Consider the following 124,118-nt stretch of genomic DNA (forward strand, 5'->3'; position numbering starts at 1 on the left):
ACAAAATTAACCAACAGATTTCTGCTCTATTTGCTTCTAGTCAAATTCCTGTGAGACTAACCACACTCAAGTTCTTTCCTAGATAGAATTCTCAAGATGATATATTTACTTGCTTCATCAACCCCCTTGTCTCACTCTCAACATAATGGTGGCTATATTGAAGCTGTGTGAAATAAGAAGTGGGGAGGCCACATTGTTCACCTTAGAGGTGATCACATCTTTCAGCTCCTGATGTTCAAGACCTTTTTGAATCTTATATATGTTGTCCAGGATCAGTCAGCTTTTCTGACCCTGAAAGGCCCATCATCTCTGGACTTTCTCTATTTCCCTTTCATCTCTGCTTGAATACCAGCTAACTCTCACCTAAGTCCACCTCTTCTTTCTAATATGTTATGAAGGAACCCGTGCTAGTTATTAAGTTATTGTCTCTCCGCTCCAAATCTACCCTCCTACTTTCTGCTATGAGATGCTAGAACTGGGATTCTGCAAATCACATTTCTGCTTTGTCAGCTGGCTCTGTTTGGCTCTGCCAATAAGGGCCACTAGAGGGAGATAGTGAGGCCAGAGGAGGAAGAAAGGACTCTTTTTTTTCTCTTTGCTTCCTATTCCAGTGAGGTCACCCTGGAAATGCTCCTTCACCCTGGCAACAGTAGTTTCTTCCTGTAGCAGGAGGTGAATCTACTTTGCAGTCTCCTCCAACAATTGCAGAAACAACTTCCTGATGTTCCACTCAGAGACAGCAGCACCAACTGGGTAGCACCCCTTTCCTCAGAGGTATTCGGACACCAGCATCAGACTTGGAGGTCTGAATTTATGCTCCGTAGGGCCCCTCTTCTAAGTGTGTAAGTTTTAGTAATTCCAAACTCTTCCCTTTGCTCTCCTAGCCTTAGAAGTTATAGATACTTCCTGCTATTCCTGCCTCTGAGATATCTCACTTTTCTTTTTACCTTTTCAACTGAAAGATTGATAACTCTAAACTTAGTTAACCATTCTAACCATTCTTTACATTAAATTCTCTCTGTCTAGTGACTGGTGTGGTCTCATTGGCTGTACCCTGACTGCTACAGAAATTGGTACTAGTAGATCTCAAAAGATAGGATTAAGGGACTGGTTTGGTTGTGTCATTGGATTTGAATGTGCTAAGCTCCTTGCCAATGAGAAATGTGATGCTACTAATCCATGGCATGCTGTGGCATCATGATTAATCAAATTATCACCTGTGGTTATTTGTGATGAAGTGCCAACTAAAGCAAGTGCCTTGGGGGCCCAAGTGGTTGTTGCACTTGACTGTTAAGGGAATGATGATGACCACAGAGACTTGGTATGGGAGGAATTCTTTGTGAATGCATTAGAGTCTTTGCAGAAAATGACAAGCTTGGGTATTTAAACTACCAGCTCAAGTCATGGTCAGAGAATCACAGTGCTTCCATGGTAGCCATAAAATAGGCTCATTTCTTTTAGCCATCAGACTTATTTGGTACAAATAAAACAAAAAAAGTGCATGTTGCAGAGTGACATAAGTTGAATTCAATCTTATTAAGTCTTTCCTATGACTAAGAAGGAGTGGGACCCTGAAACTTGGCATGGGGACATCTGGTTTGACTCTTCTAGGTTCTCAGAGTCTCCTCCATTCTGCCAGCACTTGGGAGTTTTATGGGCCAGCCTGTCACTTCCACTCATAATCCATTAGCCAGAATTCAGTCACATCGCCATACCTCTCTGTAAGAGAGGCTGGGAACTGTGGTTATTGGTGAGAATGAGTAGTTTATGCCACACTAAATGGATCACTAGGGACATTTAAAATAGAAGTTTTAAGGGAGTGATATTGACAGAAGCCAAATGGTAAGACATTAAGAAATGAATAGATGACAAGGAATTGGTAGCTAATCTTTAATAGGACCCTAATGAGAGAGAAAAAGATAAACCTTAAGCTAGAGTTAGGCAATAGCCAAACGTGGAAAGCCGTTTCTGTTGTTGGTTTTTTAGTTTAGTTTTGCTTTTTAATTGCTAGAGGAGAATTGATCAACATGGGAGTTTTGACCTGCTCTGTTTCTGACCTGGGCTGGTTCACCCTACCTTAGGCAACCTGGTGGTCTCCTGCTCCTGGGAGGTCACCATATCAATGTCAAACTTAGAGCGGACACTCGGTCACCATAGTGCACTACAGCCCAGAACTCCTGGGCTCAAGCGATCCTCCTGCCTCAGCCTCCCGAGTAGCTGGGACTACAGGCACGCACCACCATGCGCAGCACTAGAGGAGAGTTGAGCATGTGTTTGCAGTCTCAGTGAACAGGAGGAGAGCTAGGACATGAGTGGAGAGTTAGCTAGGGGCAGAGAGAGGTCCACATTTTTAGGATGAGAGGGAAAGATAGATGCAAATAGAAATTATGAGGTAGAGAAGAGGAAAGCTGAAAATTCAGTAGGATATCTTTGGTTTCTGTGAAGGGACAAGGAGTAATAAAAGATTTAGGGTTTCAAGAGGACCCAACTGAGGTGGGACAGCAGGAATGTGTACTGAAACCAATATGTCCAGTTTTGTGACTTTGTTCCATAGCCAAAGTGAGAGGGAAGGAAGCCCACAATTTGGTTCACTCCAAGTGAGGGCCTCATTAAATCCAGAATCTTTGGCACCCAGGGGCGTGGCTGGGTGACCTTTAGCATGTGTACCAATTAATCCTTGACATCACTGTTGTTGCCTTTCTACCCCTCCCCATTGCGCATTTTGACTTCCTTTCTTACTCTCTCCTAGCCTAGCCTCCAGCTCTCTCTTTTCCTGTACTTTTTCTTAAGTTTCCTAGTATCTCCAGTCTGGTGGACAGACCCTAAGGTGACCACCAGTGATTTCTGCCTCCTAGTATTCACACCTTTGTGTAATCCTCTCCTCTTGAGTTCAAATGGTACTTGTGACTTTCTTCTAACCTATAGAATACGGGAAAGGTGATAGGATGTCACATCTGTTACATATACAGTTGACCCTCAAACAACGTGGGGGATAAGGGGTGCTGACCCCTGTGCAGTTGAAAATACATGTTTAACTTTTGACTCCCCAAAAACTTAGTTGTCCCTCGATATCCATGGGGGATTGGTTCCAGGACCCCAGCAGATACCCAAATCTATGGGTGCTCAAATCCGCTATAGAAAATATATGGGTGTAGATCAACATTTATAGTCATCTCTTCATATCCACAGACTCCTAAATGTGGATAGAAAACAGTACAGGCATTTATTGGGAGGAAAAACATGTATAAGTGGACCCACACAGTTCAAACCCATGGTATACAAGGGCCAACTGTATAATAAGTTACCTAATATAAAACTGTCTTAGCAGACTTGAGCTAGAGACTCTCCTTGTGGGCTTGATGAAGTAAGTGGCCGTGTTGGAGAAGCCCACATGACAAGGAACTTTGGTAACCTCCAGGAACTGCAGATGGCTGAGGGGCGCCTCTAGATTACAGCCAGCAGAAATCCCAGACCCTCAGTCATACAGACCCAAGGAAATAAGTTCTGCCATCAAACTGAACAGGCTTGTAAGTGGATTCTTCCCCAGTTGAGTCTCCAGGGGAGAATGCAGCCTGGCTGACACCTTGATTGCAGCTTTTTGAGACTCTAAGCAAAGGACTCAGCTAAGCTGTGTGGGGTGGGGCATGGGGTCATGACCTGGAACCTGTGAGATAATAATGTGTGTTGTTTTAAGCCACTAAATTTGTGGTAATTTGTTACACAGCAATAGAAAACAAATATACCCAGCATTCTCGAAAGACACTGAGGGCCCGCGGCTTGAACCCTATATGAAGTGACACCTAGGAAACCCTGGGTCTGGGTCCAGATCACAAAGCTGGGTGAGGGAGGCCAGAGCATGTGCCACACACATCCATCGGGCACTTTGAACTTCAAGGCAGTAGTTAACAGCCCCCCTGGCTTTTGTCCCCACCCCCTATTTGTCCCGCAAAATGCCTGCCCAGTCAGTTCTCAGATCGGTGAAACCTGGCCCTGAAATTACAGACTGCAGAAGCAGATCACAAAGTTCGCCCCTCGAATCTCAGTGCTTGGCACGGTGCCCGGCATACAGGGGACGCCCAATAAACGATTTGATTGAAAAGGAGCAGAAAGAGTCCAACAGCGCGCATCTGCTGCACAGTCATTGTGCAAAAGGGATCCGGCCAGCTCAGTGGCAGCGGGAACTGGTCCGCTCCCTGCAGCGGGTCAGGACCCGGCAGCGGGCCCAAGCGCCATTCCAGGCCCAGGCGGTGGGGGCGCTGCGGCGGGAGGCCGCGCGGGCAGGGGCGAGGCGGGGCGGGGCCGCCTCCAGCGAGCGAGCGAGCGCCGCGCACGCCGCCGCCGCCGCCGCCGCCGCCGCCGCTACCTCCGCTGCTCGGCCCGGTCCCGGTGCGGCCCGGCCGGCCCGCGGGGCGCGGAGCCGAGGCCCGCGGCCGGCCGCATGAAGGACTGCGAGTACCAGCAGATCAGCCCCGGGGCCGCCCCGCCGCCCGCCTCCCCCGGGGCGCGCCGCTCCGGCCCTGCCGCGCCCCCTGGCCCGGGCCCCGGGCCCCCGCCGTCCGCCGCGGCGCCGCGCTGGAGCGACAGCGGCAGCGGGAGCATCGACCGCCGCCCGCGCCGCAAGTGGGAGGTGTTCCCGGGCCGCAACCGCTTCTACTGCGGCGGCCGCCTCATGCTGGCCGGCCACGGCGGCGTCTTCGCGCTCACGCTGCTGCTCATCCTCACCACCACCATCCTCTTCTTCGTCTTCGAGTGAGTTCGGCGGCGCCCCCGACCCCGCCCCCTCAGGCAACCCGTCCTCTCTGGTCCCCTCTCTTTGCCGTGCACCCCACCTTCCCCAGCTCTCGATGGGAACTCCAGCACCTCTGGTCCCCGCTGGGCATCCATCCTCTCCGAGCACCCGACACTCCACCCTTCCCAACACCTGCCAGGCACCCGCCGCTCCCTGCTCCTCCGGGGCCTGCATCCTCCCTGAGCCTCTCCGTCTCCTTGCACACTTCTTATCCGTCCTCCTTGGTCTCCGCCGCGCCTCCCAGACTCCTCGTCCTCCTTGCCCGTTTAGATACCCCGTCCCTGCCGGTCCCCGCCGCCCTCCCAGCCATCCCATCCTCTGTGGCTCCGCCCTAGCACCTTCATCTTTCCCTGACATCCTGCCTTTGCCAGCCTCTGCCAAGAACACTGTCCTCCCAAGTCCCTTGACCCCCATCCTCTCTTCCTTCTCAGAATCTGCCCCCTCCCCAGTCCTCCCTGGCTCCTTGGACAGATCCCCTCAGCCTCGCGCATCCCCAGGAACAGCTCCTGCTCTCCCCACCCCAGGCTCTTTCTGACCCTTTGAGGCATCTTTTTTTTCTATTCCTTCCAGACAACTTCTGAATCTTCCGTGTTCTTTGGCTATATACTCCCCACCACAAATTTCCTAGCCCTCTTCCCCTTCCCCCCCAGGTCCCTCTAGGGTCCCCTAAGTCACGTCTCTACTCTCAGACCCTCCCTCCTTGCTTCCCCATCAGTCATTCTCACCCTGGGTCCTCAGGAAATCTTTTCTTAAACATCTTTGGGTTCCTCAGGCCTCCTTTTCCCTCTCCAGCACTTTCCTTAGTTTCTCAATAGCTTCCTGTCTTTCCTCAGTCTCCTCCTGTCTCCCCAGACATCTCTCAAGCACCTCTCCTTCACCTCCTGACCTGGCTTTCTTTCTCCTCCACATTCTGGCTTCCCTCTGGCCTGTTCCACAGCAGGAACAGCTACTGCGCTTCTTTATTTTTTCAGGAGAATCCAGAGTACTTTCATGTGACAGGTCACATTTGCCCCATGGATTTGACCTCTTCATATCCCCAGTGACCCAGGATTGGCCCACATGGTACTTCCCTTTGATGGATGAAGAGAGGATCCTGTCACTTTACCAGGGTCACACATTTGTGTTGAAAGTTTTCCACCCTACCCTTGGTCTCTAGCATGAGCCACCTGCTACGTGATTCCTTGCACACACACAACCACAGGTGCAAACACGTGCACACTCACCCCATGCTACACGTGCCCCCCGCCCCTTCCTAGTTCTTTCCATCCTTTGTGGTCTCACTTCACTATACACTGTGGTTAAGAATGCCATTTCTGGAGCCAAGAGACCTGGTTCAAATACCAGCTCTACGACACTAATTGTGTGACTTCAGGGAAGTCATTTCACCTCTCAGAGCCCCGGTTTCTAATCTGTAAAATGGGATTTATAATAGTACCCAGCCCCTAAGGTTGTCACGAGGGTGGCATAAAGTCACACACATAAGCTTTTAGCCCATAACAAGCACTTAATGCTGGCTGCTATTACTGTTGTCTTCGCCAAAACACCCTTCCCCAGGGCCTGTGGCCATGATGAGGCTGCCACAAAGACACTAACCCCAGGTACCCTTTTCAGTTGCCAGATCATGTATCTGCAACCTCGGGTTTCCCCTTGAAGCAAGGTGAGAACTTTATACAAATTAACTTCTCCCTTTCACCTTTCCTTTCTGAGTCAGGTTGGATACAAAGTTCAAGGGTAATTTAACAAGCAGAAGCTCTCGGGAGCAAGCCCCCCCTCACACCTCCCACCATCACCCCTGGACTGAGTATCAGATCCACCTTGCTGGGCCGACCCACATGGGTGTTTTGAAAGTGCCTTTTCCAGTATCCCGCCCAGTTCTCCCACCAGGGCTATAGCAAGGGCAGGAGGAAGTGGTGCTTGCTGTGGGTTGGCCTGGTGACCTGCAGTGTGGGATTTGTTCAGTTCAGAAGCAGGATCTTCTCTGGGCTGACTGGGTATTTTCATCGGTGACTGACTTGTCCCCAGAAGGAGAAGAAGTGAGGACTTCTGGGTTCATGGAGCGCTTGTGAATCATCTTGCCTTTATGTCTGTTCCTCCTCATTTAGGGTGGTGAGGTTGGCTGGGCTGGGGTGGGGGAAGGGTGGATTTGGGCAGAGAGCTCACCTCCGTTTGGATTAGGGTGAGGGCTCAATAGGGAGCTGGCATGATGGGAATGCCATTGGTGAAATCATGGAGAGTGATGTCCACCCATTGCTCTGGGGAAAGTGAAAGGTGGCTGTCAAGGTCCTTCTTGCTGAGAATGGTTTTGCTCCATTGTTTGGTTCAATGGATTATTACACAGGCCTCCCAGCAGGGCTCCCGGCTCCTGCCCTGCTTCCCAGCATCCAGAGTGCTCCTTTCATTGTAAAGCAGACCCGAGTCCTCCTTGGCTGTCTTGATTAGGGCCAGAGACCTGATAACGGGCTTCCTCCCTGTTCCTATCTCCTCCCACTACCCCTGTGCATTAACCCCCAGGCATGTCGGCCTCCTCACACACTCCTACCCCAGGGCCTTGTTCTTTTAGAACACCCTTCTTTTAGGTAGCTTCACACTCCCTCACTTGCTTCCGTCCTTACCTGACCATCCCTATAATAGCAAACCAGTCCCTGCCCCACATCCCCCCTCTGCCTTGACTTATTGTTGTCATTGGGCATACCATATGTAGACTTTTTGTTAGTTTCTTGTCTTTCTCTATAGAGTAGGACTTTATTCTCTTCACTGTCCTATCTCAGTGCCTAGAACAGGGTATTTAGCAGGTGCTCAATATAGTAAATATTTATTTAGCAGGTGCTCAATAAATATTTAGCAGGTGCTCAATATAGTAAATATTTGTTGAATGGGCAGAACATTTACTGGGAGCTTAGAGACCCCTGTCCTGTCCTTGGATCTGGCTGTGGGCCTCTGGGTCCCCCTTTGTAAAATCAGGGAGCTAGGACCTGGTGTTTCCGAGGGCTCTACAAGTCTCAGACTTCAGGTCTTCTCCATCCCCCAAGAAGTCTGAATGGACATGAACTAGTTGAGTTGTCATGGGAGTGACATGGAGGGCCTGGCTCTATTTGAGGTTCCAAACTGGGGAGCGCTGAGATGTTTGGAGCAGAATGTTGCCCACTCGGAGCCTTGGCATTAGCATTCTCTGCTCCTCAAGCGATGGGCTTCTCTGGCAGCCAGAGCCTCTGATGATGGAGGCTCCAGAAACAGCACGTAGGTGCCCATGGGTTCGCTTCCTGCTACTACGTCAGCTCCTGGAACCTTGGCTGATCTGGGCCTCTCAGTGGCCAGCCATCTCCCAAACGCTCCTCGCCCCATCAGGTGCCAGTCTGGCTCTGGGAGGGACGGCAGCACAGGACAATGGTTGATGATATGGATGGGTCTCGAAGGTAGACCTGTGTGTAGGGTATTCTCTAAGTTAGCTAGGGGCAGGGGCCTGACCACACTGACTTTGGACACCAGCCCTTGGGTAATAATGGCAGTGGCTGGACCATACTCTTTCCCAACCCCCTTCACCTGGCTGATCCTACGCATTATTTAGGTTTTAGCTTAGACATCTCCTTCAGCCAGCCTTTCCTGACTGCTCTGCTGCCGTCCCCTTCCCTGTTATAGCACACAAGACCCTGTGTGGCAGTTCTCCGTTTACATGTCTGTTCTCCCCACTAGACCGTAACCTTGCTGAAGGAACAGGAGACTCTTATTCACTGTCAGTATTCCTCTTTCTTACTGAGGGTATTGCTTGGCATGTAGAAGACCTCAGTAAATATTTGTGGGGTGAGTGACCGACTGAATGAACGGGTGTACATTGTCACAGATTGTTCATCTCAAGAGATATCCCAGTTCATTGGTAGTGGCTGCCTGAAGCTCTGCATTTCGAAGGATTCTGAGGTTGTAGTTAAGTGCAGGGGTCAAGAGTGCTGGGATCTATTGATCACATCTGCCATGGCTCGGAGAAATTCCAAGGATCAGTTAGTAATGTCTTGTCTAGGCACTAATGGGTGAGTGGCTGCTGCTTCTGGGAGAGGATCTCTTCAAGCATGTGGTGATATTTGCTAGGATGACAACACCTGCCCAGTGCTGTCGCCCTGTGTCCCAGTGAGCCCTTGGGGTATCTTCTCATCTCTCTTTCTCTCTCTCTTTTTCTAGCTGTCCCTTCCTGGCTCGCCAGCTGACCCTCGCCATCCCCATCATCGCCGCCATCCTCTTCTTCTTCGTCATGAGCTGCCTGCTGCAGACAAGTTTCACTGACCCTGGAATCCTGCCCCGGGCCACTGTCTGTGAGGCAGCAGCCCTGGAGAAACAAATTGGTGAGCCTCCCACTCCAGCTGTGTCTCCCAGCTCCACATTGCTTGATTTAAGAGGGGACCTGGTTTTCTCTTCTTACACTGTGCTAGGAACTGGAGGTACAGTAGTGAGCAAGGCAGGCTGGAGCTGACACTAGAGCAGAGGAGACAGATGATAAACAAGTGAGCAAATAAACAAATGCTGGTGAAGGCTGTGATGGCAGCCAGTATAGTACAGAGTGCTTTCTGGGCACCAGGCACTGTTTTCACCTCTTTATATGCATGATCTTATTTAATCCCCCTATAATCCTATGCGGTAGGTACTGTTGTTATTCTTTTACTTACTGATTAATTAAATTGAGTCTCAGAGATTAAACGAATGGTCCAAGATAACATAGTAAGTGGAAGAGCTGAGATGAGACCCCAGACAGTCTGATCAGAGCCCCTGCTCTTAAACATTCATATACACTTATTCACATACACTCATCAAACATTTATTGAGTTCCTACTACATGCCAAGCACTTTTCTAGATGCTGGCGATATAGCAGTAAACAAATCTGACAATATCACTGCACTCTTGGAGCTGACATTCCAGCGGGAGGAGTAAGACAGTAAACAGGCAATGAAAGATCGAGGATGTCAGACAGAGAAGGAAAGCAGGGAGGTACGATGAGAGCTGGGTGGGCAGGTGTATAGTTTTTAAATAGGGTGATCAAGAAAAGCTTCTTAAGGTGACATCTGAGCAAAGAAGCAAAGACCTGCAGAAATGAGGAGTTGAACCGTGTGGGGTTCTGGGGGAAAAGTACAGTAGGTGGTCAGGGGAGGCCTCTAGGAGGAGGTAACTCTTGAAATGCGCCATGAATGGTACCATGGAGCCAATAATATGTGATCTGGAAGCAATAGAAGCCAAAGCTTGGAGTAGTGAACAATCTGGTGTGTTTGAGGAATGGCAAGAAAGGCCAGTGTGGCCAGAAAGGACCTGTGCTCCCAGGCACTTGAGGTGGCCCTCGATTCCTGAAAGTGTTTGTCTGGGCACGGCTGGGCATGGGGCGGGGCAGGGCCTTAATCTCAGTTTGCTCCACCCCAGCCCCTTCCTGCTGAGAAGTGACATGGGTATTTGCACACCTCAGGAGTTTCCGGTCCATGGTTAGCTCCTTCCCCTAACAGGGTGGCTTTCAGACAAGCTTTTAAATACCTAGCTGCCCCTGAAGAGCCCTATTGGCTTGTAAGTGTCAGAGCCCTGTCACAGGAAGTCATTCCACTGATTCTCTGCAGCAGCTCGGGAGGTGGGCAGGAGGGGAGAGGATGTTCTCTTGCTCTTTGTCTGTTTCTTGTTTCATCCTCTGCCTAGGCCTGGCCTTGGCCACGCCCTTGGTTGCTGTCTTCCTCTGCTTACATTCAGCTTCCTTCTCCCTTGGGCCACTGGCCTCCTGTTTTCTGCTCTGTCAGAATCCCACGGTCTGACCTGGGCTGGTCTGCCTAGCAGCAGGGAGGCTCTATGGCAGCCACATATCTCCTCTCTCCTGGTCAGGGCTAATCAGGAGGCAGGATTATTGTCCCGTGCAGCCTGGGCTCAGAGGTCTGGCCGCCTGGAATCCTCTGCCTCCTGTGAGCTGCCTGGGTAATACTGACAACAGTAATCCTCCATGTTTGGGGAGGGCTTGACTGTGTGCTGAGGGTTTCCCATCCATTATCCCTACAAATCCTCATGACAGCCAACTGTGCCGATTCAGAAACTGAGGCAGGCGGTCACAGGTTGGGGTTGGGGGCACGGAGTCGGCGTGTGTGCCTTTACTCCCAAACCCCTTGCTTTTCTGAGACGGCCATGTGACCACAGCCATTTCATCCTTGTGCCTCAGCTCAAGTGTCCCATGCTCTGGGAAGCCTTCGTGATCCCAGTTGAGCCACACCTTCCATGACACATTCCCAGAGTGCCTTGTCCTGCCATCTGAGCCCTGTGCTGCATGGTGGTATTACGCAGTCGTCAGGCAGGCTTGGCAGACTTTCTTGAGCAGTGAGTGTCTTGTTCACCTTGTCTGCCACCTGGATGGCTCAGTGACTTTGGCTGAAGGGTTGATCCTCTATGAAGCTCCTCCTTGCTGTCCCCAGGTTACTTGTGAAGAGACAGCTGGAACTTCTCCCAGTTAGGCATTAAGGGGTTTGATCATTATGTGTTAGATCATTCGTGTTGATTCTATGTGCTGGCTCCTAACTGAGAGGGAAGGGGGTGCATAGGAAGGCCTGACTGGCCACCACAGGTGAGATTGGGCTTTGGAAGAGGATCAGAGAAACCAAGAGTATCATCTGCCTGGAGGATATGGGAAGGCTTCCTGGAGAGGTGCCTTGAGCCAAACGATAGAGTTTGGGTGGAGTTCAAGCATAGGAAGATATGTGAGGGGAGCCCTCCAGGCTGGAACAGGAGGAGAGGACAGAGTGGGAAGGAGGGGGGACAGGCGTGGGACCTTGAGCAGGCTGTGTTGGCTGGAACACCACAGATGCGTCAGAGAACTTGCGACATTCCCAGTGGAGGATGGGGTGGAGTCAGTCCTGTGGGGCCCTGAATGTTAGGATGGAGATTTTCCTTGGAGAACAGTTGCCAAGCCTGGACAGTGGCATCTTTGAATTCAAAGGCATCTTTGAAAGGGCCTTGAATTCTCAAACTTAAGCAGGAGTCTTCTAATCAGGGTGAAACATATTTTCTTGAAAAGGACTAAGGTTATGAGCCTTTTCAAGAAGGTTAGGGGCTGGCTTTGAGATGCTGGTGCTGTGCACATAAGCGTGAACTACTTGGCTGTACCTTGGCCCATGCAAATTGTGGGCTTCTCACTTTGGCCCCATAGGCCAGCAGCTCCAGCCCAATGAGATCTGGCCTGAGCTCTCACCCTGGAAGCACCATTTGAGGTAGAATGACCAGTACCTCTCAGTTTTCCTAGGACTGTCCCTGTTTTAGCACCGAAAGTCTAGCATCTTGGGAAACCCCTCAGATGCAGGCAAACCGGGGTGCTTGGTCACCCTGGTCTGGAATCCTGACTTGTCAGCTGGCAAGCTGTGCAGCTGGATCACTCTGCAGGGCCACACATAGCCCAGTTACTCTGGGCAGTTGGGAGAGAGGTAGGAGGCAGGAATGTTGGCTCCCAAAAGCTCCTGGTCTGATGAGAGACGATAGAAATATCTGAATCTGAGTGACAGACACTCTTCTAGATACAGTCACAACTCACAGGACAGACACGAAGGCCGCCTCTCCCTCTGCCACCACACAGCAGGTGACAACCCGCATTCTGTCTGTCTCCAGGATGCCTCCCCTTAGGTCTTCCTGAAGCCCACAGCCCTGGAACAGACTGCCTGGATTGGCTCAGGGCTCTGCTGATCAGGCCCGGACACCTGGCCTCACCCTTCAGACATAGTTGTCTCTTCAAAACCCAGGTTTGGGCCTGGCCCTCCCTGGCTCAGAATTTGGGTGACGCCCTGGTGCCCTCAACAGCATTTCTTGAAGATCAGTCATTAGGGTACAACCTTTGTGACTTTTGCCCTTCCTGCATCTCACCATGTACCTTCATTTCTTTACTATTTTCCTTTAAATGGCTCAGTTTTATATGTATTTTATGAGGAAAATCTATATCACCCCTGTAAGCAGAAAGCCACTTGTTCTGAATAGAAGGTAATCATAAAAACAAAAATATAACAATGCTACAGAATTCTTGATGGTTACAGTTGCCTCCAGAAAGCAGTCACTTTGAGGCCCATGAGGATCACAGGCATTAGGTATTAAAAGTTGAGACTTTCTCTTGATGGAGCCAAAGTCTTGAAAGAGAATTGAAAAGGGAATAACATATCACATGATTCAAGATTGCTTAGTATCATGGCCAGGAAACAAACTGTCTTCCACCCTTGAAAGCAACAACTCATGTCCCACCTTCCTGAAAACTCTCCCGCCCACCCTTCCCCCATCTCCTGCCACTCTGAAGTTCCCCAGACCTCAGCCCCCCCAGCACAGTTAACGGGTCTGTGCCTGTGCCCACTGCTCGCTCTCCTCCCCTAGTGAGCCTGAGGAATTGTTCTTTCTAATCCAGCTTAATTGCTGCTTCATCTTTTGCTTTCTTGAATGCTGCCTCCTGCCCCACCCCACATGTTCCCCTTTGTATTCTCATGGTATTGAGTTTAGACACCAGTAATACCATTAACTGATTAGCTATGGGTTAGGCTTTTACATTATAGCATCTCTAATTTGCTTCATCATCTTGCAAGGTCGATGTTATTATCCAGTGAGGAAACTGAGGCTCAGAGAGCTTGAGCAGCTTCCTCAAAGTGACAGGCTAACTAGCGGCCAGGCCAGGTTTCAAAATGAGATCACGCTGGCCTCATAGTTACCACATTTGACTCACAGTGCCTCTTACACTGACTGTAATTATCCACTTTGGTTCACTCTGCCCTCAGGCCAAGCTCTTCCTGTATCCCCAGGTTACCTACCACTAAGCCTGTATGTGGTAGGGGCTCCATAAACCTCTGGAATGAACAGAAATGGTCAGGTGGGGATTTCAGTGACCCAGCGCTCACAGCCTGGGCACTGGCTGACCTTGAGCTGCCCGGAAGCTGAGCAGACTGCAGCCTTACAGCTGTTTCCTCCATAGGTGGGGATAACAGAGGACAACAGTCAGGGCCCCACAGGCTGGGTCGAGATCCCAGCCTTCCCTCACGAAAGCCTTCTCAGAAGCTCGTGGCCAGCCCCAGGGAGCTTCCACGCCAGCCACTGAGTTTAGTCACAGCTGCAGCCATTCAGGCTCTTTCTGCAGAGGGCCTGCCTGCTTCTCTCCCTGGGCTGTGGTCGGGGTATAGACACCCACAGCGGGCCTCTTGGTCAGGAGGAAGGTGTGTGGAGACTCATTTGCTTCTCACAGCCATTTGGTTAGAAGGAACCTTCCCCCCATTACCACTTCCCCAGGGGCTTAGTTTCCCACCTGAAGGCAGCAAGAGCGCCTCTTGAGGAGGAGGGCACCTTTTTACTTCTTGAGGAAGAGGCTGAAGCAGAACAAGCCCTGGAGTAGATCTTAGATCCCCTTAGGGCAGAGGTAGTATCTCTTCTATCACCTTCTTCATTTCTTCAACAAATATTTTCTGAACTGGTGACCAAAGCAAACATTTGGCTCATCGATACATATTCGCCCCTTACTTCTCCCCTCACTTGCCATCCCCGGGCCTTGTACAATAGCTTGGCACAGTAGATGCTAATGTTTGAAAGAATGAACAAATGAATGCCTTGGAAGACAAGGGTTCTAATTTCAGCCCCACCTTAGCACCTCGGTTTCCCCATCTGTGAAACGTGGGCACATATCCCCTGGCTCAGCCGAGACCATTTTTTTCACGAGTGTGACAGGGAATATCAGTACACTTTAAAACTTGTTTTTGTCTATTTAAACTTAAGGGGCTTTGAGCCTAGTGGCCAGGAATGGCAAATGGACTTACTCTAACAATGGACACGCACTAACAAGCTACCACTGGTAGTGACTGCTGGGAAGAGTGGGTTGAGGATTCTGAGGTCAAGTCCAGGGTGACGATTGGCCAGGACTATTTGGCCTGTGAAAAAGCAGTGGGAGAGCAGCTTGTCTTCCCTCTGCTGTGGGGTTCAGCCTCTGTAGTGACCTCCTTTGACCCAGCTCTTTTAGGGCCCTGTAGTTTGTGACTTTCATTTAGCATCTGGGTGGCACCATTGCTCCAAAGTGATCCTTCTCCCGTGCCTCTGGCTCTTGTCAGCCTAAGGAAGTTGGACATGCAGAGCTTCACTTCCTCTTTCTCAGTTCTAGCTAGCAACAAGCCTGGGCCTGAGGTCGGCACATGCTGGTAGGAGTTTCCTCCCTGCCTTGGGGGGAGGCTCAGGCTCCCGTCTGCCCTGGGGAGGGCCTGTGGGAATCTTTGGAGGACTCCAGTAACTTTTCTCTTAGTCCTAAAGAGGGTCTAAGATGGGTTGTGTTCTGAAGATGGGTTGTATTTCTTTGTAAATCAGTTGTTTAGAATATAGTTTCATAAAAACAGCAATGATAATAATGGCTAATATTTCTTAAGCTCTTGGCAGGTGCTAGACACTTGGCTAAACCCACGTGATGAATTCTCTCCTAATCCTCCTAACAATACTAAAAAACAGATGATGTTGATTATGTCCCATTTTCATATGATGAGGGCACAGAGAAGTTAAGCAATTTGACCCACGTCACACAGCTAGTAAGTGGTTGGGCTGAGATTCATAACCACATGTCTGAGCACGGTACACAGCCACTGCATGAACTGTTTGTCAGGATCAAGGCCCTCGTGGATCTAGCCCTGTGCTCAGAGCTGACCTTGCAGCATCTCATTCCACCCACAACCCTTTGAGATTGAGACTCTCTTAGCTCCATTTTATGAATGAGAAAACCGAGGCTCAGAGAGGTGAAAGGAGCAAGTAAGTAGCTCCTTTTACCTCTCTTTGTAAGGAGCAAGTAAGTAGCAAAACCAGAATTCGAACCCAGTGTTTGACTCTAGGGTCTACATCTTACTGTCCTTTGTGAAAACAGCTATTAGTAAATACTCACCAGGTGCCAGTTCCTTGTACTACTTCTGATCCTTACAACCCTTTAAAGAAGTTGTTATTATTTATCTGATTTTATAGATGCTAAAACAGGCTCACGGAAGTTAAGTAACTTCCCCAAGGGCACCAGCTTATAAATGGAAGGGTCTAGATTTGAACTCCAGGCCTGCCTGAGTCCAGAGCATGTTTTCTCTCCTCTTTGCTTGCTGCCTCACAGTTCATAGGCCCAAGACTACCTATTTATTCCACTGTCCCTGCTCTCACAAGATATATGGTCTAGGTGGAGAGACGATGTACACACACACACACAGCAGTCCTGTCACACCTCAATATGGAGTAACGAGTGTATTTAGGTGCTGTGTGCAAGCCTCCTAGGCCGAAGTGGTCAGAAAAGCTGCTGGAGACCAGACAGGGCTCTAGTGCATCCTGGCGAGCAAAATGAAGGAAGGGGCTGGGGCTTGGTGGGAGCACGGGCAAGAAGCCATAGTCTCCAGGGACTCATTGGGTAGAGGAGTGGGAGAAAATTGGGAACAGAGGTTGGGCCCAATTGGGAAGGGCCCTAATATCAGGACAAGGAATTTGTCCTTTATCTTGTTTTTTAGGGGAAGAGACTAAAGGGTTTTGAGCTGAGAAGTAACACAAAAGGGGTTATTTAGAGGAACGTGGCAGTGTATACAGTGGGTCGAAAGGCAGAGGGGCTAGAAGCAGAGAGTCTTCAGCTGATTGGTGATGCAGGCCTGGCCTGGGTAGTGTGTTGGGAGTGGAGAGTGAAGTGGCCAGGCAAGGATTAGGAAGGACGGGTCTGCAAAGAGTCCCTAAACTGGATTCCCCCGCCTCTGCTGCTCAGTGGCCGTGTGACCTTGGGCAAATCCCCTAACCTCTCTGGGCCTGTTTTCTCATTTGTAAACTGAACCAGTTAGAACTGAGGCAGTGAGCAGAGGGACATTTATCAAGTATCTGCGATGTGCCAAGGCCTGTGTTACGCTTTGAGGTTCCTGCCAGCTCTTGGATTGTGCCATTGGTAGAAATAAGGAACCAGGCAAGGGTAAATAACACTCATTACGATACTTTAAAATTTACAAAAGGACCTCAAGCCCAAGCTTTGGAAACTTGGTTTCACATCCTGGTTCTGTCACTTACTAGCTGTGTGGCCTGGATAAGTCAATTAACCTCACTTTAAAGTCTCCCTAAGTATAACCTGGAGATGATAATGATAACTTGACCTCTTAGGATGCCGTCAGGGTTACAGGAGACAGTGTCCGCAGAGTGCTCAGCATATAGCAGACCCTCAGTGCACTATCCACTTTCCCTTGAGACTCCCCTTCTTTCTCTCAGTAATTCTGAGCTGCTAATAACAGTGCACACTCCTTAGCTATTTACTTTGTGCCACTTCACATATATTGACTCATTTAATCCTCACAACAACCCAATGATGGATACTGTTATCCCTATTTCAGTGATCAAGGAAACAGAGGCACGGAGAGGTTAAATGATTTGCCCTGTCACACATCTAGCAAACAGTATAATTAGGAGAAACTCAGCTGGTAAGAGGTGGAGCCAGGATTCATGCCCCATTTTACCCGCCTGTTATTCCCATTTTACAGAAGAGAAAACTAAGGCTCAGAAAAGTCCATTTGACCTCAACCTCACACACAACCAGTCAGTGGCAAAATTGGGTTTCAGAGTGTGTCCATTGACTTCGGCCCCCTGCCCTTTACCGTGCCACCAGTTTTAAGAAAAAGAGGGATGCTCAGATGCTTAGTTCTATTTCAAAAATACTATGATTGAGGTGATGGTAAAATAATCTAGCAAAAGTATGCCTAGTAGCTGGGAACGTGAGATGTGAGTCTCTTTGCTTCACTGCTGCCTGCCAAGTGCCTAGAATAGTGCCTGGCACATGGTAGGCACTCAGTAAACAATCATCAGAGCGAAGTAGCCAAATTGGAGATATCTGGGGTGTTGATCTGGTAGAAGTAATGGCTGGGAGTGTAGTTGAGGGCTGGGGATCACAGACAGCCAGCCCTGTGTGACTTCTGGAGTTCTGTCCAGGAAGGAGCCTCTGTGGCCTAGGTACCAACAGGCTCATTGGGTATAATCGTGGGCTTTGCATATGGCAGACATGGGTTTCAGATTCCTGCTCCGCCAGCATACCAGCTACATGACCTTAGATGAGGCCTTGGACCTTCCTTTTTCTTAGTTTTTATTGAAGTATAATGGGCCCACCAAAAGTATACAAATCATAAGTATTCTCTTTAAGTGTTCACAAACTAAACGCACACATATAATCCACACCCAGATCAAGACACAGCATATGAGCAGTGTCCCAGGATCCCTACCTCACTCCCCTTTCTGATCACTGTCACCCGTCCTGTAACCACGACCCTGACTTCTAACTCCAAAGATTACTTTTACCTGTTTTTGAACATTTGCGTTCTTAACGTGTGTGATTTCTTCACTTTACACAATGCTAATGAGACTCATTTGTGTTGCTGTGTGTGGTTGAGGATTGTTCTTTCTCATTGCTGTATAGAATTCCATTGTGTGAGTATACACTTTTTTAAATCCATTCCGCTATTGATGGGCATTTGGATAGGTCCAGCTTTTGGCTGTTATGAGAATTATTGCTGCAAACATTCTCGTGCATGTCGTTTGGTGCACATCAAATTCTGCACATTTCTGTTGGGAAGACACCTGGGATGGGGATTGCTGGGGACGCACATGCCGAGCTTTCATCATTATCGCCAGTTTTCCACAGTGGTCATATGAGATTTCTAGTTGCTTCACATTTTTGCCAAAACTTGCTTCAATTTTTTTTTTCCTCATTTTGGACATTCTGGTGCATGTGTAGCGATAGCATTTTGTGGTTTTAATTTGTGTTTCCTTGATGACTAATGAATATGAGCACCCTTTTATGTGTTTATCAGCTGTTTGGACAGCTTCTTTAATGAAATGCCAGTTTGAATCTTTGGTCCAAATTTGAATTCAGTTGTCTGACTTTTCTTACTAATAGGAATTCTTTATGTATTCTGGATACAAATCCATTATCAGATATTGTAAATATCGTCTCTAACTCTGAAGGTCACCTGTTCATTCTTTAAATGATATCTGTAGATGAACAGAAGTTCTTAATTGTGATATAATGCAGTTTAGCAAATTGCTCTTTTATGATTAGCCCCTTCGTGTCGCGTTTAAGAAATTTTTGTCTACAGTTGTGAAGTTGTTCTCTTATTATTTTTGTAATCTAGGACTTTTGCATTTGGAGCTGCAGTCCATCTGGAATTGAATGTGTCTTTGGTGGGAGGCAGGGGTGCAGAAGCATTTTTTCCTCAGTCGTATATCCAGTGCACCCAGCACTGTTTATTGAAGAGCACCTTCCTTCACAGCCCTGTCGTGTTGCCTTTGTCCTAAAGCACATGGTCATGTATATGTCGAGTCTGTTTTCAGATTCTCTTTTCTGGTCCATTGGTCAGCATTTCTACCCTTGCACCCAAATCAGGCTATCTTAAATACTACCGCTTTACTCTAAGTCTTGATATTGAATCGTGTAAGTCCTCTAGCTTTGCTTTTCAAGGGTGCCTAGGCTGTTCTCAGCCCTTTGCATTTCCATATCAATTTTAGAATGAGTTTGTTGATTTTCTCACGCACGCGCGCGCGCACACACACACACACACACACACACGAAAAAGACCCTGGGAGTTTCGATTGGGATTATGTTGAATCTGCAGATTAATATAGGGACAATAAATCCTTTTCTGATATTGAGTCTTCCAACTCTTGAATATGAAATATTTCTGTATTTCATTTTCTTTTAAAAATTTTCTTTTTTAAATTTTAATTCCCCTCCCCCCACTTCCACTCCTGACCTACAGATGTTGCCATCTCCCCGTAAGAACTGGATCTCTGAAGGTGGGGAATCTCCTCCCACGTGCTCGCAGCACGCACCCGGTGCCTGGCGCACCCGGGGTCTGGCGTACCCAGGGTATGGGCCATGGCTCCGCTGGGCCATGCCAGCGATCTTCTGCGTGTAAAGCAGACGTGCTAACCACTGCTCTATGGAATCACCCTCTCTTAAAATTTTTATTATGAAAAATTGCAAACATCCAGAAAAGTGGGAAGAATTAGTACGATGAATTCCTATACATTCACCATTTAGGTTTAATAGTTGTATCATGTATACATATATGTATAATTCTTATTAATTCATTTCATAGTAAATTATAGACATTATAGACACTTTACTATAAATACTTCACTATAAATGCTTCAACGTGTATCTTCAAAATCTATAAATACTATAAATACTTCACTATAAATACTTCAACGTGTATCTTCAAAATCTAAGGACAGTCTCCCACATAACCACAATTCCATTGTCATATCTAGGAAAATTACAGTTCCCAAATTTCTAATCTGTAGTCATTTTTCCCCTGTTGCCCTCCAGATGTCTTTTGTTGTTGTGTTTGATTTTGTTTTTCAAATCTAGGAGCATGCATTGCTTGTTTACATCTCCTAACTCTCTTTTAATTTAGAACCATCTTCCCTCGAAGTCATGTAAGAGACTTTGACTTTTGTTAGAGATCAGGCCAGTGGTCTAGTAGTTGTCCCACATTCTGGATCTGATTGTTTCCTTATAGCATTGTTTACTTTGCCCCTCCATCTCCTGAACCTCCTTGGAAACTGGAACTTGTATCTAGGCTTGACTAGATGCAGATAAATTTCACTAAGTCTTCCCAAGGTCTCCTTCTCTGATAGGTCTTCTCAGAGTTCTGTATGTCCACTGGTATGTGAGCAGGAGTGTAAAGCTTTAGCACACAGCAGTGTCAGTAAGCAGTCGTAGCTCTTAACATTGTCCCTGCCTTAGGCCAGCAGTTTACCCCAACTTTCGTTTCCCAGAAATTTGCCCTGAGGCTTCTCTTCTCCCAGCCGGGCAGCAGTGGCTTTCTCCAGCCTGGGGCTCCTGGCTCTGGGCTTGGACGTCTCCCATCTTTCTCTCCTCCCACCCTCAGACAACACAGGCAGTTCCACGTACCGGCCACCCCCTCGGACTCGGGAGGTGATGATCAACGGGCAGATGGTGAAGTTGAAGTACTGCTTCACTTGCAAGATGTTTCGGCCACCCCGGACCTCACACTGCAGTGTCTGCGACAACTGTGTGGGTAAGTGGGAGGTGGGTGGGATGCAGGGAGCCCTGAGAGATGGAGTGCTGGAGTCAAGGAGGTCGCTCATGGGAGTCTGAAATATTCAGGGCTGGGCAAGGCGTCTGGTTCACCCAGATTTGCTCTGACTGAAGAAGAACCATGGAGGGAGCTCTTGGCTTCAGCCCAGGATTGGTACGTTCCTTCCCCCCAGGTCGGAAGTGTGGGGTGGACACAAAGGCCCTGAATCCTTCTCCCAGGCCCAGCCTGGTCCTCAGTAGACCCAAGGTCCCAGCCACCAGAGACTGGAACAATAACATTTTAGATAGGTTTGGGCCGGAAAAGGAATGATCTACCCTCCAGTGGCCCAGGACAAGCTATACTGAAAGACTTTGATCTGATTCCCAGGGTTTGGGAAGGACAAGAATCTTGGAACAGAGTAGTTTAAGCTGTGAGGTGGAGAGGATGTAGCCAGGATTGGAAGCTAAGCTCCTGACCCACAACTACAGTGGTTGCTAGGGAACCAGAGGCTGTTTCATTCCCTCCCCTGCCCTCCAAAGGCCAGGCAGCTCTGATGGGGACCAAGGGCGTGCTCCTGGGAGGGTGTCATAAGGGAAATGCTATGCAAGAGGACCCAGGTGAGCTGAGCCACAGTGACTGTGCATAGATGTCAGGGCAGTGAGCTCATCACGCTGGCTCAGCAGGGGAACAGTGGGGAACACCCCATGACGGTAGGCAGTGAAATGGGTTGACTCAGTGGGCATCATTCATCCATGAGAACTTGCCCCACCCACCCCTTGCGAAGGGTGCTGGCTTTGGCGTGAGGCCTGCAACAGGCTTATGACCCACATTCCCACAGGGGACTTTCCTCACCAGTCTGGGTGTGACCCCACCCCCAGGGACATGGTGCTGCTGTGAGATCAGCCCTCTAACCTGGCTTCTTATGCCAGTTCCCCACTAGTTACATAGCGGCCTTGCCCCTCCTTGGGCCTCTAATTCTACTGCAAGGGACAGGGGTCATTGGTTGTTGGCATGTGGCCGGGGTTATAAGCCAGGCAACAAGTACTTTTTGTGAGTCTTTTTCCAGGCACTGTTGGACCTGAGATTCAGCTCAGTGTGGGGCCAACACAGGCCCCCTCATGGACCTTAGAGTTAAGTAGGAGTAATTGGCTAGTCTGCTAATTATAAATTAGTATGTAAACATCATGGGCAAAGTGCTGCAAAAGATAAGTGCCAGGCTAACTAACAGGGCAGGTAACAGGGTGCCCTTACCTTGTCTGGGGTCAGAGGACACTTTCTTAAGGAAGTGGCTTTGCAGCCGAGACATGAAGGAGGAATTACCTGCCATCAGGTAAAGAGACAGGAAAGAATGCGTGTGGCAGTGGGAACCAGCTGACAAAGGACCTTCAGAAGCAGAGAGAGTCTGAGGGAGGAACTGAGAGTCGGCTGGTGCAGAGAGTGAGAGGGTAGGAAAGCCCTAGCCATGGCATGAAGCCTCGAACACCTGTGCTGTGCAGGCCGGCACTAACCCGCCTCCCCTGGCCCTTTTCCAGAACGGTTTGACCATCACTGCCCCTGGGTGGGCAACTGTGTGGGGAGACGGAACTACCGCTTCTTCTATGCGTTTATTCTCTCCCTCTCATTCCTGACGGCCTTCATCTTCGCCTGCGTGGTCACCCACCTGACGCTGCGTGAGTTGGCAGTGGGGGCGGAGGCGAGCAGGGGGCGAGACAGCGAGCTCAGCCAGGCCAAGGGGCTGTGGTCACTGTCCCTCTGAGCTGTGCCCTTGTCCTGTTTCTTCCTCCTCAGGTTCTCAGGGAAGCAACTTCCTTTCCACTCTGAAGGAGACACCGGCGAGATATCCTTTGCCCTTTGTCCACTAGTGGATGCCCTGGTGGGAACTGAGGCCCCTTCACAGGGGTGAATCCCCACACCTCATCCTGTAAACAGGGGAATGGTGTAGAGCTGATGCTTGTCCTCTAGAATCCGATATACCAGCTGCTTCTGTTCACACCCAGGCTAGAGCTGATCCTAAATGGGTTGTCGTGGGATTGGGGTGGCCGAGAACTGTCAGGAACCACAGTCCCTATCTTCACTTAAGACACCCAGTTCCCTGGACCACGTCATGTCTGAGACTCTTGGTGTTTGGAACCCCCTCTTCTCTCTACCATCTGTCACCCTGAGCTCGTCCTGCTCTCGAGGGGAGCTCCCAAACTCTTCTTGGGGCCCAGAAGGTGGTCCTGCTAAGTGGTGACTGGGCCACAAGAAGGTTATGAACTTATTTCCTTTCTGGGGCGGTAGCTCCACAGAAGTAGGTGAGAAAGGTGGGTGTGGCAAGCTCCCAGGCACAAGGGAGGCTCCCAGCCCTGTTCCCCGTCTGGGCCCTTGACTGCTCTGCCTGCTCACTGTGCTGGAGTTGGTGATCTGCTTCTTCTCCATCTGGTCCATCCTGGGCCTCTCAGGGTTTCACACTTACCTCGTCGCCTCCAACCTGACAACTAATGAAGATGTGAGTAAGGCTGGAGCAACCCCTAATCCCTGGGCAGGACCCTCGGAGGGAGGCAGGGCTGAGGGAGCTGGAGTGGCCACAGTGCAGCCCTGACTCTCAGGCTGCTGGGGACACGTGGGTGGAGACAGAAGGCAGCCAGACATCTCGCTGCAGTGCTCACGGCTCAGCCGTGGGAGACCCAGTACAGGTTTCTAAGGCCCCCGCAGGCCTCGGCCCTTTGGTATGGGCTTCTGGGTCCCCAAGTCACTTTCTTCTTAACCCCATAGGAGCAGCACTGGGTCCATAACAGTCATTGCATTTGGCCAGCACATTGCCATTTCCAGAGTTCTTTTAGTTCCTATCACCTCTTTGGGTCCTTTTGTCAACTCTGCGGCAGAAAGAACTGGGATGCTTTTTCTCCATTTCATAGCTGAGTGTCTTGCCCCAATGTGACACAGCTGGGAAGTGACAGAGCCAGGCTGTGCCCAGAAGCTATGGCCATGCTCACTGTACCCCACTGCACTTGCAGGCAGCAGAGATATGATTGTTCTGAAGGTGTCCTCGAAGCTCCTTGAGGCTTCCTTATTGAGGGGGCAGCCAGGATAAGACTGTGAAGCTCCATCAACCCTCTCTACCTGCTGCTTTACAGACCCCCACCAACGAGCACTGTCTGAGCACTTACTGTGTGCCCATCCCTGGGCTAGATCTGACCTCCCCTTCCCATTCTCCCAGACAATAAAACAAATGAGAGCATCTGTTCCAGGGCCACCATCCAATACGAAGAGTTCCATCAACCAACAGAAAATACATTCCTTGAAAACCTCAGCTTCTCATTTGGGGAACTTAACACACACGATAAGGCTATCATGTGCTGGGTGATTGCAGGATATTGCTAGTGGTTAAACAAAAAGGACTGATATGAACAAATAAATTTGGAAAACTCTGGGTCTGAGTGAAGCAGGTATCCTTCACTGCTGAACTCAGTGCCTTTGATAGCCAGCTTCACAGGCTAGAGATGGGCAAGATTTCGTCTGATGCTCCAGCAGTGCTAGCAGAGAGCTGGTAAAAGAGAGTTCCCTATTTTTCACATTAAGATTGAGACTCGCCAGAGAAGTAGTGATCTGTCCAGGGTCATGCAAGTCAGTGGCAGGGCTGGGGTCCACAGTCAGGTCAGCCTGAGCTCTGTGCCCTTGTTCTGCCCTCCCCACCCCCCCCTCCCCCGCTTAGGTAGCTGGCCAGAGAAGGAGGATGCACCCAAAAAGTTTCTTTTGGAGGCTTCTCTTTGGCTTTATCCTGGTTGGGGCCTCCTCCTCTCTACTGGGTGCTCCCCACATTCTCATTGAATGGTCCAGGTCAAAGAGGTGTCCTTTCTAATAGTCTAGCCAGAATTGGTTCCAGAAATCTCTGGTTCCCCCCGTCCCTTCCCCCGACCCGCGCCTCTAGACCGCCTTCCTAGAAAAGCAAAGCCTGACCTAGACCTTCCTGCTTGCAGATCAAAGGCTCGTGGTCCAGCAAGAGGGGCGGTGAGGCCTCTGTCAACCCCTACAGCCATAAAAGTGTTGTCACCAACTGCTGTGCTGTGCTCTGCGGCCCCCTACCTCCCAGGTGAGACGGGGTGATCCTGTGAGTCCACACCTCTCAGATAGATTGTGGAGTCAGCAGATCTCTCTGCACACCACAGTCCTCTTTCCACCATTCCCTGCTAAAGGCACTCAGGGTATTTGTCACATAAAAGAGTTGTGTGGTGAGTTGTAATTTTTAATCATGTGCTCATTTTAGGAAAAAATTAAGTACAAAATATTTAAAAAGAAGAGTATTAGACTCACATGTAATCTTATTCCCCAGGGATAACCACAATTAATGTTTTGGCTATGCTTGGGTGACGCTGCCCTTCTGGTGCTGATGGCGGCATTGGGTGGGGCCTCTGTCCTCCTTCCTGGCAGAAGAGAATCCTGGTAGCTCCACCCTTCTGGGAGGTGCCCCATCTGTCCTGACAGTAGGGGGAGCCAAAGCGCCAGAACTGGAGCTAAGTTGCAGTGGACACTGCAGGAACAAGACTTCCCCACACTGCACCCCTCTCCTGCCTGATGTCTGTCACCCATCCTGCCTGGGGAAGGACAGTAGGAATTGCACAGTCTTCAGATGCCCTTTCATTCTTGCTTTTCCCCTCACCTGTAGCCTGGCTTCTTGGCAGCCAGACAGAAAGATGGGCCACTTTGAATTAACAGTGAATAAATTCTGTGGCCAAAAGCCAGGTGTCCAGAGTGTGAAGAGGGCCCTTCCGGAAGGGAGGAGTCTGGATCTCCCACAGTGGGAAGGCAGCTCCCCTTTCCTCAGCCCTTCTAGGGCTGGGTCTTCCCTTGGCTGGAAGGTGGACTCTGCCATCCAGCCCCAGGCCTGGAGCTCTAGTGTCAGGTGGATCCTCATATGTCCCCCTTGTGTTTTGGAAGCCTGATTGACCGGAGGGGATTTGTACAGCCTGACACCGTGTTGCCCTCGCCCGTCAGAAGCAACGAGCCAACCCATGGAGCCAAGCCCGATGCCAGCATGGTAGGAGGCTACCCCTGAACCGGGCTCGGTACTTGCCACCTGCTGGCCTGTCCTGTCCGCCTCTCAGCACTCACCTGCCACCCTCCACACCTGCCGGGACCCTCCCATTCCACCCGAGGGAAGCAGAGCTGCCAAAGACTCGAGTCTTGTCGTATTTATTTCCCACCCTGCGTGGCTTGCCCCACACTGTTCCATGGCTGTACCCTCTGCTCCCCAAACCCAGGTTCCCACAGCCTTGGGCCCGAGATCCCCCAGTGATCAGTGGCAGGAGGAACAGGATAGAGAGGCCAGGGCCCCTGTGGCCCCCGGAGGTACCATGGCAAGTCTCTGCCTGTGCCAGGGCGAGCCCTGTGTGAGTGAGAGTGCGGACGAGTGTGACCCCTCCCAGTAGGGGGAGCTGCTGGGTCCTGTGAGCTGGGGTCCTGGGGTGAATGAAGTAGGACCAGCGAGCAGTAGGCTCTGGACAGTGGGCTGTGGGAGAGGACGCCTCCACAAGCTGCTTTGGTTTGTGGGCTCCTTCATTCTTTTTGTGATAATCATTGTTCATTTTTTTTTCCCTTTGGAGTTGGCCAACAGAGTAGAGCTGGAGTTCCAGGTAGAGAAGGCAGAGGTGGGGCTGGATGGGGGGCAGCCTGTGTCAGAAGAAGCCAGACCAGCCAGCCAGGCACCCAAGACCTCAGCTCCTCCGTGATTCCTGGGCAGCATACTAAGAATTGGGGGCCTTGCCCTCTCTGCCCATGGAAGGTTCTCCATGGGGTCCTGGCCTGCCTCTCCACCCCCCACCTCTCTCCCAAGTCAGGTCTAAGGATGGAGAGATTATACTCATGCTGGCAATACTTGAAACGGGTTTATTAATGCTGGGTATTTTGCACAATTTTATAGACCTCTTTTCTACGTAACATTTTTTTAAATGGAAGAAGAAAAAGTCAGCCACATTGCTATCCGTGTAGTGCCAGGTTAAGGGTTATCAGAAGGCAAGATGGTTTTAATAAGTTTATTACAAGAGACCTTCTGGCCCTGAGTGAGTGAGTGAGTGTGTGTGTGCGTGTGTGCGTGCGTGCGTGCGTGCATGTGTGTGCACACACGCTCTTGTTCAAATGTGGCTGGGTCCCACTTCCCCACATCCCCATGGCTGCCCTCCTCCCTGCCATCCCCCTTGAGTGTCAGCAGGCAGCAGCAGGAGCAGCTTAAGCCATGGGGATAGGGAGCCTGTACATTGGTTACAAGAGACCCCTCAGCTCCTGCTGCAGCTCAGCCCTCATCCTATCTTTCCCTCCTCTAAGGACTTGAGATAGCCAATGGCTGGGGACTCAGCCACTCACCCCCTGACCCCACCCCTCCCACCCACCCCCCAGGTCAGGCTTCAAGCTGGGATCTGCCTAGACAGGCTAAGGTTGGGTGTGGTGGATGAGGTAATGGCTGTGGGGAGTGGCTGTTGTCTACAAGCCACACCCCCTCCTCTAAGCCCTGAGTATGGGCTAGAGGAGAGGGAGTCACTGCCAACTGGAGGCCTCTAACCAGAGAAAAGGAAGGAAGGAGCAGAGTGTGCCAAGAGGCGAGTGAAGATTGGCCTAAATCTGGGCCAGAAACTCAGAGGATGTCCCTCCTCTGATGGGAGCTATAGTTTCTTGTCACATAGATAGAAAATTGTGCCTCTGTCCCCCTCCTTGGCCCTTCAAGTGGGCTGAAAAAGACACAAGGAGGTCCCCGCATCTAGCCCTTTCTTGCTCCAGAGGCTAGTTAGCTCACAGGCAGCTGAGAAGTGGCAGCCACAGAGGGTCCCCTCTGGGAGAAACAGCTTCACCCCAGCCTCAGGGCCCTGGGCCATGCTGCAGTGGCACTGGGAGGTGGGGAAGAAGTTGGCTAGAGGAGGGGACTCCCAACTGCCTTTTATTTAAGCCAGTATTCTTTGTTCCTGCTTGTAATAAAACTTTTTAAGAGTTGATTTGTTTTGGTTTGGTTTTTGTTTGCTCTTCCTTTGCTGAGGCCCCAAATGGCAGCTGCCTATTCTTTCAGCCAAACTTGGTCTTTCCTAGGGAGACAGAAGGCAGGTAGCCCAGCAACCTGGCTAAAGTTCTCTCCTGGCTGAAGTCTGTGTGCTGGAGGCAGAATAGAAGGGGCTGTGGCTAGGCCCCCAGAGGTGTGTAAGAAGAGGCCATCCTGTCCTCTCTTCGTCCCCTCGACTTTCCCCTGCCTCAGGGGCTTGAAGACCTCCAAGTTATTCCTTGCTATCTTTCCTCTCTGACGCTCAGTGACTGCTCAGCTAAGAAAATGTTTATGAGACAGTAGATTCCAGTTTGAGAGCCAGAGCCTCCCTGGCCCCCACCCCGGCCTGGGCAGCAGGGCCCAGCCAGACAACTCATAACGCTGGCCCGCCTCTCTGGTATCTCCTCCAGGAGGACACCTGTCAGGATTTTGCCATCTCCTGCACAGCCTGAGGGGAGCTAACAGGCCTCTTTGCAGAGGGTTAGCTGGTAAGACCATATCTTCCCTGTCGGCCAGCACTGCCCGCTCCCCTCAACACACCACCTCATCGTCATCGCATGCCTCGCCCACCCATGGAGCCCATTCATCTGTGTGTGTGGTGTGGTATGTGTGCTGGTGGTGGCAGGGTCCCCAGGGCTCCCCCTGAGCAGAAAGATGGGGGCGTGGGGTCAGGGCAACGAGCCCAGCCCTTCTTCGGACTGAGGAATTAGCTTCGCGCAGAGCAGCCCTCCTACTGGAGCAGGAGGTGAAGGGCGAGGACGGGGAGAGGATGGAGCACCTCCTCTGAGGTGCCTGGGCCTGTTCTGGTGGTGTCCTGGTGTGTAGGGGCCTTCGATCACTAACACTGTCCCAGCTTTCTGTCCTTGCTGAGCTTTCTCTCACCTGCCCGTTTTCTCTCCTGCTTTGTTGCCTGCTGCCCGAGCCTTGGCCCTTCTGTGGGGAAGAGGCAGGTGCTGTGGCAGCACCTGTCCCCGCTGGTACCCCTTCAGGCCTCCTGTCTCCTCCCAATCCTGCTAACCCTCTCTCTTCCTCTTCTCTGCTGTCCTGCCCGGGATCTCCAGTGCGTGCGGGGGCTTAAGGACCTCCTGAGGACCGCTGCTCTCTGCCTCTCCAGGAGTGGCCTGGGGGGAGCCAGGCACCCGGCACCTCCACCTGCCTAACCTGTGGCCCATCTGCCACCATCTGTGCCTACAGGGTCTACCCCCAAGTCTGCCCCACACGTGTGCTCTTTAGGGTCCCCCCATAGGGGGCAAGGGCTGGCCTCTTTGCCCCCGCCCCTACTCCATGCTGGCCAAAATGTAGAAAAGCCATAATGCAACTGTCAGCACAATAATGTAATACTATGCTGAAACTCACCCTCCCCTCCTGACTTCCCCTTCCCCAGATCTGTCAAGGCTCTTTGGGAACCTTTCCTTACAGCCTGCACCCCCACCACCAGGCATAGCCATAGGCAAGCTGAGCAGGTTTCTTCAGGAGCTGTCTGGGGTGTTGATGGTTGACGCTGCTGAACAAGTTTGGTGACTGTTCTAAGCACAACTGGTTTGACAATGTTCCCACAGCCCCCTCCACCCCCACCACCCAGAGTAGGAGGATGCTTGTACCCTTTGCTCCAGGTACTAAGGGACTGAGCTAGCTCTGACAGCCCGTGTTCTTCAGAGTAACTACAGGAAACGGGGCTGGGTGCCTTGGAAATCCGCCGAGCCCATGGCTGGGGGCTGCTTGCCTGCCATCCTGTATCTTTTTTAACCAAAATAAAGACTTCCCTCTTCTTGCCATACCTTTGGCTGTCTGGTGCCACATTTACTTTGGGGGCTGGGGTTGGGGCTCGCAATGACTGCAGAACATCTGGCTCATTCTCACTGCCACCTTTGTTCTAGCTGGTCAATGCTATTTTGGAGATTTTAAAAAGAGGAACAACGAAGCCAGAAGTGATATCGGAAGAATGACCAGTGTCTTCTTCACTCTGCCCCTCCAGAACTACTGGTCTCATTTCCAGAGACCTTTAAGCCTTAGCCAACCTCTGAACTCTGGAAGTTCCCAGCCCAGACTGAGACAGAGGGCTTAACTCTTTTCTGGGACTGTCACACCCCTGAACTGAGCCCAGCCCAGGGGAACACTCTCATGGAACCTTCCTTCTCCCCAGCTACCACCCCATGTCGAGATACACAGAGTGTGCTAAGAGCTAAAAAATAACCACAGTGGTCATTTAGCCAGATCTTGCCCAGTCCCAGGCCTGTTTCTTCACCTAAACCTATGAGGAAGGTGATGTCAGAGTTTTACAGATGAGGCAACTGAGGCTCAAGGAAGGCACAGGAGCTGCCCAGGTCTCCCAGTTGATAAAGCAGCAAATTTAGGATTTGAACCTGACCTCTGACCCTCCAGCACTACCCAAGGAATGAACAGGGCTACTTCAGGAAGAGGGGATCTAACAGGGAGAAACCCTAAAATTAGAGAATGTCTTTCATATCAAGGGGCTTAGGGATGATCTGTGCAGGCTCCTTGTACTGAGGGGGAAACTGAGGCCCAGAGGCAGGAAGGAACATGACCAAGGCCTGATAAATAGAGCTGGAATGCAGTCTCACACCCTGAGTTCATTGCATTCTCTTTCCAAAAATTCCACACTATGTCTTAGACTGAACTGGTCTAGGAAATGCAGGATACTCTAAACAGCAGTGCCTAGAGGAGAAAAAGTCTCAGGATAGCTGAGTCACTTAAAAGTAATCTAACATCCCCTCCCAAAGTCAACTAGTAGAAAGAGCTCTTGGCTGGAAAACTGAAATCTTGTTCACAACTAGCAAGGAGGAGAAGATGCCATAGTTTCCTCCAGTCTCCTGTTTAATTTGATCATTCCAAGACCGAAAAATTTCCTAGGAAGTGCTTCCTGGAATCTTAACCAGAGTCCTTCCTGCTGCATTCAGAGCCCTGTCTTCTGTTCTCAGTGGAGATAGATAGCAACTGGTTGCTGCCTTCTCTGTGCCACGACCCTTCAAAACCTGTTGCTACCAGCTAAGAAGGATTGGTTTTCTATGGCAGGGGTCCCCAACCCCTGGGCCGCGGATTGGTACCAGTCTGTGGCCTGTTGGGAACCGAGCCAACAGCAGGAAGTGAGCGGTGAGCGGCCGGCCAGCGAGCAAAGCTTCATCTGTATTTGCAGGCGCTCCCCAGCACTAGCATCATTGCCTCAGCTCCACCCCAGATCATTAGGCATTACATACTCAAGAGAGCATTGGTCCCTAGTGCCAAAAAGTTTGGGGACCGCTGGTCTATGGGACCAGAGGCCTTGAGCCTGCTGGTAGGATAGATGCTATACAGTGTTGGGAGATAGTAGGCAGGATGAGGAAAGCCCCTTTGGGCTGCAGCCCAGCTCCTGTCCTGCTGACTCAGGCACCTGACTGTGGAACTCTGTGCCCTGCCAGGACCTGCTGCCTCCTGCCTGCCTGTGCTCATAGACTTGGGAAATGGAGGCCTGGAGGCAAAGGGAGGTGGCTGAGACAGGAACTGAGTCAGAATCAACAGGCCAGAGCTGGCAGGAGATGTCAGGCAGCCTGGCTCCCAAATTCAGCAGGGGAGGGGGATGAATAAGGGACTTCCTTTCTCATGCCCAGGGCTGTGCTGAGGGCATGGAGCTTGCTGTGTGAACCATCACCAGGCCTCCTGGCTTGAGTGATAGAAAAGAGAACCTCTCTCTCTAGAGGCAGAAATAGCTCCAAAATTGCCAGGTCCTGCCTCTCAGGTTTCTGGTGTTCTGGGATCTCCAGCTTTCACCCCAGGACTTGGAAAGCCTGGGCTGGATAACTAGTACAAAGGAAGGTCCTTAAGGGCCTAGCACCTGCAATAGGCCAGAAGAATGTTCAAGATGAAAAGGGAGGAGGCAGTACTTTGAGAGCACATCTGACCGTTGCTCTGCCTTATTTCCCCTGCGGACACCCAGCTGGCAGGCCTTGATCTGGTCTTCGGCTGAAGCCTGGTGTGGGCCCTCCCTCATTTCATAGACCCTGGCTCTATGTTCATGCTGTGAATGTCTATGTTTATAATAAAGTTGGTTTGGTTTTTTTTTTCACATGATAATAATGGTTACCATCCACTCTACTAAGTGCTTTCCATCATTTAATCTTCACACAAGCCCCATTTTACACTTAGGAAAACTGAGGCTCACAGAGGTTAAGTCACTTGGCGAAGATCACAACTGCTTGTTAAGAATTGAACTCAGGTGATCTGACTCTAAAGATACTTGGCTATTCTGTCTCTCAGAAAAATAAAATACGCATTCATCATTGATAATTTGAAGAGGATAGGAAAAGGAACATTAAAGTCTCACTACCTAAAATACTCTCTGTAAATTTGTATTTTAGTGCAGGGGTCCCCAAACTTTTTGGCCCTAGGGACTGGTGCTCTTATGAGAATCTAATGCCTGATGATCTGAGGTGGGGCTGAGGCAGTGATACTAGTGCTGGAGAGCAAACTGCAAATACAGATAAAGCTCTGCTCGCCGCTTACCTCTTGATGTGTGGCCCGATTCCTAATAAGCCACGGACCGGTACTGGTTCGTGGCTGGAGAGTTGGGGACCTGTTTTAGTGTATTTTCTTTCCATTATTTTCTGTGTCGGTGATCTGATTTGAGCAAAGCCTTCAGGATATCAAGCCTAAAATCCTTTCTACTTCCTTGGAAAACTTGTAGCAGCAGCCCAGACATGTCCCTACTCTTATAAGAGGCAGATCTCATCTTTGGGGCTTGAATTCTGGCCCGAGCTTTCCTCCAGAAGGGGAGGGTGGGTGTTCAGACACCAGAAGAACCTGGGGAGGGACAGGCCTATGAAATGGTCCTGGCTCCAGGATTAAGCTGGCAGGATCCCAGTGAGGGGAGCCCCACCCCTAAGCCCCATCTGAGCTTTAGCTAGGGGTAGGGCAGATAAGCAGGAACCCACCCAGGGGTCAGAGGTGGGGCCATGGGCAAAGGGAAGGGACCAGGAAACTTCTGAGAAGCAGGCTGAGGGAGGTAGCATTCAGCTGGGACTGCTGCCCCATAAAACAAAATGGTACGTGTCACCACTACCTCCTTTTTTCGGTCCTGTCTCTCTCCCCAGTTGCTAGCGTCCCCCCTGGGGAAAAAAAAACTGGGCTGAGCACCCAGGTGGCCTGCTTCCCAGCCGCTGACAGAGGGCGGGCTGAGTCAGGCAGGAAAGTGGTACAGCCAGCAAGCAAGAGGGCCCCCACCCTCTCTGAGCCCCACTGATACAAGATGGTAGGTGGCTTGGAGGGGGCCGGTGACCTGGTGTGGAGAGCCAGAGGCTAAGTCCTCAAACAAGTGGCAACAGGCCACCAACTTGAAAGGGAAAATTGCGCTGTGATGGGAAAGGTGTCCAACAAACCTACTGGGTGACTAATTACAGAGGCTGGGCTGGAGCATCAGAGGCCGCTCGTTAAACACCTCATTAAATGGTACCCTGAAAGCCGCCACCTGTGCCTTCTGGGAGCTCAGAGAGGACAGGACTCTGAGGGGGAGTGAGGACCAGGGGATGGAACTATTTCAGGTAGATGCCAAAAGAAGCCTGGATCTCACTTCTGGATCTCCCAGCCTGGAGCTCACAAACCAGAGGCCTCAATGGGTCAGAAACCAAAGGAAATAGGATGCAGGGGACTAAGTAGCTGTGTGACCTTGAGCAAATCTCATCCTTCTCTGAGTCTTAATATTCCTATTTCTAAAGTGGGGTAGTAGTCACAGTCCTGCCCACCTCACAGAGACATAGTAGGGATTAAATTAGATCATAGATAAAAAGTTGCTTGGGAAACTCTACAGCCCTATCTAAACATAGATGATCTCACCTGAACCAAGGGGACAACATACCTGGCAGGATTAGGAACGCTATCTTCCTGCATCTGGCTTTAGGGAGTCTGCCTAGGCTGAGGCGGCCAGGTGACTAAAGCCATCCTTAGTCCCTGAAAGGACATCATGAAGGAGAATCTGATTTGAGAAACTGGGGCAGCTACCTAATTGGGGGCACCCACCTAATTGGGGCCACCCATGTAATAGAAGCCCTGAACAACAGGGGGCAGCCTGGAGCCTGGAAAAGTGCCTGTGCAGGTGGGGCCCACGCCCAGATTTCTCCGGCTGACTGTCCTGATGACTCACCCCATAGCCAGCCCTTTTACCTTTAAGGAAGAGCCGGAAAGGGTGTGGGGAGGAGAGGGAAGTAGGTTCTGGGCCTCAGTCCCGCCTCTTGCCCCTCCCTCCCCACCCTGCTCTGGGCCAGACCATCCAGCCAAAAGGCAGGCGGAAAGCAGGAGAGGCACAGAGTCCGGCATTCGTCCCGAGGCAGCCAGTTAGCCCATCGCCTGTCTGTCTGTCCCCAGAGCCATGGAGCGAGCCAGTCTGATCCAGAAGGCCAAGTTGGCAGAGCAGGCTGAACGCTATGAGGACATGGCAGCCTTCATGAAGAGCGCCGTGGAAAAGGGTGAGGAGCTGTCCTGTGAAGAGCGAAACCTGCTGTCAGTTGCCTACAAGAATGTGGTAGGTGGCCAGAGGGCTGCCTGGAGGGTCCTGTCCAGTATCGAGCAGAAAAGCAATGAGGAGGGCTCGGAGGAGAAGGGCCCGGAGGTGCAAGAGTACCGGGAGAAAGTGGAGACCGAGCTCCGGGGCGTGTGCGATACCGTGCTGGGCCTGCTGGACACCCACCTCATCAAGGAGGCCGGTGACGCCGAAAGCCGGGTCTTCTACCTGAAAATGAAGGGCGACTATTACCGCTACCTGGCTGAGGTGGCCACCGGTGACGACAAGAAGCGCATCATCGACTCAGCCCGGTCAGCCTACCAGGAAGCCATGGACATCAGCAAGAAGGAGATGCCACCCACCAACCCCATCCGCCTGGGCCTGGCCCTGAACTTTTCTGTCTTCCACTATGAGATTGCCAACAGCCCTGAGGAAGCCATCTCACTGGCCAAGACCACCTTTGAGGAGGCCATGGCTGACCTGCACACCCTCAGCGAGGACTCCTACAAAGATAGCACCCTCATCATGCAGCTGCTGCGAGACAACCTGACGCTGTGGACGGCCGACAACGCTGGGGAAGAGGGGGGCGAGGCGCCCGAGGAGCCCCAGAGCTGAGCTACACCTGCTACCCTCCCTGCCCTGTCCTGCCTTCTCCAGTCCCCCACCCCCAGCAGAGAGGACTGGTACGGGGTGGGAGGCCCAACCCTTCTCTCTGAATGCTCTGTCCCAGCTCAGAGAGGCTCCACAGAGAGGGACCAGCAGAGCCGAAGCCTCTTGGAGCCAGAGGATCCCACTCTTCCTGCAGCTGTCGGGTGCTCCTAACCACTGGTCATCCCACCCAACCCTGCTCTCTGCATCCCCTCCTTAAGACCCGACCAGAGAATAGGGCCACTTCTTCTGCCCTCTTAACTCCCTCCTGCCCCTGCTGCCTCTGGATCTTAGGAATTGAGGAGTGTCCCACCCTTGAAGCTGAGAACCGGATGGTGTGGCAGAGGCTGGAGATGAGTGCGTGCGTGCGTGCGTGCGTGTGTGTATGTGTGTGTGTAAGAAAGAGAGAGAGAGAGTTGAGCAAGACCCAGGATGAGAGGGAAAGCATGCCTGCTGGGTGTGACCATATATCCTCCCAATAAAATTTCCCTGTGACACTCCTCCTGTCTTTTCCAGTTATTGGTGGAGGGCTGGGACTGGGATTGGTGTATGATTTACACAAAGCCTGACTTTGGACCTCTGATTTAGGGCCCAGGCCTCCCATGGGGCTGGCTTGGTGACTTGCAGGCAAGACTTTGGGGCTGGTAACTTCAGGTGAGAGGCTGGAGGTTCAACTCTCTCCATCAGGGCGGCATCAAACAAACTGGTCTGGCCTCAGGCGGGTCAGACCGTGAGCACAAAAGCGGCTCTGAGTCTCCTCTGAGGAGCTCAGATCTGCGGGGACAGGAAACCAGTGAAGTCTCAGGTGTGAGGTGTGAGGACAGGGCCGCATGGATATGCTGTAGTGAGCAGCACTGAGCACCCCCGATTTGAAAGCGGGGAATAGTTCCATCAGGTGCTCAGATCTGAGAGGCGGGAAGTACAATCTGGGGAAGGGAGTGTGACGCCGCCATTAAAAGTCCTGCTCTGAGGAGGAGGACGCCCCGCAGCGTTCACGGATCGGGACAAAATGAAACGGGCGAGCTGGGTGGGAAGGGCCTCTGGGAGTGGAGGCCGGTCCTGGTCAGCCGAGACCATCGCCTAGGTTCCCAGCTGCAACACTCCCGGCGCCTCACTGCATCCCACTTTCACAGCCCGCGCGGAAGGCGGGCCCGAGGTCGATATTGTCCAATCGCGGGACGGGGCTGCTCTGGGTACCGCCCCCTGGTCCCGACTGACCAATGGGGTAGTGAGCGGCGGCCCCGCGCGGCGTGTCTTCCCGACGCCCTCCCGGCACGGCAATTAAGGCGACGCGAAGAGGGACTGAGGGCCTCCCGCTGCCCGCCGAGCGCCAGGGGCGGTGCTTTACGGGTTTCATTTAGACAAGTTGCCACCTGCCGGGCCTGAAAAGCTAGGCATCCTCAGAGCAGCGGGACGGGGCGGTGCGGAAAAGCAGTCCCCTCCCTTTGAGTCATCTCCTTAACCTGCGGTGCCTGGCGGGCAGGGCGGCTGAGAAAAGGCCACCAAGGCGTCCTCACTACATGCCAGAGTCTAGGCAGCCCTGAATTGGCTTGGAGTGTGTCCTTGATTTGGTCGTGCGACCTTAGAAAAGCCATTATACCTCCCTGGACCTCAGTTTCCTCTTCTTTATCAGAAGGAGCTTGGACTAAAGGCTCTAACGAAAACCGTGAAGAATCTGGGTTCTGGAGACATACTGCCAGGGTTTGTTTCTGAGCTTGCCTTGGCTAAGATTCTTTTGGTTACTTTTGTATCCTTATTATAAAGTGGAGATTAAAAAATAGTACCTTCTTCTTTAGAGTTGCTATGAAATTTGAGAAAATAAATGCACGTGAAGTAGCCCATTATACATGTTAGTCATTATTAATCCTAGCACGAATAGTCGATTTATCCAGTGTTTCTATGCCAAAAGCAGAATCATCAGTCAGGCCCAGTCCCAAGGAGTAAGCTTTATTGCCAAAGCTGGCCTCCGTGCTCACTAGGCCATCTGAGAATGCAGGCCTCACATTAAGTGGTCACTCCTCTGCCTGGCAAGATTGAGGGAACACAGTCCAGCCTCATCAGGTTCCCCAGAGGCCAAGTTTGGCCACACCTATGGGACGCTAAACTGAAAGGCTTTTATCAGAGCTAGTAATTCTACAGGGGAAGTTGGCAAGGCCACTCCAATGCCATCTGGGTCCCGTGTTTTCTCCCCTTCTTTCCTGGGAATGTGTTGGGTTTCAAGGTTCCAAACCAGGCAGAGACTCAGCTAGGGCAAGTGACTCCCCCTCAGCTATGGAATGACCCGGTTTCTCTTACCAGACAGGTCTGATGAGTTTCTCTTAATGGGGTAGGTCCTGGGAAAGAAACTTTTCTTTCCTCTCAGCTTCTGAGTTTGCCTACTCCCTCTATACCATTCAAGGTTGCCCTATATGGGAAAATAAGTGAGCTGCCCTAAGGTAGTTTGTGGGTATTGAAGGATTTCAAAAGTATATGCTGTGGATTGGAATATTATCAAATCAGTTGGCTAGATGTAAGCTGGCTTAGGCACCAGCTTCTGACAAGGAGGGTCTCAGACCGTTTTATCTTTGACATTTTTTTTTTTTTTTAAATCTCTATAAAGCTTTCTTACTGTTTCCCAGGGAGATGTTTCAGTGAACATTTCTTGCCATCTTTTCCTGGCCTAGATTTGCCATTTAAAAATTTTCAGTCCTACTGCTAATGGGAACAGTGTTACTTTTGGAATGATGAAATGTTCTGGATTTAAACTGTGGTGATATTTTCACAACTTTGTGAATATATAAAAAATGCTGAACTGTACACTTTAAAAGGATGAATTTTATGGTATGTGAATTATATCTCAGTTTAAAATATTAGTTCTAGAGGGCAAAGCAGGTAAGAGTGCCAGGTTCTGCTGGAAATTTCATGGTGGCTTTCCCATTGTCCTCTCCACCTGAGCACATTCTTTTAACCTTTTCCAAATTTCAAAGCCTATCTTTAGGTCAATAGGTGACTAGCCACCTTCCTTTTCCCTTAAACATATATACAGAGTTTTGGATATGTGCTATCTATTCTACCAACTCCTTTCATTTATATAGGTACATTTATTCAGTTATGATTTTATATCTACTTGATTCTACCTCTGGGTTTGTAGCTATGTCCTGGGTTTATTTCTTATCTCCCCAGAGAGCTCCCTAAAAATAGTAACTTTGTCCCATCATTCTTCTTTTCTTTCCACACTGTCTCTGGCAAAGCTTTGTGTACAGGAAAGGTGCTCAGAACTTAGTTTAAAACCATCCTTCCAAATGTCTGGAAATCGGGTTTTGTGCTAGGTCTTCTGTTGTGGAAATGGAAATACAGCTGATTCTGAGAGGAGGCAGGGCTGTCTAGACAGACTGGGCTCACAGAGATTTAAATAATCCCAGCCCTCTCATTTCTGTACTTTCAGAGTATCCCCAGGGCTTGCAAAGATTTTCTAGAGATGGCATCTACTCTTCTCTCATATGTAATTACTTAAGAGAACAAAGCCCAAATTGGCTCTAGTGGATCCACAGGCGTAGGTGATGGAGGGCGAGGGATGAGGGTCGAGGTGTCTTCCCAGGTACTAGGTACCCTAGGGAGACTAAGGCATTAGAGTCAGACAGGCCACTGTGGCTTCTTCTAGAAAGGCAAGATACTCCTTTGCATATACACATCCAATGTCCAAATGTCTGGTGCCTTTTCGGGAAAACCTGATTTCAAGATGTTTGCATCAAGATTGTTCATCTGACCAACAATGCCCCACTCCTGCTTCTTCCTAGAGGAGAGAATACCATAATATGACTGCTATGTGCCAGGCATACCTTAATCCTCACAGCAATATATATTATCATCTTCGTTTTGCATATGAAGGGACTGAGGCTCAGAACAGCTAAATAACCTAATACCAAGGTTATATAACTTCTTATGTGCTTGGGGAGTGGAGTAGGTCTGACTCTAAGGCCCATGATTTTTAAACTACAACAGCTGTTCTCAAGTTGTGTTCAGAAGGTTCCCTGGAAGCTGCCACAGGCAGAAGCCCAGTGGTCAAGGTTTCCTGTTTCCACACACGTTGGCTGAAAAAGCCACATGTGTCTGTTTTGGATATTGGAGTTACATGAGTTAAAAATAAGATTGCAAAGAACCACATTATGTTATGCTGACCTGCTTCTACTTTGGATTTTCTAAGAATCAAGAAAATCTTACTCTATTCTCAATCTAATGGCACCCCAGGGCCCAGCAGAAAGGAATTGTCTTAAATGAGAAAAAATTGTGTAGTGGACCAATTTCCTGGCTCATTCACTAAGTTAAGGTTTTCTTAACCTGGTTATATCCTTTGTGCCTTTTCAATTCTTCGCCCTGTTCACAGGGTCTCCCTATACCCCCATTCCTGCTCCTCTCTGACCACCCCTCCCCCACTCCCACCTACCTACTGAGTCAGGAGCCAGGAATGTCTGTGGGGGCAGCAGACAGGTATGTCATACTGGGGGTGTCAGAGGCTGATTCATCTCTCATCTCCACCCAATCTTCTCCTTACTGCTCTCTGGGAAAGTTAACTCTTTTGAGATAAAAGAGAGAGATCCCAGACTCTGAAGAGAGTCTTCAATCTGTGGTTAGGTATAGTACTTAATAAGATCATGATATTGAATAAATATTTGTTGAGAAGGAAGGAAGGAAAAGGAGGAAAACATATTCCTCCCCATGTCTTTTTTTTTTTAATTTTTTTTTTTTTAATGCCTACAAGCGCCTGGTATTCCAAGGTGGTCTCCCATCCAAGTACTAACCAAGCCTGACCCTGCTTAGCTTCTGAGATCAGCCGAGATTGGGCACATTCAAGGTGGCATGGCAGTAGACTCCCCCCCAATTTCTTCCTCCAGAGTAGTTAACCTGTAATTTTCTTGTCTTATGGTAAAGGGGACTGATTTTTAACTCAGAATAGATTGTGTGATCGCCGGTATGTATTATGAGTTGGGAGAAATCATGTCCCAATGTCCCTTCTGTGCAGTTTCTATGGTTCCACAGAGCAATGTGGAAGCTCCAGAATATATAGAAAGTGTGAAGGGAGCTGTATTTGTACAGCAAGAATACTGCTTGTGATTTTGTTGATTGGGGATGGCTTTGAAGAAGCCTTTCATCTCCCTCCTCGACTGCGTCAGTGTTTTGGATGGGGAAAAAAATGAAAACTTTGTTATGTATTCTAGTCTAGAGCATTTTTATCAATATTCACCTTTTTTTCATCTTAGTTGGGCTCTAAATCCTGCAATGGGTTGTAAATGAGACTTATGGCTTCCCCTGTCCTCAGCAGGCCTGATGCTGTTGAGATACGTGCTAATTTGGGACTCTTCCTTCTAAAGGGGACGGAAAGAGGAGAGGGCAGCTCAGACTAGCCTGGGTAAGGGCTCAATGATCAGGGGAAAGAGAGAAGAAAAGGGAAGGGACAGGAAGGTGGCTACTCAGCTTGCTAGAGGGTTTCCCTCCAGGAGGCGGGGGGCAGTTGGGCCTCCGTTCTGCTTTCAAAAACAGGGTGGGCCTTGGTAATGCTGAGATGGGTCTGAAGTCACTCTCCTCCCCTACTCAGGAGCCTTGAGAAAGGACAGAGAATATCCTAGACCGAACTTCCCCTAGACCTTAATGAAGTCAGGCTTCCTAGTCTCAGCCAACTAGGAGTGAGCATTTTGCTAATTCAGAAACAGCTGAGAGCAGACTGACTATGCTTCAGCTCTGTGGACTTTAGGGTGTCACCCTTGCTCTTAAGCTTGATAAGCTACAAACACTATCTTCCAATTGCTGGGGTCCCCAATTCAGAGCCAGGAAATGCATCTATCCTAATGTCAGTGGTTAATGGAAATGACCAAGAAAGTCCCTTCTAAGGTACTCAAAGAGGGTTTCCTCCCTCTAGAAGTTGTTCACAATTTGCCATGTGAGGTCTGGAGGAGAGGAGAACTTTCAGACAGTATCTGTGAGATGTAGAGTGGTGCTTTTCGGTAAAGCATTTTGGCAATGTGAACCCAGAACCTGCAAAACATCAGCCATTTCATTCCTATGATTCTGTAGTAAGTTAAGTCAGAGACTTAGACACATATTTTGGTACAAAGATGTTAATCATGGCACTACTTACAACAGTAAAAAATTGGCAATGACTTATAGGCTAACCATGGGAGTCTGGATAGGTAAACAATGTCATAGCCATACCAGAGAATATTATCATGTAAACATTAAGAAGGTCTTTATATATCTTTAATTACATGAAAGTGTAAACTAAAAAAAGGTTAGAAAGCAATTACATTATCTCACTTACACAAATGCTATGTAACTATCCCTCTGCATGTATAAAAAAATACACAAAATATATAAATAGAAAATTTATTGTAATTATATTTTTCTGTTATGAGATTGAGTCTAATTCTATTTTTAATCAGGAAATTGAAAAAAAAAATCTTAAAGGTGGTTGCCATATCCCACCCATGCTGGAGGATGCTCTTTCTCCTCCCCTTTGCATTTCACAAGAACAGACCTGGAACCCAGACGTCTCTTCTTTTCTGCATTGTGTTGTCCCCTCCGAAATGATGACAATCATTCTGCTGTCATTGGGAGGTTTACAAACTTAATTTACTAGAGGAGAAACGCCCGTGCTGTCACTCCAAGGCCTATAAATAAAGTTTTGGATTATTTCCATCCTTCTCCACTCTGTGACTGCAGAGAATTAAAGCTGAGGGTGCTTGGATATGAACCCACAAAGTTCTAAATGACAACTTATTTGCAACTGGTTTGCTTTAGTGAAGAGCTGAAGCCTCGGTGATGGGGTAAGCTTGAAAACCCATGACCATAGCTACTGGTATGGGTTTTAAAAACAGTCCCATCCTCATGTCCTAACTGATGAGAGATTTGTCCAGCAGCCTGGGTGTCTGGATTTCTGGGCTCCAGGCCCTACAGGTGACTCACAGCCAGCCCCAGGCTGGCCTCAGTTTCCCTGGCTTGCTATGTTGATACTCCCCACCTACTTTGCAGGGTGTTAATAGGAGTGAGGAGCTTTGAACTCCTCAGATGAAAGAGGCTGGGGAAGCAGCATCCAATTATTATCCCCTCTAAGGTCAGGCGTGGGAGCAGAGGTTGGCTGCTTCATACTGTTCCAGCCACAGGAGCCTCCTCAAAACCCATCTCTGTTCTGGCTGCCCAAACTGGAAGCAAAGCTCAGTCATCGCCATATCGATGCCTATTCAGAATAGATTTTCCTAAATTGAATTATTCAACTGCTCAAACCATCAGTGTCCTATCTTCCCCTTGATGATTCAGTAATGCTCTACAGGTGTCTATTCTTCTGACTGGCTACAAAAAAGAAAAAAAAATCCTGTGGATACTGTCTGTGACTTTTCAGCATTAAGTACTCACGATTAAGAAGTCAGCAAAGTGGACTATGAGAGAACCAAGCTGACCGAAGTTCAAATTTATCTGTTTCCTCACTGTAAAGTTAGGGCCTCTTGAGAGTTCCCCATCTTGTCTGTATCTCCAGGAGATGCTGTGTGAACCACATGAGAACCATGTGTGTAAAAGCACTTGATAAAATACCAAGTCCTTCATGTGCGTTAACAGGACAGAGTGTCTGCAAATAAGACTTCTGGCACAACTGCTATCTGTTCCCTTGTGCAGTCGAGCTACAACTGCAAAAATAAGCCTGGGATGCCACCTATTGGTTGAAAATATGAAATACATTCAACCAGCTGCAAAAAGAGCAAAGGAAGCAAACACCAATATTTCCATCTTCAAACATTTTCTTAATTTTTGCCACGCCCCTCATGTCACATTATATACATTTTTCTTTAAACAACTCACGTCATATGAAGAACATTTTAAAGTCCTTTTAATCACTACTATAAATGGAAAACTAGTTAGCACTTGCTAAAAATAGAATGAAACTGAAATAAATACAATGAAAATGTTAAGATCTAGCTAAAAAGTGTTACCTGTGAAAGCTCAAGCTTAAGGATCACTGTTAAAACTGAAGATTAACAAAAGTACATGATCGGGGAATGAGTGTCAAGCCTCTAGAATGATCCTGTGCTTCGGGGGAAACACTGCGCTGTATGGAGAAACAGAACTCAGTTCTGAGAGAGGGTGACATTGCCTTATTCTACCCCTAGCTCCCTGGATGTTGAAGAAAATTTGAAAGCCACAAAAGGTAGAAAAAAAACTTGTATTGTTGCACATTCCACCATAACCTGAGTGAGGCCGTGCTGAATTCCTGGTGGCAATGCCCAGAGCTCATGAATGTTGAGGTACTCTGCTTGTTGTGGGTGCTCTGCTTGGCGCCATGTCTGGTTTTTGGCCAGAAGTCTTTTGCAGGACTGAGTGTCCCCTTGCCAGCCTCCCAGCCAGACCTGCATCTGCAGCTTGTTGAGCTGTCCACTGCTCGCTGGGAGCTACAGCTTTCCCCAGCACTGAGTTATGCCTCTTGTTCGCCAGAGCCCAGTTTGTTGCTACAGCTTCATAGTTTCCTGCTCCACTGAATGGTCTGAGGGTGCCAGGTACTTCTCCTGGATGCCCAGGGTGCTGAGGGATGGTGTGTCAAGGCTGAAAGCAAAGGCAAGAATAGGGAACTGGTCTGGGTGGAATCTGACCTCTACTGATGCTTGCCCTCCATCTGGCAGATTCCTTCCATCTCTCTCCCTTCCTCATAATTATAGCTTCGGGCAACAGAGACCAAATGGGTCTGAGAAGCCCCTCAAAGCATCCAGACCCAAATGCTCCTATATTTACCAATTTCCCACAAATGCTCCTATATTCACCAATTCCTCATTGCTGAGGCTCAAAGGACCAGAGAGTGCTAGTTCTGTGTTACGACACATGCTCAGAGCCAGACCACAATGGTTTAAATCTTGGTTCTGCCGCTTCCCTTTTCTCATCTGTAAAATGAGTTATTATGAAGATCAAACGAGATAATAAATACAAAGTGCCTGGCATGGCACCTGGCACAGTAGGTACTTAAGAAATATTTGTGACATCTCTTTTTCTGCCAAGGGAGTGAACTCACAGGAGCTCAAAGAAAACGGCAAATTTCTGCTTGAGCCACAGGGTGCCTTCTACCTCCCTCTGGGACAGCAGAATAAAAATCAGATTCACAAAGGGAAAGACAATGACACCGCTGATGGAACCTGTGAGGTTTGGCCTGAGGTCTGGGTCTGGGAGGTTGACCATGGCTACGCTGGCCACCGTGGCTGCTCTAATTCTAGTGTCAGTAACTGCAATTCTACAACCAGAGAGACTGAGGTTTGAACTATTCTTCCAACACATGCTGAGTGAGGGACTTTGGACCTGTCATTCTGAGCTCCAATCGCCTCACCTATGAAAGGGGACTGAATAAGAATTAAATGATATCCTGCAAATGGAGTATGTAGCCCATCAAATAATATTATTTTGAGTTCTTTCTTTACCATCTTATGGATCCATCCGTCCATCCAAATTCATTTCACCCTAGTCTACGACCATGCCACCCTGAATGTGCCCGATTTCATCTGATCTCGAAAGCTAAGCAGGGTCGGGCCCAGTTAGTACTTCGATGGGGAGACCACTTAGGAATACTATGTGCACCAGGCATTAAAAAAAAATAAATCCATCTCACCCCTACACAAATTGACTCTGAACTGGTGCCCTTTCCTCTCCACTCTTCCTCAGGAGGTATGCCTTATTCCTGTAAAAGTTGGCCCTGAGGATTACTCAGGATCAGTGGAATCCATCTTTCTTGACTTGGAATAATCTCAAACCTGCCTTGTGTCTGGCCTGAAGCCCACGTTCCTGAGCAAGGCACCTGAAACCCTGCATTCTCTCTGTCCATCTGCCTGGCCCTAACATTGCTCCCCGACCAGAAGCCCTGTTTTGCCCACAAATCAGGCCATTCTACTTGCAACCCTCCAGACATGTCTCAACCTTGTACAGACTGTTCTCTTTGCCTTGAGCTCCCTTTCCCTCTCAACTGGCCTGGCTAATCCTCACTTTGAGATACTGTAACTCAAGTGGCACTACATCCATGAAGCTTTCTTCACCTACTCATTTCTCAGCAGAGCTGACTTTTCCCTTCTTTGTATCAATCCCTAATTATCTTATATAGAGTGAAGCTGAACCTGAAGGAGATTAAGGTGGTGGCCAGAATCTAAAGTCAGCACAAATGAATATGGTTATTAAAAATACTCTTAAAATTCCTTAAATCATTTATTAAATATAGTATATGTGGTTTTGTGAATAGAATCTTGTATAAAATGTATAAATGCATAAAATAATGTACAGTGTACAAAATATCACAGCACTATTGAAAGTGCCCTTCCCGTTTTTTGCTGAGAACATGCAGTTGAGTTTGCCAACATTTTATCTGCATATGTGAGGCAGCTCCTCAGTCCCTTCTTCAGATACTGCGCACAGTCTACTACCATCATTGATAGACTCATCTGTTTCTCTGTGAGCTTTGTTTCCCATGTGTGAAAGAGCCTACACAGATCATTAAGTGTTAGCTGGAACTACTTTCTTCTCTCCCCAAGGACTCTGGAGTGCCCCTTCTCCAGCATCCTGTAGATGTCAAATCTGAAACCAGCCTAGAGGGCTTGGACTTCCCTGTCCTACCTCACCTGAAGCCTCTGTGACCCGAGAGACACCCATATGTGACCCTAGCCCCATCCCCACTGGTCCAGTTCCAAAGGTCTCTCAGACAGCTGATTGTCCGGGGACCCTCTCAAACAAATCTGCCGGCTCCCATCCCTTCCAGATACGTGACAAACCTTCCTCTTCCTTTCCTTGCTTCAGTGACCAGCACGACCACCTATACCACTGTCTAAGCCAGAATCTGGGTGTCTAAATTCTGCTCCAACTCCAACTATCCCATAACCATGTAGTCACCAAGTCTGGTAGTCTATCTCCTTAATATTTTTCCAATCCACACCCTTCTTTCTATTCTCAGTACTAATATTTCAACTCTTTTCATCTAGAGACTGAAAAAACCTCTCCTGCCCCCAATCACACCCCTTAAATACATTTTCCACACTTAGTGGGGCTTTTCAAAAATGTACATCTGATCATGTCACACCCTGCTCAACAATACTATGCTGGTTCCCACTGCTCACCCATGAGCTAAAGTCCATACACCTTAGCAAAGCACTCAAGCCCTCCATCACCAGCACAGCCTACCTCCCCTGCACCTCTGCATACCCCTTCACAGTCAAGACACCAGGCAAAGTGAACTCCTCGCATCTTTCCCAAATGACCAATGACCTTTCATCCTTGGGCCTCTGTATTTGTTGCTCCTTCTGATCAATATCCTCCCTTGCCATTGAGTACAACCAACTCTGAAGTCTTCTAAGGGACCAGCTTTTGCACAAGAAAGACAGTCAGTCACCAAGGAGCCCAACTGGTCAACACAAAATCAGTCATTTACAAGGGTACATCTAGCCACTCCTGAGCCCCATGTCTCCCGCTCCTGGCTGTGGCTGAGAGGCTAGAGAACAAGGATACGAGGAGAAATGGAAGTCAGCTCCCATTGCAGCAGACATCATGGCTTCCAGGCTTCGTTGCTCTTGGACTCCAAAGCAGTAACCATTGGCTTTATCCACAGCCTGTAGGACCCGCTGGATACTCTCTTTGTCCTGGGTGGAGAGGAGAGAAACAACTCTGTGAGTAAACAGGTATGCATAATTGAGGTTGTACCAAACTGCTTACAAAACGCCCCCTCAATCTTGCCTCATGAAGCCTCTGTACATGCAGCTTCCCTGGCCTGGAGTACTTCTACATGTTCCCAGAGGCCTGGCTACATCCCATCTTTCCTGACCAACCCACCTAGATTAGAATAGACCCTAATAAGCTCCTCTATGAATACCCATGGTCCCTGGGGTTTATCCTTATTGTAGGTCTGCTTCTACCATCTTACTATTAATAAGTTACTAATTCAACTGCCTCCCCTACTTGACAGTGTACCCCTTGAGGTCAGCGACTCATCTGTTGAGGTATCCCCAGTGTCTGGCACAGTACTTAGCTAACAGTAGGCACCCAATAAATATGCATGTAACCTATTTGTTCATCCACAGAAAAGTAATAAGAATAGTTCATATATCACATGATGGGAAGGAGGGATCAAAATAATGCATTATAGTTTTAACACAATGCCTAGCATAGAAAGCTTTCAATAAGTGGTAGTTGTTATGATTACTATTCTATGGTTCACATCTCCTCATTTTAGAGAAAAAGTATGGCATTAAACAGAGAAGAGACAAGTTCACTCAAGTCCAAGCATTGCAGAAAGAAATCGGTGTCTCCCAGGTTATCTTTGCAAGGTGAGAGGCACAGGGGTTGGGTACTACTTTGCCTATCACACAAAATCAAGAAGCAGTTGCCCACCTTGAAGGAGTCTTGAGACTTGACCCTGGCCTTGGTCAAGTCTCTTGCTGGTGACTTTCTGACCTCATCCGTGCTCACACTGAGGAAGGAACATGTGTAGAGAGAACCTAACTACATAGAATAGATAGAGCCAACGTTTGGTCCACTCTCTTTAATGGAGTTCTGCCCACCAGAGCCCCTGGTCCCAAAACCAAGGGGACAAAATGATAGTCGGACTTAGGACAAAGACCATTGTTTGAGTCCTCGAAGCCTCCTGTACCCTTGGCTTGGTGAGAACCCAGGCACTGTCAGAGCCTATAGCTAAGGGAAGAGGCCTCTTAGTCCCAGGTACCTGGATATTGAGAGGAATGAAGGAGACCAGGCTGTAGTCTTCAATGAGCTGCACCAGTTTCTCATTGAGCTGACGGTAGTGGCGGAAAAAAGGGTCAGAAGCCAGGTGGTCGAGCAAATAGGAGAGGTCCAGGACCTCTGTGTAGTAGTCCAAGTTAAAGGCTAAGGAGAGAAAGAGCTAAGGTTCAGGAGCAGCTGGCATCAGGCTAAAGCCCTGAGGATAGGGACCATATTTTCTTTCTTTCTTCCTTTGCTGTCATTCATTCATTCGTTCATTTATTCAACAATGGCATTGAAATGAAGTTACTAAGAAGGAAATACTTGGTTTCACCAGTTGGTTCTGTCATTTACTATGTGGACAGGTACCCATCTCATGGGGCTGCTGTGAGGATTAAATGCTATAACCTCAGTGTCTGGTACAGAGAAGTGCTTGATCAATGGTGGTACCCACTAGAGTGCTTGGTCCTCTCTCATGAAACTCAGTCAGTAGTGCTCCCAGGTCTTGGCACATACGCTGTAAGGACTCTAGCAGGGTGGCCTCTGGGTAAATCACTTTCTCTTTCTGGGCTAGTTCCTTCTTAATGTAAAATGAGGAGACCAGACTAGATGACTCGGAGGCCCCTGACTCAGTTCTATGACTACAAACTTCCCACTAAGAGAAGGAAAGTGGGCCTCCCTGCATTGTCCATTTCAGCCTGGAAAACTCAAGCAATTGGGCTACTCAGCAGATCTAACCCAAAGCGAGGCAAGGGAATCACGCCATCAGAGATCGATCAACTCACTCCCTATACTGTGCCTCCCATGTTCTAATCAGCTCTAATTAGAAACTGACACTTTTGTACCTGAAGGAAGAATGGATATTCCAACTTCTTGGATTGCTTGATAGATATGTTTCTCAATGAGAATTAAGAAACTGGAGCCAGGTACACTTGGGTTTAGATTTCATCTCAGCTACCATACTAGCTGTGTGATTAACTTTGGGCTATTCACGTAAAGTCTCTTGGCCTCAACTGCCTCATCTGGTTTGCACATTAGTGAGGATGACTGTCAAAAGTCAGAGCTAGAAAGATCCAACCATTCAGGCTGGAGGCTGTGAAAGGGGAGAAGAGCTTGGGAGGACTGCATTATCTGGGCATATGTAAAATGGGGCTTCTAGGCTTGCGGAGAGAGGGACCAGGACTCTGGGCCCCTCCATGACCTGACTAGCAGCCAGTCGGCCTCCCTGGACATGACCCCTACACATCACTGTTCTAACAACTTCACTTCCTGCTCACTGCTGGTCCCTTCGGTTGTTCTTCTCTAGGTTCCTTTGTGGTTGGAGATACTATTTAGGGAAACTGATGCCCCCAGATCAGTAGATCACTAATTTTGCAGGAAAGAAATGTTGGCCATAGCGTCCTTATGCAACTGAGGTCCTTCTCCCTCAGTCCTCCCTACCTTGACAAATGGCTCCTTTACCTGTTCACTGGCTCAGTCAGTAACCTGAGCATCATCCTTAATTCCTCTGTCTCCACGTCTAGTCCACAAAGAAATCCTATTTCTTGCGCAAGTTTTGAATCTATTTCCCATTTCCACTACCACTCCCTGGGCTGCTGTTAAAATCTCCTAAAGGAGCTCTGTTTTCATTCTTTTCCCTTTCAATTCATTCTCCACAAAGCAGCCAGAATCTTTTCAGTTCATGCTACTCCCTTGCTTAATATTCATGGCTGTGTTTCCTGTGTACAGGTTCTGGGCCCTGCCTACTTCTCTGACTTCATTTCCTACCACTCTTCCCCTGACCACTATCTCAGCTACACGCCCTGCTCCCTGCCCCTACCATTTTCCTTGAACAATAAAGCTCTTTCCTGCCAAAGAGCCTTTACCCCTACTCGTCCCTCTTCCTAATAGTTCTCCTTTGGCTGGCTCCTCACCACTCTGGTCTCAGCTCAGATGGCACTGCTTACTCCTCACTCACTGTCCCATTATTTGGTTTTAATTCCTTCATAATACATATTACCATCTGTAGCTCCCTTGTCCCCCAAATCCAGAAGAGTATCTGGCACAAAATAAATGGGCAGGGGTCAGGACACCTGACTGTGGCAATGATCACCAAGCCATGAATGGCCCCTGGAGGCACCTTCCTGCAGCTGAGATCTCTGCTTCACTCCGGCTCAGCCGCTGCCCTACACCTTGCCTACCCAGAACAGGAGCTCTTACCCAGCTTCCCATAGTGCTCAATGAGATCCATCTTGGAGAGGAGGTTGACATGGGGCAACTCTATGTGCAGCATGGTGGCCAGGGAGGTACACAGAACTGAAATGAACTTGGCTGGGTCTGTGCAGTAGTGAGAATCTACCAGGTGGACAGCAGTCAGCTGGGAGGGGAGAAAGAGACAGGGTGAGAGTGGTCTGGGGAGGCAGGGAATATTCCATCAGGGCTATGTCTCCCCCTTCGGACTGGGGACTCCGGAGGACAGAGTTCAAGCCTTCCCCAATAGGCTCCTCCTTTCCTCCTTCTGTTTCATTCTAAGGGCCACACTCATCTCCTCCTCCCAGAAGATATGGGCGTTTTCTTACAAGATACCTCGCACTGAGCCTCCCAGTGGGCAACTGGTTCAATTCTCACTGCATCTGACTCTTTCACTTACTTTTGCCCGCCCCCCCAACTCACAACAACAATCTCTATGCCACTTTCCACATAACTCTTTCCATACTTCCAATAATCCCAAATTGGGCACTAAAACACTCAGTTTACATATGAGAAAACTGAGCTTCAAAGAGATAAACTGACTTACTCAGGACCAAAAAGCCAGTCAGTGGCAGGACCAGAATTAAAAATCGCACGTTATACTCGGCCCCTACATCGCTGTGTGACATGGGGGTGTGGCATGCCCCCCCCTCCCCCGTCTCAGTTCCTCCATTTACAAAATGGGCCTGCTCGACCCAAGACGCACCCTGAGATCCCACTGTGCCATCTGGGAGAAGATGCTGCGCAGGGCACCATGGTGCGTGCAGAGCTCAACTTGGCCTGGGCAGTCGAAAAGGAAGTAATGACCACGGAGTGAATCAAGCTTGGCACGCAGCCAGTCCAGGTTGGCCTCCAGGTACTCCATGCAGTAGAGTAGGCCGCCGTTGGGGCCCAGGCACAGCGCGTCCATCACGTCGCTCAGCCCCACCAGCTCGCCCACGTCCACAGCGCACTCGTACGGAAGCCCCTCATTGGCCGGGTCCAGGTTCACTACCGCCACACGCCGGCCTAGCGAGCGCAGGAACTCACTCATACCCAGGCAGTACGTGGTCTTCCCCGAGCCCGGCGGGCCGATCACTGCCTGCCCAAAGGCCGTGGTCGGAGCGGCGCCCGCCATGGGAAGCACGCGATCCCGTATGCAGCAGGTAAGCTCTGCAGGGAAACAGGGCGGGCGAGCACGCCTGAGACGAAAGCCGAGGGCGACAGAATCCCCGACGTAAACTTCGTGGAGGGTCGGCGGTGATGCCCGGGGTCGCCGAAGGAATAATAGCAAGGAACCGAGTAATGCAAGAGGAGTAAACGTCCCGGCACGGGCCGGATCAACACCTACTTCCGGACGACGACGGAAACTGCCGTCGCGGAAGTTCCGCCTTCTCGGTGACGACACAGCTTCGCGCCGAGGGGAGTGGCTGTGTGCCGCTTTTCAACCCCAGCGAAGGAAACGTTTTCCTCCGACCTTCCTCCAGGCTCAAATCAGAAGAGAAATCCGATCATAAACTTCTTTATTTTCCCATTCCCAGAGCACCTCCCACAGATTCTCCGCTGCCTGGTCCCAGGATGGTCCCTGGTCCCAAGGAGGATAGAGGCGGTGGAGGGCCCGTCCCAAGACCGTCTCTCCTGAGCACCACAAATCCTCTCCTCTTCCAGCTCTCTGGCTTTCATGATGACAAGGAACGCTGTTCTGATAACCTCAGTCAATCCAGCTTTTCAGGGTACTGGGATAGGCAACAGGAGCAAGCCCAAAGAGGGACCCAGGGTTAGGCGACCAAAGAGAAGAGGTCATCAAGCCCTAATATAGAAGGGCAGGGTAGGGGCTTTTTGTAAAAATGCCCTTGAGGTAGAGATCCAGAAGGCAAGTTCTGAACAAAGCACCCTGAACAAGCCCCGCAGATTGCTACTCCCAGACTTCTGTTTTGGTGGGAGATAAGGCCAGGGCAGAGGGCTGCCACTGTGCAGTTACGAGTGATCTTGACTAAGGAAGCCCCTGAACCTGTCACTCAGGCTCGCTGGAGCTGTCCAAGGCACAGCTGGAACCCCTCACAAAGGTCATATTTGTCCGAAACTTCATGCTGGTGGGTGGCTGGCTGCGGAGCAGTGACTCCCCCTGGTCCTGGGGTAGGGGCTCATCATAGATGGTGGAGATGAGTCCCAAACCAGTTCCACGGGGCCTCTTCAGTTGCCCAAATGGCTGTAGCTTCTCTCCATGGTACCTGAATTAAAAAAGGGTCTCTCAGTGAGAAGGCTAGTCTCTCTCAAACCCCAGTAAAAAGGGTTGGGAAGGGACAGGGAAGTAGCTACTACAAATCTGGTTTATTCTAAAGACAAGAGCCTCTAAATCTGGATCTTTGCTCTCCAGCCCCCTTATCTGTCCATCAACCTTGCCAGCAACTAGAGGTCTCACATATTGCTTTCATTTTAAATAGTACACAAAGTTTAGAACAACTGTCACTACTCTGACTTACTTATAGTCACTTCCTAATGGCAATCGGGTCCAAATTCCTAAGACTAAAGATCCAGACTTACTTTTTCTTTCTAACTCTGCTTTAAAGTTCATTCCTAGAAGTCCCCAGCACCCATCCCAAAACCGGAGGGAAGAAGAAACCAGGGTACAGCTGAAAGGCTCACTTGCGCTCCCAGGAAAGTTCCTCAGCTATACTCACCCCAATCCATGCTTGCATCTAGGGTGCTGGCCATCACTATCCAGGGCCTCAGGCACCCCTGAGCACTGGCTGCCCAGACCCTGGCCCTCAGCCCAGCCCTGCTGCTCCATCACCTTCCGTCCAATGCCCTGCAGAGGGAAAGGAGAAGACTCAAGAGATGGGGCTCTTAAGTGGGAGAGGGAAGGGAGAAGGGAAGGAATGGAGATAGAGAAGGAAAAGGAGTCAATGGACTGGGCACAGTGCTCACCTTGGTGTGGCGCTCAAAGGTGCCCACCTGGCGTTCGATCACAGAGCCATTCTCCTGACCATCACGGAGTCTCTGTTCCAGACGCATTTGGACAGAGTCTCGGGCATCCTTGTCTCCACCATCTGAGGAAGCAGAGCCCAGTTTGCAGAGGGGGTCTCTCTCAGCAGGAGGAGGAACAATCAGGTTTCTAGGACTTCCTCACAAGATTTATGTATTCATCTTTATGGTGTTTTATTACTTTATTATTCTCTCATTAGACTAGAAGCTTGCCAAGAGTAGGAACCATGGCTCTCCTATCTTACAGATGAGGAAATTGTGGTACAGAGAAAGCATAGACCCAATAAGAGAGAATTAGAACCCAGGTCTTCACCTTTCCATCACCACTCCAGTTCATTTTTGACTCTACAGTATAAATTTTTAACCAGAGCCTGAGCTCCTGATCCTCCCACTTGATCAGGGCCTGCCCATCAGACCAGAGCTCCCTAAGGGCTGTCCCCACGTGTCCTTGCTCCACAAAGAAAGGAAAAAGGCTCTGCCTACAACCAGCACTTGATGTGCTCAACTAGAAATGTCTTAAGAGAGGAAACCTCTCAGTGAGCTACCCCAAGGGAACTGGTGTCCTGTCTCAGCCTCTGCTAAGCAGGTCGGATAAAGTGTCACTGCAAGGCCAAGGCACCAGTTTAACCTCCCAGCACTGCAACCCCTGGCCCAGTACCAGTACCTCTGTCGTAGTACACACTCATGTCCACATCCCAGTCATCAGCTGTCTGTTCATCAAAGTCTGCAGATATAAGAGCATCAAGCAAAGTAAGCCAAGGATTCTCAGTTCTGTTGAGAGTTAAATCTAGACTTAGACATATGTTCTAGAACTTGGGGCTTTGGTTTGTAGTTTTAAATCTCTCCTCTGGGAGGATCATTCAGAATTTGCAGGAGGTCTTTTCTATCCACTCCACTGATTTCCTCACCTCTAAAAAGGATGACTGGTCTCTCATAAACAGTCAAGGTAAGCCACTTCCCTAGCCCTTCATTTGGGCCCACTACCAGGGAATCCACCCTGTGGAATAGAGAGCCCTGAGCAAATGCAGCAGGGATCACTCCCGCCCTTGTCTGGTTCCAGCATTACCTCCTTCTTCCTCCTGCCAGAATTGGGCATCAGTGTAGAACACCAGGCCGGAGCCACCCTTCTCCCACTTGAGCTCGATCTCCTCCTCAAAGAGCCGCTCAGCAGAACGCTCCTGTCTGGTCACGTCCTCATGTAGCGCTTCATGTCGCTCCCACTCCTCACCCCGGTCATCATCCTGGAAGAAGGTGGGGAGCGGAGACCTGCTTGTCTAGCTTCCTGACCTTATGCCCACAAGGAGGACAGCTCAGGACACAAAAGGCCTGTGAGATGGGCCCACAGCATCATTGCTCCAAATTTTTTTGAGATACAACACATATTAGGCCCTTGAGGCCTTGACCAACACATCTCTCCATCCTATTTCTCAACGTACTTGCTCCTTCCCCTGACGGGCCTGACTCACTCATATTTCTGTGCTTTTGGTCATATCGTTCCCTTTGCCTGAAATATCTGACCTCCTCTCTCAGCACCTTTTCTTCACTTGAGTAAATCCTCATCCCTCAAGTTCTACAGCCTCCATGGAGCCACCCACACTGAGGCCCAAATCACTATCACTGGTCTCTGAAATTGTCAGTGCTAAACAGTACATACTATTTAGGCCTTTAGACATGATGTCACAAAGGAAGAAAGGATAAGAAGTAATACCTATTGTCTACTGTGTGTCAGGCCCTTTCACATAACTTCATTCCTTTAATCACCCCAACAACCCTATGAGGTTAAGTACCATTATCCTCATTCTACAGATGAGGAAACCTGAGTTCAGGGGAGTAAAGTGATTTGCCCAAGATAGTACACCAAGAGAGTAGCAGAGCTGGCATTCAACCTAGCTCACCACAACATACGGCCGTTCCAGATGCTGGTTCTCTCCAGGGAGACTGAAGGCTCTTTTGAGGGCAGGAAATGGATCTTAGAATATCTTTGGAATCCTGTGCTAGCCCCTGTGTTTACAACTGCTTGACTGGACTTGTAGAATGACAGGATGACTCCTGCCTTGAAATCTGGGAGGCCCCTGTCCCAGTTAAATTCCATGAAGTTTCAGGAATCACTGCTGCAGAGCAGGTGCTGGAGAAAAGTTAAGACAGTACCACACAAGGCGGTGTTCCAGATTTGTTAGCAACTGTGCACTTGGAGTTTTAAAGAAATAGGTAAATTATTTTTAACCCAGAGTGTGTATTAAAGAAAGAAAAAAAAGTTCCCAGCAAATTATAACTCTCCAGATTTTATGGATGCATAACCAAGTTTAGAGAAAGAAGTAGAAAAATTGTGTATTTCACTGATAAAATCAGAGTGGAGGCTAGTGTTCAATCCAGACTCAAGGTCAGAAAATAGAGGTGACTTTTCAGCCACATAATAAAAGCACATGGAGGTTAGACAAGCAGTGAAGGAGACTGGGTTCACATCCCAGCTCTGCCTCTACTTCCTTAGATGATCTTATCTCTTGGTTGTAGATTTTCATTTATGAAAAGGACCCTCCTACAGTCCTTCTGAGGAAATGAAAAAGAAGATCCCTGTGAGACTCTTCTTATAAGAGTTTTGGCCCCTCTCCCCAAAGAAATGCATATTTGCACATGTAAATACAGTTTTACCTTCAATGTGAGGGAGTTCTGACTCTTTGGAACCCTTCCGAGGACCCCGGGTTTAGAACTCTTGTAATGTACAATTGAAGAGTGGTATTATTAATGCCTTGGTCTCCCCTCTAAGCTGCCAGCATGGCTCACTGTACTCACGTCATCTGAGTGTGACTCTTCTTCCTCCTCTTTTTCCCCTTCCTCCTTGGGCTTGCCACAGGGGCTGTCTGGTACATCCATCAGGCAGGTTCCCTGGGGTATTTCCTCACCCTCGGCCGTGTACACAAGCTCTTCCTGCTCCACAGTCTCTGCATCCTCATACTTGAAGGGCACATTGCCGTAGCGCCGGGAAGAGCCTGTCTTGGGGAACTGGAGCTGAAGCTGGGTGATGATCCGAGGGGGCAGGCGGCAGGCCCGGATCAACTCCAAAAAGACTTGCAGTGGAGTCCCGACATTTCCATTGGGCATCAGCACCGGTGGGTTCAGCTCTGGCAGTTGCCTCAGGTCGGCCAAACTGAAAGCTTCACTCTTAGCCTTCCGACTCTGTAGTTCCTTTCGGGTCTTGAAGGGAAATGAGCCCAAACCTTGGGAAGCAGGGAGAAGAAAGGTTCTTGAAAACTAGAAGCCTCCAGCAACACTTGAGCCAGAAATTGGTCCAGGTTTAAATCCTTTAGCCTAAAGCAATTGCTCCCTTTCAAACTTCTCCAGAATCTCTTCCTCTGTTCCCTGACCAGAACCACCTAGTAATTTCATGCCATTTCTTATCACCTCACCTGAGTACACAAGTTTCTTCCAGATATGGTTCCTGTTAACCTTCTGATTCTCAACTACCACCAGTTCTCACCCCCTGCACACACTCACAGCATGTGCTCCAGCCACATCTAACAATTTGACTTGCCCTGAAAATTTCATGGGCTTTTTTACATCTTTGTCTGCAAATGTCATTTACTTTGAATACCATTTTTTCCTACAAACTCCTGTTTATCTTTCAAGATCCAGATGAAAAACCACATTTCCTGATCCCTCTAGGAAACTGGTTTCTCCCTCCTCAGTCCTCTCACAGCACTTGGTGATAAACAGCATAGGCTCTAGAGTAAAATGCCTAGGTTTGTATTGTGACCCTGCTACCTACTAGCTCTGTAACCATGGGCAAGTAACATAATACTGCACCCTTCAGTTTCTTCATCTATAAAATGGTTAACAATGGCTCCCATCTATTGGATTATTGTAGGGAGTCAATAAGAAAATGAAAGGCTTAGAACAGTGCCTAGTAAGTATCCAGGAAGTGCTCAGTAAATGTTAACAATTAGAATGGCATAATATTTATGACAGTTATCCCTTTACAAATCTGTCTTCTCAGGATTCGGAGCACACAGTGTGTCCAAATGTTCTCAGCATACCAACTATAGTCACACTAGGTCTAGAAATAGAAGCTAGATTTTGGTGAATGAATGAATTAGAGGGCTCTGCACTGTGTTTCCTGTTCCCCATCCAAAGGGTTTCCCACGGAAATGGAAGCTGTCCAAAGAAACCGTCTCTTCATTTGCATCTTGCCAAGAGAGGACTGAGTAGAGAGCAACGAAGAGAGCACAATAAATAAGATTAGAAATCTGATTTCCTTTTTATCCTTCTGGGTTAGTGCAAAATCAATCCCTCGATAGAGAAAACGGTCTCAAAGAGGGCATAAATTGGAAAATGGAAGGTCATCCTGACATACTTTCCAGGTTTTGTTCCTGTTTTTTTTTGCAAGTTGAGCCCGAAGCTCTGTCCAGAAATGACCTATACTCCTAAAGAATCGTAACCAGAGAATGATTTATCCTCTTCACCCTTCAGGAAAGGTGCTTCTGCTGCAGGCCCAGCCTATTATCTTTCCCAACCGTACCTGATGCCTCAGTAGGTAGCCGAAGTCTGCGGATGAGACAACGACCGGGCAACCAAGTCCCCTGAGAATCCAGCCACCGGCGGCCCGAGTACATGCGAACCAGCCTCTGGGCTTGAGCCGCGCCTTGTACCGAGATGACGCAGCAGCAGGTACGGGTCTGGGTGGGAGCAGAATCCCGAGTGGAAAGAGTGCGGGCATCGGTGACTGAAGTCTGGGCGAAAACCTGGCTGACAGGAGTTAGGGCAGAGTCGGGAGCAGCCTGGGAAGGGGACCGCTCAGGACGATGCCGGTAGTGAAAACAGAGGAAGCCACAGCCGCGTTGTTCCCGGAACTGGCTAAAGTAGCTCCGTAAGTGGGCCGAGCGCAACTCCGAGGGGATACCGCTTACTATTAAGTAAACTGTCGCCTCTTCCTCCGTCTCGCTGGGCACCGCCATCTTGGATTGTCACATGATAGGCTGGAACCAAGTCTCGCGAGAACACGTTAGTGGCGCGGAGGCTCTATGTCACAGTATTGCGTAATTCGTGGTCAGTCCGCTGGGGCTGTGGATGTGGAATCAGGGCATTGGGAGGTCCCGGGGAAATCATACAGATCCCTTTCTCGCAGAGAGAAGCCGGCGATGATGGAAAAACGCACCTTAAGAAATGGAGTTACAGAGTTGTTTCATAAACTCTAAATGAAGATCAAGTTAGAAGCCTGCAGGAGGCGCAATTTTTAAGATTTTTAGTTGTTGAGGATCTCCCAAACCTAATCTCATTTCTTTTTTAGTTTAGAGTCTTTTCAGTCTTTCATCCGTATATGTTTCCAAAACATATTGGTGAACTCCCACAAATCGGTAAGAAAAAGATAAGCCAGTTGAAAAGGACGCCGAAGACACTTCACAGAAGAGAAACACGTCCAATTAACAGTTACCAAGCCCAGCGATTCTGGAGAACTGAGAAGGTTAAGAACTCCCTCCCTTCCTTTTCTGTTCCAGAACACAGTTTACTGCAAAGAAACACCCTTCTTTCTATGACTTAGATCAAATTCATGAGTGCCACCTTGTTTATGTTTGACAAGACTAGGCACAGTTTCCAAATTCCAATTCTTTGCCTCATAAACATTTAGGTAAACTGCTTGTCCCCACTGATCAATCAGAACAAAATGCTCGTTAACCAAACTTTGCTTAAGCTTCTCTGCTTCCCACAGGTCCCTGAACTTTGTCTCCCCTCACCCCTAGCTTGAGTCAGCACACAACCCCTCCTTAACCGCCCCTCCAGAGAACAGACTGGCTTCAGAGTAAAACATTCTCAGATCTACTGTCCCATTGTGCCACTCTTGGTCATCTCACTTCCTCACCCCCATTTTTTTTCTAGCTTCATTTACTCCTGCCTACGAAAGAATAACTTATGTGCCTAACCCCTGAAACGTGTAGATCTATGGGCAGAGTGTTCTCCCATTGCAAAAGCCTCCCTCTCTCAATTGCAATAGCTCCTTTCCTCCCTTGCAATAATCATTTCAAATAAAGTCTCTCCTTGCTAAGTCCAGATTTGTTTTATATAGGGATACATACATAAGTATGCTGTAAAACCTTAAAGAAAAGTAAATAAATTATTAACCCAAAATTCAGGGTAGTCATTACTTTTGGAGGGAAGTGAGAGATTTAGAAAGGGACTTCAAAGTTGATGGTAATAATGAACTATGGAACAATGATGGCGGTTCATTGTACTGTTATTTATCTTTTACTTATATTTTATAAATATTGTTTTACTCAATTTTAATAAAAACATTTTAAAAGAAAAAATAACTCATATTTCAAAAGCCAATAAAGCAAGTGGTTATTTTGCGGCAATCGCAAATATACAGCTATTTGAGAAACAAAAAAACAAAAAGTTCTAATGAGAGTCTGTGTAATTGTCACTAGGGATAACATTATACCTGGATTTTAAAATCTGCTGGTGGAAGCGTAGTTTGGTATAACCATTTTGGAAAAATGACAAGACCTACTGAAGTTGGGTACATATTCTATGACTCAGTAATTTCAGTTCTCGTTATACAGCAACAGATCTTCAAATATCTGTGCACCAAAAGACATGTGCAAGAATGATCCTAGCAATATTATTTGGTGAATCAAATGTGCATCAGCAGTATAATGGATAAATGAATTTTAGTGTAATGGGATACCATACAATGAAAATGAATGGGTTACTGCTACACAGAGCAGAAGAATGAATCTCAGACATAATATCGAGTGAAAGAAGACAAACACAAACAAGTATATGCTATACGATTTCATTTATATAAAGTTTAAGACAAGTGGATTGGGTGAAAAAGGTGAAGGGATGAAGAAGTATAAATTGGTAGTTACAAAATAGTCATGGGGATGGATGTAGGGTACAGCATATGGAATGTAGTCAATAGTATTGTAATGGGTATGCATAGAGCCAGATGGGTGCTAGAGTAATCAGGGGCATTGCTTTACAAACTATACAAATGTCTGACCAATGTACTGTATACCTGAAACTAATATAAAAAAAAAGTCATAAGAAATAATAAATAAGTTTAAGACAAACAATCTCATTTATAATGTTGGACATCAGAGGTAGTGATGCCCTTTGGGGAGGAAGGTGAAGGTAACAATGAAGAGGGTTCTTGGAGTGTTGCTAATGCCCTTCTACTAGTTGAGCTTGGTGGTAGTTACAGGGGTGTATTCATTGTATAATAATTCATCAAGCTATATACATATTTGTTTAGTTTTCTATATGTTATACAGAAAAAGGTTTCATTAAAACTATAGTTTTAAAAATCTAAAAATTGAAAAATAAGTGCTTTACAGCAAACATGTGGATCAAAATAAAGATGGTGTGCTCTGGAAAAGCTGTTAGATGACCCAAGAAGTTTTGCACTTATGATTACATACAATTGCCATTTGTGGGACTAAATTTCCAGGACCCTGCATGATGCTAGATGTGTAGTAGACTCAGTAAATTTTTATTGATAGAATGAATATTTGTGGCACTACATGGGGATGGGCCTCTGGGTATTGGCTGGAGACTTGGGAACTCTCTCCAGAGAATGAAGGGTCACTTCTGTGGGGAAACACATAGGCCAGATTTCTCATAAAAAACTTAACCCCCAAAGCAAAACAAAACAAAACAAAACAAAACAAAAACTAACCTGAAGATAACCAAGACTACCTTTTCACTCTCATTATACCTTATAGTAAGTGGGAGGAGAAGGAGTGTAGGTGCTGGTATTTATTCTCCAGTTGATCATCCCTCTATAGAGCTGACTATAGAGCATAGGCCCTAAATCCAGACTACCTGAGTTCAAATCCTGACTCTATTACTTATTAACTGTGTAACCTTGAGCAGGTTACTTAACTTCTCTGTGCCTCAGTTTCTTAAATATGTAAAATGGAAATAATGATAGTATTTCCAGCACAATTGTTGTGAGAATTAAATAACATAATCCACGTAACATGTTTAGAGTACAGCTACCCAGAATGACCTGCCAGGAATGGGTGGTCCTTTTTGTTAATCCTGATTCTCCTGAGACCTTAGCCTTGTCACCTCCATGCTGTTTCACTGGGATTGACTTTCTCTGCTGCCTTTGTTCTGTGACATGGACCCTATCCACCTCTCCAGGCCCATCTCTTGCTGCCCTGGGCCCCAGCTGCCCCAGACCACTTGCAGTTAGCTAAACACCCTTGCTCTCTGACATCTCTATGCCTTTGCACCTATCAGCCCCTCTTGTCTGGAATGCCCGTCCCTTGGTTTGCCCGGCGAACTCCTATTCATTCACTTTAGCTCAAAGTACTCATCACTTGGCTGAAGCATTTTTCCTACCTCCAGGCAGATTTAATCACTTCCTCTTCTGAGCTCCTGCTGCCTGTTGTACTCCCTGTATCACACTTAAGATCGCTCCGTGTTGCAATTACTACTTGTGTGTCTTTCTCTGCCATAAACAGGAGGTTTGATGAAGTCAGGGACTGTATCTCATTTATTCCATGTCATTTGACATCTAGCACAGGGTCTGGTACAAGTGGATGTCAAGAGAGATGTTGAATGACGGAATTAATGGCTGGCTGGCTGGTGAGTGTGGGCTTTTTGCTGACATCATAGATTCTAGGATAAGTGACTGCCCCAAGGGCAGGGTGTGTCAGTGCACACATCATTGGCCTGACTGCTTAATAAGCAGTCAATGATTTGGCTAATGACCGTAGAGATAATAATGATAATAAAATGGTACCAAGGCTGACCCTGCTTCCTAGTGAGTCATCATGGCTGGGCTTGAGGACAGAGATTGTGGATAAAAGGTAGATGGTCAGTAAACAGTGGCTGAGCTGGCTCCAGACAGCCTGATCCTGGCCATGACTCACTCCAGCCTGTGCTGGTGGCAAGAGCCGGGCCTCCAGAGTCCCACAGGCCTGAGTTCAAATACCAGCATAGTGATATACCAAGACCTCAAGTACACCCTGTCTGAGCCTGTTTCCGCCTCTACCCTCCCTGGCCGATGAGACAGAGATTGCACTTCTAAGAGGCTGATAACGGAGGAACAGCCTCCACCTTTGAAAAGCCTGCAGTCTTCTGGAGAAAGCATTATTTTCTTTATTACACTGTATTACAATTTTTTTTACTTTTGCTATATTTGTCTTTATATTCCTCCCAGAAGGCCTTGGTAGGCCACAGGAAGTGACTTATGAGATACAGATGAGAAACAAATGGAAGTGTAACTCCCAAATGATATGGAGGGGTAGGGAAGACATTTGAAAAGGAGCAAGGTAGAGCTGATAAGGGAAGCTAATTCGATGATGGAAACATAGAAGTTGGGGTGGGTGGTTGATTAGAGGCTTTCTAATCAACGGCTTTTCAAGGTTAGAGGAATGGGGAAGAGGCAGGAAGACTCAGTCTGAGAGTTTAGGGAGATGGGACAGTAAATTAATGGGATCGGTTTGTGAAGGGACATACAAGATAGAATGGCCCCAGATCCCTGGATTTGTTTGGCTTCTACTGGGAGGCAAGACATCTGCTCTTGACAGAGTTGCCTCCTGCATCTGCAAGTGTGCTGGCTGGAAAATTAGTGTTTGGCTATCACCCATGGGAACATAGGCTGTCACCCATAGGAACATAACATTCTAACAATAAGCTTTCTGTTTCTGTACCTCCGCTTGCACACCCAACCTGTGGGTCGACAGGTAGTGAATAGAAGAAAAATAGATCTTCGTGTTCAGACAGAATGAAGAATGGGATTTGGGGCTTAAAAACCCTGTACCTCTATATTTCAGGGCTGCTTAATTTGGGGTCTGCGTACCCCTGGCAGACCCAGCTGGCTGAATAAAGAGAATGTTTCCTATAACTCACTGAGTTCTGGTGGTCCGTGTATCTTTTGGGGGCTGGTGGCTACAACATTTGGAGGCCCCAGCGAGATCTCAGGTAGTGGCCCTGGGATCTAAGACCAGACCGCCCTCCGAAGCGGTTGCTGTCCCTGTTACAGATTCAAAGGGGTGGCCAACCTGAGACGTTCCAGGGCCCTTGAATGCCGCGACGGGGTTAATGCAATCGTCAAGGATGCAACTTTCAGGACACGCTCTTTGTTCTTGGTCCTGATGGGAATCTGGAATCTCCGAGGCCTCGACGTCTGGATAAAATGTACCTTTCTGTTTCTGTTGACCGGTCATTGGGGGGTCCATGGAGAGACTGGATGTAGTCATATCTCCCGGACCATGGCCAGGCCGCGGGACGCCGCCTCCTGTGCCCTGTTGTTGGGTTCTGTTTATTGTCTCTGGTCTTGTCTAGGTTGTAGGTGGCAGACTTCTTTGGGTCCACCTACACCTCAGTAATTGTTCTCATCTGAGTGTCTATTTTGTGTTTTGTGTTTTCTACACAAGCAATGGGGAGAAGCCCAAGTTCACAGAAGACACCCTTGGGGTGTCTCCTGCGACATTTCAAAGAAGGGTTTGTAGAAGGAGCTAACTATGGCATAAAGTTTTCTCCAGGCAGACTAAGAACATTGCGCAAAGTTTAGTGGCTGTCTTTTGATGTAAATTAGCCTCCTGAGGGTTCTTTTGACAGGGGTTTAATGAGGAATGTTTGGAAGATTGTCACGAGAGATCCAAGACATCCTGATCAGTTTCCCTACATTGATCAATAGTTAAACTTTGTTCAGAACCCCCGCTCCTTGGCTCCGTCGGTGTGCCCTTTCTCTGGAGGCACGAGTTTTAGTTGTGGGTACCCCGAAACATGCAGCAACTGAATCTCCAAGACAGCCCAGTCCCTCAGTCCTCCAATCTCCACTGGAGGACAGTGACCTTCCCCCACCCTATAATCCAGGACGACAGAGGCCCAACAATACCGCCTCACCTCCTTGGACGTAGGCAGGTAACCCCTATGGGCCTCCTGCTCCTGCTCCGAGTGGAGCACCAGCCAATACCACCACCCTGGCCATTCTCCCCTTGCGAGAAGCACCACCCCAGGGGCATCACACAGACAGGCCCTTTATGGTTTACATGCCTTTCTCGATTAGTGACCTATACAACTGGAAGGCACAGAATCCACCTTTCTCTGAGAAACCCCAGGCATTAATGCGACTCTTAGAAAGTGTCTTTCCGGACTAAAACACAAAAGATAGCTGCGGGAGGGAGGAGAGCTGAGGAAGCAGGGGAACAGATCGAGGAGGAATTTCCCTCCTCCCGCCCAGACGGAGGACACAATTCTCAGGCAGGGAGAATGGCATTAGATCGGTATCACCAGATTCTAATTGGGGGAATTAGGATGGCTGCTCGTCAGCCAACTAATCTTTCTAAGGTTACTGAAGTTATACAGGGAGGGACCTCGGGAATCTCCTGGAGGATTTCTTGAATGAGGTGTACCAGGTATACACCCCCATTGATCCTGAGGCCCCTGAAAACCAGCGGGCAATTAATATAGCCTTTGCTACTCAGGCAGTCCCTGATATCCGGTGTAAATTACAAAAATTAGAAGGGTTTGCAGGGATGAACCTGTCCCAACTTGTTGAGATAGCCCAGAAGGTGTTCAACAACAGGGCACCAAATGACCCCAAACATATGGCTAAAATCCAAACTACTGTCATCAACCTAGCCAATCTGTTGCTAGACGCAGACCCCAAGATCCCCGTTCATGACTGCACAGATTTCACTGATGCTGTGTGTTCCTCGGGGCCAGATCTGAAAGACTCCCCTCTGCCTGAGGCCGATGAAATTCTATTCACAGATGGGAGCAGCTTCATGCAGGAAGGAAGGAGGTATGCTGGGGCAGCGGTTGTAACTCTAACTGGCACCATCTGGTCACAGGCTTTTCCCCATAGGACTTCTGCTCAAAAAGCAGAACTCATCACCCTCACTGAGGCACTAAGATGGAGAAAGAATAAGGCAGTCACAATATACACTGACAGCCGATATGCCTTTACCACTGCACATGTACACGGAGCCATCTACAAGGAAAGAGGGCTTCTGACTTCAGCTGGGAAGTACATTAAGAACAAGGAGGAGATCTTAGCCTTACTTGAAGCCATATAGATGCCTAAGGCTCTTGCTATTGTTCTTTGTAAAGCGCATCAAAAAGGGAATAGTCCCGAGGCTGAGGGAAACCGATGAGCCAATGCAGAGACAAGAACAGCGGCCACAAGGCCAGTGGGGCCCCCACCACATCTACTGACTGTTGTCCCTTACCTAGAACTGCCTTTGTCTCCAACCTATATGGTGGAAGAGAACATATATTTTCAAGACAAGGGAGCCACTAGGAACCAACAGGGGTGGTGGACGACCCCAGATGGAAAAATCAGGCTCTCATGGGCCCTTGGAAGGACTCTCCTCCACCAACTACACCAGACCACACACCTAGGGTGAACTAAGATGCTCCAGAAGGGAGAAGAACCGCAGAGGAGATTGCCTCGTGATGCCCAGCTTGTGCCCAAGTTAATCCAAAGAAGGGGAAGATAGAACCTAGGCATAGGGAAAGAGGAATTTATCCGGGGGACCACTGGGAACTCGATTTCACTGAGGTAACCCCGACTGTGGGAGGCTACAAATATTTACTTGTTTTTATAGACACCTTTTCAGGATAGGTAGAGGCCTTCCCCACCAGGAAAGAAACTGCCTTAGTAGTTACTAAGAAACTACTACAAGAAATTCTCCCTCGATTTGGTCTCCCTGGAACTTTAGGGTTGGATGACAGGCCAGCCTTCGTAGCAAAGATATCACAGCAATTGGCTAGCTACCTAAATTGGCGATGGAAACTCCACTGTGCCTACCGGCCCCAAAGTTTGGGCCAAGTAGAGCGAATGAATCAGACCCTAAAAGAGACATTAGTCAAGTTAGGATTAGAAACTGGTGGGACGTGGGTAGAACTTCTCCCCTTTGCTCTTCTCCAAGCCAGGCATACGCCATATATTAATGGATTCACCCCATTTGAAATTTTCTTTGGAAAACCCCCACCTTTAGTACCTAAAATAGAAGATGAGAAAAAAGCAGAAGTGTGTAACCTTGTCTTACTTAAGTCTTTACAGGCCCTTCAAAGTGTATAGAAGGAGATTTGGTCCCGGGTTCGTGCTGCCCACTCAGCTCCGGAGGACGGACTTCCCCACCAGTTACAGCCTGGGGACTCTGTGTGGATCTGGAAATTCACTTCCAAAGAACTAGAATCCAAATGGAAAGGACCTTTCACTGTCTACCTGATGACGCCCACTGCAGTTAAAGTAGACGGCATCCCATCATGGATTCATCACTCTCACGTGAAGGCAGCACGAGAGTGGACAGCTCAGGAAGACGGGCCCTTAAGACTAAGACTCAAGCATATATAAGTCTAACCCTCTGTTTCTTCCTTTTTTCCTCTTTAGCTCAGGCATTCGACCAGCCACAACCAAAACCAGAAGGAGCATTAATAACTTTGCTAACGATAATACACAAGGTCTTAAATAAGACCACCCCAGACATAGGACAAGATTGCTGATTGTGCCTAAACCCAAAACTCCCTTACTATGTCAGGGTAGGAACTCCCCTAAACTTAACTGAGCTCAGCAGGCTAGAACTTCAAGTCTATTCACTAGCAGAAATAGTCCTTCAGAATAGAAGAGGTTTAAATTTATTATTCTTAGAATAAGATAGATTATATATGGCTCTAGGTGAAACCTGTTGCTTCTATGTTAATAACTCTAGAATAATTAGAAAAAGGTTACAACTAGTACAGAGAAATTTAGATGCCAGGGAAAAACAGAGACTAAAATCAAATAACTGATTTCATAAGATGTTCAATTGGTCACCATGGCTAACAACCCTTCTATCTGCTGGACCTTTAATCCTCCTCCTCCTCTTGTTAACTTTTAGCCCATGTTTCCTCGATTTCTTGTTTGTATATATAAGGAAGAAAATTAATTCTATTAGACTTTTAGTATTACAAAATAGAGGCTATGAGCAAATTCCACATGAAGAATCAAGGATTTAATTTTCCGCTAAGGCCAGTGGGGAATGTGCTGGCTGGAAAATTACTGTTTGGCTATCGCCCATGGGAACATAGGCTATCACCCATGGGAGCATAACATTCTAACAATAAGCTTTCTGCTTCTGTACCTCCGCTTGCACACCCGACCTGTGGGTTGACAGGTAGTGAATAGAAGAAAAATAGACCTTTGTATTCAGACAGAATGAAGAATGGGATTTTGGGCTTAAAAACCCTGTACCTCTACATTTCAGGGCTGCTTAATTTGGGGTCTGCGTACCCCTGGCAGACCCAGCTGGCTGAATAAAGAGCGTGTTTCCTATAACTCACTGAGTTCTGGTGGTCCGTGTGTCTTTCAGGGGCTGGCGGCTACAATACAAGGTGTGAGGGGGCGGCCTGTGCCAAAGTGCTGGGAAGGGGAGGACAGGGAGACGTGCCTGGGGGCCTGAGGGCTGGGTCTGGGGGGTTTTGGGGAGCGAGGGGGTGGGGGAGATGGAGGGCTTGTTCTGGCCTCTAAAGCTCTCTGGGCTCAAACCCTCTATTTGGGAGTTTGATTAGGTCCTGGCTGACAGGAGTTGAGCAGGGTATGGCCTGGCTGCGAGGAGAGTGGAAAGGGGATGGATGATTGGTTAGTCGAAGCTCTGAATGCCAGGCAGGGCAGTTTGGCCTGGACCTGCAGGCTGTGAGGAGATGTGCAGATGCAGGTCTGCCTACTTGGGGGGCCATTTTTCCTTTTCCTGTGACACACAGAAGATGGAGAATGCACCCTGGTGTGAGGGTATCTCCGTGTTGTGTGTCCCACCCTTGGGCACAGGAGTATACGTGTAATCTGGCCCGGGGGGCAGGTCTCTGTGGTGTGAATGTGTTTGGGTCTTGTTGTATGCTGTCGGGTGAGAGTATCTGTATTACCATGGTGTGTGTGGGTGAATGGAGGGTCTGTTTTATGGGTCTGTGTAGATGTGTCTGAGCGTGTGTGAGAGAGCTATAGGTCTGAGTTGTGTGTGTCTTTATGGTGAGGTCTGAGCTGTGTGTTTCTGTCCCATTCTGAGTCCGAGTCATGAATAGGTGATAGAGTAAGGGACAGGGGTGCCCTTGTTGCTGGCACTGGGTTCCCATAATGGGTACATGGCCAATTCAGCTGTGGTCCCTTTCCTGGGGCCTTAGGGATAGGACTGAATGACACCTCGAATCCTTGACTGTTGTCCTTGAATGAATGACCTCTTGTTGAGCAATAATTAACTTGGCCCCAGTGAGAAGAATCCAAACTGTGGTGGTGAAGGGGGTGGGGCCTGGTCGAGGCAGGCCTTATTACTAGAGAAAGGGGAGGCCTGAAAGGGGGTCCTATGGGCATGTGTGCTGTTATCATTCCCTCCTGACCACCCGGCAGGTCAGTCACCCTGACCTGAGTGATATTCAAAATATTGAACAAACAGTGAGGAACAGAGGTTGACCAATCAGAACAGACACAAGCTGTGTGCTGAATGGAGCAGTCATGGAGCCCATGGCTATGCCCAGCTTTGCCCTTCCAGTTGCTGGACAGTGGGAATGGATTCCAGGAGAAGCACTGGGACAGAGAGGCAGCGGAAGGGGACTCAGGGCAATGGCTGCGTGAACCACCTGTCTTGGAAGTGTTTCAGACTTTAACAGCTAGTGTGGTGGCTTGTCTTGGTCTTCAAGCAGCCACCAGGTCACCCCTGGATGTTCTCGCCCTCTCCCATTGGAAGAACAATGGACCATGCTCTTCTATCAGCTGCAGGCATGGGGGAGGTGAATGATGCCAAACTACAGAAATTCCAGTGACCTTGTCTGTTTCAATTTGGGAATGGGCTGCTATGTTTTTCTTACTGGCTACAAGGGAGTCTATAGGGGGCAGGGCTTGAGGGAGGGGTCAGTGAGGGGACAAAGAGAAACCTCTTCTCCCAAAGATAAAGGCAAAGAAGTGATGGGGTCCTGAACTAATTCTATCCCCTGGATTTAGACCTGTGCAAAATAAATCTCATCCCCAGCAATGAAATCATCATCCCACTCTGAAAATTAATCTCCCAGTTCTCTGAGGCATGGCTCCTGCACCCCTTATGGTTCCTTCCCCTTGGAATCCCTCTGTTGGGGGCAGAGTGGACCCTGGAGGTGAGATGGTTCCTTCCACATGCATAAACTACAGTGTCAGGCTTCAGGGGTGTCAAAACTTTTATTATAAAAACCAATAACTTATGTCAATTCTGTACAAAGTCAGTAGGATTTCTGCTCCAATGAGAAGTCTAAGCTTTCATCTGTATCCCAGGAGAGGACAGGAGTCTTGGCCCAATGGCTCTGGAGTCCACCAAGGGCCAGCCAGAGAGCTCGAGCACTGTGTCCAAATCAAGGAAGGCTCAGAAGAATCCAAACTGTGGTGGTGAAGGGGGTGGGGCCTGGTCGAGGCAGGCCTTATTACTCAGATGGGGTGTGGATGAGTGAGGGGCCAAGTGGTCCATCTGGCTGGGCCAGGGCCAGCTTGCACCTGGGGAGCCGAGTGCTGTCTGCACAGGCTTGCCACCTCTGGGAGTATTAGGTCATCCCTGGGGACGGATGTGCTGAATCAGCGCTGCCAGCTACTGTCCAAGCTACACTTGATCTCTGCTTGGGCTGGAGCAGGTTGGCTCAGTAAAAGCATGTCCTCAAGAAGGCCAGCGATGTCAACTTCTCCAACAATAGGGCGAAAGAAGAGGTCCTCAAGCAAGCTGGGTGGAATGGACTTGAGGGTGGAGGCTGTGAGAAGGACATGTGCTAAACGGCCTTGGCCTGCGGGGCACCAGGCCTCCAAGACCTCACACAGTGCCTGATGAGCCTCTCGCTGCAGATGCCAGATATGGGAGGTGGCATGGAGGCCTGGCAAATCTGTGGATAGAGGGTGAAGAGGGCTGGTGAGCAACCCACTCCAAGTCACCACATGGCGAGACTGGCCCCAGACTCAGCCTTTAAGGCCCCATCACTACCTACTCCATTTACTTATTTATCCATCTATTTATGGAGAGGCCGTGTAGGGTAATGGTGAAGAGCCAAGCTGTCACTTATTAGCTGTGGGCAAGTTATCTCATCTCTGTGCCTTGGTTTTCTTATCTATAAAACGGATGTAATAATGGTACCTATCTCCTAGTCTTGTTATGAGATTTAAATGAGCTAGTATATGTAAAACCATATAATTGGGTCTAATATATGGTAAGTATAATACAAGTATTTTGCTACTATTATTATAATTCATTATGGTAATTTATGCATTCCTTCAGGACTTCTTGGTGAGGAATTTTCATCTAGATGCTCTCCAGATTACAAAGACCACTACCTCCATCTGTTGCTCTCCTGGCTGAATTTTATAGACTCCTCCCTCTTCTCCCCCACACCTCCTATTTTTGTCTTTCTTTACCATGTGGTCTTTCTGAACACACAGTTTTACCTGTGATTGAAGCACATCTGCGTCTGCCCACCCTCCCCTCCCTCACTCCCACCTTCCCTGAGGGTCAGGGCAAGCTCCTAGGGCAGAGTGGCAAAGGCTAATCTCTGATGTGAACTGATCTTGAGTTCCCATCCCTGCTCTGCCCCTACCTGGCTGTGTGACCTTTAGCAAGTCACTTAGCCTCTCTGAGCCTCTTTTGTGAGATGACTGGCGATAAGGAGGACCCAAAGAGATAATGAATGTGAAACCCTTAGAAGGTGCCTTCCCTGGCTGGGCCTTGCCCCCCTCCAGCCTTGGCCCTCATCCTGGAGTGTCCGGGAGCTCACCAGGGTTGAAGAGGATGGTCCCTTTTAGGTAGGCATACTCTTTGGGGCCCAGCTCCAAGCTCCAGAAGGACTCCAGGCAGCACTGAAGCCACTGCACTGCAGCCAGCGAGGGCTGAGGTCGATCTGGCAGCTGGCCACTGCCTGCACTGCTGCTTGGCTCCTCCAGCAAGATCTTCTTGAGTATGCTGGGAACCGGGGCCTCCGCCACCTCAAAGGTCACAGTGTCCTGGGCCAACCCCATCAGGAAGAGGGGGCCCCAGCCACCCCGCAGCAGCTGCCGCTGATCCTGCTGGCGCAGCAGGCAGAAGGATGGTAGGTTCCTGAGGAAGACCACCGTCTTGGCCAGAACATCCAAGGCCTCTCGGCAGGTGCGATTCGGGGCACACAGTTGGACAGGCCGGTGCTGCCTGCACAGGCAATGACTACGGGCTTGGCGCGCAGAGGGCCCGGCCCTGAGGCTGGGGTTCAGAAGTGCGTACAGAATGGCTGGGCGGCCTGCGGCACCCTGGCATGGGCAGGTCTCCGGCTGACTGGAGCTCATGGTTAAGGATCTGATCCTCCTTCCTCCCAGCTCTCCCGCCCTCTGCTCTGCACTGCGGGTGCTATTTATATCCCCAGTGGGGAGGAGCGGGGAACAGCCGACAACCTTGACTCCAGAAGTCATGTTCATTGAAAAAAAAAAAGAAACATACTGACCCTGGAAGGACCTGTGGGGAAGTGCCGGGGGAGGGGGCCTTGGAAGCTTCACGTGGCCCTGATATCGCTTTAGTCAATGAAGTGCTGTAGGGCATGGGGCCGCCTGTCCACTGGCCCAGCTGTCCCTTATCGGATGACTCAAGCAGACAAACAGGGTCATTAACCCAGGCTGTACCAGGGCACCAAGGCCTCAGGTGCACAATCAGCAGGTGGCCATGGCAGGTGTCCCTATTGGTGCCTGCAGGACTTTCACTAAGCTGGGAAGTCAGTCCCAGAGCTGGACTGGGTTTGAACGCAAGGCCCAACCTGGAAGTGCCTTATCGCTGGCTTGTTTGCCTAACCTTGGGGCCCACCTCCTGTTGTTCATAAGAAACAGGCTGCAGGGAAGGGAGCCAGGACCCTGGGAGGCTGGGAGGACTTTGTCCATTGTACAGTTTATGAGGCCTCTTTTTCTGGGTCCAGTTCTGGGGGCCTTGCAGAAATAAGATCCTTGAAAAGTCTCTCTCCTCAGTTTGGATTTCTAAAGCTTCTAAAAGGCCATATCTGCTGAGAACCCCTCATAGAATGAAAATGATATATGGCTGCTGTTTATTGAACAGCTACTATGTGCCGAGTACTTTCCACCCTAATATTCAGAGCTTCCTTATAAGGCAAGATTTTTACTGTTTGAGACTCAAAGAGTGTCTAAGCTCATGCCACTAAGAAGAGACAGAGCCCTGATCTGTCTGACTTCAAAGCCTTTGCTTGTTTCCCTGTACCCACTGCCCAAATTGTGCAGCCAGAGCTGTGTGGCCTGAGTTTCCCAGAGTTGGTGGCTACCTAGATCCCCACCTTGGTGCTTCCTGGTCTGCATATGTTGCCCACTTATGATCTAGGCAGAAACGTTGCTCTGCTTTCAGCCACATGGCAACTCTGTCTGGGGCATCTGTCTCAGACAGTGGAGCATGGGGTGTGAGAGCAGTGGGACGGTCCTTGGATGTGTCCTGTCTGTGGACCTTGGCAAGCCCAACCTGGGCAACCATCACCATCCCTGGCCTCTGCTCCTGGCTCTATCACTTTCCAGTTGTGCGACCTTGGGCTGATCTCCAAATCTCTGTGGCCTGAGGAGCTTCATCTGGGACAGTAATGCCTGCCTGCAGGGCTGCTGTGGGAACAAAGTGAAGTCCTACTTGTCAACTTCCAAGCAGTTTCTGCCATACAGTAGGAGGACTTGTCTCCCCCATTTCCTCTACCTAAGGAACTAAGCCCCAGCAGACAAACAGGCACACATCTTTCATTTGATTGTGAATTATTTTAATCCTTATGTATAAAGTTCCCTTTGCATCCTTTTTCTCACTGAATCCTCACAGAGTCCTCTCAGAGGAGACTCGAGTCAGACTGCTTGGGTTCAAATCCTGCTCCAATACTAAGGTGAGCAAGTGACCTTGGGCAAGTCACTTTGTATTTCTGTGCTTCAGTTTCCTCATCCTTAAAAGGATGGCAAGAAAAGCCAATATTGGTTTTTTGTAGATATTGGTTTATGGAAGTTTATACGATTTGGAGAGCCCTCTTTAACAATAGGGAATTAGGTATAAAAGTGAATTTTAAAATAAAAAAATGAATCACTACCAATTACAAACTAAAATAAGCTGACAGAAAACATAAAGATCACAAACCAAGGTGAATAACAAAAATACTGATCAGTTGCCTGACAATATTTACCTACGTGTTTTAGCTGTACCCTCTTTGCTTGCCTCTTCACATGTCAATGCTATTTCTTTTGAAACCATCACAAACAGAAAGGTTGCAAGTACAGCACAGGGAGCTTTTTTTTCTTCTTTACTTTGAACTGTTTGAAAGTCATTTGCTAACCTGATAGCCCAGAACTCTCAAATACTTTAGTGTGTAATTCCTAAAGACAAGGACATTCTCTTATATAACCACGATATAATCATCAAAATCAGGACATTAACATCTAATCTCAGACCCCATTCAGTTTCTCCAAATGCTCCATCGAAATTAATTACAGTTTAAGGGCTCAGTCCAGAATCTCACATTGCATTTCTTTGTCATGTCTCCTTAGTCTGTCAGTCAGGAAACTTTCCCTGTCTTTCCTTGCCTTTCAGGACCTTGACGCTTTTGAAGAGTTATTTTCTAGCAAGGCTCTCAATTTGGGTTTGTTCTAGGCTTCCTTATGATTAGATTCAAGGTATATATCTTTAGTAGCTATATCACAGAAGTGATGCTGTGTCCTTCATGAAACATCCTATTGGGCAGCACACATTTCCATTTGTCCCATGGTTTAATTTGCTCACTTGATTAAGGGATATCTGCCAGCCTTCTCCACTATAGCTACTCTTTACCCTTTGTAATGAATCAGTATTTTGTAAGGAGGCATTTTGAAACTATGTGGCTGTTCCCCTCATTCTTTGAATGTGTATGTCTATGTGTTTTGGTATGAACTCATGGTGTCCTGTTTTATTCAGTGGCTGGTAATCTGTTACTATCATTATTTATTTTGACGCTCCGATTGTCAAAGATTTGGTCGATGGGAGCCCCTTCAAGCTAGAGTCTATATCCTTTTGACATTCCGCATCATTCTTTGAATATCCTTGATTTTCTGGTATAACAAGATGTCTTTTTTCCCAGCCCCTGGAATCGATCAATACTACAAGAAACTCTGATTCAATCTTTTAGTGGAAAACGGTATTTAAAAACCATGGGCATGACAGCTGTATCTAGAAACCAAGGTCTGCTCATTGCTGTTAGGGTGTCACTGCTTCTTGGCTCTCCCAGAGCTGGGCGTGAACACACACACACACGCACACACACATACACATGTTTATAATTAATTGTATACCTATATATACATTATAAAAAACAGGAGTTCAGACTATTATCTGCAATTCTAATTCACCATAAAGGTGTTTATTCTAGTTTTCACCCTTTCTGATACTGAGAAATCTGGCTTCCATTATTCTTAACTTATTAATTTATTGGATCAAGCCCCTGTTTATAACCAATCTCCCATCTCCACCACCACCTCGTCCTATATGAGATGCCCTATTAACCCCACTTGGGCTTTGATGCCTCGTGTCAGGCTGCCCCTTCTCACTCAGGGACTCCTTCTTCACCCTGCTGGGCCTCTGTCACCCCATGCCAGGTCACTGCTCCATGGACACCCTCCTCACCATTCTGGTGCTCTGACTTTTGCTCTGGGCCACTGTGCCTCCCTCACCCTTTGGTGCATACCTCTACCTTGTTCTGTTCAACTTAATATTTTTAATACCGAAATTTTCTGAGAGAGAAAGGAAGAAGAGGAGGTAGAGCTGTCAATGATTTTTAAAAATAAATTTCTACAATGAGAATAGAGAGATGATTTTGTCTTTTCTCTTGCATGGTTGATCAAAAAAATTTTATTCTTGATCATCAGGATACATAAACATACCCCTTCACACATAGATGTATATACTACTTGTAGTACTGCCTATAGGTTTATAGTAGGAATTTTCATGAATTCTACTTTGTGTAATTCCTATCAAAAAAGAAAAATATTCATGGAGTGTTTATAATTGCATATGCTGCATATTCCTTATTGCAGAGAACTTCCTTTTTGAGTCGGCGTCAATATGAAATGACAACTTAGTGATGATTGATAGGATTTTGTGAATCTTTGCATCTTGTTCCACACATATCCTTGTCTCTCCTCCACCACCCACATACTTCCGGGTATCTTGGATATCATTCATATTGGGAAGTGGGATGAGAGTGGGAGGAAACAGTCGTCTTAACGAATTGTAGTTTTAAATTTCCATTTCACAAATTAAAAAAATATATATTTTCCTAAGAAGATATTGCTGAGGCCTCTCCCAGTGCCTTGAATGGGCCCGTGCAAGTCCAAGGCCCTGAAGTTTGAGCTTCACTAGCTTTACAGAAAGTCTGCCTCTAATAGTGCCTTTCCTAGGTGTTCGTGAAGCTCACATGAGGTGCTTGTGAAGACACAAAATGCCTGGCACACTGCAAGTGCTCCATAAAGGAGGACAATTATAATTACTTTTGTTGCTATCATCCTCATTTTCTAGAGGAGGAAATTGAGGAGGAGGAGACTCAGATAATGGAGAGAGAGATATCCCTCTGCAGGGGTCATGATAAACTGGGTTGGAGGCTGGGTCCCAAGGTCCCCTGGGTCACACACAGTGCTCAGAAAACAGTTACCTACAGTTCAAAAAATGTAAGCCCTTTCAGCTGTGTGGCCTTGAACATATGACTTCACCTCTTTATCCCAGTTTTCTTATCTCCAAGTAGGGATAATAATAGCATTTATATCATAGGAGCACTGTAAAGGTTAAGTCAAATAATTTTTATAAAGTGTTTGGTGCAGTAGTGGGCACTTAATAAGAAGTCAGTACATTTTACCAATATTTATTGATAAGTCATTCAGTGGTATCAGTTAAAGACCATTTATTCATTCCCCAAATACTTTTTTTTATTTTATTTATTATTATTTATGCCTACAGTACCTGGTCTTCCTAGGTGGTCTCCCATGCAAGTACTAACCAGGCCCAACCTTGCTTAGCTTCCGAGATCAGACATTGGGCTTGTTCATGGTGGCATGGCTGTAGACCATGGACCCTGGCTCCACTGGGGAGCAAACCCCAGAAACTTCTGCATATAAAGCAGATGTGCTAACCGCTACACTATGGAACCACGTCCATCATTCCCCAAATACTTATTGAGATTCTAAAATGTTTGAGGCTCTGAGCTAAGTGCTCAGATGAGACAGGTGCTATCTTTCATGAAGTTTATATTCCAGTGAGAGGAGACAGATGTAGAACCAAAATTTCTTAATCATATATTTCAACCATAGTAAGTAATTTCAAATGTAGTAAATAATTTTGCTTTGAAAGCAAAAATCATGGAGATAGAGACTTAATCTATATATTAGGATCAGTAAAGGTATCACAGAAGAAGTATTATTTGGGTTGAAATGAGTTGGCTGGCAAAGATCTAGGAACTAGGACAGGGCATTTGAGGAACTGAAAGCAGCTAGTGAGGAGAGAGCCTGGTGAGTGAAAGGGAGTGTGGGAAAGTGAGGCTGGAGAGGTGGGCAGGCCCTTGATGGTGTCACCCCTTGGAGGCCATGGTTAGAAGTTTGGAATTTATCCTGAATGATAAGTCAATCAATGAAGGACAAATTTTAAGCAAGGGAGTAACAAGATCTGGCTATCCTTTAGGATTGCTCTGGCTGCTGGGTGGAGGATGGAGTATAAAGAGATAAGAAAGGAGGTAAGAAGACCATTTAGAAGCTGTAGGAATAATTGTTTAAGCAAGACATGATCCTGGTTTAGACTGGGTAGTAACAGCACCTTGCTTCACACAGCAAGGTGAGAAGGGGACAGAATCAGGATATATTTTAGAGGGAGCTGACAGGAATTACTAATGGATTATATGAGACTAGGTTTTTGGCGTGTGCAAATGGATGGATGAATGGAGTTTTGAGCTTTGGCAAATTCATGCTTGAAGGGGCCATTTAACTCGATGGGAAAGGCTTTGGGAGGAATTGGTTTGTGTGTGGGAGTATCAATGTTAACCATATTAGTTTTTTTTTTTTTTTAAATAACAGTGTCCCTTGGCTTGGCAATACGAAGGTCATTGTAACCTTCCTCAGAGTATTTTAAGACCAGAGTAAACTGAGAGACTGAAGGTAACGAAGTAGAGAAACAAATATAGCAATCTTTTCAAGTTTTGCTGTGAATGAGAACTGAAAATTGGGTGGTAGGAGGAGAAAGTGGGGTCACAGAATAGTAAAAGGGTAAGTGATATTAAAACATGTTTGTAAGTTGAAGGGAATGATCCAGAAGAAATTTGTAATACAGGAGATTTAAAAAAATAATATAGAGAAGAATCCCTGAAAAGACTAAGATGATGAAATTCACTGAAAAACCGGAGAGGCTGGCCTTACATGGCTGGGACCTGCCCCCCACATTAACAGGAGTGAAGGTCGAATACAGCACTCATTAAATAATTTGCAGGGCCCAGTACAAAATGAAAATCTTGGGTCTCTTGTTTAAAAATTAAGAATTTCAGGATTGCAACAGAAGAGCATTAAACCAAGTACAGAGCTCTTCTAAGCCCAGGGCCAGTATGACTGCACAGTTTATATATTCATGAAACCGGTCCTGGTAGTTTGTGATGATGATGGAGGTATGCCCGGTCCTGGTAGTTTGTGATGATGATGGAGGTATGCGGTCCTTTGGGCAAGTCCCTTCTTCTGGGCCTCCAATGCCTCATGGAAAGACTGGAAGCGATGATCAAGGGCACTTTCAGCTTCTCCGTTCTACAAGCTGGGAGGTCACCCTCAAGGCGGAGGAGCCAAGTTTGTTCGTCTTTAACTTCCAACCCCTCCAGATTTTAGTTCAGGGATTTCTGGAAGGCTCCAAAGCGTTTGGTGACCATAGCAACTCACGCCAAACTCCAGGGCCCTCCGCTCCGCCCTCCGCTCCTTCCTCCGCTTCACGAACGCGCTCGTCAATTGGCTCAGCAAGTTGACCAATGGTCGGCGAAGCGGGCTGTTTGTCGCGTGCTCAATGGTCGTGAGCCGGGAGGGAGGCGGGAGGAGAGGGCGAGCAGGCGGGCCTGGGTGGCCGGGTGCGTGCGTATTTCCGGCTCCGCTGCAGAAGGCGGAGGGCTGGGGCCGTTGGGCTGCACAGGACGTGAAGGAGCAGGGAGGTCGCGGCTGCGGCGGTCGGATCTCGGAGCGTGACTAGCGGCCGGCACGATGGGCGGAGAGCAGGAGGAGGAGCGGTTCGACGGCATGTTGCTGGCCATGGCGCAGCAGCACGAGGGCGGCGTGCAGGAGGTAACGGCCCGCGCGGCGTCGGCCCGGCCTGGGCCAGTGGCGCCCGCCCACCCGGATGGGCCCTAGCCAGGCTTCCTCCTCTTTTCTTTGCCTTCAGGGCCGAAATCTACTCCTGGGCCTCACAGGCTTCTGGGATCCCCCCACATTCTCACCGCGCCCCAGCTTCCGGTCTGGCCTCCCAGCCGCGCGTCTTGCCTCTGTATCAGTCCCGGTCCGGTGCGGCTCAGTAGTTTCTATCTTAGCATCTCCGGCGTCCCTGGACCTGTCTCCGAAAAACCCCTAGAGCCGTGGGGTCACCGCCCCCTCTTAGTCTCACACATTCTTCCGACCTGGTTTCCTCTCTGATGGCTGCCCCCAAAGAGCATCCCTTAGGACAAACCATCCCAGACATCGGGATTTTCATCTACCGACCTGGAGCGAGCCGAGGAATGTGTGGGGTGGTGGGGGGCGGGGTGTTAGCACGTGGTCTTTTTAGGCTTTGAATTGGTGAATAGGCCTGGGTTCACAGTTGGTTTTCACCAACTACCAACTTGGGATATTTCCACCTCTCCAAGCTTCAGTTTCTTTGTCTCTGAGACAGAGTTGCGAATCCCTATTTCCTGAATCTTTGTAGGAGAGTACTGTCTTGAAATGAAGGACAATAACTACTCTGTAATCAGGTTTGTTCATTCAGCAAGTATTCATTGAGTGATTGATGTGTGTCAGACACTCACTGGACCAGGTCCTGGGGGTACAAATGTGAGCAGAAACTTGTCCTTGTCCTGATGGAGCTTACAAAGAGCTTTTCAAAAGCATAATTCATGTTTATGACTACACACAATAACAGTGAATGAATGATAAGGACCAAGTAGTATTGATTCTGGAGCTGGTTTTTTGGACCAGAGCATGGAAAGTTAGAGGTAGAAAAGCCTATTAAGATCAGTCCAGAACTCTCATTCTGTAAAGAAACCAAGGGAACTTGCTTAAGATCATCCAAAAGGTTCCTGATCTAAATGGAACCAGACTGCTTAGGTCAGTGTGCTTTCCAGTCCATTACTGATTCTGTGTCTCACTGGGACAAGTTTTCATTGAACTTTCTGTTCCCATTCTTTACCCAGGTGCTAATGGTGACCAAGGACTCCTAAACCTTTTGAGGTGGGAAGAGAGTTACCAATTTGCAAGTGTGAAAAGGTTCTCTACCTCCTCTCCCCTAAATTGTTGATGTAAACTGAATTTGGGAATGAGTTCGTTTTTGAGTGAATTAAAGGTGTCTAGAAGCAGGAATCGAAACTGTTAAGATAAGTTCTAGCATCAGATTTAGAACCATTCATTTGGGTAAATAAAAGGACTTGTATGAAAAAACCTAGGTTTTTCATTCAGCAAAAGTTTTACTGAGCTTGTACCAGATCTGGTGCTAGGCATTGGGGATGTAGACAATAAGCCATGGATCATGGTGCCTACTTGAGAGGAAGTCACTCTATGACAGGAGGTCTCTTGCTCTGGGCCAGACAGTGCTAAACCATCATCTCATTTGATCTTCACAAGGTCCCTAGAAATAGGTCCTGCTGCTGTTTCTGTTTTACAAAGTTAAGAAACTTCCCCAAGATCACAGAGTTAATGCAAATTAGTCTGATTCTCAAATGCATTCTCTTGACCACTTGGCTAGACTGGTGTCCCAACCAAAGTTATTTGGTCTTAACCTTTTTTGAAGAGCATTCATTTGCTCCCCCTCTTCTGTCTCTGCCCTGGTAACTAAGCCAGTGCCACTGTGGATGGGCTTTTTCTATCTGGAGAGGAAAGCTGGGCCCAGGCTTTTCAAGCCCTGGATGCAGAGGGGTTCTCCATATCCTTAGGCTGCTTGTAGGACCACAGGAAATGTGAAACACATACACCTACGAGAAATGAGAAACCTGCCTTTTTAGGTGATATAGATAAGGCTAAATTAGGCTTCCTGGCAGAAGTGACTATCGTTGGGCCTGTTTGGAAGGATGTCTCCTCAGCTGAGAGGCTTAGGGGTAAAACAGTCAAGTTCTAAGTTCATCCTACGCCAAGGACGTAGACTTCTGTGTAGTTGAGGTGCTCCCAATATGGCATCTCCCCAGCTTTAGTCTTCTTCTGTCTTTCAGCTTGTGAACACTTTCTTCAGCTTCCTTCGACGCAAAACAGACTTTTTCATTGGAGGAGAAGAGGGGATGGCCGAGAAGGTGAGTGTTGAGGGGTACTATTTCTTTGGCAGCTCTGTTTAGAAGAAAAGCTCACCTGGCCTTCCTTTGGCATAATGACTTCAGTAGAAGCAAAATACCAAGGGCGAAGAGTTGAGGAAGGGAAGCGAGCTGTCATTTATTGAAGCCCCTCTCCCTGCGAGGTACTTTATCTACCCTGTTTCCTGTGATCCTTTAGCAGTTGTAGAGGGGCAGGTGTTACTGTTCCCCATTTTAAAAATGAGAAAATTGGCTCAGGGGTGTTTGCCACTTTGTCCAAAGTCTTGAGCCAGGGTTAGAACCACAGTCTGTTGTAAGACTGCCTTCTGCCGTGGACACTATGCTTCCTGGTTTCTTTCCCGCCGAGAATGTTTTTCTAATCACCTAGCTAGGAGATGAGAGTGGCAAATATTAGCAGTTGAGCTTAAACAGAAACATAGGAAAACTCAAAGCCAACCAATCCCAGTTTTCACAGATGTGACCCATAGTTCAAAGATTTGGGAATAGCATTTTGTGGTACAGGTTCTGAGACTTTGAACTTCTTCTGATTCTTTAGGTTGGAATTACGTTTTTGAAGATTGGTAAATCATGAAGCTGTCACCTCCCTGAACTATGATTTTTACAACCTTCATATTTGTTTTCATTTAAACTTAAGAGACATAGTTATAGGAAGGAGACATTTTGCAAAGCACTTTCTGTGGCTTCGGGGTTCTCATAAGCTAGAACGCTCTATAATGTGTCTTGACATCTTGGGGTTACTCTGTCATAGACACATCAGCCTAGGAGTAGGAGTCCCAGATTCTTGGTCTAACTGTGTGGCCTGTTTGATTTCCCACCAATTTTCTGGTCTTTTCAATCTTCACATCTGTAATATGGAAGAAGGTGGACTGGAACCTGTAGGACCCCTTCTGGATTAAATATTCTTTTGTATTAGCACTAGCACCTCCTATTTTTTCTGTGGGCTGGACAGACTACCTTATAATACCAGTAGTCATTCATCAGTTTAGTGAGTATATATTGAACACCTAACACCTTACCTCTGTTAGATTCTCTGCCATACTCTTCAGAGTTACGGAGGTGAACACAAACATGGTTTTTGTTTACATGGGTCTCACAGTGTAGCCCCCCCACCTGGCAAAAAAAAAAGAAGTGTTGGATGTTAGAGCAGAAGCCTAAGAAGCATAAAATGGGTATTAACCTAGGTTAGGGGCTCAAGGAAGACTTCATGAGGGAATGATGCATGAGGTATGAAAGATGAGTAAGAGGTAGCTGGAAGAAGAGAGAGGGATGAATAATACAAATAAGCCTCAAAAGTATCAGGGGGTGACGATAGCTGCCACATACTGGCTGTCTACAGGTTTCCTTTCCGACCTTGTGTTTTTTGCCTCTTTGTCCGTTTAGGGTCAGCTTTTTCCCAGGAGGTTGCTCAGACTCTCAGACAGATAGAAACCTGTCTGGCCTTCTCACCTGGTCTCCAGCTGTAACAGTAATTCTTTTGTGTTGAGCACCTACTATGTGCAGGTCCACTAGATATGTCATTTCCAGGTGCAGTGTGGTTAAGAGCAAGGGCTCTGGAGTCCAGCAGACCTGAGTTTGATTCTTGGTCTCTCCACTTGACAACTGTTTGGCATTTGGTGAATCACTATGTCAGAGCCTCATTTTTCTTACCTGTAAGTGGGGGTAATCTTACCTCACAGGACTGTTGTGAGGTTAAAAAGGTAGTATAGATGAAATGTCTGGCATATGAGAATATGAATTCACAACCCCTTTTCTGTATCTCTTGGGGCCAAATGTGTTTTGGGATTTAGAATTCTTGGGATTTTAAGAGGCAGCACAGTGCATATACTGTACATTACATATGATACCCCAATCCAGGGGGCAGGATCAGCATCCTATAATCAAGCACATTAAAAGTTGCAGAGAAATGTATATCAATATTCATACCAAGTGGGAGATATGAAGACTGTTAATACCTTCATGCCACAAACCTATAAAAAGTACATAAACACTTTTAGTTTTTATAGTTTTGGGGTCTATGAATTATGGATAAGATTGTGGATTTGAGTAAAGCCATAATGGTCAAATAAGTATAGTATGGACATAGGAAGAGAAATGGACCAGTGAAGCAGAAAAGAGAACCCAGAAAAAGTCTAGCATATATTCATATGTGAGGATCTAATATGTGTTTAATACGATAATTCAGTTCAGTAGGCAAAGGATGATTTACTAAGTTATGTTGCTACAAGTGGCCATTTATAAAATAACTGTGCCATTTGTTTTACTTATATATAATAAGAAATTGCAGATCAAGAAGAGTCTTGTAAGGAAAGCTAGGAAACTGTATAATCTTGTGTGGGGAGGCCTTGTAAGATTAGAAACCTGGAAGCTATAAAAGGAAAAGCAGCTGTTTGCCTCTTCAAACATTGAAAATTTGTGTACGGAAAAAGAGGTTGACATTTAAAGTCAATTGAAAAACAATAGATTGGGGAAAACGTGCAGTGCAGAGGACGGAAGATTTAATGGCTGATTTAGTATGCATGAACTCTTGTAAATTGACAAGAAAAGGGTAAACAAAAAATGGGCAGTTCCAAGAAGAGGAAACCCAAAGAGCATATGAAAAGTTGCTCACGTTCACTAGTAGTCACAGAAATGTAAGTTAAACAGTGAGATGCCCTTTTCTTCCTATCAGCAAAAGTGTGTTTTTTTTTTTTTTTTTAATTGCTTACAAGGATGAGGAAAAAAAGGTACTCTTCGGACATTGCTGGTAATAATGAATTATTATAGTTCTTTAAGAACTTTTTATTATAAAAGATGCCCAGCATCACTAATTACCAGAGAAATGCAAAAGCAAAACCATGAGATACCACCTCACACTCATTAGAATGGCTTCTATCAAAAACAAAACAAAATAACAAGTGTTGGTGAGGATGTAGAGAAATGGAACCTTATACACTGTAGGTGGGACTGTAAAGTGGTGTGGCCACTGTGGAAAACAGTATGGCGCTTCCTCAAAAAATTAAAAATAGAATTACCACATGATCCAGCAATCCCACTTCAGGGTTTTTGTTTTGTTTTGTTTTGTTTTTTAATTTATTTTTTATGGTGACATTGGTTAATGAAATCCAGTAAGTTCCAGCTGCGCACTTTAACAGTAAGGCCTATACATATTTACACTGTGTGTTCACCTCCCATAGTTAGATTTCTTTCTGTCACCACACATTTGACCTGCTTTACCCTGTCTACCTCCCCCTTCTCCCCTACCCTCTGGTAACCATTCGTCTATGGTCCATGTCCATGAGTCTATGCTTCTTTGTCCTGTTCATTTGTTGCTTTTAAGTTTATATCCCACATATAAGTGATATCATGTGATTTTCAACTTTTTCTGTTTGGCTTATTTTGTGTAGCATGATTATCTCAAGGTCCATCCATGTTGTCACAAAATGGTAGTATTTCATCTCTTATGATTGAGTGATATTCCGTTATATATATGTACCACAGCTTCTTTAGCCAATCACCTATCATAGGACACTTCAGTTGCTTCCATGTCCTGGCCACTGAATAATGCTGCTGTGAACATTGGTGTGCAAATATCTTTTTGGATATGAGTTTTCAAGTATTTGGGGTAAATACCCAGCAGAGGGATTGATGGATCATATGGTAGATCAATTCTTAGTTTTTTGAGGAACCTCCATAATACTGTTTTCCATAGTGGCTGTACCAATATGCAGTCCCACCAGCAGTGGAAAGCAGGGTTTTGAAGAGAATTTTATGCACCCATGTTTATAGCAGCACTATTCACAATAGCCAGCAGGTGGAAGCAACCCAAGCAACCATTGATGGATGAACAGATATACAAAATGTTGTATATACATATAATAGAATATTATTCAGCCTTTCAAAGGACACACACAAAAGAACATATATGATTACAGTTATATGAAGTTCTAGAACAGGATCATGTCATTTTCCTCAGTTGTGTTGGAAGTTGTCCCATCTCTGCATAGCGCCCCGCCCCCGCTCCCCCCTGCCTGCCACCTACAGGTTTAGGACCTCACACATTGGGATTAGACTTAAGTATCTTTCAGTGTCTTCCCTGGCTAGGCTGGTAGGAACCACTCTTTCCTCTCCTGTTACCCAGCCTAGGTCAGGAGAAGCCTGTGTTCAGGTATGCCCACTGGGCAACCTGGGGCCCTTCATCCAGAACTGGCTCAGCCTTCCTCACCCTTTGCCCATTCTGCTGGGCTGTGGTTCCCAAAGATGTGTTCAGCAACAGAAACTTGACTCTTAACAGCCTGCCAGTTGGCACCTCTGAGTAAGCTACACACTCCCAGGGGTCTCTGCTTGGGTCTGGGCCTGGGTAAAGTTGGTGGGAGGAGATAGGGATGAGGGGTCAGAGGCTGCTGTGATTGGCCTTGACTCTGTCCTGTGTTCAGCTCTGCCCTCTCCTAACCTCCAGTAGCTAGGAAGGAACAGGATGAATGGGATGTAACATGATTCATTGGAGTCGGGAGAGGGGAGGTCCTGCTCCCGCCTCCCCTTGGCTGCTGCTTAGCAAATGGCTTCAGTTCAAGGTCTCCCCGATTAGGGACTTGGGACCAAGGCCCTATGGTGGAACAGCCTCTGCTGGCGAAATTATCTCATGACTGATTCTGTTGACAGTAGAATGGCCTTCAGGTGGCTCGTTTTTCTCTCACACACCCCATTTTGTTAACCTAGCTGGTTTGGAGGAGTGCTTTTCATGCCCTTTAACCTTGTGGAGTACATAGCTACTTCAGTGTGGCATGGGGTTGGGGATTTGGGCGATAGCAGGAGAAATTGGTATCATATGAATGAGAAGTCACCAGGCATTTGGCGGAACCCTTGGTCTGGGAGCCAGTGGGTAAACCTGAGCCCCACATGGGTCCCTCAGCTCTTATAGACCCCTTCCTTCCTCCAACTTGGGCTCAGAGATGCTTGAAAGATGGTTTATTGACACTGATCACATGGTGGTTGCCTTGCAGGGCCTCCAGGTGTGTGAGTCAGCACAATTGGATTTTCTAAATTTAGTATGTTCTTGGGCTTGCTGAGGATGAAGAGGTGAAACTCCTGGAGGATGAGTAGAAGTTTGTCAAGTGACCTGGGAGTAGGGTCAAAAACATTATAGGCAAAGAACAGCTCATGCAAGACTGCTTTTAGAAATAATAGAGGCACAGAGAGATGACCTCAGGGTCACATAGGTAGAAGAGTAGACCAGGAACTCAAATCTAGGTGTGACTGTCCAGTGTGCGTGAGAATTATCCAGGAGGGCTTGTTAAAGATAGAAATTGCTGGGTCACCTCCCCAGAATTTCTGCTTCAGCAGGTCTGGTGTCGGGACTGAGATTTAGCATTTCTAAGAAATTCTGGGTGATACAGATGGGGAACCCACACTTTGGTATAACAGGTGGAGCCATCACTCCCATCATATTTTTATAGCAGAGAAAGTATTCCCCAGCCCCAACAGCTGACAGCCCAAGTCAGGGGTGTTGGGAAGCCAATACTTTATATGTGGCCATGATGTGGCAAGGACTGTGCCAGGCTCTAAGTGAGTGTCTGTCATATTTGATCCTCATGATAGGTGAGGAAACAGGTTTAGAAAATGTCAAAGTTCACTTGTCCAAGGCCACACAGCTAGATGCTGACAGGTGGCCATAGTATTGGGGTAGCTCTTGGGCAGCAAGAAGGCCAGCTAGCAGGATGTGGGTTGGAAACATCCTGGGAAGGTGTAGAGGGAGAGAAAGGATTTGAAATCGATAACTTGAAGGCAGAGGAGAGGAAGAGGCTCCTCTTCCCTAAAGAAAGCTCTCTCCGGCTTCCTGCTAATGTGGCAGCTGTGGGTGTGGTGCTGAGTGCTGCACAGCTGGGCTGTGGGCCTGAGAGCTCGGGAAAGGCTTCACAGAGGGGCTGAGGCTGGAGTTCCAATGGCTTCACACTCTAGTGAGGAACTTTCAGAGCACTTACCATCGGTCTGCACAACAACTCTATGAGGTGGGGATTCATTCTCACTGATGAGGAATTTGAAACTTTTACAGGTTAAGTAATTTGTCAGAAATACAATAGCTAGTGTATAACGAAGCCTGGATTAGAACTCAGGTTGTCTAACTTCAGTGTCCATACTCTTAGTCACTAGACTGTTTTTTAAAAAGTTTATTAAGCCAGACACTTTGCAGGTATTCTCCTTACAACTCTTTGAGATAATGTGTATAAGCCTCATTTCGTAAATGAGGAAACAGGGGTTGGCTTTGGGACACTGTCCCCGTAACTTGATACCTCATCGCCTTCACTTCCTTCCCCAGCTCATCACACAGACCTTCAACCACCACAACCAGCTGGCACAGAAGGCCCGGCGAGAGAAGAGAGCTCGGCAGGAGACTGAGCGGCGGGAGAAGGCGGAGCGGGCAGCCAGGCTGGCTATGGAGGCCAAGTCCGAGAGCTCTGGGCCCCAGATCAAGGAGCTGACTGATGAGGAGGCAGAGAGGCTGCAGCTGGAGATTGACCAGGTAAGAGTGGGCTTCTCTCCCCTGCCTCCTGATCCCCATTGGCACTCTTGCTAACTGCTTTGCCCTTTGCCACAGAAAAAGGATGCAGAGAATCATGAGGCCCAGCTTAAGAACGGCAGCCTTGGCTCACCAGGGAAGCAGGTGAGGTGGACTGGTGGTGCTCGGGACTAGCCAGGGGCTTGGGAACTTCCGGGGACTCTCCAGCTTTTCCCTGTCTCCGGAATGCCTCCCCTACTCCCTTTCGCTGAGCTTCGGGATCCTCGCCATACTTCAAGATCTCCTTCAGAGACATTGGACCAAAGGGTCCGTGTTAAAAAACCAAAACCCACTGGCCTTAACCCTTGGCAGAAAAACTCAAGAGCCAGAGAGGGCAGTGCCTGTATAGGTACCATTCAGGCGGGCTAGGGTCTGTGGGCCTAGCCTGGCCCTTCATGGTGGGTCACTCTGACACATCTGGGGCTCCCTGCACTAACTTGAGTCCAGATTCCCGAACAGTTGTTGGGCATTCATTTGGCTTTCCAGAGGTTCTGGTCTGAGACTAAGGATCTCAATCTTACAGATACAGAAAAAGGATATTGATCATTTAGCAGCTTGGCTGTATTTTAGAACAACCCTGCTCATGGCCACTTGGTGACCTTTTGTTCTTCTGTGCTGGGCTTTCTTCCCAAGTCCCTTGGCTTGACACCCAGCTCGGTCCCATGGGTCCATCTCTGACTGTCACTGTCCCCTAGCTGTGGTTATTAACAGTCTGAGCTTCTCTCAGGCAGAGATGAGAACCAGGTTTTACCTCTGGCTTCCAGGGGGCCATGAGTGGGCAGGGACCAGGTCTGTTTTAGATGGTGGCTACACGTCTAGTGCCAGCCTTGAGCCTGGCCCAGCGGGGTGCAGTCTGTGTCTGTCAGGTAAGTAGCTGAACACACTGACTGTGAGCAGGAAGCTGAGGAGGACGAGGAGGAGGACGAGAAGGACAAAGGGAAACTGAAGCCTAACCTTGGCAATGGGGCAGACCTGTCTAATTACCGCTGGACCCAGACCCTGTCGGAGCTGGACGTGAGTGGCAGGGCTGGGGCAGAGGTGAGGGAGCCAGCCCGGGGCCCCTCCTGACAACTCCTACCCCATGCAGCTGGCAGTACCCTTCTGCGTGAACTTCCGGCTGAAGGGGAAGGATGTGGTGGTGGACATCCAGCGGCGGCACCTCCGGGTAGGGCTCAAGGGGCAGCCGGCGATCATTGACGGGGAGCTGTACAACGAGGTGAAGGTGGAAGAGAGCTCATGGCTCATTGAGGATGGCAAGGTGGTGACGGTGCATCTGGAGAAGGTACAAGAGGCCCAGCCTCCTGGTCTGCATCTTGATGGAGGAAGAGGGGAGGGCATCTGCTCATTCACTCAGGGACCATGCTCGAGATCTGGTGGACATAATATTATTTAATCTAACCACAAGACTTTTTTAAAGTAGGCTTTCCCATTTTAGAGTTAGAAAATGGGCAGCTCAGAGATTTCCCTAGGCTCTTACCTCTAGAAAGAGGTGGACTTAGGATCGAAATAGTCTGGCGCCAAAGCCTTACCTTTCCAATAGGTTCATGTGTGCATTCAATTCAACAAATACTCGAACAACTACTATGTTCCAGGGACTGTTCTATTTGCTGGAGAGAGAACAATAACAAAACATAGAAAACTGCCTTCAGGAAGCCTGTGTTCTCACCCTCACTCCCTGAAAAAGAGAGATGGGACACAGATCCTAGTAAATAAAGATAGCGTCTAAAGTCCCAAGGGTCCAAGGAGAGCTTCCCGTGGCACACAAGGCCTGTCTTGACTGGCTGTGGCTGCATTTCACCCCCACCGTGCCTTGGAACTTGCTTTTCCTCTCAATCGAATGTCCTTCCATGCTTTTTTTAATCTGGTATACTGCTTGTCCCACCCTGTCTCTCCCTCCACCCCAGATAAGTATCTCCCTCTGTACTTTATTTTTTCAGTTATCATGCTGCTTTGTAACTATGTCTGGATCTGTTTCCCCAGCTGCTGGGGAGGGCAGAGGTCTTGCTCCTCTGTACTCCAGGTCCCAGTATAGGTCTACTTGGGTCCAGGTGCAGATGTGCAGATGTGAATGATAGAGAGTTTGGTTCTGGATAAGTTGGTAGGTGGTTCCTGGGGCACAGAGTAAGCTACTTCCCATCCCCAGTGGTCCTCTTCCTTTTCCTCACAGATCAACAAGATGGAGTGGTGGAGCCGCTTGGTGTCTAGTGACCCTGAGATTAATACCAAGAAGATCAACCCGGAGAACTCCAAGGTGTGAGCCCTGGCTGGTTGGGGGAGCTTCAGCTGGGAGATGAGAGGCTTTGGTGGCCCCAGAGTTTCACCTATCCCTGTCACTGCCTGCCCCCAGCTGTCAGACCTGGACAGTGAGACGCGCAGCATGGTGGAAAAGATGATGTATGATCAGAGACAGAAGTCCATGGGGCTGCCCACTTCAGACGAGCAGAAAAAACAGGAAATTCTGAAAAAGTGAGCAATTCAGAGATGGGAGTTTGGAGATGGTGGATGTTGGGGAACTTGGACCTGGGTGACAGCTGCAAGTGGGTCACTGGGCAGTACACAGGCTGGCCTGCCCCTTCCAGAATGAGCCAGCCAAGTGTATGACTTCATAGCCTTAGGTTGTCTAACCTAATCACTCGGCTGAGGTTGTCTTGAGGGCAGGGCCACCTGAGGATAAGGGAGGTTATAGGTGATCATTGCCTCTTACAGGAGAACATTGCCAATATAGGCACCTCAGCTTACTGCCTTAGGGGTTCAAATGGGCCTCAGAGACGCTGGGACCCCACCCCCTATCTGGCCTGGTTCCATGTTGCTCAGGGTTCTAATGGGTGAGGTTAGATCTTATGTGGGAGGCTGGAAGGGACCAACTTTGGGGGAGATGGATACCCTGTTTCATTCCTATTTTCCTTTCCCAGGTTCATGGATCAGCATCCAGAGATGGATTTTTCCAAGGCCAAATTCAACTAGTCCATTTGCCTGCTGAACTCTTGGGGCGAGCCCCCAGCTTTCCGCCTTTCTTTCTCACCCTTCCCTGGGACCTGAGGGCCTCAGAGCTGAGGCAGGCATGGGACAGGCCTAGGCACACAGGTCCCAGGGCATCATGGGAGAAGGACTGGGGCCTTGGGGGGTCTTGTCCTCCTCAGTTGGCCAATTGTTACACATTAAAGCTCTACCCAATTCCTCCTGTGTCCTCTCTTCCCTCTAGCCTATCCCTGGGGGACGGGCCTCATGGCTAATGCAGGGAGCTGGGGGCTTGGCTTCTAGGGAGTTCTGCCATGGGACCTAGGACAAGTCCTTGCCCCGGGGCTCAGTTTGTCATTAAAGGGAAAGATTAAAACAAGGCTTAGTTTGTGTATGTTTCTGAGCAGAGGTGAGTTTTTCTGGTTACAGGGACCACAACATATATCATTCTCAAAGGGGCCTGTGACTCAGCCGAGTTTAAGACCAGCTGGACTTGATTCCGTTTTCATCTCAAAGACAACTTCCTTGTTCTGCCTTGGATCAAGTGTTTCTGGAACTACACACTGTCGTTTCCCAGGGGCAGAGAGCAGCAAGGGCTGGGGGTGCCGGCCACCCTGGGCTCAGGTCTGCTGTGTGTGTGATAACAAGGACCACTGCAGAGTTCAGGGCTTCTCAGAGTTAGCTAAGGCAGTGCCAGGGCGGGAGAGGTGCTGCCTCTACCCAGATCCAGTCCTGAGTTGACCCTGCCCAACTTTGGCCAGAGAGTGGAGGTCACTGAGTGCAGGGACCACAGAGGTTATGGTTAAAGCGAGAATGTCTGGGTTGACTTGCGCAGAGTGTTTTGCTCTGTGGTCGGAGGGCGACCCCTGAATTTCTGAAACAGCACATCCTTCTGACATTCCAGAATAGCTCGTTAAAGACTTAGAGAGGCTGTGCAGTACCCACCTTTGTTTCCCAGAGTTGATAAACCATATTTTCCAGGAATGCCAGTAGTGGTTCCCAAGACTAAGTTTGGAAACTGGTGCGTTAGGGCTGATACTAGGGTGGAGGGACGACGGCATTGCTCTCCTGCTCTGTTCCATGATAGTCCCACGCCCCAGCGCCTTGCTGTCATTTTCAGTCTTGGAGTGGGCTTGACCTGGATGAGACAGCAGAGCTTAAGGAAAGGGGCCAATTTTATAACTGGTACTGGGCTCTGGTCGTAGTCCCAAGGGACCATCCTGTGTATCCAACAGGAAATTGGACAGACAAGTAGTATGTCTCATGGTCACTTTCCAAAGAGTGCATGTGAAGACGACAAAAGGGCTGTAGGGGCTGCGGGTGAGGTAGGGGCAGAGGGGGTCCTGGACACCTCGCTTGTTCATCAGCTGGGCTGGTGGTAGCCTCACTGCTGAAGGACACTGTGAGTAGCTAAGTCGGATCCTTCTGAATCCAGCTAGTTTCCAATGTCCAAACAAGGGGACCCTGCTTCTGCCGCAAGCAACTCAGCTGGCCAAGGCCAATTTCCAGGTCCAGATTCAGTTAACCAGCTATGTTACCCACTAATTTCCTTTACGCCTCTGAAAGAATGACCCTACTCCAGGGTTGTTGGGAAGGCCAAGAAGGTAACAACCACGGTGCTGTCAGCACCAGGGAGAGGTGGAGGGAGAGCAGCAGGTCTGGGGTTGTGCCAGGGCTAACAAATTTTCTGGGATTAGGGGAAACTGCAGAGATGGCCAGAGGCAGGCCAACCTGCAGACAGTGAGACTGGGCTGACAAGCCAGCCTAGAACTTTGCACAACCACAGAAACCATGTGTGAGGCCTTTCTCAGGCACAGACACTGCTGGGCTCTCTCCTGGAACTCACAGTGACCCTGAGGGGGTGTTACTACTCCCATTTTAGCCTCCTACTTCAACCCCACAACATTGTCAGGTTGGATGCTCTATCCTGCTTCTTGTTCTAGACAGCAGTCAGGCAAATGAGACGGAAAGGACAGTGTCACAGCTGAGATAAGGCAGAAGTCTTTATTTCCTTTGTACTTGCAGTTATGGTCATGACTATGTTAAACACCAACGAAGAAACAAACTGCTCAACAGGACATAACGTGGAGTGGGCACTGCCCACAGAACTCCATATAGAGACCCTCCACCCCAACCTAATCCAGTGAAGATAAGCTTTTTAGCTGTTCCCCCCTCCCACCAGTGTGGAAAGGGAGAAGTCTACACAATTGGTTAGGGTGGCAGGTTAGAGTGGTAGCCGAGATTCGATCCCAGAAGATAACTCCTAAGTCTGTTTTCCATGGGCCAGGCCACCTGACAAGGGCAGAAAAGGATAGATCAGGCCAGCTGGGGGGATCCAGGAGAATTCAGGCACCATGGCCCAGTGAAATGCACGTGGTCTAGGAACCAGTCAGCCAAGGTGGAGGACCAAAGAGGGTCCTGGTCCCCCCTCTTCATTGTGCAGGCTGTGCTCCTCAGAAGGGGTTGTGGCCACTGGGCCCGGTGGGGGTTAGCAGTACACCTGGAGCAGGGGTGCCCCTGAGGAGTCTGTGTCAGTGCCCTGGAAGGACGAGTCGTGGCTGGCTGGGTATCCTGAGGGGGAAGGGAGGAGGAAACAGAGCCTCAGAGAGGGGAAGGCGCTCATCCAGGTCCCACGGGCAGGGAGAAGCCTGCTGAGAAGGAGCAGAGGGGGACTTGAGCCTGGGTCAGTCTGATCCAGGTTGGGTGACCCGTTCAGTTTCTTGATCTCTGAGCCCCAGCCTCGCTCTCTGTAAAAGGGTAACGACTCTGTTCCCGGGGGCTTGTGAAGGCCAAGAAGACAGCAGTAGGAACCATACAGAGTGCCTTTTCAGCACCAGGCTGGATGGCCTCCTGCTCTCCGAATCCCTCCAGTGACCTGGGATTAGAGGCTGGGGTCCCATCACTGCCTGTTCTGGGCACCTGCTCCCTGCTGGTTCAGGAGTGACCCTGTGAAATCTCTCCTATCTGAACCCTTTAAGTCAGCTTGAAGGATTAGGATAGTGTCTGTGGCTTCTCACCCCTTTCTGATCCCATCCTCACCCACCCCAGGAGGAAGCTGGGAGAATGACATCTGGGGGCCCTAAGGGCAATCCCCTCTCCTCTCCACACTCATCGAGTCAGGACCAAACCTGGGGCTCCATAAGGCCTCAGCTTCCTGGCGATGGCATCTGCAGTCGTCTCCTGGGAGATCTGCACTGTGAGTTCTAGGAAGGGAACATGAGGGAGGCAGCAGTCATCATCACATGGTTTCAACCCTACTCCCCACTTCTGCTCCCAGCCCAACAAGGGGAGGCACCACTCGCCCCTGGCCAGGCTGAAGAAACGTTTAAAACAAAGATACAGATAGATAATGTGTGTGCACGTGCTGTGGTGGGTGATGGGGGTTTTGGTTAGGCCAGGCCAGGTCAGAGTCCAAAATCGTATGGGTTCCTGGGTCATGTTAGCCAGGCCAGGCCTGGAAGCCACTCTGGCAGGTGGTAGCAAGGACAGAAGGAACCTGTAGGGGATGCAGAGGAGAAAAAGGGGGAGGAAGAACAGGGATTGGCTGAGGAGTGGACCCACAGTGGCCAAAGACCCCAATGCAACCCTCCCTTGGCCAGAGCCTCCTCCACTCTGCCCTTTGGCCCAGTGGGGCCCCACCTACCATCCTGGCTGATCCCTGAGCCCACCATGGTCTCATGGCCACTGTCAGGGGCAGTGGTGGCAGGGGCAGCAGCCCGGGTTGAGCGCCCTTCTATGGTATGCGGGCGGGTACGGCTCTTTCGGGTACTGATGCGAATGATGCCGCGTACCAGGCGGCCTTCAGCATCCTGCTCATCCAGGTGGTAGTCCTGGGTGATGCTGCTGATAAGGTCCGAGATCTTACTGGTCTTCTCCAGGAACACAGTGTCTGACGTGCACTTGGCCAGCTCGTCGATCTGATGTACGCTGAACAGCTCTGTCAGCTTCTTGAAGATGAGCACATCGATCTCTCGGCTCGACATGGAGCCACTGCCCATCTCAGGCAGGTCCAGGTCCGACTCATGGAAGGAGTAGTATTCCTCGGAGCCACGAGGGCTGCTGGCAAGGGTGCTCGGAAGGCTGTGCCGCATGGGTGGGGGCTCGGCCAGTGGCTCCTTGTAGCAAGAGTCCACATCAGGGGCTGGGGAGGTGGTGCTGCGGTAGGGATATACAGGAATGCCTTTGAGCTTGACGTCAGGGTAGCTGAAGCTGCTGCCCATGGTTGACTTGAACCGCTGGCCATCCCGTCTGCTCGGCGGTGCACGGTCAGGGCTGGGGGGCACTCCGTTGTGCTCCTTGGCCCACGTGGCTTCAGCAGCCCCCTCAGTGGAGTCCCCGGTGGACAAGCAGGGGCTGCAGCCCCGCACACAGGCTCCGCAGCGCTGGAGGCAATCCCAGCAGCGGCGGAAGCAGAAGGCAGCCCGGCACCAGTCCCACACCCAGGGTCTCCAGAGCAGGCAGCAGGCTGGGGGCTCTGCAGCAGGCTCAGCAGGGCCAGAGATGAAGGTATGGCTCTCGGGCCCATGGTGGCCAGGATCCTTGGGGTCTGGCCTGCGTGTGCGGCGGCTTGGTGGAGGCTGAGATGGCACATCACAGGTCTCCAGGCATAGCTCTGTTGGCTGCTCCCAGGGTCCCAAGCGTGGGGGCCCAGATGATGGGCGGGGGTGTCCGGGGCGGGGCATGGCTCATTACATGGTTTGCTGTAGCCAGGCACCTGTTGGGAGAGTCCAGGAAGGAGTCAGGATCAGAGGTCAGGGGCAAGCTCCTGCTTTGACCTGAAGAGTGTCAGACTTCTGGTTTCTGAGAGATCTGTGATGTGGCCGGGCACAAATATGTGCATAAACCCTCATTTAGTGTTCCTTCCCTCCCCAAGGAGGAAGTTCTCTCTGTATATAACCTACATGTCAAAATCTCCTAGGCCTTTACACCCATTAGACTACTATTGAAAAAACAAAATGACAAGCATTGCGGAGGATGTGGAGAAGTTAGAACTGTCGTATATTGCTGGTGGGAATGTAGAATGGCACAGCTGCTACGGAAAACAGTATGGTGGTTTTTTTTTAAAAAAATTAAACATAGAATTAAGGTATGATCTAGCAATTCCACTTCTGGGTGTATACAAAAGGACTGAAAACAGGGACTTGAACATATATTTGTATACCAATGTTCACAGTAGCATTATTCACAATAAACAAAAGACGGAAATGACCCAAAAGTCCACTGACAGATGAATGAACAAAACGTGCTGTATGCAATGGAATATTATTCAGCCTTAAAAAGGAATGAAATTTTGATACATGTTACAATGTAGATGAGCCTTGAGACATTATGCTAAGTGAAATACGCCTGACACAAAAGGACAAATGTATATGGTCTCACTTATATGAAATATCTAGAATAGTCACATTCATAGAGGCAGAAAGTAGAATGATGGTTGCCAAGGATTAGGGGTAGGGGAAATGGGAAGTTAGCATTCAATGGGTAGAATTTTGGTTTGGGAAGATGAACAAGTTCTGGAGATGGATAGTGGTGATAATTATAGGACAATGTGAATGTGTTTAATGCCATAGGACTATATGGTTAACTTAAAAAAAAAAAAAGTTAAAATAGTAAATTTTATGTTATGTGTATTTTATCCCATAAAAAGAAAAATCTCTTGGGATCTTGCTTTCTGGGGAATGGTCTCCCCCAGTTTCTTCTCACTGTTGGTAAGTCCACCCAGCATAGAGCCTCTGGGGCTGCTCAACAAACGCCACTCCACATGACTTGCTACACAATCTGATTATTACTACCTTATCTTTCTTTCCCTCTTCCTTCAAATCAGACATGGGAATGTAACAGGTACCCTGTCAATATTTCGGTCTGGCTCAGATTTGCTCTCCTAGCAACATTTAACACCAAGCAGTTTTGCTTCCTTCGATTAGAAAAGAAAGCTAAGCCACAAAATACATCTTACCCTTTTTGACTTGGTTGCTAGCAAGCTCAGAGATAAAACTACTCATTTCATAAACACTGAACCTGGCCCTGTGTTAGGCATTGTAGAACCGAGGATGAATGTACAGACCCTGTTCTTGTGATTTACACACAGTTTTATGGAGAAAACAGATGCTAAAAAGCTTGTAAGATGGAACACGTAGGATATATGAGGCATTATCGGAGTAAATAACTGCCAGAGGGAGTCATGGAACATTATGTAGTGATGTATTTGGAAGGGTTCTAATACATGTAGGGTTTTATAGGGCAATAACAACCCTTAGCCTGGATTTTATAAGATATTGATCCCTTATCTTTTTATCCCTGGTTTAATGGCACCTGGGTCCTAGAACTGATAATATGTGAGCAACCTGGGACTGGATGTCAGGATATCTATATTCTAGTCCCAGTTCTGGCTCTAATAGGCAATGTGCTTTGAGCACATCAATGCCATCTCCCTAAACAGGGCCACTATCATCTCTCACCCACATACTGTCAAGGTCCCCATTTTGGCCACCTCCAGTCCTTTATACTTGCTGCAGCCAATGAGAAAAAAAAAAGCCAAAAAAAAATTTTATCTGGAGTAACCTGGCAAACATCACTTTAATCAAACAATCAAAGTTAACATCACCAATAATGGGATGTACTGACATCATGTGCCTCCTGAAACTATGCACTAAGGAGGCAACAGCACTTATGAAGTATTCCTGCCAAAAATGTATAACTTAAATATAATCATAAGGAAACATCAGACAAGCCCAAGTTGAGGAGCATGACAACTAAATGCAATGAGTGATCCTGGCTTGGATCCTGGCTCAAGAGGAAAAAGTGGAAATTGGATAATGTGGATAATTGGTGATATTTAAAAACAGACTGTATATTATTTAATAGTGTTATGTCAATGCTAAATTTCCTGAATTTTATTACTATGGTTATATAATATAATGTTTTCATTCTGAAGAAATACACACTGAAGCATTTAGGGACAAAGGAGCATGTCGTCTACAAAGTTAATCTCAAAATGTTCCAGAAAATCAGGTGTATGTGTGCAGAAAAAGGGAGAGAGGGAAGGAGGGAATGTTAGCCATGGTTAATGAGGACGAGGACACAAGAGTTCTTTAAACTATTTCTGCAACTTTTCAACCCATTCTCCTGGTTCCACTCAGCACTCCTTCTCCAAGGGCCCTCTAGAACTCCAAGTCAGATGGGGGCCCTTCTCACTACAGCCTTCTGCTGGGCTGTCAGCTGGGTCAGGCCTTGAACCCATTGCTTGAAGATGAGCCTATATAACCCTGAGGGGCAGGGACTGTGTCTGATGCCTTTCTGCCTCCCTGTCTGGAAGAGGACTGGGTACGGTAACTGCTTCGGGGGACTGACACATTCTGTGAGACCTCAGGGTAGAACCAAGACCACTGGGTGGAAAGAGAAAGACTTAGGCTCTAGGCTGACTAGAGCTGGGGGAGCAGTGTCTGGAGGTGTTTGTGTGTGAAATCCCCTTTCCAAAAGTATGCGAACTGAAATTGCAATGGTCTCTCACAGCCCAGAGAGGCAAGTGGTTAAAAACCTTTGCCTTGGTTTGAGCAATGGGGTGGGGGGTGGGGTGGGGATGGGAATGGGTTCACTTATTCACTCAACTAACAAATATTAACTGAGGGCCTACTGTGTGCCCAGACACTGTTCTAAATTCTGTACACACAGTGGTAAAATAGACAAAATTCCCTAACCGCAGGAGTTTACATTCTAGTGAGTTAATTGTTCTAAGTGCTTTAAATGTTATTAAACCAATTAATTCTCACAACTCTATTTGCAGGTATTATTATTGTAGTTGTTATTGTTACTATACTGAAGCTCAGAGAGGTTAAATAGGTTGTCTAAAGCAATACATCTATTTGTACCCAACCAGCCTGGCCTAGACTTATATCCACTGCCTCATCCCATCTAATACTTGGGAGGAAGGGGGTTAGTTAAAGTGGCCAGCTCCACAGACAAGCCTGTGTCTGAGGAGGGGCCACAGAGGGAGCTTAGGCCTTGGATGAGGAGGGTGAGCATATCTACACTGTTTCAACCACACTGAGCTCTGGGGTACCTGTGGTTTGTAGGAACATCAATGGGTTACTAATGATGGATGGTCTGGGTAACTGTCTCCTCATCCGATTCCAAGGCTTTAGGATTTGCCACTATTCATTAAATTCATCCAACAAATAATTCCTGAGCACCTACCATGTGACCAGCACTGTACTAAACGCTGAGGAAACAGCAGTGAACAGGTTGAAAATAACAATGAATGGGCCAGAAACAGGCTCTAGCCTAAGAAAACTTTTGCTTTAACACTCACAATTGTCCTGTAAATATTATAGCTCTGCTTTACAGAACAGGAATCTGAAGCTCAGAGAGCTGCAACGACTTGTCCAGAGGCACCTAGCTGGAAAGGGATGGAGCAGGATTTTTACTGTGGTCCGCCAGACTCCAGAGCCCATGTACTTTGCTCTGTGCCACACATCTTGGATGGCAGTGGGATGGAGGAGAGAGCAAAACCCAGGTGAGGACAGTGCCTGGTCTCAGTTTCCCCTCCCCTCTAGGCTCTGAACCCTCCTGCAGTCAAACTCGGCTCATTTTGTCCAGGCTGTATCTCTCCCTCTTGATGCTGCTACTCCCATCTCCAAAATCCTAGGAATACTGGACATTTGGTTTTGTGAGGGCTGGGCCAAGACTCTAGCTAGCCTCCGTTTTCTCATCTTTAACAAGAGAAAAGATGAGTATCTTCATGGGCCACGTGAGATTTAAATGAGATACTGCAAGCAGGGGGTTTAGAACCTGGGAGGGACTGGATCTTTGGGCGCCCCAAGGCACTGCAGGAATCTTCCTTAGGGTCCGAAGGCCCCAGGCCCGCCCTCCCCAAACTTCTTATTGCTGCTCTTCCCCTCACCTTAGTCCCTAAGAATACACACATTCAGTGGTCTGTCTCGCTACGGTTCTCCTCCTCCCAAGTTCCCCAGGACAAGCCCGGCTGCACTGGCTTCTGCCCCACCCCCGTGCCCGGTCTAGTCTTGCACTCCTGGCCGGGAGGGACACCCCAGCCCTGCTCACGAAACAGCCGTCGGCTCTCGCACTCGGCATCAGTGCATCTTCGATCTCCTGCCCCAAAGGCTTAGCCCGCATCTGCGGACACCTGGTCCTGGGACAAGGGAAACCAGACCCCGGCACTGCTCCTCGGACTATTAGAGCCCCTACACCAGCAATGCCCTGGGGGCGAGCACCACCCTCTCCAGCTGCAGGGGCCCTCAGCCCATCCGCGAACCCAGCCTCTCTCCCGCCCTGACACTGTTTCTTAAGCTGTGCACGGCCCCCGCCCCAAGCCGGCGCAGCCTTCAGGGCGAACACGGCCCCCTCACCCCACTCAGCTCGCCCGGCCCAGGCGCCCGCTCGGGCCGCTCCCCGGCCCGGCCCGCGCACCCCGGAAGTGGGAGGGTGGTCCCCAAGGAACCGGCCCGAGACCCTCCCCCCTCCGGGCGCAGCCTCAGGGATCTCCACACACTGGTGTCGGCCTGCTTCGCGCCCCCTCAGGCCCGCGCGGGGCTTACCTGTCCCACCAGATGAGCGGCCTCCGGTTCGGCCCCTCCCCCGCCCCCCTTGCCACTCACCTGGGGCGCCTGTGAGCGTCTCGCGGGAGCGCTGCACGGGCCGCCGCTGAGGACACACTTCCTGCCTCCGCGAAGCGCCGCCGCCGCACACCTGGACCAAGACTCCGCCCCAGGTTCTGGGCGGGCACCGCGACCAGACTTGGGGGTTCCGCGTGCGAACTCCGAAAGCGAGAGCCGCGCTGTGCCTAGTTCGGGTAAGTGAGGACTGGCAGCAGAGTGGACAGACGCTGGGGCCCAGTCCCCTCTCTATTAAATGGCAGGTGGTCCTAGCGTCTCTGAGCTCCTGGGGAACGCTTGCCACACCTTAAAGACCCAGCTCAAAGGGAATGTCTCCTGCGACACCTTCCCTGACCGCTGGGCCTGTCTGGTTTTCTGTTATATAGAACAGTTGTACTTCTTTATCATAATACTCAGCATACTCTTGTTTTCTTGTCTTCTGTCTTCTCCTTTAACTTCTGACCTTGAGAACAGGGTCTGGTCTTGTTCCCGATGCTCCTGGTGCCCATTGCAGGATCTGGCACATACTAGGTGTTCAACAGATATTCTCCACTGAATGAACCACTGGCTCTGATTTCTTCTTTTGCCCAGAGGCAGAATAGGGGGCCAGGGTCCTCCGCTTTGGTAGTTAGATCACTTTCTCTGTTCTGGGAAATCTGCAGAAGACAAGTACCTGTTTTGGGGACTGGTAGCTGATGGAAGAGGGGGCTGGGCTATACAGCTCTGAAAGACACATCCCATGTCAGCAGCAGTGGCCAAAATGGGCCATGATCACCCCATCCCATGGGATCTCTGCAAGAGACAACATCACTGAGTGGCAAGAAGTCAGGCCTCAGACTGTTCTGGGTTTCTGCTTCCCTTAACAACAATTTAATAACTTAATAGCAACAACAGCAACAATAAACAGTGACTTTTAGGGAGCATCTCCAGGCTCCATGCTAAACCCCTTTCTTGCACAGTATTGTTTAACCCTTCCACTGGTCTGTGAGGTGGGGCAGATGTTATCGGTCCTATTTTACAGATAAGGAAACAGGATTAGGAAGGAGAAATTATTTGCTCAGGCAGTTGGCACAAACTGTAACTTAGGGCAAGTCACTTTCCTTCTCTGTGCCTTATCTGTGGTGCTAACAGTACCTCTCCCCAGTGGGGAGAATTAAAAAAGATAATGGATGTAAAGTGAGATAAAGACTGGGAAGAGATGACTGGGGTAAGAATTGGTAAGTGAGAGGAATTCAGTACTGCCTAGCCCCCTTCCCCTCCAGATGGACCAAAGATATAAAACCTCCCAACCCCAGTCCCCCTCTCATTCCCCCCTAACCTCAGATGGAGATATTGCCAGTTAGGACAGAGCACTTCGTCTGCACCATTTGGGTTGCCAAACTCTCTCCTTGCCCAGCTAGAATGGGACTTTTCGGAAGATGACTCCTACAGCAACTAGGGGGCTTCCTTCCCTATCTCACCTCTCAGGGCACCATCATCTTGTTCCACAGGTACCCTACCACATACACACAGTAGGTGTTTAATTTCTACCAGAGACCCTCTGTGATAACTCCTCCCACCACATCTTCTCCATCTACTCACCTGGGGCAAGTGGTAGTTGTATCCTCAGTTTGAGCTCAGAAAGTGAGTCACATCATGTACAGTTGAACATCTGTGTACCCTAAGTCTCAGCAAGTCCATTCCTGGGTTAGAAGAATTTCACACATGCCCCAGGGGATGAGTACAATAACAGTAGTAGAGACATTGTTTATGGTAGCCCCAGACCAAAAACTCCCAGACACCACTGACAGAAGATAAAGAATAAAAAACAGCAACATGGCTGGATCACGGTGATATAATATTGAGTGAAAAAATGCAAGTCCCAGAAGAGTACATATAGAGTAATAGTATCCTTTTTATAAAGTTCAAATACAACTAGAACTACTAGTATGTTTAGGCATAATAGTGGATTGAATCATATGGAATTACTGGTTTTCGACCTGTTTTGACCTATAAAAATGGCAAATTCAGAAGGTTCAGCCTAATTTATGTGTGAAAAAAACTATTTTTTTTAAAAAAAGCAAGAGAATGAGGAACACAAAATTCAGAATAGTGTTCGGGAGGGATCAGGGATGGCGGGGAGCCCTTTAGTAGATTTAATTTTTAGTAATATTCTGGTTCTTGGGTTGGATGGTAGGTTCGAGGGCTTTCATTTTTGAATGAATGAATGAATGAATGAATAAAAATAGAAATTTATGCTCTAACTAAATTATTAAGGACACTATCACTTGCAAAGTTCTGAAGGTAGAAAAAATGTGTCTAGAATCTTATTTAGTTTCCCCACATTCACTTACTGATCCTTTTTTTTTTTTTTTAAAGATTAAGGTATAATTTACATATGGTACAATTCAACTTTTTAGTGTACAGTTCCTTGAGTTTTGAAAAATGCATAACCATTACCACAATCAAGATGCAAATTAGTTCTATTACCCCTCAAAATTCCCCTAAACCCCTCTGTAGTCAATCCCTCCCCTCAACTCCAGCTCTTGGCAATCACTGATCTTTTTTCTGTCTCCATGGTTTTGTTTTTTTTTTTCCAGAACATGTTTAATTGTAAAAGTGCAGAACTACACTACAAAATTCTAATTTTATGGTACCTAAAATGCTGTAGATTAATAAGTAAGAACATGATGACCGAAGCATCTCAGAACTACTTGCCTTACCTAGAAAGAAAAAAAAAAGAAGGAAAATATGACCTTTGAATCTCTGGCTGCACTTTATGATGTGTGAGGGAACCTTTCTCTGGAGCCCCAGCCTTGCTTTTCACCAGCTGTGTGGCTTTGAATAAGCCCCTTCCCTTCTCTTCAGTTGTAAAATGAGGATGATAATATTTCTCCCTTTGGAGGGAATGTTTTGCAAAAGGCATGAGTTAGCTGTTATTCTAAGCACAGCCACACTGAAACTTCTCTTCTTCTCTGTCCCTTTCCCTCCCACACTCAAACATACTGGACTCTGTGTGTCCCCCCCACCACAGTGCATATTGAAAAACTCCATCAAAAGCTGATGACACTCTAGGTATATACCCAAAAGAATTGAAAACAGGGACTCAGACAGATACTTATATGCCAGTGTTCACTGCAGCATTATTCACAGTAGCCAAAACATGGAAACAACTTACGTCGAAAAAACGAATGGATAGACAAAATGTGGAAATTACACACAATATTATCCAGTCATAAAAAGAATATTCTGATAACTGCTACAACATAGATGGACCTTGAAGACATTATGCTAAGTGAAATAAGCCAAACACAAAAGGACAAATGTTGTGATTCCACTTATATTAAATATTTAGAACAGATAAATTTATAAAGACAGAAATTAGTGATTACCAAGGGCTGGAGAGAGGAGGGAATAGGGAGTTATTGCTTAATGGGTGCAGAGCTTTTATTTGGGATGATGAAAAATTTTGAAAATAGATTGGTGGTTGTACAACGGTGTGAATGTAATTAATGCCATTGAATTTTACATTTAAAAATGATTAAAATGGCAAAATTTATGCTTATATATATATTTTACCACAATTTAAAAAACTCAAGATACCTCAGCATAACAAAGGAAAGAGAGGTCCACCAGCATGAATTTCCCAGATAAAAATCCATCTCTCCTGTATACTTCCCTTTGCAGTTTATAAAGCAAACACTTTTTAATATGATCCTTATAACAGCTCTAGGTAGGCATATTCATTTTACAGATGGGGAAACTGAGGCTCATCAAGGTCCCAAAGCCCTACTGTGCTTAAGTAGTGGAGATGAGTGGAAACCCAGTCCTTCTGGCTCCCAGTACAGTGCTCCTTACCATGCCCTCCTCCTAGCCACAAAGCTGCATTTGGGTTACTTTCTAAGCAGAAAGGCCTGCCTGTCTAACCGGAGCCACCCGAGCTCGGTTTTGCTTCTTGGCCATGATTGGAGACCACTGTCCTGATCCTCTGCTTCCACCACTGCTGCTCTGCTGTGTTCAGTGTTTACTTTTCTGGCTCCTGGGCTGGCGGTAGTGGGGGGAGGGAGGCGTCAAGGATGGCCAGGGTCCTGGCTTGTGCCACTTGGATGGATGGAGATGACTGGGGAGGCCAAGTTTGGGATATAAAAGTATAAACTTGGTGTTAGACCTGTTGAATTTGAGGATTTGCGAGATAGCCAAGAAATACTGTGATTGTATATATGGGTGACATTCAAAGAGTATTTAGAAGCTATAAGACCTGCAGCTTTGGGTGTGGGGAAGAGCGGTGGGTCAGGAGAGAGTGTGAATTGGTGAGTGTCGGCTGCTTGCCTCTGGTGTGCTTCTCCCAGAAGGGGCACTAGGGGGCAGCACACAACAGTGTAAATGCCAGAACTTACTGAGTGGGGAGTCCTAGTTGCACCCCTATTGAGCTGCAGTATGAACGAACCTCTTTAAACTTCAGCATTTTTCATCTGAAATGGGTTTAATGTGAGATACGATAGTACAGTGGTTCATAATGTAAACTCTGGAGTCAAAGCACCTGGATCTGGATATGTGCCCCTGATATCTGCACTTACTAGCTGGGTGGTTTTGGCCAAGTATGGAACTCTGTGCCTCAGACACCTTGTGTATAAAGTAAAGTAGTAATAGTTCAAGGTAGTGATTATACCTTAAACTGGCACAGGGTAAGTGCTAGATGATGATAGCTACTTTATTTTAACCCCTTCTTTCCACTTCTTCTCCAACCATTCTGGAGTCAGGACTCTCTGAAACAAGACCAGTGCCTCTGAGAATAAACAGGAGAACAAATTACTACTGCTGACCATGACCACCTACTACGTGTTAGGTATATCATGTGCCTCATTCCATTTAATCCTCCCAATAACTCAGTGAATAAATCCCAAATCACCATTGTATAACTAAGAAAACAGAGGCTCAGAGATTTAAGCCACTTGCCTAAGATCATACAACTAGTAAGCGGCAGAGCCCAGAGCTGAGCCCAAGTCCATTCTGTTCAGAGCCTGAGCTCTTTGCAGTCACTCCTCTGGGTACCCCAGAAACTGGGCCCTGGAGATTGCTCCAGACCCCAGCAGAATGGGTGATTCTTCCCTCAAGAGTTCCCTTCTGTAATCAGCTCCAGTTCTGCCTACCATACCCCACTTTCCCAGAAAGAATTTTCTGGAATTCTGAATGGAATGAGTAGAATGGAACCAACTGAAAGGAAACCTCATGAGGTAGAAGGGAATGGAATGGTGGAGGATGAGCAGAATTGGAATGTGGGAGTTGAGGCTGTCTCAGGTCTGATTGGTCAAGTCTGTCTGTACAGTCAGACAATGGGCCAGTGACCGTTCAGAGTTGCCTCTCCTCTTTCCTTTCATTGGCCAAAGGATGGTATGTCTTGAAGGCTGGAGAGAACCAGGGGAATCCAGAAGCTACCCTGGAGAGCTGGGATTTAGGCTGGGCTGATGATGTGGATAAAGGTGCAACTGGAGCCCTGGAATTCTAAGGAGATGGGCTGTAGGGGGTTCTGGAACTCTAGTTTGGGCTGTTGGGTGGGAGATCCCAGTTTCACCTGATTCCTGGGGCTCCCTGGCTTTTGCTAGCACATCACCCAGTTGCTAGGCTTGGAGGGAGCTGCAGGCTGAGGTGCTATCCAGTACCAGGTTGAGACAAGGGCTGCTTCTAGTAGAAGTATTTTCTGCAGAGTCTTTGTGCTTCATCCAATTTTCTCAATTTACTGATGTGGAAATGAGGCCCGCAGGGGAGTAGCCTTAGCTGAGGTCACATAGTGAATTAGCAGTGGGCCCTGGAGGAGATAGACCTCTACTCCTTCACCTTACTCTGTGTGGTGTCAAAATAGGCCTGGGTTCAAATCTTACCTTTACTACCTAGTGGCTTGGTGAACTAGGGCGGGTGACTTAGCCTCTCTGGGCTTTAGTTTCTATATTAGTAAAGTCCATTTATTCATTCAGCCCTTCTCTTGCCTGCCCTGCACCTCACCCTGCTACTGCTCACACACACACACACACACACACACGCACACTGGCATGGATGCACATGTCTCTTTTGGTCACTCACAGGGAACAATAGGCAGATCTGGACACTGAACACCACCTCTACTTTCTGCCCCTCTCCTATAGCCAATGTCACAATCTCTGTTAAGCCTTCCCAGAGAGCCCCCAGCTAGACGGCTGTCTCCCTGAGCTAACTCTGACACCCTCTGATGGCCTTGACTTCCTCTGCTGCTTTCCCTGTCCCCAGATGGAAGCTCCCAGAGTGCAAAGTCTGGTCTGCTTCATCTCTGAGTCCCCAGCCCAGGGCAGGGTCCAAAGGTTAGAGCTGAGGGTGTTTGTGGGAGAAGTAAGTGAAGGAAGCCCCTCCAAGCCTTCCCCTTTTTCAGGAGCCCATACCGACCACCTTCACCCTCCCAAACTACTGATGTGGTAGAAAGAGCCCTGGAGTGGATGTGGATGGGGGAGCATCACACAGACCTAGGATGGAATCCCACTCCAGCCTCTTCCTCACTGTGTGAACTTGGGCAATGACCTCCCTTCTCCAAGCCTCAGTTTCCTCTTCTATGAGTAGCCTTCCTAAGGAGGGAATATTTAAGCTGGGAACCGAAAGACCTACACAGAAAGACCTAGATGAAGAATCTTCTGAGCCCCAAGGTGGGGGTCACCTTGGTGTGTTCAAGAAACAGAAAAGAAGCCCGTGTTTCTGGAGTGCTGTGAGCTGGAGGAGAGTGACTGGAGATGGGGTGGAGACATGGCAGGCACTGGACCACTGAGGAGTCTGTCTTTTAATCTAAGTGACATAGGAATTGACTGGAGGGTCTCGATCTGACCAATTCCCTAAAGGCTTCACTCTGGTCACGGTATGGTGACTGCAGGAGTGTAAGACTGGAGGCAGGGTGTCCAGTGAGCAAGCTGTGGCAATAATCCAGCCGAGAGATGACAGCGGCCTGGATGAGGGTGGTGCCTGGGGATAATGGGAAAAGTGGTTAGACACGTGATCTGTTTTGGAGGTGGATCCCACAAGACTGGATGTGGAGGATAAGGGAAGAGAAGACTCGGCTCTTGTTTCAGTTATCTATTTCTGAGAAATAAACTACCCCCAAATTTAGTGGCTTAAAGCAACAATGATATTTTATTTCTAAAAATTCTGTGGTTCAGCCGGGGTCAGCTAGCCGGTTCTGCTGATTTTGCCTGGGGGTTGCTCATGCAGTTGCATTTAGCTGGGCGCAGCTGGGGCTGCATTACTAAGATAGCTTCTCCTCCCCCAGGACCTCTCTTCACCTGGCCTCTCATCATTCAGACATCTAGTCCCGGTTTGAGCGCAGAGCCCCAGTCCAGCCCTCAGGGGCCCCCTGTCTGAGGGGGTGGGGGGAACATAGGTCTGAGGGATGAAGGAGGAAGAACTGTGTGGAGGTCAGAGGTCAGGGCCAGGGGAGAGCATGGGGTACCTCTGACTAGGTCTGGGCTGAGTTCCCTATCAAGTGGAAGAGTGAGGAGTTGCCATGTTTAGCCCTGGGGGCCCAGTTGGAGGGATAGGAGGGAGCCTGGGAGCTTAGAGCCTGGCCCAGCTCAGCCTCAGCGACCCTGAGTTTGTCCCACTCTTCTACGCTGGTGCAGAGGGTTCCCAGCACTCTGCCAAGTTGAGCCACCAGCACAGGAACTCAATCATACATGAGCCAGCTGAGCTCTGGCCTTCCCTCTGAAGGGAGAGGCAGCCCCACATGCAACCCCAGCCAGAGCTGGAGGTGGCCATGGGGGTGGCTGCTGAGTCCAGGCCACAGATACTACAGGAGGTGTGTGTGTGGAAGGAGATGGAGAGAGGGGGAGGGGAGGTCCTGGTATCTGATGCACACACAGCAAAAGCATCTTTTCATTGGAACCAGAATGTTCTGTAGCTGGGCTGGAAGCCATCACGAGAGAGATGAGGGGTGGGGGAAGTGGGTAGTGAGGAAGTTTGCGGGGAGGGGAAAGTGGAATCAGAGGAAGACCTGGAGAGGGCGGTGGAGACAGACCTAGAGAGTCAGAAAGAGAAGAGAGAAAAAAGGCAAAAGCCAGTGTAGTGGGTATGAATATGGTACACAAATTCAAGTAGGCAAGAAATAGGCTATTTATTTTTTAAATGCACTCAGAGCCCTCATTCTACTTGGCCCATGGGAAATCCAGTCTCTATTATAGTCTCTCAACCCATGACAACTCCTAGAGTTGGGCCAAGGCCCAAAGGTGTTATAGAGCCAGACATCTGTAGAGCGAGGCCTTTGTCTTGAGGTCCTTCAGTCTGGTCACCAGGCCTCCCTCGTCACCTGGCCAGCATGACCCCATCAGGTCAGAGATTATGCCAGCCATGCTTGGGGAGCATAGGATCTTCGGTGATCTGGGAGCCACTTAATGTGAGGTCCATTCTTCTGAATGCCACTTGTCTCCTTGAACCTAGGGCCTAGATCCATCTATTCCTTGGGACTGGGGAGACTGAACTGCTATCGCCCCACGCCATCTAAGAGATTGGGGAAGAGCCACTCACTGTGGTCTCTAGAAGCCTCAGGCAGTTGTCTGTCCCAGAGCCTTACCCCTGCATCCTTCTGGCCTCTGGGTGTGGGGATCTGTTTCTTAGCAGAGTCTTTATTCCTTAGCATCCTAAGGCTGAGCAGCTGAAACCAGCCCAGCAGTCCCTCTGGGGTCTGGAGGCTTCAGGCTCAGCCAGACAGCCTGGAGGAGGATCCTCAGAACCTCCACCAGCCACTGCTATGGTGGCAGTGGGGGATTACAGGAAACCACAGCTGGAGCTTTGTCATGAGCGAGAGGAGGGATCTGATCCGGAGTCAGATGGTCATTAAATTATTCAATGCACATTTATGGCATCTCTGCAGTGGGCCAGGCCCTACCCTGGTCTATGGGCCCCACACGACCTGGTCCTTACACATTTTTATTTTAAAAATTTAATTGTGAAATATCATGTAGAAGAATATGTGCATGTGCATGCATGTATGTATAGTTACATATAAAATAATCTATATCTATATAAAAGCATATGTATTGTTTAAAGATTAAAGATAAAATGAACATCCAGGCACTCACCACTGGTCTAATGGGACATTCCAGTATCTTCGAAGCCCTCTGTATGGCCCTCCTCTGTTGCTTACTCTTTCTTCATCCTCCCGGAGAAAAATATCCTGAAAATAATGGGAGTCATTCTTTTAACGGTGTTCATCATTCAGGCTGATTTATCCATTGGGCACAGTAAGCACAGTACCTAGGATCCACAGTACTTTTAGGGGCCCACAAAAACATTTTAATTTCTTTTAAAATCAGAGATTATTGAATAAATAAATAAATGGGAGAGAAGAGACATTTTCCTTACAGAACTCTGATATATGTAGATACTCCTCCTTCCAGGAGGGGGCGCTTCATGAGGTTAATGGTGCTTTCTACCTAGTTTGCTGAGAATTTTTAACATAAAGGATTGTTGAATCATCAAATGTTTTCTGCATCAGTTGAAATGTTTACTTGTTTTTTCTCCTGTTTTAATATGATTAATTAACTGGTCGATTTTCTAATGTTGAATCAACCTTCCTAAAGTAAACTCAATTTGATGATAATGTATTTATTATCTTTTAAATACATTGCTAGATTTAACTTACTAATTTTTTGTGTGGAGAATTTACATCTATGTTCTTAAGTAATATTGTTCTGTAATTTTCTTTCGCATTCTGTCCTTGACTGTTTTTGATATAAATTTTTATTCTCCTAAAAATTTGTCTATCTTACTTTTGTTTTAAATTTGTCATAACATTGTTTATAATATTCTCCTATTTAAATATCTGCTACATCTGTAGTTCTGTAGTCCTGTTCTTCAAATCTAATGTCATTTACTTGTGCCATCTCCCCTTTTTTTTTCTTGGTCAATCTTGCCAGGATTTTCTCAATTTTGTTCCTGTATCAGTGAAGAATTAGATTTAGCTGGAAGAAACAGACTCCACACAGCAGCTCTCTGTTCTTCCATCTGTAGAGCGAGGCCTTTGTCTTGAGGTCCTTGATGGTCTCTGCCCATTCACATTTCTGAAAGCAAGATGGAGAAAAGGAGAAAGAAGAGGGCAAAGGTGTGGGCCATTTCTTCTCACTGGCTGCTTAACATCTGGGTGCCCCAGGCTCTGTCCTTGGTACTCTTTTCTCCTCTGCCTTCTCTTATCCTGGGATCATCTCATCCAGCTGAACACTGCCTATGTGCTGATAATTCCGAACTCACATCTGCAGCCTACTGAGCTCCAGACACATAAATTCAGCTGCCCAATTGAAAATCTTTCTAATAGGCATGTCAAACTCAACATGGCCAACATTGAAACTCCCTGGAAAAGAAAAATCCAACAAAATGCTGGAGCCCCAAATGGTCTTTTTCTTCTGAATGCTTCCTGAGTGCAACTTGCAATTGGTTTGCACCTTGGCTTTCCCTCCACAGACAGGATACTCTGCAATTCCTGGTATACCATCGTTGAATGGATCTCAGACAGCATTAAAAAAAGGAATTGAATAGTATAAGATAGAATAGGCCAGGAAATATCAGCAAGCCTCACATAGAAATAGGGTGAATATTGCTTGTGGAACTTTTGTCTGGGTCCTGGGTCCTGTTGTAAAATGTCTCATTGTGGGTTGAAGTAAATACTTTTCTCTGGTCTAGGCCTCTGTGTTCAACAGGTATCTTAAAGGCAAATGCCAGCCCCAGGACCCATTTACTTGTTGCCCTTTCTTGTCGTTTCTGGCCTCTATTTCCCTTACTTTGTAGCCAGCTCATTGATGCTTTATAAAAGATAATTTAAAAAATTTGTCCACCATTTTTAAAGTGCTATGTGGGAAAGCACTTGTGCCCCTCTTCTGCCATTTTCCTGGAAATGGAACTCTCTTCCTGTGGTTCTATCTAATCTCTTTCCATCACCATAGCTTATTATATTCCAGATTCACCTGTCTCCTTCATGTTCCCCAAATGCCCCAAACTCTTCTGCAGAGAATCTTTGCGCCTCCTCTTCCTTCCACCTGGATTGCTTCTCCCTGGCTCTTCTAAGTCTGCCCTTTTGTGTCCTTCAGGCCTTCTTCATCAATCAGGATTTGTTCAATTATAAGTGACAGAGAACCCAGCTCAAAGTAGCTTAAGAAAAACTAGAATTTATTTGCTCACTTAACTGAAAAGCCCAAGAGTAGACTTACCTTCAGGTATGGCTGGAATCAGGCGCTCAAGTGATTTCTCCACTTATCAGGTCTCTCTTTGTTTCTGGGCTTTCTTGCCAGGTAGCAGCCAAACACTTCCCTTGCGGTGACAAGATGACTGCCTGCAGCTCCAGGTTTATAATCCACTCAGTCAACAATTCCCAGGTAAAAAAAGTTTCTCTTTCCCAGTCGTTTCGGCAAATGCCCTCGTACTGTTTCATTGGGTAGGCCAAGATCACAAGCCTATTCTTGAAGATGGATTGGAATCTGTTCCACAAAAACATGTATTAAGCATGTAGGAGAAATGGTTCCCCCCAAAATATAAAGGCACTATTATCAAAAGTAGGACAAGTGGGTGATAGGAGGTAAAAACCACAGCTGCCCACTCCTTCAGCCTTGACTTCTCTAAAGGACATCATCTTGGTTGCTCCCTGTCACATCGTCTTGTTAACTTCCTTCAAAGCAGGCACATAACCTAATCTGAAATAATCTTATTCAGGTTGATTCTTTATGGCCTTACTCTCTTCCTTTGGACTGAGCGTGCTCAGAGGGCCAGGGAGCTTGCCTGTCTTTATCACTGCCATAGACCCAGCATGTGGAACAGTATCTGGCACACAGTAAATGCTTTATAAAGGCTTGTGTCAGGATGGACTGGAGAGCCTATCCTCTCTTGCTTTCTTAATCTCCCACCTGAGGTTATTACTTCATGCCAGGCAGCCATACTTCCCTCTCTACTAGTTCAATGCCATCAGTGTACAAAACTGGTCTTAGTAAGCTTCAGTCTTATAGAATCCCTGACTGACCTCACTTTCTTGTCAGCTACCACCCCATTCTCTGCTTCTTTTTAAAACAAAACTTTACAGAAGAGTGGTAACATTTGCCGTGACTGCTTCACTTTCAATTTATTGTTCAGCCTCTTCCTTGTTTTCTCCCTTTATTGCCAACCATTCCTGCTTAGGCTCCTTTGCTGGTTCCTCCCCATCATCTAAATGTGGTGCCTCAGACCCCTGTCCGCTTCTCTTCTCTATCAACATTTTCTCCCGAGGCTATTCATCCTGTCCCATGGCTTTAAGTACCATCTAAACAAAGATGACTCCCCAAGTTCAAGTCTCCAGCTCTGATTCTCCAGTGCCGATCTATACACCTGCCTGCTTGTCATGGATGTCCAACTTGGGTGTGGTGAAATAATAGAGAATATATATATAGGCATACCTGGGAGGAATTGTGGGTTCAGTTCCAGACTGCTACAATAAAATGAGTATTGCAATAAAGCAGATCATAATCTTTTTGCTGGTAGAGGGTCTTGCCTTCAAGTTACCAAAAATGCAACATCTATGAAGCACAATAAAACAAAGCACAATAAAACGAGGTGTGTCTGTATTGATGTCTGCCCCTAGTTCCTGACACAGAGTTCTGAAATCCCTTGGAATTTCCTGGATCATTTCCTGGAATGCCTTTTGTTCTAATGGAGTGAGCATTAGAAGCTTGGGACTCCTAGCCCCAGCCCCACTCCCATCCTCTGGGAAGGGAGAGGGGCTGGAAACTGAGTTAATGCTCAATCATGCCTATGTGAGGAAGTCTCCATAGAAATCTCGAAAGTACAGGGTTCAGAGAGCTTCTGGTTTGGTGAACTCCACATGCTGGGAGGGTGGTACACCCTTGAAAACAGAAGCTCCTGTGCTCAGGACCCTTCTAGACCTTGCCTTTGTATCTCTTCATCTGGCTGTTCATCTATATCCTTTATTATCCTTTATTACGTAATCGACTGGTAAATGTGTTTCCCTGAGTTCTGTGAGCAGTTAGAGCAAATGATTGAATTCAAGGACAGGATCGTGGAAACCTCTGATTTGTAGCCAAGTTGGACAGAAATTGTGGATAACCTGAGGACCTACGACTTGCGATTGGATCTGAAGTGGGAGTGGTCTTGTGGGAATGAATAAGCCCTTAACCTCTGCAGCCTGCCTGAACTCTGGTTAGTGTCAGAATTGAATTGAATTGCAGAACACCCAGCTGGTGAAAGAATTGGTTGGGGTAGGAACACACACACACACACACACACACACACACACACACACACACACACACACACACACACGGTGACCAATAGTGTCAGAAGCGAAGCATTCTGTGAGTAGTATTGAGTGTAGAAGAAAAGCAGAGACAGTTTCCAAAACAGGTGTCCAAAAAAAATTTCTTTCCATAAGCTTATCTTCTGTTTATGTAGACCTTTACCAGAAATATATATTTTCCTCTTTATATTGTTTTTTATTGAGTTTTGCTTTTTCTCATTAGTCTGATACATAACACGATTTTACAAGTTAGACCTTCATTTTTCAGTGCACAGTAACGCAAGCCATATTATCTGAATGCTGTTAATGCCAGTTATTTCAAATAATCTTTTCACCTTTGAAACCAAAGGTACACTCTCTGCAAAGTATAATATTTATTTGTTGGACTAAAAAATGGGCAGATATAATAGGCTATTACTGTAGACCCCTTTCATTCTTATTTCTGCAATGAAGCATTTAGGAAAAAACCCCTCTTCACCTCTATTTCTCCACGAACCCTGTTCCTCCCTTGGTCTTTGATCTTTCTCCTCTCAGTCGAGGCACCACAATCCACTCTGCTGCCATCCAGAAACCCAGAAAGCATTTCCTCACCCCCACACTAATCCATCCACAAATCCTCTCAGTTCAACTCCAGATAAAACCCAAATCCATCCTCCCTCCCACTTCTCCCCATTACTCCTGGCCTGGAGCTGTCCTCTCTCAGCTGGATTACTGCAATAATCTCCTGATTGGTCTCCCTCATTCTCTCTTGCTCCCTTTAAGTTCATTCTCCACACAGCAAACAGCACGGTCTTTTAAAAACAAATCGAATCATGTTGATCCCCACTTAAATCTTTCAGAGGCTTCCCCTGCACTTAGAGTAAAATCCAAAACCCTCGCCTTGGCCTCCAGGCCCAGCTTGCTCCTCTGACCTCAGCTCTCCCCATTTTTCTGCCGGTTTACCAGGCACTGAACACACTGATCTTTCTGTCTCAGGACCTTTGCACATATTTTTTTTCCTGCTAGGAATGCTCTCTCCCTAATTCTGCGTGACTGATTTCTACTTATCTTTCAGGTCTCAGCTTAAATTTCCCCTCCTAAGGAGAAGCCCTTTCCATCACGTTCATAATTTCTAGGGAAGCCCTATGGCATCATGGTTGAAAACAGTCTCCGGAGGCAGACTGCCTGCATGTTGAATCCTAGTTAAGCCACTCCTTGACCTTGTGACCTTGGCCATATTTACTTAACCACTGCATCCTTCAGTTTCCTGATCTGTAGAAGGGGGTATGCTAAAATAGCCTTTCATAGGATCAATACCTGGCACAGAGTAAGCACTAAGTAAACATTAGCACATATTTTATTATTCCTTCATGGCACATGCCTTGGGATTTAATTATTTTTATTTCTGAAATGTAAGCTTCAAGGGAAAAGGAACTGTGCTTCCTTCATTTACTGCTGTGCCCCTAGCACCTTACATAGTAAGTGCTCAATTACGTTGTCAAACGAATGCATGAAAACAGAAACGATCTCACTTCTTTTGGAGCTTATGATCTCGAGATCATGGAGTCTTACCTTGTCCTACTTACCCTTCAACACGTGGCCACTTTAGAGATGTGAAAACTGAGACCTGTAAAAGCGGGATGATTTGAGCAAAGACCTATTGATGGGGAAGGGGCATTACTCTTCTCAGCTTCTTAGAGGGAAATAAAATTGTCAGAAATATAATGAAGCATCAGAAGCAGATGGACTCTGCTACATCGACGTGTATACAAGTCATAGCCTTTTATTCTAGGAATGACGACCAGGTCAAAATTTTCATCACAAGAGAAGTTAAAAACAAAGAAAACCCATGAGCTTTCTGCATGGAGCAGCAGGAGGGATTGTAGTGCTGTCGACTGAGACGGCACTGACACTGCAGTCGTGCCTTTCTGGGGAAGACATCCAGTCGCCTGTCTAAGTAATCGCCACCACCCAAATATTTTGTTCCTGCCACATTTAGGAATCCAGAGGCCTCATTTTATAAATGTGGCAACAGAGGCTTAGAGAGAAGGGACTTGCTCAAGTGCACATGATGAATTAAACCCAAGCTTTTGACTTCTGGCACAAGATTCTTTTAGGCTCTAATTAATGAAAGAAGAGGTGAGGAGGGTGGAGAAGGACTAGAAGCAGGAAAAGGAGGAGGTGTCAAGTCAGGTGCCCATTGTTGGGTAGGGGTGCTGACAGGTGTCAGGGCAAGCAGAAACCTTGCGGGGAGAGCAAGGAGTCTGCTGAGGAAAGAGGAGATGGAGGCTGGGCCTGGCTGGGTTATTTTCAGAGCTGCTATCTTTGTCTGCATCTGCTAAATTATTAAACTGATATCACATCCTAGAGGGTGCCAGGCCAGGTTGCAGGGAAGAGACTGAAAGGGAGGGGTTGGATCTCTTAGCAGAGACCTCGAATCTTCTAGGCTGGAATAGAAATAGACTCCTCAGGCCTTAACCTCATGCCCCATTCCACTCTCAGCTGATGGACAGGATCTTGCTTTGAGCCACAGCCACGCTTCCTCTCCATAAGGCTCTATCTCTGCTGGCTGCTGTCCTGGGAGGGGTGTGTATTTAATGAACAGGACTCTGGAACCAGGTCCCCCTCAGGCTGCCTCTTCTCTTTCAGGGTCTCTGACTCACATGAAGGACAGTTATCACTAGCTGTGACACCTTGGATAAATCTTTGCATCTATCTATGTCCTTGCCTATGACACGGGTATTAGCAGCTTCATTCCTCGGACCCTAAAGATCACAGAGAAAGTGTGCCTTCCTCAGGGCTGCACAGTTAGGAGAGACCTGAGCTTTAATTCGAACTCGAGTCTCCCTAATTCCAGATGGCTTTCCTGTCTCTCTCTTTTTTATTTTAATATTTTCTCTATTTCCCACCTTTTCTACAAAAGAAATGTAAAACTTTTATAAAGATCAGGAAAAAAACAATAATCATTATAGTTTAACATGTATTTTCTAATTCCAAATGTTGTGTTTGCCAGGCTGGCTATGCCCTAAGGGGTGGTTGGCTGTGGCCCCTCTCCACACCTGGGAGTGCAGAGCCCAGGGCTAGTAAGGAAGCTGAAAAGGAAGCTGACTGATGCCAAAACTCTGACCTCTGGGCCTGTGCACACGGTGTTCCCATCCTGAATCCTTCTCCCTTCCCATCTCTCACCATCTTTGCATCACTCACTTTGATTCATCCTTCAGGTCTCAGTTTAAACATCATCTGCAGGGAACTCTCCCTGATCTCCTCCTTACCCAACTGGGCTCAGGGTCTTCTCTGTGTTCCCAGAGCCTCGGTTTCCCCGTCCCAGTAGATACTTCACTGAATTGCCATCATATATCTCTGTCCCCTCTAGACTGTGTACCCCCTGAGGGCAGGCCCCATTTGATTGTTGTTGTACCTCCAGCAACCAGCCCAACAGAGAAGGTAATGATCAAATTTGTCAACCGAGTGAAATAAAGAATGAATGGATGGATGGATGAATGAATGAATGAATGAAGAAAGGGACTTCTCTCTTCCTTAGAAGCTCTGTCCACTCTTGCATTATTTTTCAATTCAAACACATGTTTATTGGGTGCTTTATGGGGCCAGGCATTCTACTTAACTTCAGGGGAGTCAAATGATAAGCAAAACCAGTCTAGAGAAAGAGACTATTGAATAACTAAACAATAAACAAATATATATATCACTTGTGGGAAATGCCATAGAGCAGGGGTCCCCAACTTGTGGGGCATGGATTGGTACCAGTCCACTGCCTGTTAGGAAATGGACCTCACAGCAGAAGGTGAGAGGCAGGCAAGAGAGTGAAGCTTCATCTGTATTTGCAGCCGCTCCCCAGTGCTAGCATCACTGCCTCAGCTCCACCTCAGATCATCAGGCATTAGATTCTCATAGGAGCACTGGTCCCTGGTGCCAGAAAGGTTGGTGGCTGCTGCCACAGAGGATAGGAAGAGGGGTATTATCAAAGAACAGAGAAGTGAGCTATGACTTTGGGGTGGGCATTTCTGTGTCTGAATCCTTGCTTGGTCACTTACCTGCTGTGTGATCTTGAGCAAGTCACTTCTTTGGGCTTTGGTTTCTTATCAGGAAGAAAAGGCTGCTGATGCTCCTTTCTTAGAAATGCTGTGAGGAGATAGAGAACATTCATCCATTCAATAAATATAGGTTGAGTGTCTTCTCCTATTCAGAGAAACGACTTTCCCAAGGTCACCCACATGTGCCATGGGATTTGAACTCAGATCTGGCTGGTTCTCTGGATCTGGCTGATGGTGGGGGTAGGGGGGTGGGTAAGTCCTAGTCTTGTTCAACCCTTATTCATCCCCCAGAGGTTGGGAGCAGTGATCTGCCTGATGCAAGCAAAACACCTGTCAATCTCCCCACAAAGATGGAAGGGAGCATCTTCTGCACAGAGAAAGACCCAGGGTTTGATGACACAAAGGAGATGATTCAAAGGAATGATGCCATTCAGCAGGGCATTTCTCCTTGCTAGGGGCAACCTGGTAACTCCTGAGTCTCCGTGTCTCCACTGGGCCCCTTTGACTACTGGAGGCCCCATCCCCCTCACTGAACTTCCCTTCTCCTTCTCCCTTATGAGCCTCCTCTAAGCACCAATGCGTCCTCTAAAGCCCTCCCCCTTCCCTGAACCCATCACATTCACCAACCCCTCTTCTTGCCCTCCTGAACTCCAGGCATTCTACTTAACTTCAGGGGAGTCAAATGATAAGCAAAACCAGTCTAGAGAAAGAGACTATTGAATAACTAAACAATAAACAAATATATATATCACTTGTGGGAAATGCCATAGAGCAGGGGTCCCCAACTTGTGGGGCATGAGCCTCCGCTACTTCTGATCACTGAACACAGTGCCCCTCATTCCCTCCTTCTGAGTCTTCCTCCCTTCCTCTTTACTTAGCTTGGCGTCCCCTCGTCCCCTCGTGTACCCTTCCCTCCTCTCTGAGCCTCTTCTGAGCTGCCTCTCAGGAGCCGAGCTGTCTCACCCACGCCCATGAATCCCAATCACTCAATCTAAGTGGGGGGCGGGGGACGGGCGGGAATTGCTGCTGCACTGTGTTCTTCACATCAAGCCAGTGCAGCTCTGCCATCTGCCTCTTTTCAGGCTGGGGCAGTAATCACACTGGCCACACTTTTGGCAGGTCCCTTTGAACCCAGAGTCTGAGCTGGTTTTTGGCCCTCCAACCTCTATCTGGCCCACCACAGAGACCTCCCATCTCTGATGGCACCTTCAAGTAGATGAAAGCTGAGGCAGGGCCATGGCATCTGAGCCAGTGTTTGGAGCAGGTATCGGGGGCTCATTTCTGCTGTGGGGAAAATGGCCAAAATGTTCTATCATTTTGCTAGATGACTAAGGTCTCATTTGAGGAGGGTCCCCCGATGACAGTGAGAAGACTCAGGTATATGAGCCCACAGAGGACATGAATGGCTGAGCTAGTTCCATCCAGTGGGCAGATTCAGCGCCCCACCTGCACTGCGACCTTGGGGAAAGCACCCCTGCACCTTCTGGCTCTGTTTCCCCTCAGTGTAATGGTGTGGGGACATCTACTGGGAGGAGCAAACAGGAGCAGGGGCATGGAAAGAATTTTGCACACCGTGGGGTCTGCGCCTCTTCTGGGCGGCCGTCAGGGTTTAAGAAAGCCGCGCCAAGTTCAGCGGCAGCTCTGTGGTTTGTTCTGCTCGGGCAGGGCCTGCCTGGTGGGGAACCAAACCGGCCAGATTCCCACTGCGACCAGTCGCCCGTCTGGATTAACCTCTCCACTGCCCCAGGGAGATTGGAGAAGAGCGTTCTGGTGAGTTTGTGACCCAGGAGACCAGGCAGAACCGATTCGACTGAGGGGCAGCGTGCGGTACGGGAGGAGCACTATGCAAGGAGTCAAGCCTTCTGAGTTCTAGTCCAGGCTCTCACTGTCACAGTGTGGTCTCAGGCAAAACCCTGTGCTCCAGTAGAGACTGGAGTCCATGATTTCTAAGCACCAGTTACCAGAGCTTATGACTCAAGAGCCAGAACAGAGAGGATGCGGTCTTCTTTCCACCTAACTTTTGGGGGGAGATGGGTAGGGACCGGATGCCTGGCATGGCAGAACAGGACTGAAGGACCTGAAGGTTCTAGGCAATGTGGTGAACTGGCGGGCAGGGGAGGCGGGTTCTGGACAAGCCAGCTTTTGATTGGCTGTGCTGTCCATCGCTCCGCCCCGTGTTCTATAAGACGCACTGGCGGCCGGTGCTGCGCTGGCGCGGGTGCTGCGGCCGCATCTCTCCGTTTTTTGGTGTCTGGCGGGGGCAGCCAGCCAGACCCCGGGACCGACGGCTGCAGACCGCCTGGGGGCGGGGGATGCCGGGCTGCCGCATCAGCGCCTGCGGCCCGGGGGCCCAGGAAGGGGCGGCGGAACCAGGGTCCCCACCGGCGCCGCCGCCACGGGAGCCCCTGTCGTCCCCTCAACCCCCGTCCCCAACTCTGACCTTGACCCCGACCCTGGCTCAGGCCTCGACGCTGCCGGAGGCGGCCCCGGTGTCGGCGGGCCTGGCCGAGGGGCAGGAGCTGCAGCGCTGGCGCCAGGGCGCTAACGGGGATGCGAGGGACACCGGCTCGGCAGGGGGCGCGGGCGGCGGCCCCGGCGCGGCAGCGGCGGCGGCGGCGGGAGCTGGGGGCCGCGCTCTGGAGCTGGCCGAAGCGCGGCGGCGATTGCTGGAGGTGGAGGGCCGCCGGCGCCTGGTGTCGGAGTTGGAGAGCCGCGTGCTGCAGCTGCACCGCGTTTTCCTGGCGGCAGAGCTGCGCCTGGCTCACCGCGCCGAGAGCCTGGGCCGCCTGGGCGGTGGCGTGGCGCAGGCCGAGCTCTACCTGGCTGCGCACGGGTCGCGCCTCAAGAAGGGCTCGCGCCGTGGCCGCCGCGGCCGCCCGCCCGCGCTGCTCGCCTCGGCGCTGGGTCTGGGTAGCTGCGTGCCCTGGGGCACCGGACGCCTGCGGCGGGGCCACGGCCCGGAGCCCGACTCGCCCTTTCGCCGAAGCCCACCCCGTGGCCCCGCCTCCCCCCAGCGCTGATCTCAGCGCTGGGACTCCTGGCCACCATCGACAGGCCATCGCCGAGGTGCTGACCGAAGGATTGCGGACCCCGACTGGATGGACGGCGTCACCGACGCGGATGGATGGACTGACGGGCCACAGGAAGAGACAGTCGGGGGGCCGGGGGACCAGTAAAGGAAGCTGAGGTGCGGTCTTAGCGGCTGGTGCATCCGAGGGTCGGGGCGGGGTGGTGCAGGATCTCCCTTCTTTGGGTCTCTGGAGTCCGCTGGGTCCCTAATAAAGCTGTCCACTTTCTTTTGCCGCCTCTCCCAGACCTCTTGGGGAGTGAGGTGGTAGCTCCAAGTTCCCACTGTAGAGTTGGACAAATTGAAGGTGCTCAGACGCCAGGTGTGGTTGGCCAGCAAACTTACCAATTGGAGGCTGGTGCACTGACGCAGCATCCCCCACCCTCACCTCCACCTGCATTGCCTTTTCATTGAGTCCCTTGGGGCTGTAAGAAGAGTCTTGCACTTGAGGCTGCTGTATTCTGGCACCACCCAGCTCCATACCTTCGGGATGACAGAATAATCAGTTCCCAGGATGGGGTGGGAGCTGGCACAGCAATGTACCCCTGAGTTCTCTCCTAAGCCCTTGTTTCCCATTTGGGCGGATGGAATTCCAGGCTGAGGATATGTTCCCAACATACTTATACTTAGGCCCTTCCACTTCTAGGAGACAGATATTTTTCTCGTGTCCTTGTGCAGCTTTACTCAGAATACAGCCTGACTTTGATGTCCAGTGTTTGGTAACTGCCTAAAGCCTCATCTGCTCTCCTAGAAACCCCCTCCCAACCTGTCGCTAAGATGGCACTGCCAGGCATGAAGCTAGGTGATATCCTTTCACAGGCCCCAAGGGGGCAGGTATGTCATTGGCTTTGTAGAAAGGGGGGCCTTAAAGGGCCAGACCTGAAATGAGTTCTTTTTCTCTTCTTGTCCACATGCCCTTCAGGTACTCCTTCCCCTGCCCCTACTCAGTTGTGAATGGCCTAGATACTGCTTTGCTAATCACTAGCTAAGCTGACTGCAGCTTAACTTGTCAGTCTGTGAAGTGGGTATCTTCACCTTCTGGAAGGGCTGTAGGGAAGTTGACACAGGGCAGAGGTCTGTCTTCCCCAATAAGTCATGGAAGAATGTTTTATTCTCATAAATCGCAACTAGAAACAGGTAGTGCTTTCACTGGTAGAGCCAGAAGTTTGTTTGTTTATTAGGCAAGGTAACCCTTGGTTGACCTCACAGCTTGCAAGGACTTTAGATTGTCAGCTTACAATCCCTTATATTTTTTATTTTTTTAATTTATTTTTTATGCCTACAGCACCTGGTCTTCCTAGGTGGTCTCCCATCCAAGTACAAACCAGGTCCGACCCTGTTTAGCTTCCAAGATCAGATGGGATTGAGCTTGTTCAGGGTAGCATGGCCGTAGACCAGGAGTTAATTTAAAGTACTCATTTTGCAGAGTGGCAAGATCACATGCCAGCAAGGGACAGAAGTAGGCCCCAGGCCTGTGTGCGTCTTCCTAGTGTCTCTTCCCTGCCCAGGAGCAGGGGCTAGAGAGAGCTGGTGTTGGGCTTGCCTGCTGTGTGACTCAGGACAACTCTGCCCTCTCTTTGGGCTGGTTTCTTCAGTCTCTCCCTGAATATAGCTGTCCCTCCTCATGTCAGGGCTTGGGAATGGGGAGAAGGGGATAGGATAAGATCAGAGTCAGAATCATGAGAATCTGGTTCAATCCTAGAGTCCCGAGGGTCAGGTAGACTGCTTTGAAAGGCAGAGCCCCAGGGTCCCTCACCTGACCTCTCCCCCCGCCCCACCCCCATTAGATTTCCACTCCCCAGGTATCAAACTTTTTGGCTGGTCTCTCAGCTAACATCCAGGACTTCCTGAACCCATTCTTAGCTGGAGAAAGGAAGTCCAGGAGGAGGTCTCAGAGACTGAGAGATTGGGGGCCAGGAGAGTGGTGGGCGGCCCTGGCATCTTCTGGCCTCCCTAGAGAGTGAGAATCTTCTGAAGCTACCTGGGTCATTTGGGGTCTAGAGGCCCAGAAAGGACAAGGACTTTCTGGAGGTGATGCAGTGAGGAGTTTTGGCCGCAGTGCTGGGCTGCAGCCAGAACTGTTTGTTTTCTGGGTTGCCTGGAAGAGGGGACTTGGTCCAGAGAAGCTTTTAGCTAATGGTGTAAAGTGCTCTGTGCCGTCACAATTTTGCCTTTCTCTGGGATTTATTAGTAATCAGCTTTGTCCTGATTTGGAGGAGGGGCAGGGGGAGGGGAGAATTAGAGATGGCTCTTGCTGGAGAAGGTGGTGTTTATGTGCAGGAAATGGAGATTGGTCCTAGTGTCACAGGCAGCTCTCCCTTCGCTCTACTTCCAGAAATCCTACCACTTCTCACCAAGGGCCTTGGCACTCAGTGACCTGAACCCCAGCTCTCGGTTCACTGCTCTGCCCACTATCCCTCAGCCAGCTTTTAAAAGTCACCTTCCCACCCCTGCCAGGCCCACCTAGGGCCCCCTCTACGAAGCTCCATTTTCTCCCCAATCAACAAACATTGATATCCACTCAGTCGAGGGGCTCAAGAAGCAGCATTGAACCAGAGGATCTCTGCTTTTTTTTCCTTCCCCCTCTTTAATTTCACCCCTACTTCCACCCTTGACCTATGGATGTTGGCGTCTCCCCTTAAGAACTGGATCTCTGAAGGTGGGGCATCTCCTCCCACACGCTCATGAGCTCATGACGTGCACCTGGGGCCTGGTGCACCCGGGGACCGGGGACCGGCGCGAGGGTCTCTGCTTTTAAGGATTTGTATCTCCCAGCCCTCCTCAAGGCACCCTTCCCTGACGGTTACCACCCCAGGTGACCCTCTGGGGGCTGGACAGTTTGTATTGCTGGAGGGCTATTTTTAGGCCTTCACAAATAACTATAGCCCCTGGTCAGGAAACTGACACTCCCCCAACATGACTTCCCAAACACTTTCTTGATGGCTCCCGGCCCTGGGCACTGGACCGACTACAGGGATCTTGAGGGATCTGTGCATTGAGGACACTGATGGCCCCCAGTGAATATGGGATCTCATCAAAGGGAAATGAGGGAACAGACTTTCTTCAGGTTAGTGCTTGGGGCTGGGAAGCCAGTTCAGGGTTCTAGTTTGAGACCTGCCCCTCCCTCTGGATAAGTCCCTTCTCAAGAGAGGGTATCTCTGGATCCTCTGTGTGGTGCCACCAGAGGGCAGTGTGGGGCTTCTTCCCTGGCAGTGCTGGGGCTTCCTAGGCCTTGAGCTTTAAGGGTCTGCGGAAGAGCGTTTAGTGGAGGTCACTTAGAGAAGGGGCTCAAAAGAAGCCCTCTGCTTGGACTGGTCCCTGGGCTCGGGGAGAAGGTCTGTCAGGAGAGACTTTCCTGGAAAGAGGTTGCCCCTGTTGGTCACTTTTTGTGTAAAAGCCTGGAGTCATTTCGCCTCTCATAGATTTGTTAACACTGATAGTTGATGACAACACCCCTGAGGGGACATCAGAACATATCACCACCATCTGAGAACCAAGGGGGCTTCCTAGACATTAGGCTGAAGCAACAGGTCTTTCTTGCTCAGGTGCTGTGAGCCTGCAGTGGTCAGTCTCCAGGAGGCTCTCCTTCCCTGACAGCCAGCTCTGGAGAAAAGCCCAGGGGCCCAGGCCCCTCAGAACTGATGGAGAGGCTCTTTACAGGCAGGGGGAGGAGGTATTTGGGAAAGCTGGGAGATCCCTAGCCTACTTCTGACTGCACCCTGGCCAGAAGTCATGGGGGAAAGGAATCCTTGGTTCTGGAATAATACATTAACCACCTCCTCCATGCCAGGCACTGTGCTAAGCACTTTACATCCATTATCTGATATAATCCTCTCAACTATTCTGCAATGTAGGGATTATTAGTCTTATTTCTATGGATGAGGAAACTGAGGGTCAGGGAGGACAGATGACTTGCCCAAGGACATAGAACCTGTAAGTGGGGGGTTCCTGATACAATAGGCTATGCAACTTTTCATTTATCAGGCAAATGAGGGCTCCATTGGGGGATTTCTGGGCTCTCACCTTTATGTTTGAGTCCAGTAACCCCAGGTCTTTGGTTCTGGGGAAGAATGTGATGAGATACTAGAGGGGAGGTGGAAGGCGCCCCTCTCCAAGGTCTGGGCACACCCCCAAATGCTGGCTCCCCAGCCTGGTTGTCTGGGCTCTGGAGGTGAGTCAGGCTGAGTCAGCACACCTGGCTTCAGGCAAGGGCAGGCCAATGATGCTCAGAGCCTGGGCTTGCCTTCAAGAGTTGGAATGTTTGGTGCCAAGGAGAGCAAAGAGCCTGGGATGGCAGAGGAGGAGGGTGACAGGCCCTATGTTGGGGCAGATAGTACCCCACACTTGGAACAAGACAGACCAAGGACTCAGTCCTGGCCTAGCACTTCTCAGC

The 124,118-nt window shown here is 48.5% G+C and overlaps 8 protein-coding genes and 2 pseudogenes across 13 annotated transcripts; 4 read left to right on the forward strand and 6 right to left on the reverse strand.

The window, feature by feature from the left end:
- The first annotated feature begins 4,360 nt into the window (after nucleotides 1-4,360).
- ZDHHC18 (zDHHC palmitoyltransferase 18) lies at nucleotides 4,361-29,589 on the forward strand. 4 transcript variants are annotated; one of them, XM_039854613.1, is made up of 9 exons: nucleotides 4,361-4,749; nucleotides 8,960-9,120; nucleotides 20,660-20,809; nucleotides 22,342-22,479; nucleotides 22,598-22,646; nucleotides 23,195-23,297; nucleotides 24,769-24,881; nucleotides 25,727-25,826; nucleotides 28,874-29,589. In XM_039854613.1, the coding sequence occupies exons 1-9, from the start codon at nucleotides 4,439-4,441 to the stop codon at nucleotides 28,970-28,972; spliced, it is 1,224 nt and encodes a 407-aa protein (XP_039710547.1). In that variant the 5' UTR covers nucleotides 4,361-4,438; the 3' UTR covers nucleotides 28,973-29,589. The 4 variants fall into 4 exon arrangements, with proteins under 4 accessions (XP_039710547.1, XP_039710548.1, XP_039710549.1 ...); XM_039854614.1 differs by having other exon boundaries at nucleotides 29,197-29,589; XM_039854615.1 differs by lacking the exon at nucleotides 28,874-29,589 and adding an exon at nucleotides 28,223-28,845.
- SFN (stratifin) lies at nucleotides 25,725-35,447 on the forward strand. The gene is made up of 2 exons (XM_039854619.1): nucleotides 25,725-25,826; nucleotides 34,164-35,447. Exon 2 carries the CDS (start codon nucleotides 34,168-34,170, stop codon nucleotides 34,912-34,914), a length of 747 nt encoding a protein of 248 aa, XP_039710553.1. The 5' UTR covers nucleotides 25,725-25,826; nucleotides 34,164-34,167; the 3' UTR covers nucleotides 34,915-35,447.
- Nucleotides 35,448-41,023: 5,576 nt separating this feature from the next.
- GPN2 (GPN-loop GTPase 2) lies at nucleotides 41,024-51,209 on the reverse strand. Its single transcript, XM_039854617.1, has 5 exons — nucleotides 50,576-51,209; nucleotides 49,840-49,996; nucleotides 47,645-47,805; nucleotides 46,435-46,565; nucleotides 41,024-43,488 (listed from the first exon to the last, which is right to left on the reverse strand). The coding sequence occupies exons 1-5, from the start codon at nucleotides 50,984-50,986 to the stop codon at nucleotides 43,416-43,418; spliced, it is 933 nt and encodes a 310-aa protein (XP_039710551.1). The 5' UTR covers nucleotides 50,987-51,209; the 3' UTR covers nucleotides 41,024-43,415.
- A 145-nt stretch (nucleotides 51,210-51,354) lies between these two features.
- GPATCH3 (G-patch domain containing 3) lies at nucleotides 51,355-57,814 on the reverse strand. The gene is made up of 7 exons (XM_039854612.1): nucleotides 57,347-57,814; nucleotides 55,624-56,048; nucleotides 53,900-54,074; nucleotides 53,498-53,557; nucleotides 52,777-52,898; nucleotides 52,530-52,657; nucleotides 51,355-52,079 (listed from the first exon to the last, which is right to left on the reverse strand). The coding sequence occupies exons 1-7, from the start codon at nucleotides 57,780-57,782 to the stop codon at nucleotides 51,863-51,865; spliced, it is 1,563 nt and encodes a 520-aa protein (XP_039710546.1). The 5' UTR covers nucleotides 57,783-57,814; the 3' UTR covers nucleotides 51,355-51,862.
- An 11,111-nt stretch (nucleotides 57,815-68,925) lies between these two features.
- Nucleotides 68,926-71,104, reverse strand: NR0B2 (nuclear receptor subfamily 0 group B member 2). Its single transcript, XM_039854189.1, has 2 exons — nucleotides 70,537-71,104; nucleotides 68,926-69,654 (listed from the first exon to the last, which is right to left on the reverse strand). The coding sequence occupies exons 1-2, from the start codon at nucleotides 71,075-71,077 to the stop codon at nucleotides 69,356-69,358; spliced, it is 840 nt and encodes a 279-aa protein (XP_039710123.1). The 5' UTR covers nucleotides 71,078-71,104; the 3' UTR covers nucleotides 68,926-69,355.
- Nucleotides 71,105-75,719: 4,615 nt separating this feature from the next.
- LOC120596436 (uncharacterized) lies at nucleotides 75,720-75,835 on the reverse strand (annotated as a pseudogene).
- A 2,031-nt stretch (nucleotides 75,836-77,866) lies between these two features.
- On the forward strand, nucleotides 77,867-89,980 carry NUDC (nuclear distribution C, dynein complex regulator). The gene is made up of 9 exons (XM_039854165.1): nucleotides 77,867-78,070; nucleotides 80,176-80,253; nucleotides 86,564-86,767; nucleotides 86,843-86,908; nucleotides 87,701-87,817; nucleotides 87,891-88,085; nucleotides 88,971-89,054; nucleotides 89,151-89,269; nucleotides 89,716-89,980. The coding sequence occupies exons 1-9, from the start codon at nucleotides 77,990-77,992 to the stop codon at nucleotides 89,765-89,767; spliced, it is 996 nt and encodes a 331-aa protein (XP_039710099.1). The 5' UTR covers nucleotides 77,867-77,989; the 3' UTR covers nucleotides 89,768-89,980.
- A 1,766-nt stretch (nucleotides 89,981-91,746) lies between these two features.
- KDF1 (keratinocyte differentiation factor 1) lies at nucleotides 91,747-99,478 on the reverse strand. 3 transcript variants are annotated; one of them, XM_039854163.1, is made up of 4 exons: nucleotides 99,376-99,478; nucleotides 93,405-94,475; nucleotides 92,890-92,964; nucleotides 91,747-92,332 (listed from the first exon to the last, which is right to left on the reverse strand). In XM_039854163.1, the coding sequence occupies exons 2-4, from the start codon at nucleotides 94,441-94,443 to the stop codon at nucleotides 92,250-92,252; spliced, it is 1,197 nt and encodes a 398-aa protein (XP_039710097.1). In that variant the 5' UTR covers nucleotides 94,444-94,475; nucleotides 99,376-99,478; the 3' UTR covers nucleotides 91,747-92,249. The 3 variants fall into 3 exon arrangements, with proteins under 3 accessions (XP_039710097.1, XP_039710096.1, XP_039710098.1); XM_039854162.1 differs by having other exon boundaries at nucleotides 99,316-99,435; XM_039854164.1 differs by lacking the exon at nucleotides 99,376-99,478 and adding an exon at nucleotides 99,316-99,362 and having other exon boundaries at nucleotides 91,747-92,412.
- A 19,360-nt stretch (nucleotides 99,479-118,838) lies between these two features.
- On the forward strand, nucleotides 118,839-120,283 carry TRNP1 (TMF1 regulated nuclear protein 1). The gene has a single exon (XM_039854391.1). The coding sequence runs from the start codon at nucleotides 118,971-118,973 to the stop codon at nucleotides 119,676-119,678; it is 708 nt and encodes a 235-aa protein (XP_039710325.1). The 5' UTR covers nucleotides 118,839-118,970; the 3' UTR covers nucleotides 119,679-120,283.
- A 718-nt stretch (nucleotides 120,284-121,001) lies between these two features.
- LOC120596486 (uncharacterized) lies at nucleotides 121,002-121,120 on the reverse strand (annotated as a pseudogene).
- Between the last annotated feature and the right edge of the window lie 2,998 nt (nucleotides 121,121-124,118).

The sequence above is a fragment of the Pteropus medius genome, unplaced genomic scaffold, assembly GCF_902729225.1.
Source record: "Pteropus medius unplaced genomic scaffold, Ma_sr-lr_union100, whole genome shotgun sequence".
Taxonomy (NCBI): domain Eukaryota; kingdom Metazoa; phylum Chordata; class Mammalia; order Chiroptera; family Pteropodidae; genus Pteropus; species Pteropus medius.

What these genes read in the sequence shown, in the direction of transcription:
- KDF1 (XM_039854163.1), bottom strand. Translation starts at nt 94,443, where the DNA reads ATGCCCCGCCCCGGACACCCCCGCCCATCATCTGGGCCCCCACGCTTG. An exon ending in CTCAGGGATCAGCCAGGATG is followed by an intron (nt 92,965 to 93,404) that starts GTAGGTGGGGCC and finishes TTCCCTTCCTAG; the next exon opens with AACTCACAGTGCAGATCTCC. An exon ending in GAGGCCTTATGGAGCCCCAG is followed by an intron (nt 92,333 to 92,889) that starts GTTTGGTCCTGA and finishes CTTCCCCCTCAG; the next exon opens with GATACCCAGCCAGCCACGAC.
- GPATCH3 (XM_039854612.1), bottom strand. Translation starts at nt 57,782, where the DNA reads ATGGCGGTGCCCAGCGAGACGGAGGAAGAGGCGACAGTTTACTTAATA. An exon ending in GCTACCTACTGAGGCATCAG is followed by an intron (nt 56,049 to 57,346) that starts GTACGGTTGGGA and finishes CTGCTTCCCAAG; the next exon opens with GTTTGGGCTCATTTCCCTTC. An exon ending in AAGAGTCACACTCAGATGAC is followed by an intron (nt 54,075 to 55,623) that starts GTGAGTACAGTG and finishes ACCTTCTTCCAG; the next exon opens with GATGATGACCGGGGTGAGGA.
- SFN (XM_039854619.1), top strand. Translation starts at nt 34,168, where the DNA reads ATGGAGCGAGCCAGTCTGATCCAGAAGGCCAAGTTGGCAGAGCAGGCT.
- NUDC (XM_039854165.1), top strand. Translation starts at nt 77,990, where the DNA reads ATGGGCGGAGAGCAGGAGGAGGAGCGGTTCGACGGCATGTTGCTGGCC. An exon ending in AGACCCTGTCGGAGCTGGAC is followed by an intron (nt 87,818 to 87,890) that starts GTGAGTGGCAGG and finishes TACCCCATGCAG; the next exon opens with CTGGCAGTACCCTTCTGCGT. An exon ending in TCAACCCGGAGAACTCCAAG is followed by an intron (nt 89,055 to 89,150) that starts GTGTGAGCCCTG and finishes GCCTGCCCCCAG; the next exon opens with CTGTCAGACCTGGACAGTGA.
- NR0B2 (XM_039854189.1), bottom strand. Translation starts at nt 71,077, where the DNA reads ATGAGCTCCAGTCAGCCGGAGACCTGCCCATGCCAGGGTGCCGCAGGC. An exon ending in GACCATCCTCTTCAACCCTG is followed by an intron (nt 69,655 to 70,536) that starts GTGAGCTCCCGG and finishes CTCTATCCACAG; the next exon opens with ATTTGCCAGGCCTCCATGCC.
- ZDHHC18 (XM_039854613.1), top strand. Translation starts at nt 4,439, where the DNA reads ATGAAGGACTGCGAGTACCAGCAGATCAGCCCCGGGGCCGCCCCGCCG. An exon ending in AGCCCTGGAGAAACAAATTG is followed by an intron (nt 9,121 to 20,659) that starts GTGAGCCTCCCA and finishes TCCCACCCTCAG; the next exon opens with ACAACACAGGCAGTTCCACG. An exon ending in GGTCACCCACCTGACGCTGC is followed by an intron (nt 22,480 to 22,597) that starts GTGAGTTGGCAG and finishes CTTCCTCCTCAG; the next exon opens with GTTCTCAGGGAAGCAACTTC.
- GPN2 (XM_039854617.1), bottom strand. Translation starts at nt 50,986, where the DNA reads ATGGCGGGCGCCGCTCCGACCACGGCCTTTGGGCAGGCAGTGATCGGC. An exon ending in TGGCACAGTGGGATCTCAGG is followed by an intron (nt 49,997 to 50,575) that starts GTGCGTCTTGGG and finishes CTCCCCTCCCAG; the next exon opens with CTGACTGCTGTCCACCTGGT. An exon ending in TCATTCCTCTCAATATCCAG is followed by an intron (nt 46,566 to 47,644) that starts GTACCTGGGACT and finishes CTCTCCACCCAG; the next exon opens with GACAAAGAGAGTATCCAGCG.
- TRNP1 (XM_039854391.1), top strand. Translation starts at nt 118,971, where the DNA reads ATGCCGGGCTGCCGCATCAGCGCCTGCGGCCCGGGGGCCCAGGAAGGG.